At 49.3% G+C, this 143634-nt stretch overlaps 5 protein-coding genes and 1 long non-coding RNA gene across 9 annotated transcripts; 5 read left to right on the top strand and 1 right to left on the bottom strand.

The window, feature by feature from the left end:
- Nucleotides 1–24639: 24639 nt before the first annotated feature.
- On the bottom strand, nucleotides 24640–25680 carry LOC144949963 (odorant receptor 131-2-like). Its single transcript, XM_078879953.1, has one exon. The coding sequence runs from the start codon at nucleotides 25678–25680 to the stop codon at nucleotides 24640–24642; it is 1041 nt and encodes a 346-aa protein (XP_078736079.1).
- Nucleotides 25681–46529: 20849 nt separating this feature from the next.
- LOC144949890 (uncharacterized) lies at nucleotides 46530–48429 on the top strand. Its single transcript, XR_013640321.1, has 3 exons — nucleotides 46530–46549; nucleotides 47844–47893; nucleotides 48398–48429. It is a non-coding gene; the product is annotated as an uncharacterized LOC144949890 (long non-coding RNA).
- A 36-nt stretch (nucleotides 48430–48465) lies between these two features.
- On the top strand, nucleotides 48466–71105 carry LOC144949854 (uncharacterized). Of its 4 annotated transcripts, none has more exons than XM_078879826.1 (6): nucleotides 48466–48535; nucleotides 56942–57044; nucleotides 57884–57970; nucleotides 59469–59672; nucleotides 69101–69235; nucleotides 69953–71105. In XM_078879826.1, exons 1-6 carry the CDS (start codon nucleotides 48530–48532, stop codon nucleotides 71080–71082), a joined length of 1665 nt encoding a protein of 554 aa, XP_078735952.1. In that variant the 5' UTR covers nucleotides 48466–48529; the 3' UTR covers nucleotides 71083–71105. The 4 variants fall into 4 exon arrangements, with proteins under 4 accessions (XP_078735952.1, XP_078735955.1, XP_078735954.1 ...); XM_078879828.1 differs by lacking the exon at nucleotides 48466–48535 and adding an exon at nucleotides 52671–53010; XM_078879827.1 differs by lacking the exon at nucleotides 48466–48535 and adding an exon at nucleotides 52671–53041.
- A 1815-nt stretch (nucleotides 71106–72920) lies between these two features.
- On the top strand, nucleotides 72921–96301 carry LOC144949962 (uncharacterized). The gene is made up of 10 exons (XM_078879952.1): nucleotides 72921–73021; nucleotides 74371–74476; nucleotides 75577–75660; nucleotides 76204–76338; nucleotides 76923–78274; nucleotides 83062–83097; nucleotides 89832–89937; nucleotides 91672–91758; nucleotides 92808–92981; nucleotides 94635–96301. Exons 2-10 carry the CDS (start codon nucleotides 74371–74373, stop codon nucleotides 95867–95869), a joined length of 3315 nt encoding a protein of 1104 aa, XP_078736078.1. The 5' UTR covers nucleotides 72921–73021; the 3' UTR covers nucleotides 95870–96301.
- Nucleotides 96302–103985: 7684 nt separating this feature from the next.
- On the top strand, nucleotides 103986–123646 carry LOC144949836 (uncharacterized). Its single transcript, XM_078879794.1, has 4 exons — nucleotides 103986–104198; nucleotides 107682–107787; nucleotides 111150–111284; nucleotides 115408–123646. The coding sequence occupies exons 2-4, from the start codon at nucleotides 107682–107684 to the stop codon at nucleotides 117207–117209; spliced, it is 2043 nt and encodes a 680-aa protein (XP_078735920.1). The 5' UTR covers nucleotides 103986–104198; the 3' UTR covers nucleotides 117210–123646.
- A 2824-nt stretch (nucleotides 123647–126470) lies between these two features.
- Nucleotides 126471–138481, top strand: LOC144949851 (E3 ubiquitin/ISG15 ligase TRIM25-like). The gene is made up of 7 exons (XM_078879821.1): nucleotides 126471–126573; nucleotides 128440–128742; nucleotides 129822–129917; nucleotides 132388–132621; nucleotides 133592–133614; nucleotides 134268–134800; nucleotides 136654–138481. Exons 2-7 carry the CDS (start codon nucleotides 128440–128442, stop codon nucleotides 137199–137201), a joined length of 1737 nt encoding a protein of 578 aa, XP_078735947.1. The 5' UTR covers nucleotides 126471–126573; the 3' UTR covers nucleotides 137202–138481.
- Nucleotides 138482–143634: the final 5153 nt, after the last annotated feature.

Raw genomic sequence — 143634 nt, 5'->3', positions numbered from 1 at the left:
CCCATTCCACCCCTCCCCCCCCTTCCCTCCTCCCACCCCTTTCCACCCCCATCCCCCCCCAGGTGAACCAGGAGCAGTATAACCGGTTCTGGGTGACAATGCGGATCGGGGTCAAAGTTGGCGGCTTCGCCGTTCTCAGTTCTCTCTCAGCGGGTCGTGGGAACGTTCGTGCCAAGGCATTGCAGCGTGGCGAATCGTTTGTAATGTTTAGTAATGTGTAGTGTATAGTAGTGTGTAGTGTATTGTAGTGTGTAGTGTATTGTAGTGTGTAGTCTATTGTAGTGTGTAGTGTGTTGTAGTGTATAGTAGTGTGTAGTAGTATATATGAGCCTTTTTCCAAAATACATATTTAGAATAATTCGGCCAATATATATAATAAATAATGAAACCAAAACATTTAACCCCGCAGCACACTCACAAGCACCAAGCATCTGGAGGTCGTAAAATGCCATTAAATCATAAACTCCGGGGCAAAGGAAGGAGCTAGTCATTAATCAGAACAACACACACCCCGGACGAGGGGTGCCGAAACAGACGGGTTTTTTTTGTTTGTTAACTTTTTCATATTTCTTCTAACAACGAAAGCCCTCGGCAAGGTAAGGTAAAAGTTAAACGATAAAAAACCAAGACTACCTTTAAATTTCGATTTAAAGCTTTCGTGACTGCAGGGATTCATCTTCTTGGTTCTTTCGGTAAAGTCACGTAGAAGGGAAATAATAAAATAATACAAATAAAACATTATAAAATCATTCTCACGACGTTTCGGCCACAACGCAAGCAGCCGTCCTCATGTGAAGAATAGGTCTGTCTTCCCGACAGACCTGTTCTTCACCTGAAGACTACCTTTACCCTACCTTTTACCTTACCACAATACAATCGCTCTACCCTACCTTTTACCCTTTAGCAGGTAAGGCAAAAGGTAAAAAATTAACCCGTAAAAGCAAAGTTTTTCACTATAAATCCTTTATATGCGTGGCATCGGTTTTATTTTATTATTCATTTGTTTTTCTTTAGTAAGAGTTTCATTTTTATCACATTGGTATTTTAAATTAAATATAAGGAAAGTCGTATATAAGGATTATAAGGTTTTCAGTTTTTGTATGATTGTTTATATTGTACATTTTAGTTGTTTTCTTGAAAAATTTTCTGTGTTTAGGAAAAATATATGATTGTTTTAGTGAAAAAATGTTTTCCTAAAAAGTGAAACATTTTGGGAAAAAAATTCACGAAAATAAATAGAGTCTGTGTACAAAATGTCAGCTCGATTGGATCACGGGAAGTGGGTTAAAAAACGACCGAAAGATTTGCACGGTCGTAAGCGCGCAAGCAAGCAAGCAAGTGAACTTAATATAAAGGATTTAAGAAAAAAAAATTCTCCTAAAAAGTGGAAATTTTTGGAAAAAACATTTCACGAAAATAAATTGTCACGCACAACGAGTCTGTGTGCAAAATGTCAGCTCGATTGGATCACGGGAAGTGGGTTAAAAAACGACCAAAACATTTGCACGGTCGTAAACGCACAAGCAAGTGAACTTAATATAAAACAATTAAAAAGCAACGAGCCTACCTTTACCCTACCTTTTACCCTTATCCCATACAAATTACCCCATTACAGGGAAATTAGTGGGGGACAACACATGAAAAAGGTTTATAACGATAGAATACTCTCGAATCGGGCGTTGAGGCTGTCGACGACACCGTCCTCCATAACCTCCTCGTCCCAGTCGTCTTGGTCAATGGCGATCTTCGTCATTGCCATCGTCCTCGGACGAACGACAGGCAATGAGATCCTGCGCCGCTCCGGCCCAGTTAGACGGAACCTTCAGGCAGCCGACGCCGACGTGTGCTTCTTGAGGTGGGCTTTCCACCCCGACGAGTTCGTGTGGGTGGAAAACCACCTTGCTGTACATGGGGATCACCCTCCATCCAATCGTGCGTGTGCTCCCATAATTCTGATAATTACGCATTTTTTTAATCTTCATTTAATTGTCTTAGTTTTATGCATTTTTTAAGACCCGATATATACAACAAGTGTATAGTAGTGTATAGTGTGTAGTAGTGTGTAGTAGTGTATAGTAGTGTGTAGTGTATAGTAGTGTGTAGTAGTGAAATCCTGCAGCGCCCGCAAGGTCCCCCTGGTCAAGAAAGCATATATACATGCCCGTCTGAAGTTTGCCAATGAACATCTGAATGATTCAGAGGACAACTGGGAGAAAGTGTTGTGGTCAGATGAGACCAAAATGGAGCTCTTTGGCATCAACTCAACTTGCCGTGTTTGGAGGAGGAGGAATGCTGCCTATGACCCCAAGAACACCATCCCCACCGTCAAACATGGAGGTGGAAACATTATGCTTTGGGGGTGTTTTTCTGCTAAGGGGACAGGACAACTTCACCACATCAAAGGGACGATGGATGGGGCCATGTACCGTCAAATCTTGGGTGAGAACCACCTTCCCTCAGCCAGGGCATTGAAAATGGGTCGTGGATGGGTATTCCAGCATGACGATGACCCAAAACACATGGCCAAGGCAACAAAGGAGTGGCTCAAGAAGAAGCACATTAAGGTCCTGGAGTGGCCTAGCCAGTCTCCAGACCTTAATCCCATAGAAAATCTGTGGAGGGAGCTGAAGGTTCGAGTTGCCAAACGTCAGCCTCGAAACCTTAATGACTTGGAGAAGATCTGCAAAGAGGAGTGGGACAAAATCCCTCCTGAGATGTGTGCAAACCTGGTGGCCAACTACAAGAAACGTCTGACCTCTGTGATTGCCAACAAGGGTTTTGCCACCAAGTACTAAGTCATGTTTTGCAGAGGGGTCAAATACGTATTTCCCTCATTAAAATGCAAATCAATTTATAACATTTTTGACATGCGTTTTTCTGGATTTTGTTGTTGGTATTCTGTCTCTCACTGTTCAAATAAACCTACCATTAAAATTATAGACTGATCATTTCTTTGTCAGTGGGCAAACGTACAAAATCAGTATAGTAGTGTGTAGTCTGTAGTGTGTACGGTGTAGTGTGTACGGTGTAGTGTATAGTGCACTGTATGTATGGTGCACTTCTTTCGCACCGTACGTAGCCAACCACGTTAATCGGAGGTGCGAGTGGCTCGGTTTCTCCCTCGTTGTTGAGAGGGCGAGCTGGCGTGCCTAGGCAACCCAATAGCCCTTACAACAACACGAGGTAATCTTAGTCAAAATAAAGCTCTATTTTTTTTCTTATATACAAAGCGCCAGCTTCGAGTGTAACTATCAAAAAAAAAACGCTGGAGGTGAAACAATAAACTACACTCACAAGTATGGATAACACCAAGAATAAATACAGTCAACGCCGATACTCTCAGAGAATGTGTTTATTTGCATGTTTTGCCACATATATGCGTGGTTAATGCAAACTTGATGCATTGCAAAAGGTTTCCATTTGGTGTTGATGATAACGGCACCCATCGGAGACGGAATGCAGACAAACAGGACAGGTGACGTCCAATCAGGCTACAGGACGTGGCAATGGTAAAAATAATAAATTTGCGGACGGCGCGGAGCCAAGCTCAGGGTCGCTCGAAAGCGTGGTTATAGAGGTGAGTTTTTAAGTCTCCCTTGAACGAGGCGATTGATGTGATGCTGCGAATGTGCAGAGGGATAGCGTTCCAGACTGTTGGGGCTGCCACTCAGGGTACAGGTGACATCCAATCAGGCTGCAGGACGAGCCAATGGTAAACACATTCCTGCGGAGGGAGCTGGTAGGAACATTGGGTTGCTCGGTCAATGGCCAGGGTCAACGGTGGCGTGGTGTATTCCGCAAATATGGTCGACTGTGAAGGCGGGCACAAGCCGGCGTGAGTAGGTTAAACGTTGAGTTGTATAATTGCACCACGGGGTGACCAGCCACTCCCCACTCAGCCCCACCCCTCCCACCCCCCACACAGCCCCACCCCTCCCCACCCAGCCCCTCCCCAACTTGCCCCTTCCCACCCTCCCCTCCCCGCCCTTCCCCACCCTCCCCTCCCCACCCCGCCCCTCCCCAGCCTCCCCACCCCGCCCCTCCCCTCCCCACCCTCCCCACCCTCCCCCCCCCCCACCTTTCCCCCCCCCACCCACCTTTCCCCCCCCCACCCACCTTTCCCCCCCCCCACCCACCTTTCCCCCCCCCACCCACCTTTCCCCCCCCCACCCACCTTTCCCCCCCCCCACCCACCTTTCCCCCCCCCACCCACCTTTCCCCCCCCCCACCCACCTTTCCCCCCCCCCACCCACCTTTCCCCCCCCCCACCCACCTTTCCCCCCCCCACCCACCTTTCCCCCCCCCACCCACCTTTCCCCCCCCCACCCACCTTTCCCCCCCCCACCCACCTTTCCCCCCCCCACCCACCTTTCCCCCCCCACCCACCTTTCCCCCCCCACCCACCTTTCCCCCCCCACCCACCTTTCCCCCCCCCACCCACCTTTCCCCCCCCACCCACCTTTCCCCCCCCACCCACCTTTCCCCCCCCCACCTTTCCCCCCACCTTTCCCCCCCCACCTCCCCCCCCCACCTTCCCCCCCCCCCCACCTTTCCCCCCCCCACCTTTCCCCCCCCCCACCTTTCCCCCCCCCCACCTTTCCCCCCCCACCTTTCCCCCCCCTCCACCTTTCCCCCCCCCACCTTTCCCCCCCCATCTTTCCCCCCACCTTCCCCCCCCCACCTTTCCCACAGCCCCCCCCACCGTCTTCCCCCCCCCCACCCCTTCCCCCCACCCCTTTCCACCCCCCACCCCATTCCACCCCTCCCCCCCCTTCCCTCCTCCCACCCCTTTCCACCCCCATCCCCCCCCCAGGTGAACCAGGAGCAGTATAACCGGTTCTGGGTGACAATGCGGATCGGGGTCAAAGTTGGCGGCTTCGCCGTTCTCAGTTCTCTCTCAGCGGGTCGTGGGAACGTTCGTGCCAAGGCATTGCAGCGCGGCGAATCGTTTGTAATGTTTAGTAATGTGTAGTGTATAGTAGTGTGTAGTGTATTGTAGTGTGTAGTGTATTGTAGTGTGTAGTCTATTGTAGTGTGTAGTGTGTTGTAGTGTATAGTAGTGTGTAGTAGTATATATGAGCCTTTTTCCAAAATACATATTTAGAATAATTCGGCCAATATATATAATAAATAATGAAACCAAAACATTTAACCCCGCAGCACACTCACACGCACCAAGCATCTGGAGGTCGTAAAATGCCATTAAATCATAAACTCCGGGGCAAAGGAAGGAGCTAGTCATTAATCAGAACAACACACACCCCGGAAGAGGGGTGCCGAAACAGACGGGTTTTTTTTGTTTGTTAACTTTTTCATATTTCTTCTAACAACGAAAGCCCTCGGCAAGGTAAGGTAAAAGTTAAACGTTAAAAAACCAAGACTACCTTTAAATTTCGATTTAAAGCTTTCGTGACTGCAGGGATTCATCTTCTTGGTTCTTTCGGTAAAGTCACGTAGAAGGGAAATAATAAAATAATACAAATAAAACATTATAAAATCATTCTCAGGACGTTTCGGCCACAACGCAAGCAGCCGTCCTCATGTGAAGAATAGGTCTGTCTTCCCGACAGACCTGTTCTTCACCTGAAGACTACCTTTACCCTACCTTTTACCTTACCACAATACAATCGCTCTACCCTACCTTTTACCCTTTAGCAGGTAAGGCAAAAGGTAAAAAATTAACCCGTAAAAACAAAGTTTTTCACTATAAATCCTTTATATGCGTGGCATCGGTTTTATTTTATTATTCATTTGTTTTTCTTTAGTAAGAGTTTCATTTTTATCACATTGGTATTTTAAATTAAATATAAGGAAAGTCGTATATAAGGATTATAAGGTTTTCAGTTTTTGTATGATTGTTTATATTGTACATTTTAGTTGTTTTCTTGAAAAAATTTCTGTGTTTAGGAAAAATATATGATTGTGTTAGTGAAAATTTTTTTTCCTAAAAAGTGAAACATTTTGGGAAAAAAATTCACGAAAATAAATAGAGTCTGTGTGCAAAATGTCAGCTCGATTGGATCACGGGAAGTGGGTTAAAAAACGACCGAAAGATTTGCACGGTCGTAAGCGCGCAAGCAAGCAAGCAAGTGAACTTAATATAAAGGATTTAAGAAAAAAATGTTTTCCTAAAAAGTGGAAAATTTTGGAAAAAAAATTTCACGAAAATAAATTGTCACGCACAACGAGTCTGTGTGCAAAATGTCAGCTCGATTGGATCACGGGAAGTGGGTTAAAAAACGACCAAAACATTTGCACGGTCGTAAACGCGCAAGCAAGCAAGCAAGTGAACTTAATATAAAGGATTTAAAAAGCAACGAGCCTACCTTTACCCTACCTTTTACCCTTATCCCATACAAATTACCCCATTACAGGGAAATTAGTGGGGGACAACACATGAAAAAGGTTTATAACGATAGAATACTCTCGAATCGGGCGTTGAGGCTGTCGACGACACCGTCCTCCATAACCTCCTCGTCCCAGTCGTCTTGGTCAATGGCGATCTTCGTCATTGCCATCGTCCTCGGACGAACGACAGGCAATGAGATCCTGCGCCGCTCCGGCCCAGTTAGACGGAACCTTCAGGCAGCCGACGCCGACGTGTGCTTCTTGAGGTGGGCTTTCCACCCCGACGAGTTCGTGTGGGTGGAAAACCACCTTGCTGTACATGGGGATCACCCTCCATCCAATCGTGCGTGTGCTCCCATAATTTTGATAATTACGCATTTTTTTAATCTTCATTTAATTGTCTTAGTTTTATGAATTTTTTAAGACCCGATATATACAACAAGTGTATAGTAGTGTATAGTGTGTAGTAGTGTGTAGTAGTGTATAGTAGTGTGTAGTGTATAGTAGTGTGTAGTAGTGAAATCCTGCAGCGCCCGCAAGGTCAAGAAAGCATATATACATGCCCGTCTGAAGTTTGCCAATGAACATCTGAATGATTCAGAGGACAACTGGGAGAAAGTGTTGTGGTCAGATGAGACCAAAATGGAGCTTTTTGGCATCAACTCAACTTGCCGTGTTTGGAGGAGGAGGAATGCTGCCTATGACCCCAAGAACACCATCCCCACCGTCAAACATGGAGGTGGAAACATTATGCTTTGGGGGTGTTTTTCTGCTAAGGGGACAGGACAACTTCACCGCATCAAAGGGACGATGGATGGGGCCATGTACCGTCAAATCTTGGGTGAGAACCTCCTTCCCTCAGCCAGGGCATTGAAAATGGGTCGTGGATGGGTATTCCAGCATGACGATGACCCAAAACACATGGCCAAGGCAACAAAGGAGTGGCTCAAGAAGAAGCACATTAAGGTCCTGGAGTGGCCTAGCCAGTCTCCAGACCTTAATCCCATAAAAAATCTGTGGAGGGAGCTGAAGGTTCAGGACAGGTGACGTCCAATCAGGCTACAGGACGTGGCAATGGTAAAAATAATAAATTTGCGGACGGCGCGGAGCCAAGTTCATGGTCGCTCGAAAGCGTGGTTATAGAGGTGAGTTTTTAAGTCTCCCTTGAACGAGGCGATTGATGTGATGCTGCGAATGTGCAGAGGGATAGCGTTCCAGACTGTTGGGGCTGCCACTCAGGGTACAGGTGACATCCAATCAGGCTGCAGGACGAGCCAATGGTAAACACATTCCTGCGGAGGGAGCTGGTAGGAACATTGGGTTGCTCGGTCAATGGCCAGGGTCAACGGTGGCGTGGTGTATTCCGCAAATATGGTCGACTGTGAAGGCGGGCACAAGCCGGCGTGAGTAGGTTAAACGTTGAGTTGTATAATTGCACCACGGGGTGACCAGCCACTCCCCACTCAGCCCCACCCCTCCCACCCCCCACACAGCCCCACCCCTCCCCACCCAGCCCCTCCCCAACTTGCCCCTTCCCACCCTCCCCTCCCCGCCCTTCCCCACCCTCCCCTCCCCACCCCGCCCCTCCCCAGCCTCCCCACCCCGCCCCTCCCCTCCCCACCCTCCCCACCCTCCCCACCCTCCCCTCTCCACCCAGCCCCACCCCTCCCATTTTTGGATGCACGACGGACGGACGACACAATAATCCCCTGTGGGCTGGTGTAACCAGGAGGTTCCTACCAGTATAATTACAATCAGGGTACAGGTGACGTGGCAATGGTACTAAGTATTCTCACGGTGTAACCATGGTTGTACCTAATATCTGCACCGTAACAATGTCTGTAACCGTCACAGGAAGCCCACGAAATAATGCAACCTCAAAGCTTATCGGGCCCTCCCTTGCTGAAAAAAATTACAATCGATCTTACCCCGTCTAAATGTGCTTGTGCGCCATCGCCAACACAGCAGCAGCAGCATTACAGCCAAATGACGCAGGGAAAGTGACTCTGTTCGGTACCATGGCAGTAGTCTCTGCGCATAACCAGAATCAGTAGTCTATTTCCCACCGAGTGAAGCCCTTAGAGATAAGAAGCACTTGTTTTTTCAAGGGGGGCGACTCGGCCGGTCGACAACAACACAGAATTCCACGATTCCAGATTGTTTATAAAACAAAAACAGGAACTTAATGATAGCAAATATGTTGTATGTTTTGCTATGTTGTAAAATTACATTCACACATTTTAAACTTTCGTGATTTTAAGAGAGTCGGTAAAAATGGGGACCGATGACATAATGGATATGCAAATAGGTTGGTTGGAAACCTTGGGGTTTTTTTGCTAAAGAGTTAACTTCATATTTTATTTATCTTCTTGATTTTTTCGGTAAAGTCACGTAGAAGGGAAATAATTAAATATAATAAGCCTGAGGACGGCTGCTTGCGTTGTGGCCGAAACGTCGTGAGAATTGTATTTTATTATGTTTTATTTTTATTATTTTATTATTTCCCTTCTACGTGACTTTACCGAAAGAACCAAGAAGATGAATCCCTGCAGTCACGAAAGCTTTAAATCGAAATTCATATTTTATGTCATTAAAAGCAAGTTTTTTGCTGGCTGGTTGGGTGGCTGGAGGGATGGACGGGATGGGTGCACGGACGGCAATGGTCAAAATGACGTCCGGGCTGCAAGTCTGTTGTAAACAAAATAGTTGATAAGTATTCTGTGTGTTCATTGGTATGGACCCATGTACATATGTAATGAGACCACTTCAGAGACACGACTTGTAGAGGGTTTCTTGTTCATTTCTCAATACATTAAGGACAGGGTCACGGAGTAAAATAAGCGCTGGGTTACGTATAGCTTAGCCACCCATACAGCGACATCGGTGACGTACAACTATATAGCTGGCTGACTATATAGCGACGACGATGATGACTGTATAGTTGGCCGGCTATCCGACGACGACAAAGAGATGGCAGCAATGACAGCGATGACAGTGACGGCAGCCAGGACCCGAACCCCCAAGACAGCCCCGAAACCCCGTTTGCCTCTTCTTTATATCCTCCCAGCGTGGCCAAGCCCCGCCCCTGGCCACGCCCAACTTATGGAACCTTCTCACTGGTTCCAGGAGCTTCCCGATTGATCCCCGCCTTGACCCTTGGCCCAGTTACGCCCCCCTTATGGTTGCCTATATATGTGCCATTTTAAGACTCACCCATACCCGTAGTCAGCCTCCATGGTAAACAGATGGCACCCTGTAACTACGCATATATGGGGAGCGGTAGTGCAGTGGTTCATGCGCTGCGCTATGAATCCGGCGATCCCAGTTTGATTCCCGCTCACGGCCACCAACACCCAGTGACGATTATCTGAGCCGGTTCTGGGCCTCCCTTAGGGCGACTCAGCCTCAAATGAGTACCTGGTGTGGCGTGTAAACATCACCGCTGCGGAGACGAAGGCGGTCAGGCGTGGTGTTGGCCACCCACCCCCTCATGTGCCGTGCCGGCCTGCTTGTGTACGTATATGCATGTTCCATGTGGCCACATACCGATACACATACCGAACACCGTCACAGTGTGTGTGCTAAATTTTGTATGTATTTATCTCTTCCTCAATCGCTTAGCTTTGCAGTGAGTCTGACTTGAGATGACAGTTTCTATTTGCGGAGTGTTTTGTCGTCCTTGCCGAAGGTCACGTTTACATTCCGTGAATTCCCCGTCCAACTGTTTGTATTTTAGTTTAACACGTAGGTTTTCGCGACCAATGTTATTCATAATCAACGTTTTTGGGTTTAGATCGCGTTATTTATAAATGTGTCGTAACCCTCCACCACCCGACACGGCCAATCAGTAAAAATGTGTCACGTTGACAAAAGACAAATAGTTCACTGCTTTAGCCCACCGGTGTGTTGAAGCCACAACATTTACAATTTGAGTACGACGTTTCGCTGGTAATTGCATCCAGCATCATCGGGCAATTCGCCAGAATTACCAGCGAAACGTCGTACTCAAATTGTAAATGTTGTGGCTTCAACACACCGGTGGGCTAAAGCAGTGAACTATTTGTCTTTTGTCAACGTGACACATTTTTACTGATTGGCCGTGTCGGGTGGTGGAGGGTTACGACACATTTATAAATAACGCGATCTAAACCCAAAAACGTTGATTATGAATGTTTGTATTTTACTTTGCACGCATGCGCGAGTTTTGACCAGAAGTCATGGCCGCTTCAAGAGACGACAAGTTTTGCTGCTCGATCTGTCTCGATCTGTTCAATTCACCCGTGTGTCTCACCTGCGGCCACACCTTCTGCAAGAGGTGCATAGAGAATCACTGGGCCACGCAGGGAGAATTGATTGGGTTCAGCTGCCCCGAGTGCAGAGCGGTTTTCTTTCGGAAGCCAGAGCTCAGCAAAAATGCGCTCATCGCCAGCCTGGTGGAGGGTCTCAAGAAGGCGACCATTGGGCATCGGGAAGATGGCGAGATGACATGCGAGTGGCACGGCAAGAGCTTAGATCTCTACTGCAGATTGGACGGAGCGCCGATCTGCGTCGATTGCATGCCTGAGCACGCCGGGCACGAAATCGTTCCCGTGAAGATGCAGAGAGGAGGCGCGCCGGTGAGTTGAGCCCTTTGCGCCGAACGAATACATTCACCATTGTCTCATTCAACCGAGTTCACTGGACGCTCAATTCGAGCCACAATGCAGATAGTTCCTTGACTTACGAACATCACCCGACTTACGGTCACCCATACTTACGAACCAGCTTCCATTAAATATTTTTAAAAATGAACATTGACTTAAAACGCGAAGTCGCAACTGCAAACTGAATCACGGAACTATTTTGTTTCAGAGGCGATCCTCCGCGAGATTTTAATGAGTCGACATCGCAGTGAGAGTGTTTGCGTGCGTGTGTGGGAAGCGGGAGTGTAGCGGTTAGCGCTATGCTGTGCTACGAAAGCGGCCACCTGAGTTCGATTCTTGCTCCTGGCCAACACCAGTACCTGGTGCGGTGTGTAAACATCAACACTGGGGAGACAAAGGCGGTCGGGCGTGGTGTTGGACACCCACCCCCTCGTGTGCCGTACCGGCCTTCATAGGTGCTACTCGCTAACCGCACATGCTCCTACAGTCTTTTGTGTGTGGTGTGTCTTTGTGTGTGTACGTGCTCACGTGTGTGTGTATCTGTGCGTGTGGCCTGGCACAAAGCGTCGTGGTGACGTCACCGCCACTTAGTGGCGAATGGCGGTTGTTGTTGTGAACGCGCGCGTTGCTTTCTGCAGGTGATCTTATTGGAGCATAGCGGGTTGACTCGTCAGCGTCGAGGTACAGCTGGATCCTCGCAGACATCGACCAGGTCGTCAATGAAGGTGGAGAAGAAAAGTGGACCGATTATTATCGGTCCACTTATCTTCTAATTGATCCTTGTGATACAGAGGCGTTGATGGGGGAAGGTTCTGTGAGGCCTGTCCGGACAATACAAACTCTGATGGATCTGTTGTAGAGGTAGCTCTGCAACCATGTGAGAATGTGTCCAGATACCCCTTGAAGCGGAGTTTGACACTTAGGCTGTTGTGTCACACTTTGTCGATGCCGATAACATCAGTGGTGCAAAGTAGGAAGAGCTCTGGGCCAGGTACACTTCCTTGTGGCGCACCGCACGTCACCGATTATCTGCGTGGCAGATTACCGGCAAATCTGCTGACACTTTGTGTCCGAGCTGTAATGAAGAAATCCATGAAAGCAGGGTACCTTGTACACCATAAGCAGTTCAAAGCCACTTTTATTAGTTATACCGTAAGGAACCCTACTATGGATTTCACAAAAAGGGACGCTAGACTTCGTGACTGTCTTCCAGCTTGTACCTTCCTCTGAAACTCCCGACTCCTCGTGCTCGCTCCCATTATATATCCCTCAGCCCCCCTGTCTGGAATGTTCCCTCACCCTATTTCCCTAAGCCAATCCCTGTCCTTCCCCTCCAACTGATCCAAACCGTCGCCTCTGGGTTCCATCTTGATTCCCTCCTATTCTCCTTCAAATATTTCCCCTCCAATCACTTCAAAAGCCCTGCCTCCTGACCAATCCCTGTGGAGGCCTCTTTTCTGCAGTCGGAGAACTTGGTTTATTACGCGCTTTTATTTAACTCACTTTGTCTGTTGTTGTCGTATCCTCAAATCTTGTAACTCAATTTTAACCCACTTCCCAATATGGTATCGACTGCAAACTTCGTATACTTATGTCTTACTGATGACAATACTATATTCTATCATAAAACATATATTTGTAAACAATCTGTTTACACGCTTTCTATTAACTCACTCTGTCTGTTGTTGTCGTATCCTCAAATCTTGTAACTCAATTTTAACCCACTTCCCAATCTGGTATCGACTGAAAACTTGGTATACTTATATCATACTGATGACAATACTATATGCTATTGTTAATAATATGTTTCGGCGTGGGTTTAATTGTCCACGCTCAACTGACGTTGGCTGTAAATTACCACAGTCCCTTATGTTATGGCAAGCTTTAGGCCACTTCCTGGAGTCGTGAATTTTGCCATTATGAGTATGGTACATTTCATTAAAGCGTGTTTAAAAAAAAGTATTTTTAAATATTACTTATTTTTGATTAGCCATTAGGCTGCACATTGGCTTGGTGGTCATTTTCGGTCATTACACGTGGGGGTGGCCATCGTTTCTGTGATACCCCTATTAGCCCCATCCTCCGCCAGTATAAATAAATATTCTGATTCTGGCTGGGCACAATTCGACTCGTGCAGACGGCGGGATTTCCCATCGTACGTGACCGAGAAAGATGAGAAAACACTTAAAAGACACACGGGGCGGGGAAAGATGATAAAAGTAGCACCGCAAGACGCCTTTGCAGTGAGAAACGAACAGAAAAACATCATCATTGTCATCCGCACGCGATATGTTTGTTGAACGGACTTGGTAACCCGAGTTAGATTCCCATTCACGGCTAACACCAGTGATGATTATCTGACCTGGTCCTGGGGCTCCCCTAGGTCGACACAGCCTCAAATGAGTACCTGGTATGATCTATAAACATCGCCACTGGGGAGATACAGGCGGCAGGGCGTGGTATTGGTCACCCATCCCCCTCATGCACCATTCCGGCCTTCATCGGTGCTGCTACCCGCTAACAGCACTTGCCCCAACATTTTGTTAAGGCTATACGGTGCATCTTTGTTTTTGTCTTGGCACAGACGCTGGGCCGACCGACGCTTCTGGAGGCCAAGAGCGAGAATACGGCTCTCGATATGAAGTTTTTGAAGATGGAGCTGAGGCTGAAGAGTCTCTCAGACCTCAAGGCTGACCACGAGAGGCAGCTGGCGACGGAGAAGAGGGAAAATAGAGCGCTGCAGAGGAAGGTGGCAGAGATGGAGGAGGAACTTAAGGATCTGGTGGACCTCAGGAACGATCAGAGGAGGCTGAAGGATGAGAACGGAGCTCTCATCCGTGTAGTCTCCAAACTCTCCAAGTGAAATAAGTGTCAAAGAAACTCCACTCGGCTCAACTCCTCTCAACTCAACCAAAGCGCACTCAAACAACTAAACAAAACTCCATTCAACTCAACCCACCTCAACTATATTCAACTCTATTCACTTCGTTCTAGTCAACTCCATTCGCCTCAATCCAACCCAACCCCATACAACCCAACTTAACCAAAACCAAATGTGGCACATTAGGAATGGATCACTCTTTTAAGTATGTCCTTGTGCAGCAAGGGAGTAAAGTGTGGTTCTGTGAAAGTCCTGATGTACTGTGCAGTGCATCAATGCATGTGTGTACAGTAGCATGTGATGACTGAGTCGGGCCTGTAGGTGGCTGGCAGGGTTATTGAATGACCACGCGGATATACCAGTCACATGGTTAATGGCGACTCGGGCGCAAGGCTGGTTGTAACACACGTGTTGTTGCATTTGACAGGTAAAGGACCCAAAGGTTGTTTTGATCGCTATATAAATGTTCTAGACTTGTTCTAGACTTGTTCTAGACTTTAAGCTTGGCTTTGAATTGTTCGTTTGTGATATATGCAATTAGAGGCGTTTTAGCACTGTGCATTGTAAAGGGATGATGCACTGTAATTAGTTACTGTCATTGTAATTCTCTAACTCTAATATTGTTTAGTCTATAACCATGCCCATGTACCCAGAGTATGACTACTTGCAATGCTATTGAGAATAGAACACATGTAAGGTAGTAAGCTGTACAATGGTGAGATACAGTACGTATACTGTACACATACAGTACATATAATGGGTGTCATATACCAATATAAGTGGATGGTATAGATAGACATACAGCTTAGGATTAAAGTAATAGTCAAATCGTGATGTGCAAATGTGATTGTCAAAGACAAAGATGGTTTATTAGTAGTAGAATTGGGTTTAAGAGAAAGGGTTAATGAATAACCGTACGTGTAAACCAGTGACATGGTTAATGGCGGCTTGGGAGCAAGGCTGGTTGTAACACGTGTTGTTGCATTTTACAGAGTGACAATGCGGTTCTTCACAAGATTAATATTAACCACAATAAATAAATGTGCTTGCCCTCGATTTGGAGTACATGCCCACGTCCTTCATTTCGAGTGTGCAACACAAACTTAACCAAACATAACTCAACTCAACCCAACCCAATTACGTTCTATCCAACCCAACTTAACTCCACTCAACTCAACCCAACCCAGCTCAACCCAACCCAGCTCAACCCAACCCAGCTCAACCCAAACCAAGCTCAACCCAACCTAACTCCACTCAACTCAAGCCAACAGATCTCAACCCGAACTCAACTCCAATCAACTCAACTCAACGTCAGCCAAACTCAACCCAACCTTAATCCACTCAACTTCAACCCAACTCAACCCAACCCAGCAACTCAACTCCATTCAACGCCAACCAAACTCAACCCAACGACCGCTCAACAACTCCACCGCCAACTCAACTCAAGTCACCCCTCAACTCAACTCAATCCACGCCAAAGCCACGCTCCTCCCAAGCAAGGAGCGTCGGAGGAGGCCAAAGCGGAGCGCCGAGCGGCAGCTACGGCGAGCTGCCGCATCTGATCACCGAGTGTCCAAAAGGAGTCGGCGCCGAGGGCCGTGGGCGTGCTCGAACGACGACAAACTCTCGGCGATTCGACGAGAGCTCGGGAAGTGGAAGAATAGCCATGAGACCCAGATGCCACTGGAGCTAACGGGACAGAAAGCGCGGGGAACACACGGAAAGCACGGGGAACAGAAAGCGTGGGGAACGAAAAGTGCGGGGAACGGGAAGAGAAACATAAAGAAATAATACACACGAGATACATACACACATACACACACCCACAGAAACATACAGAGGCACGTACACATAGATCCATACGCATGGAGATACGAAGACGAACACACAAAAACATAAAGAAACGTACACATAGAGATACATAGAGATATAGAACATCGTGTGTGTGCTGCGTGTGTACTATGAGTGTACTGTGTGTGTATACTGTGTTTGTAGTGTGTGTGTGTAGTGTGTGCACTGTGCGAGTGTGTAGTGTGTGTGTACTGTGTGTGTGTAGTATGTGTGTACTGTGTGTGTCTGTGTGTACCGTGCGTGTGTGTACTGTGTGTCTGTGTGTACCGTGTGTGTGCAATTTGGCATTCCACAAAGCGAGGTCAACCCTCCCAATGAAGCTTTGGAGCGCCAAACGGAATTCAAAATGTAATGGGAACCATGACCCGCTCATACGTGACCCCCCCCCCCCACCCGATTTATGCTCGCACTTTGTGACTCGTACTTTCGTTGCACGCAAGGGGGGCGGGAAGCGAAGAGTCGAATCGCCCTCCCGCTCACTCGCATGGTAATTACTACTATAATAATAGCCCAGATCTGCCATTATTGATTTCATTCTGTGCCTGTGATTAACGCGGCACGGATTGGTTGAAGTGCGTCACGTGACCGCGAGCAAGCAGCCAAGCAGAGGTGAGCCCCTCCCAAACATGTACGCCCCCCGATTGGTTGAAGTGCGTCCCGTGACCGCGAGCAAAAGACGGGTGTGTGAGAGTGAGGAGACGGGTGAGTGAGAGTGAGGCAGAGCCGTGCTCCGTCCACTGCTAGCTTGAGGGAGAGCCGCGCTGTCTCCACTGCTGCCCTGAGGGAGAGCCGTGCTCGGTCTGCTGCTGCCCTGAGGGAGAGCTGCGCTCTCTCCACTGCTGCCCTGAGGCAGAGCAGTGCTCTGTCCATTACATTAGTACTGCAGTTTTTTTTGTGCTTAAATCCACTGCTGGATGAATACCCACCGCACGCTGTGCGAGTATAATAAGCCAAGAATGTGTGTCCCGTGCGTGACGTCACTCCACATGAGACCTCCCCTTGTGACATCACTCCACACGAGGCCCACTCTCCCTCATTAACATTAATGAGTGGGTGGATTTTTACACTAATGCGTGCGTGACGTCACTCCACATGAGACCTCCACCCCCCCTGCGTGACGTCACTCCACATGAGGCCCACCCCCTCTTGTGACATCACTCCACACGAGGCCCACTCTCCCTCATTAATATTAATGAGTGGGTGGATGTTTACACTAATGCAGAGGAAGGTCGAGCTGAAATAAATAATTTATTACGCAAAGTCGCTTCAAATATGACGGTTTTTTTACAGAAAGTGACGGTAAGAAATAAATCTAAGCAGCACAGTGCCACATCTGTGCGTGACGTCATCGCAAAAGAGCCCCACCCCCTCATTAATATTCATGCCCGCATGGAAATTTACACAAACGCACAAGAAGGTCGCGCACTCCACATACCACACCCCTACCCTCATTAATAATCATGAGCAGGTGACGTCACTCCACATGCCGCACCCCTCCCCAATAACCATGAGGGGGTGACGTCATTTTACATGGGGCAATCCCGACCTCATTAATAATCAGGAGCTGAACAATTTTTCTATTGAATATTTCAGATGTACTGCAATATACACCCGTCCTTGGACGAGCAAAAAAGCTAGTTTAGTATATGGTCGTATATAGTGATATCAAATAAAGTGATATCAACAGTTGTTTATTGCTGTGGTTGTCCCACCTGATGACGATTGCTTGTGTTGCGATCGAAACGTCGTGATTTGTTTTATTTATTTCTAACTACGTGACTTTACCGAAAGAATCAAAGAGTATGGTATACATGGTGTTTGAAAAATATGGACCCGATTTGAAACCACGAACCGCCCATGAATGAAAATCTTACCACTTGAAAGGGCTGGGCAGAGAGTTTCAAATGATTACCGCTAAATGCCTCTCCCAGCGCACAAACAGCCCCCTAGCCTCAGTCATTCACAAGACACACTGCCTCAACATTGGATAGGTCGCACGCGACCCCAAGATTTAGCGCTACACTCTTGGCCCCCAAGATCCCCAGACATCATCGCACCCTGCAACTTTTTCTTGTGGGGATACGTCAAAGACCGTGTTGTTTTTGTGCCACCATTAGCGATTAATCTGGATGACCTCAAAAACAGAATCACCGCAGCGGTGACTTCAGTGGAAGAGAAGACACTTTGAGAGGCGTTTGGGACGAATTCAACTATCGTCTCGATGTTGTCCGTACAGCAGGTGGAGGGCACATAGAGCATTTATAAAATGGTTAGTAAAACTTAATAACTCATTAAACCGTTTGTAACCTTTCGTGTAATTGTAACATGTTGCCATCGTGAAATATACTGCTTTGAAATTGGATACATCTTTTTCAAATACCCTGTATAGTAGTATATACTGTAGTATATTAGTAGTGTATAGTAATAATATCGTAGTATATAGTAGTCAGAGGCGGGCCGTCAGGACCAACAAGGCCTTCTTTGCTGGCCTAGAGATTATCAGAATCAGAAAATTACATTTTTACAATTCAATATTTTGTTTTTATTAATGATATATGTATTTTGCAAGTTCGTTCCCAACAGTCTATTAACGTCATTTCATTGCTACTCTCTCCCTCAGTTGCGCTGATTCCAGTGCAGCTCATAAATTAGAGCTTTTATCCAATCAGATTTTCCACCTGTGCTGTTTCCGCCTCTCCGGGTGAAAAATGGACCCTGAGGCCTTCAAAATGTCGAGTGAATCCCCCTCTGCTGTTGTAGCAAAGGGGGACGATGTTATATTCTTAGGTTTTTACCGGTAAAGTCACGAAAAAAACCTAAAAAACCTAAAACCTAAGAGTATGAATCCTTGCAGTCACGAAAGCTTCAAATCAAGGGGACAATGTTGTTGACTGTCATCTTCTTTAACCAATCAGATGTAGAGTTTGCCATGTTGGGTGTATTCTTTGACACGCCGGAGCCTTCTAGCTGGCCTAGCCGCCTACGTTAGCATTTTTCGTGTGGTGGGCCAGTTAGCTACCTGAAGTAAAACTAGCTAGCACGTAACGTAGCATCATTTAAGATTTATTTAAACTTTCTTTCGTGACGTTTAGATTTTTAGATGTAGTGCTTTAGATTATTATTTTTGTGGGGAAGCCTGTTGAATCCTGATTGTGTTATTTGTGTTTTACGACATTTATGCTTGCTTGGTGGTCGTATGAGTAAATGTGACTGGTTGGTGTGAGTTTATTCCTGTTTCTTTGGTAATGACATTGCATTGGGCTATGCGATGTCTATTTGTGATGCAGCATCCTGTCATACTGCGTAATAGTGGTACATCCTTGATGGTTTCAGTCACCATGTATTCATGTCTCTGCAATTAGTGTATTGTAACTCTCATAGATGTTGAGCCTCGTGTTAAATCACTTTATTCCACTCGATAAAGGTTACTGTCACTGTGAATATGGGGTGATTTCGTCGAATGACAATAACCTATAGCCCTAGTTTCATGGTGAGGTTATACGAAGGCAGTTTAATTGCGGGAGGATAGCACTGAATGCCTAGGTGTAAAATACACGGCCCGCCACTGATAGTAGTAATATAGTAGTGTATATATAGTAGTGTGTATACAATGTATATCTACGCTCGAATAGGTGAACCCCAACTTACACGAATTTGCGCCGGGGTTACACGGAACCTAACCCCCAACGCGTACTCTGAGACTGACTGTCCATGACATTCCTCCACCGCCATCTGCTGCTCACCACGTGCATAGCCATGACATTCGTAACGACCCGTTTCGTTGTTCGTTTAACACAGAGGTGGGGGAACCTTTATTCTGCCAAGGGCCATTTGGATATTTATAATATCATTCGCGGGCCATACAAAATTATCAACCCGTTATATTTGGTCAAACATTTCATTAACTTGCCCCTAATGTGATGGGCTGGAACTGCTTCTCTTTGGCGAGGCGTGTGATGTTGTTAGCTGGTATCGATGATGTTGCTACTCGCAACTGCTTTTCCAGGATTGCTCCTAGATTTATTGAATTTCGAGTCCCGCCTGCGGTTGCCTTGGCAGGGCCAGACCAAATGATTTCGCGGGCCTCATACGGCCCGCGGGCCATAAAAGGCCCGCGGGCCGGACGTTCCCCACCCCTGGTTTAACACGTAGTAGTAGTCGTATTAGGAGGACTTTTTACGACCAATATCATCCATAATATGTTTTTGAGTTTGATCGCGTAAATGTAAATGTGTCACTCTTTGGTTCTTTCGGTAAAGTCACGTAGAAAATAAAATCAGATAATAATAGAATACGACGTTTCGGTTGAAACATAAGCAACCATCATCAGTTAAAAATGAATGATAAAACACAGACACGGGAACAGCATAGGCAGACACGCATGCAGAGAGAGACACACACACAAAGACACACTAAGGTGTGTCTCGCTCTGTGTGTCTTTGTATGTGTCTCTCTATGCATGTGTGTCTGCCTATAATGTTCCCGTGTCTGTGTTTTATCATTCATTCTTACCTATTGATGGTTTCTTGTGTTGCAACCGAAACGTCGTATTATATTATTATTTGATTATTTTTTCTACGTGACTTTACCGAAAGAACCAAATAGTGACGCATTTACAGTCACGAAAGCTTCGAATCTAGTTTGTAAATGGGTCGTGAAACCCGCCACCATCCGACATTGCCAATTCGTAAGGGTTTGTGACCCGTAAACAAAACGTGGCCAATTCGTTACGAGTACAGCACACCGGTGTGTTGGGAGAGTAAACTCACAGCGTTTACAATTCGAGCGCGACGAACTGGTAACTTAATTGGCGACGTTTTGTTTACGCGACAAACCCTCGCTAATTGGCCGTTATCGGGTGGTGGTGGTGGTGGCGGCAGGTTTAACGACGCACATTTATATCTACGCGATCGAACCCAAGATAAGTATAACCCGTAAAAACAAAGTTTTTCATTATAAATCCTTTATATGCGTGGCGGCTAGAGTCCTCTCGTCCTCTGGCTTGAGATGGCTGCCACCTATGGGTCAGATGATTGCATTGCACCATTAAGCAATTGGTAATTAAATATAATATTTTTGTCCTAAGAAGTGAAAAATTTTTGAAAATTTTTTTCACGAACATGAATTGTCACGCACAACGAGTCTGTGTGGAAAATGTCAGCTCGATTGGATCACGGGAAGTGGGTTAAAAAACGACCGAAAGATTTGCACGGTCGTAAGCAAGCAAGCGAACTTAATATAAAGGATTTAAAAAGAACCTCTGGATAACATTGGTCGTGAAAACCTCCTACTGCTGCTACGTGTTTAAACTGCTGGTGTGGTTTCCACCATTCCAACTCCACTATCCAGGCTTTCCTAAAAATCCCCGCTTTAGTTTGTGTGAGATACGACAAGATCTGACGCATTCTCGGTGGTATTTTATTTAAAAGGCGTTTGACAACGTTAACATTTGCCGGACGAACTCAAATGTCAAAAGCGACCACGATTGTAACTCTTCGTACATAAAACAGCGTAAAACGTTATTCCCGGTCACCGCACCGCACGTTTTCAGATGCGCTTCTGAGGCCATCTGGAACTCTCTTCCTTCTGATAATTAGGAAACCAATGGAGCTGTGCACTTTTAAATCGTCATCTAAGTTGAAAACGAATTTCTCCACAATTGCTTTTGTGTTTAGTTCGTTGTCCTTCCCCCGCCACCTCCGATTCGCGTGATTGACTGCGTGCGGTACGAAAGAAGCTCAACATACACACATAAACCATCACGTGAACTTTGGTCATTCTCGCAGCGGCATTTGGCTGGCCATCAAACAAAAACGGTCATCACACCGTGCGGCTCTTTCAGATGCGCTTCGGCGGACGTCTGGAACGCTCTTCCGTCCGATAATTAGGAAGCCACTGGAGCTGTGCACTTTTAAATCATCTAGACCGAAACAGTCATTTCTTTACAACTGTTGTCATTCCACACACCACCTCCAATTAGCGTGGTTTGCTACGTGCGGTGCAAAAGAAGTTCAACATACATCAGCATACATAGACCATGGATTAAGGGGAGCCCGTGACAGTGAAGGGATGCCGGGACAGAATTCCGCAAGACGGATAAAGAGGAGGGCATAATAAGGTACAAACCCTATTATTATATTTTGGTACTGGCAAAGGAGGTCTGATGATGTAGATGCTCACCCCGAACCCTCATTACTTTCATAGTACATTGTCTTTGAGCTGTGTACGCCTTTTGGCGTCCTCTGGTCGAGCACCAATTGGGTCGAGGCTCAAAAGAAAGCCGTCCCTTGGTGTGGACCAATCAGTTTCAAGGACAATGCATATATTATCAGAGTGGTTTTTTTGCATTTTGACTGCAAATATTGTGGTTAATGCAGACGTGAATCCTCGTAAAAAGGTTTCAGTTTTGTTGCCAGAAAAAAGGGTAAAAACCCTCTTATTATATTTTGGTACTGGCAAAGGAGGTCTAATGAAGTAGGGCATGGCTCAAGGTGAGAAGCCGGGAGAGAGGAGGAGTGGGAGAAGATGTCAGGGATGGTGATGATGATGAGAGGCTGATGATGATGCTGATGAGGATGAGAGGGAAGGGAGGGCAGAGAAGGAAGGGGGCGAACAGAAGCCAGCTGCGCAGAGGAGGAGCAAAGTCTGTTTTCAGAGTGGGCGGGGAGAGAGGAGGGGTTCAGGGTGGGAGTGGCCACACAGAGGTCACGTGCTTTACTAAAGGCTTGAGCTGATTTATAGAAAGAGAGAGAGGTAGATATCTCTAGGTTTAGAGATATTTAGAGAGGTTTAGAGATATGGGCTGCTAGATATAGAGCAAACATCACCGATCGTTTTTTGGTACTCAGCTGCAAATCGTGGATGGGGGGGGGGGGAGGATCCCCTCTGACCAACAGGCCCCAAACACGACCACCGGCGTCGTTTCACAAGGCCCAACGTCCCACATTAGGTCTCTGAAGTCGATACTATACTACTGTGCGATACTACTTTTGTTTTATTTTACCAAGTGTAATAAAGCTCGTTGAGACGACTTCTGGAATCCGTCTTTTATTCGACTTATGTTACAGTTACTTCACGCTGCTGATAGGCAGCGTGAAAGGGACAGATAGACAGAGAAAGACGCACTGCCACGTGGCAACTCGGAGCCCCGCTCCCGCGTGGCCCCTTCCTTCGTTCGTTCCCGTTCTGACCCCGTGTCGTTCGTCTCTACCCCTATTTAATACCCGGGTCACGTGCTACGTTTCTGCCAATCCTCGTTATCCTGCATCGAATTTTCCAGACTCCCTCGTCAGCTGCCGGGACCACGCCCCTGACTCATTTCCCCATTGGCTGAGGCCAAAGCCAGCAGAACCAATCCTTACAGCTGTCACCTTTCCATCACGTCAGGGCCATGCCCCCAGGCTTCCCCGCATTGGCTGTAAACCAGGACTGGCAGAGCCAATCACCATGACGAGTTGTGATACGTCAGTGAGCTGGATATAGCCTCATATTACACAAGGCCCCCACTGAGCTATGTAGCTTTTTTTCAGAAGCGAGGTCAATGGCTGGAGAGGCACTGGCTCGTGTCAGAGCCAGATTCACACACTGAGGGGGGCGTGGCCTCACGGAGGGGGCGTGGTCTCGCTGAGGGGGGCGTGTTAGACACGTCCCCCGCAGTGAGGCATATGTGATAGCTGCCTCCCTTGGTGCTTTTTCATTGCAGTTTCATGACGAGACCAGCGAGCCTAAATCTCTTTATACACACACGTGAAGTAAGTTACCTGGAGTATGGAAGGCGAGGACATGAAATGAAGGGGTCTACAAACATTACATTGGTGACATACTGAGATAGTAACAGGTACGCGCTTATTTCCCGCGCTCCATCCAGTTACAAAGGGGTTGCGCAATGAGAGGGGAGGCTGAGCTCGTCGCTGCCTCACCTCTCGTCTCTTCCTGTATTTGCAGCGGAGCTCCGCAAATTTGGCGATTTCGACTATAAAAATTATCGGAATCGAACAGAAATGACATTTATAACACAGATCAGTAGAAAAATCAGAATATTTATTTTACTTGATTTTTGTTTTACTTTTCGTAACAGCTATTTTCATTGGGTATAACAGGTGAGGCTGTGCCTCCCCCGCCTCCCCTGACCGCACGTCCCCACTCTATACACTACACTACTATACACTACACTATACACTGCACTATACACTGCTATACACTACACTACGTTATACACTACACTTTTGGCTGGCCATCGAACAAAGAGGGTCACCGCATCGCGCGGCGCTTTCAGATGCCGATTCTGTGGCCGTCTGGAACGCTCTTCCTTCCGATATTAGGAAACAACTGGGAGCTACGCCACTTTTAAATCATCATCATCATCATTTAGAACTGTTTGGTGTTGTGTTTAGTTTGTTGTCCTTCCCACCGCACCTCCGATAAGCATGGTTGGCTACATACGGTGCGAAAGACGTTCAACATACGTACAAATACATACACATGGGGGCGCCACGGTGGCTAGGAGACGTTGACCACATTCACTCCTCGGTGATAACGTGGTGATTAAAGTGCAACTTTACGTGAAACGACTTGAAGCGAAACCAGGTTCCAGGGAGAGCACAGTCGGTTATGTACGGTGCGCGAAATAGGTTGTACGTACCATACCACACCATACCACAGCACGTACGTCCGTATGATACCAAACCACCGCACGTACGTCCCCTACCATACCACTGCACGTACGTACATAGCATACCACACCATACCACGGCACGTACATCCCACACCATACCACCGCGCGACTAAAAGTAACGGAAGATGTTCGCCGCGTCCGGCGTACGTCAACCGTGGACACACCTCTGCGAACACAGCAGCGACAAACGCAACGCTGAGAACAACACCGCCCCCATTCCATTTCCCTTGCGGCAACTGCCCTCAGTTCGAAGCCGCGTCCACCTTGCCGCTGGACGCGGCAAAGTAGCGGCACGCGACCCTCTTGCTGAAGTGCCGCCGCAGCTCCTTGTCCCGCAGGCCGTAGACAAGCGGCGCCACGAACCTCGAGCCGAAAAAGATGACCAGGTAGGCGCTGAGCCTGAGGACGGCGATGATGCGCACGTCGGATGTCACGAGGGTGAAGAGCATGAGCAGCAGGGTGTTGGAGAGCGCGCACAGGTAGAGGAAGAGCTGCACCGCGTGCAGCACCACCGTGTTCGTGGCGCGACGCGCGTTCGACGCGGAGTCGGAGGCGGTCGCAGCCGCCCTCCTCGCCGCCGCCACGATCCGGACGTAGGCGAACGTCTGTGTGAGGGCGCACGCCGTGAAGAAGACGGCGTTGGGCAGCTCGCGGAGGGCGACGAGCGCGTCGGCGTTCGGCATCGCGGCGTCGATGACGTACGTCGAGCACGCCGACGTGACGTTGAGGGGCGGCTCGACTGCGCTGCCACCGGCGGCGCCCGCCAGCACGACGATGCCGCGTGCCACCTGGCACACGGAGGCGAGCGCCCAGATGGCGGCGAGCGACAGGGCGGTGGCGCGGCGGTTGAACCACGTGGCGTGGTGCAGCGGGTGGCACACGGCGACGTAGCGCTCGAAGGACATGAGGGTGACGCAGAGGACGCCGCAGTGGTTGAGCGTGCCGCTCACGACGACGTAGGTGTAGCAGGCGGCGAGGCCGTATCGGTGGCGCTGCCAGATGAGCGTCGTGATGATGACGGACGAGGCGAGGAAGCACGTGTCGCACGTGAGCAGGTTGGAGAAGAGGACGTAGCGGGAGTTCTCGCGGAGGCTCGCCTCGCCGAAGATGATGACGGTGATGCAGACGAAAAAGGCGATCGACGGCGCCATCATGACGATGTTGATGCTTTGGATGATGGAGAAGTAGAGGATGTAGTCGATGGCCGGCAGCGGCGGCGCGGACGGATTGACGCTGAAAAGGGCTGACTGGCTGGAGTTTGTTCCGTTGTAGGTTCGCGCCATTTTTTTTTGTGTGTTTGGGGTGGGTTTCGGATGATGGTGGTGGAGCGGCTCGGAGGGATCTGACACTTTAATGCGGACGGCTGACTGCGAGAGCGGCTGTCGGAACAGCGGTCACAGATGCTGAGCTGAGCAGCTCGCGTTCGGATCTGCCGCCTCCGGGTTGAACCGCGGTTCTCAGTCGCCGATCGCTGCAACAAGAACACAAAGTTCCCTCCCCCCGTGTTAGCCTGAACAGACTTTGCACCACCTGTGTGTGGCACACGAGGGAGGTCGGCTGCCGGCACCAAGCAATATTTACACGCCGCACCAGGTTCGCATTCTGGCGCTGAGTTGACCTAGGGGTCGTACATGAATGACGTCACGCGATTTTGGACGATTTTTGACCACCCCCCCCCCCTTCGTCACACGGCGTCACAAAAAGTCAGACCCCCCATCGTCACACATCGTCACAAATGTCTGACCCCCTCCCCCCCTAGGTGCGTGACGTCATTTATGGACGGCCCTCTAGGGGATGCCCAGCACCGGTTTCAGATAATTATCGTCACCGGTGTTGGCCATGAACAGGAATCGAACTCAGGTCACGCGGTTCGTAACACAGCGCATTAACAGCAGGTGTCAGGGTCGGGATCGAAGCCACGACCTCCTGTATACCAGGCGAGGTAGTTAACATTTCGCCACCGCAGCGCCATTTATATATTTCTGAGACCGTTTTTTTCCATATCTCGGGACTGTGGTTTGTCAAACTCAAACGAGAAGAAGAAAATGAACATTTCCATGTAATACCGTGATAAATATTGCATAGTAACTAAAACGTTAAATAAAGGAACATGAACGGAAGAAAATCCGTTTTATTTTCACTTACCTTGAGTCCTGACGCTGGCTCGCTCTTCTGGGGGGGGGGGGTGTTGTAGCGTCACGTGGGACACTGGGACTCATTACGTACTCGCCGAGGATCGCTCTACCGAACAAAATAGTCCCCCACGGTTCGGTTCGTAAGTTACGAGCAAACGTCCATCAGTCGGACCGTTTGAAAATAACAACGTATGCTCGGTCGTTCGTATGTCGGGGGACTGCCTTGTTTCAAATGAGGATTGCCGAGTGGAAGTACAAAAGGCCCAAAGAACATTTGCAAACAAAGTTTTTTTATCATATGACGACAGAAATGAAACGGATGAGTAAGGATTCACAATTCGTTTTGAGTGGTGTATAATGTAAAAAAACGTGTTTTTTTACGATAGTCCTCCACCACTCGATGCAGAAAAACTGAATCAATACGTCACGTGGGTAAATATGCCAAGTGATTTGGGTTTTTCGGGTAAACCGAAAGAGGAGGATGAGGAATGTTGAAGAGGAAGCAACACGTTTTTCTTTTACAATATTTTACAAACAGAATCAGAATATGTATTTATAGTGAGGCAATCCGACGCGCGATAACGCTGTTTTTCACAGATGTCCTGTGTCAACTCCTTCCGGAGGATGTTCGTAACATCTTTCAGAATACGAGCAATAGACATATTCCGCGAACGAGCGTGCGTATTGATTCAATTCCCTAACAAGCATTCAGGAGTCTTCCAGCCTTCCTCCTCACTTCAGATTTGCGCATCACCACAACTTTATTGCAGTGGTATTTCCCCTTTTGATGAAAGGTTACTTGGTGATGTCGTCCTAGGAAACGACGTTTCGTTGGAGATTGAATCTCCACATTGAAACTCAGCTCTCGTTAACACATGATGATGATGATGAAGCTGGATGTAATCTCGAGCGAAACGTCGGACAAAATTGTCAAACAATTGTGCTCGCTTTTCAATATTCCCAGGTGGCTGGAAAAGGACAAAAACATTCCGGTTTGCTGGGAGTGTAGTGAGATGAGAGGTAGGAGAGTGCGTGGAGGGGAGTAGAGTGAGATGAGAGGTATGAGAGTGCGTGGAGGGAAGTAGAGTGAGATGAAAGGGGAGATGCAAGAGGGGAGTAGAGTGAGATGAGAGGGGAGAGGCAGGAGAGTGCGTGGAGGGGAGTAGAGTGAGATGAGCGGTAGGAGAGTGCGTGTGGAGGGGAGTGGAGGGAGATGAGAGGGGAGAGGCAGGAGAGTGCGTGAAGGGGAGTAGAGTGAGATGAGAGGGGAAAGGTAGGAGAGTGCGTGGAGGGGAGTAGAGTGAGATGAGAAAGGAGATGCAGGAGGGGAGTAGAGTGAGTTGAGAGAGGAGAGGCAGGAGAGTGTGTGGAGGGGAGTAGAGTGAGATGAGAGGGGAGAGGCAGGAGAGTGCGTGGAGGGAGTGGATTGAGATGAGAGGGGATAGGCAGGAGAGTGCGTGGAGGGGAATGGAGTGAGATGAGAGGGGAGAGGCAGTAGAGTGTGTGGAAGGGAGTAGAGTGAGATGAGAGGGGAGAGGTAGGAGAGTGTGTGGAGGGGAGTAGAGTGAGATGAAAGGTAGGGGAGTGCGTGGAGGGGAGTGGAGTGAGATGAGAGGGGAGAGGTAGGAGAGTGCGTGGAGTAGAGTGAGGTGAGAGGTAGGGGAGTGCGTGGAGGGGAGTAGAGTGAGATGAGAGGCAGGAGAGTGCGTGGAGGGGAGTGGAGTGAGATGAGAGGTAGGGGAGTGCGTGGAGGGGAGTGGAGTGAGATGAGAGGGGAGAGGTAGGAGAGTGCGTGGAGTAGAGTGAGGTGAGAGGTAGGGGAGTGCGTGGAGGGGAGTAGAGTGAGATGAGAGGCAGGAGAGTGTGTGGAGGGGAGTGGAGTGAGATGAGAGGTATGAGAGTGCGTGGAGGGGAGTAGAGTGAGATGAGCGGTAGGAGAGTGCATGTGGAGGGGAGTGGAGGGAGATGAGAGGGGAGAGGCAGGAGAGTGCGTGGAGGGGAGTAGAGTGAGATGAGAGGCAGGAGAGTGCGTGGAGGGGAGTGGAGTGAGATGAGAGGTATGAGAGTGCGTGGAGGGAAGTAGAGTGAGATGAGAGGGGAGATGCAGGAGGGGAGTAGACTGAGATGAGAGGGAAGAGGCAGGAGAGTGCGTGGAGGGGAGTAGAGTGAGATGAGCGGTAGGAGAGTGCGTGTGGAGGGGAGTGGAGTGAGATGAGAGGGGAGAGGCAGGAGAGTGCGTGAAGGGGAGTAGAGTGAGATGAGAGGGGAGAGGGAGGAGAGTGCGTGGAGGGGAGTAGAGTGAGATGAGAAAGGAGAGGCAGGAGAGTGTGTGGAGGGGAGTAGAGTGAGATGAAAGGGGAGAGGTAGGAGAGTGCGTGGAGTGAAGTAGCTTGAGATGAGATGTAGGAGAGTACGTGGAGGGGAGTGGACTGAGATGAGAGGTAGGGGAGTGCGTGGAGGGGAGTGGAGTGAGATTAGAGGTATGAGAGTGCGTGGAGGGAAGTAGAGTGAGATGAGAGGGGAGATGCAGGAGGGGAGTAGAGTGAGATGAGAGGGGAGAGGCAGGAGAGTGCGTAGAGGGGAGTAGAGTGAGATGAGAGGGGAGAGGCAGTAGAGTGCGTGGAGGGGAGTAGAGTGAGATGAGAGGGGAGAGGCAGGAGAGTGCGTGGAGGGGAGTGGAGTGAGATGAGAGGGGAGAGGCAGGAGAGTGTGTGGAGGGGAGTAGAGTGAGATGAGAGGGGAGAGGCAGGAGAGTGCGTGGAGAGAGTGGATTGAGATGAGAGGGGAGAGGCAGGAGAGTGCGTGGAGGGGAATGGAGTGAGATGAGAGGGGAGAGGCAGTAGAGTGTGTGGAGGGGAGTAGAGTGAGATGAGAGGGGAGAGGTAGGAGAGTGCGTGGAGGGGAGTAGAGTGAGATGAGCGGGGAGAGGTAGGAGAGTGTGTGGAGGGGAGTGGAGTGAGATGAGAGGTCGGGGAGTGCGTGGAGGGGAGTGGAGTGAGATGAGAGGTAGGAGAGTCCGTGGAGGGGAGTAGAATAAGATGAGAGGCAGGAGAATGTGTGGAGGGGAGTGAGATGAGAGGTAGGAGAGTGCTTGGAGCGAAGAAGAGTAAGATGAAAGGGGAGAGGCAGGAGAGTGTGTGGAGGGGAGTGGAGTGAGATGAGAGGTAGGAGAGTGCGTGGAGGTGAGTAGAGTGAGATGAGCGGTAGGAGAGTGCGTGGAGGGGAGTAGAGTGAGATAAGAGGGGAGAGGTAGGAGAGTGCGTGCAGGGGAGTAGAGTGAGATGAGAGGGGAGAGGCAGGAGAGTGTGTGGAGGGGAGTCTAGTGAGATGAGAGGGGAGAGGCAGGAGAGTGCGTGGAGGGGAGTAAAGTGAAATGAGAGGGGAGAGGTAGGAGAGTGCGTGGAGTGGAGTAGAGTGAGATGAGATGTAGGAGAGTACGTGGAGGGGAGTAGAGTGAGATGAGAGGGAACAGGTAGAAGAGTGCGTGGAGGGGAGTAGAGTGAGATGAAAGGCAGAAGAGTGCGTGGAGGGGAGTAGGATGAGAGGTATGAGAGTGCGTGGAGGGGAGTAGAGTGAGATGAGAGGTAGGGGAGTGCGTGTAGGGGAGTAGAGTGAGATGAGAGGGGAGAAGTAGAAGAGTGCGTGGAGGGGAATGGAGTGAGATGAGAGGGGAGAGGCAGTAGAGTGTGTGGAAGGGAGTAGAGTGAGATGAGAGGGGAGAGGTAGGAGAGTGTGTGGAGGGGAGTAGAGTGAGATGAAAGGTAGGGGAGTGCGTGGAGGGGAGTGGAGTGAGATGAGAGGGGAGAGGTAGGAGAGTGCGTGGAGTAGAGTGAGGTGAGAGGTAGGGGAGTGCGTGGAGGGGAGTAGAGTGAGATGAGAGGCAGGAGAGTGCGTGGAGGGGAGTGGAGTGAGATGAGAGGTAGGGGAGTGCGTGGAGGGGAGTGGAGTGAGATGAGAGGGGAGAGGTAGGAGAGTGCGTGGAGTAGAGTGAGGTGAGAGGTAGGGGAGTGCGTGGAGGGGAGTAGAGTGAGATGAGAGGCAGGAGAGTGTGTGGAGGGGAGTGGAGTGAGATGAGAGGTATGAGAGTGCGTGGAGGGGAGTAGAGTGAGATGAGCGGTAGGAGAGTGCATGTGGAGGGGAGTGGAGGGAGATGAGAGGGGAGAGGCAGGAGAGTGCGTGGAGGGGAGTAGAGTGAGATGAGAGGCAGGAGAGTGCGTGGAGGGGAGTGGAGTGAGATGAGAGGTATGAGAGTGCGTGGAGGGAAGTAGAGTGAGATGAGAGGGGAGATGCAGGAGGGGAGTAGACTGAGATGAGAGGGAAGAGGCAGGAGAGTGCGTGGAGGGGAGTAGAGTGAGATGAGCGGTAGGAGAGTGCGTGTGGAGGGGAGTGGAGTGAGATGAGAGGGGAGAGGCAGGAGAGTGCGTGAAGGGGAGTAGAGTGAGATGAGAGGGGAGAGGGAGGAGAGTGCGTGGAGGGGAGTAGAGTGAGATGAGAAAGGAGAGGCAGGAGAGTGTGTGGAGGGGAGTAGAGTGAGATGAAAGGGGAGAGGTAGGAGAGTGCGTGGAGTGAAGTAGCTTGAGATGAGATGTAGGAGAGTACGTGGAGGGGAGTGGACTGAGATGAGAGGTAGGGGAGTGCGTGGAGGGGAGTGGAGTGAGATTAGAGGTATGAGAGTGCGTGGAGGGAAGTAGAGTGAGATGAGAGGGGAGATGCAGGAGGGGAGTAGAGTGAGATGAGAGGGGAGAGGCAGGAGAGTGCGTAGAGGGGAGTAGAGTGAGATGAGAGGGGAGAGGCAGTAGAGTGCGTGGAGGGGAGTAGAGTGAGATGAGAGGGGAGAGGCAGGAGAGTGCGTGGAGGGGAGTGGAGTGAGATGAGAGGGGAGAGGCAGGAGAGTGTGTGGAGGGGAGTAGAGTGAGATGAGAGGGGAGAGGCAGGAGAGTGCGTGGAGAGAGTGGATTGAGATGAGAGGGGAGAGGCAGGAGAGTGCGTGGAGGGGAATGGAGTGAGATGAGAGGGGAGAGGCAGTAGAGTGTGTGGAGGGGAGTAGAGTGAGATGAGAGGGGAGAGGTAGGAGAGTGCGTGGAGGGGAGTAGAGTGAGATGAGCGGGGAGAGGTAGGAGAGTGTGTGGAGGGGAGTGGAGTGAGATGAGAGGTCGGGGAGTGCGTGGAGGGGAGTGGAGTGAGATGAGAGGTAGGAGAGTCCGTGGAGGGGAGTAGAATAAGATGAGAGGCAGGAGAATGTGTGGAAGGGAGTGAGATGAGAGGTAGGAGAGTGCGTGGAGCGAAGAAGAGTAAGATGAAAGGGGAGAGGCAGGAGAGTGTGTGGAGGGGAGTGGAGTGAGATGAGAGGTAGGAGAGTGCGTGGAGGTGAGTAGAGTGAGATGAGCGGTAGGAGAGTGCGTGGAGGGGAGTAGAGTGAGATAAGAGGGGAGAGGTAGGAGAGTGCGTGCAGGGGAGTAGAGTGAGATGAGAGGGGAGAGGCAGGAGAGTGTGTGGAGGGGAGTCTAGTGAGATGAGAGGGGAGAGGCAGGAGAGTGCGTGGAGGGGAGTAAAGTGAAATGAGAGGGGAGAGGTAGGAGAGTGCGTGGAGTGGAGTAGAGTGAGATGAGATGTAGGAGAGTACGTGGAGGGGAGTAGAGTGAGATGAGAGGGAACAGGTAGAAGAGTGCGTGGAGGGGAGTAGAGTGAGATGAAAGGCAGAAGAGTGCGTGGAGGGGAGTAGGATGAGAGGTATGAGAGTGCGTGGAGGGGAGTAGAGTGAGATGAGAGGTAGGGGAGTGCGTGTAGGGGAGTAGAGTGAGATGAGAGGGGAGAAGTAGAAGAGTGCGTGGAGGGGAGTGAAGTGAGATGAGAGGTAGGGGAGTGCGTGGAGGGGAGTAGAGTGAGATGAGAGGGGAGAGGTAGGAGAGTGCGTGTGGAGGGGAGTTGAGTGAGATGAGAGGGGAGAGGCAGGAGAGTGCGTGAAGGGGAGTAGAGTGAGATGAGAGGGGAGATGTAGGAGAGTGCGTGGAGGGGAGTAGAGTGAGATGAGCGGTAGGAGAGTGCGTGTGGAGGGGAGTGGAGTGAGGTGAGAGGGGTGAGGCAGGAGAGTGCGTGAAGGGGAGTAGAGTGAGATGAGAGGGGAGAGGTAGGAGAGTGCGTGGAGGGGAGTAGAGTGAGATGAGAAAGGAGAGGCAGGAGAGTGGGTGGAGGGGAGAAGAGTGAGATGAGAGGGGAGAGGTAGGAGAATGCGTGGAGGGGAGTAGAGTAAGATGAGAGATAGGGGAGTGCGTGGAGGGGAGTGGAGTGAAAAGAGAGGCAGGAGAGTGCGTTGAGGGGAGTGGAGTGAGATGAGAGGTAGGGGAGTGCGTGGAGGGGAGTGGAGTGAGATTAGAGGTATGAGAGTGCGTGGAGGGAAGCAGAGTGAGATGAGAGGGGAGATGCAGGAGGGGAGTAGAGTGAGATGAGAGGGGAGAGGCAGGAGAGTGCGTGGAGGGGAGTAGAGTGAAATGAGAGGGGAGAGGCAGGAGAGTGCGTGGAGGGGAGTGGAGTGAGATGAGAGGGTAGAGGCAGGAGAGTGCGTGGAGGGGAGTAGAGTGAGATGAGAGGGGAGAGGCAGGAGAGTGCGTGGGGGGGAGTGGAGTGACATGAGAGGGTAGAGGCAGGAGAGTGCGTGAAAGGGAGTAGAGTGAGATAAAAGGGGAGAGGCAGGAGAGTGCGTGGGGGGGAGTGGAGTGACATGAGAGGGGAGAGGCAGGAGAGTGCGTGGAGGGGAGTAGAGTGAGATGAGAGGGGAGATGCAGGAGGGGAGTAGAGTGAGATGAGAGAGGAGAGGCAGGAGAGTGCGTGGAGGGGAGTGGAGTGAGATGAGAGCGGAGAGGCAGGAGAGTGTGTGGAGGGGAGTAGAGTGAGATGAGAGGGGAGAGGCAGGAGAGTGCGTGGAGGGAGTGGATTGAGATGAGAGGGGAGAGGCAGGAGAGTGCGTGGAAGGGAATGGAGTGAGATGAGAGGGGAGAGGCAGTAGAGTGTGTGGAGGGGAGTAGAGTGAGATGAGAGGGGAGAGGTAGGAGAGTGCGTGGAGGGGAGTAGAGTGAGATGAGCGGGGAGAGGTAGGAGAGTGCGTGGAGGTGAGTGGAGTGCGATGAGAGGTCGGGGAGTGCGTGGAGGGGAGTGGAGTGAGATGAAAGGTAGGAAAGTGCGTGGAGGGGAGTATAATAAGATGAGAGGCAGGAGAATGTGTGAAGCGGAGTGAGATGAGAGGTAGGAGAGTGCGTGGAGCGAAGAAGAGTAAGATGAGAGGGGAGAAGCAGGAGAGTGTGTGGAGGGGAGTGGAGTGAGATGAGAGGTAGGAGAGTGCGTGGAGGGGAGTAGAGTGAGATGAGCGGTAGGAGAGTGATTGGAGGGGAGTAGAGTGAGATGAGAGGGAAGAAGCAGGAGAGTGCGTGGAGGGGAGTAGAGTGAGATGAGAGGGGAGAGGTAGAAGAGTGCGTGGAGGGGAGTGGAGTGAGATGAGATGAGAGGTAAGAGAGTGCGTGGAGGGGAGTAGAGTGAGATGAGAGGGGAGAGGTAGGAGAGTGCGTGGAGGGGAGTAGAGTGAGATGAGATGGGAGAGGCAGGAGAGTGTGTGGAGGGGAGTAAAGTGAGATGAGAGGGGAGAGGTAGGAGAGTGCTTGGAATGGAGTAGAGTGAGATGAGATGTAGGAGAGTACGTGGAGGGGAGTAGAGTGAGATGAGAAGGAACAGGTAGGAGAGTGCGTAGAGTGGAGTAGAGTGAGATGAGAGGTAGGAGAGTGCGTGGAGGGGAGTAGAGAGAGATGAGAGGCAGGAGAATGTGTGGAGGGGAGTGAGATGAGATGAGAGGTAGGAGAGGGCGTGGAGGGGAGTAGAGTGAGATGAGAGGGGAGAAGCAGGAGATTGCGTGTAGGGGAGTAGAGTGAGATGGGAGGTAAGAGAATGCGTGGAGGGGAGTAGAGTGAGATAAGAGGTAGGGGAGTGCGTGGAGGGGAGTAGAGTGAGATGAGCGGTAGGAGAGTGCGTGGAGGGGAGTAGAGTGAGATGAGAGGTAGGAGAGTGCGTGGAGGGGAGTAGAATGAGATGAGAGGTAGGAGAGTGCGTGGAGGGGAGTAGAGTGAGATAAGAGGTAGGAGAGTGCGTGGAGGGGAGTAGAGTGAGATGAGAGGTAGGAGAGTGCGTGGAGGGGAGTAGAGTGAGATGAGAGGTAGGAGAGTGCGTGGAGGGGAGTAGAATGAGATGAGAGGTAGGAGAGTGCGTGGAGGGGAGTAGAGTGAGATGAGAGGTAGGGGAGTGCGTGGAGGGGAGTAGAGTGAGTTGAGAGGTAGGAGAGTGCGTGGAGGGGAGTAGAGTGAGTTGAGAGGTAGGAGAGTGCGTGGAGGGGAGTAGAGTGAGATGAGAGGGGAGAAGCAGGAGATTGCGTGTAGGGGAGTAGAGTGAGATGGGAGGTAAGAGAGTGCGTGGAGGGGAGTAGAGTGAGATAAGAGGTAGGGGAGTGCGTGGAGGGGAGTAGAGTGAGATGAGCGGTAGGAGAGTGCGTGTGGAGGGGAGTGGAGTGAGATGAGAGGGGAGAGGCAGGAGAGTGCGTGAAGGGGAGTAGAGTGAGATGAGAGGGGAGAGATAGGAGAGTGCGTGGAGGGTAGTAGAGTGAGATGAGAGGGGAGAGGTAGGAGAGTGCGTGGAGGGGAGTAGAGTGAGATGAGAGGGGAGAGGCAGGAGAGTGTGTAGAGGGGAGTAGAGTGAGATGAGAGGGGAGAGGCAGGAGAGTGTGTGGAGGGGAGTAAAGTGAGATGAGAGGGGAGAGGTAGGAGAGTGCGTGGAGGGGAGTAGAGTGAGATGAAAGGCAGGAGAGTGTGTGGAGGGAAGTGGAGTGAGATGAGAGGTAGGAGAGTGCGTGGAGGGGAGTAGAGTGAGATGAGAGGCAGGAGAATGTGTGGAGGGGAGTGAGATGAGAGGTAGGAGAGTGCGTGGAGGGGAGTAGAATGAGATGAGAGGTAGGAGAGTGCGTGGAGGGGAGTAGAGTGAGATGAGAGGTAGGGGAGTGCGTGGAGGGGAGTAGAGTGAGTTGAGAGGTAGGAGAGTGCGTGGAGGGGAGTAGAGTGAGATGAGAGGCAGGAGAATGTGTGGAGGGGAGTGAGATGAGAGGTAGGAGAGTGCGTGGAGGGGAGTAGAATGAGATGAGAGGTAGGAGAGTGCGTGGAGGGGAGTAGAGTGAGATGAGAGGTAGGGGAGTGCGTGGAGGGGAGTAGAATGAGATGAGAGGTAGGAGAGTGCGTGGAGGGGAGTAGAGTGAGATGAGAGGTAGGGGAGTGCGTGGAGGGGAGTAGAGTGAGTTGAGAGGTAGGAGAGTGCGTGGAGGGGAGTAAAGTGAGATGAGAGGCAGGAGAATGTGTGGAGGGGAGTGAGATGAGAGGTAGGAGAGTGCGTGGAGGGGAGTAGAATGAGATGAGAGGTAGGAGAGTGCGTGGAGGGGAGTAGAGTGAGATGAGAGGTAGGGGAGTGCGTGGAGGGGAGTGGAGTGAGATGAGCGGTAGGAGAGTGCGTGTGGAGGAGAGTGGAGTGAGATGAGAGGGGAGAGGCAGGAGAGTGCGTGAAGGGGAGTAGAGTGAGATGAGAGGGGAGAGGTAGGAGAGTGCGTGGAGGGGAGTAGAGTGAGATGAGAGGGGAGAGGCAGGAGAGTGCGTGGAGGGGAGTAGAGTGAGATGAAAGGCAGGAGAGTGCGTGGAGGGGAGTGGAGTGAGATGAGAGGTAGGAGAATGTGTGGAGGGGAGTGAGATGAGAGGTAGGAGAGTGCGTGGAGGGGAGTAGAGTGAGATGAGAGGTAGGGGAGTGCGTGGAGGGGAGTAGAGTGAGATGAGAGGTAGGAGAGTGCGTGGAGGGGAGTAGAGTGAGATGAGAGGGGAGAGGTAGGAAAGCATTCGTTTCACGTCTCCCTGATTCTTTCAGCGAAGCGTTTCACCCATCACATTGCTGCGAATACAATTTGCATTACACACACACACAAATATTTATGCAGGTCCGCCAGAAAGCCAAGACACATAGGGTTCTAATATTTATTTTAAGAAATGTTCAAACTGACTTTGATAACCATGCATGCACGATGCATGCATTCTCTTCTGTCAAGCAGATTCAGGATCTTTAATTTGATCTTTTTTTTAAAGATTGCAGGTGTAATATTTTAACGTTGACTCATTATGTTTAATCGGCTCAATTTTCGTTACATTTTCAAATGTCATCTAAAAATGAGTGTAAGACAATTTTGAGAATTAATAACAGACACAAATACAATATCAACTCGGAGGGTAACGAAAACGGTTATGACGGCAGTGTTTTCAATAAATAGAATAACTCTGTGTGTATTTTTGGTTCTTTCGGTAAAGTCACGTAGAAGGGAAATAATAAAATAACAAAAATATAAAAAATAAAATTCTCACGACGTTTCGACTGCAACACAAGCAACCATCATCAGGATGTGAAAACCACAGCAAGAATTTGTTTTCAAAAAAAGTGGCGTCTTTTTCTTAACGTTAGCACCACGGACAGCGATGATGATTGCTTGTGTTGCAATCGAAACGTCGTGAGAATTGTATTGTTTTATATTTGTATTATTTTATTATTTCCCTTCTACTTGACTTTACCGAAAGAACCAAGAATATGAATCCCTGCAGTCACGAAAGCTTTAAATCAAAACTCTATGTGTGTCCTTACTTTCGGACCACCCTGTATGTATGTATATATAAAAAAAACATAAACTAAAGTAGTGCAAACGACGCTCCTTACTTCTTCGTACGATACAAGCGAAGGCAGCTCTCGCTGAGCGGCAGATCTCTGGAATATTTTGTTGTACCGAAGTTAAAATACCCGACGTGGCTTCTTTTTAAAGGCGAGCAGGCGTGTTGCCAAATATGGTCCCCCCCCCCTGACCCCCTACCTCCCCCCACCCCACCCCAACCACCCCCCTCGAAGGCGAGAAGGTGTGAACTCCAAGCCTGGTAACGCCGTGTTGCCAAATATGGTCCCACCCCCCCACCCCCCGACTCTCTCCACTCGAAGCGTTCCCTATGGAGCGTGGAAGGTGTCGCGATGTTTCAACCTTGTTTTTTTAAATTAAATATGAATATGTATACATTTGTACTGGGTGGCCCAAAAGTGAGGACACATAGGGAAATTCCATCTATTTGTTTTAATCACGTATGGTTATTTCATACTGTATATATAAAACACAGTAACCCCGTGTGTCCTGGCTTTGGGCCACCCTGTATATGCATGTTTAAATGAAACGGCCCGATTTAATATGTTAAAATAAATATAATAACATTGTGTGTCCGTAGTTTGGGCCACCCTGTATAACAAACACATTCCTGCGGAGGGAGCTAGTAGGAACGTTGGGTTGCTCGGTCAATGGCCAGGGTCAACGGCGGTGGCGTGGTGTATTCCGCAAATATGCCCGACTGTGAGGGCGGGCACAAGCCGGCGTGAGTAGGTTAAACGTTGAGTTTTATAAGTGCACCACGGGGTGAGCAGCCCCTCCCCACCCAGCCCCACTCCTCCCACCCCCCACCCAGCCCCACCCTCCCCACCCAGCCCCTCCCCACTCTCCCCTCCCCACCCACCCACTCCCTCCCCACCCAGCCCCTCCCTGCACGACGAACGGACGGACACAATAATCCCCTGTGGGCTGGTGTAACCAGGAGGTTCCTACCAGTATAACCCTATGTGACCTGGCTTTTGGCCCACCCTGTATACGTAAGTATGTATTCATTAATACCACCAACGCCATTCTCTTTCACGTAAGAAATCATCACCTCCCCGTTCTGCTCATTTCATGCCTTTTGGGGCGACCGCAACGAGTCAGTGATGGACGAAGGGACTAGAACTCTACCACCGGGTGGGAGTTCTAGGGGAAGGCCAACCAATGAAATTGTTTTTAATTGTACCAGCTAAGGCCCCATTGAGCTACTGGTATGGCTCTTTTTACACGCTTTTATTTAACTCACTCTGTCTGTTGTTGTTGTATCCTCAAATATTCTAACTCAATTCTTACCCACTTTCCAATGTGGTATCGGCTGCAAAACTTCGTATACGTATGTCTTACTGATGACAATATCATGAAAAATAAAAAAATATTTTTTTAAACCATCTTTTTTTACACGATTTCTATTAACTCACTGTGTGTTGTTGTTGTTGTCGTATCCTCAAATATTCGAACTCAATTTTTACCCACTTCCCAATGTGGTATCGGCTGCAAACTTGGTATACTTATGTCATACTGATGACAATACTAGATTCTATCATAAAAAATAAAAATAAATATTTTTCAACAATCTTTTTTTACACGCTTTCTATTAACTCACTCTATATGTTGTTGTTGTCGTATCCTCAAGTCTTGTAACTTAAATTTAACCCACTTCCCAATGTGGTATCGACTGCAAAACTTCGGATACGTATGTCTTACTGATGACAATATCATGAAAATAAAATTTAAGCCATCTTTTTTTACACGCTTTCTATTAACTCACTCTGTCGCGATTTTGGACGATTTTTGACCCGCCCCCTCCCCCCTCGTCACACGGCGTCACAAAAAGTCAGACCCCTCCCCTCAAATATGACGTCACAAAACTCTGCTCCCCCCCCCAAAAAAAGTATAAAACATGCTTCAAATCGCTTTAAACTATCGTCATTGTAGTGCATATTCAATGTGCCGCTGCACTCTGATGTTGTAGGAGAAAACATTTATTAAAACGTCTATTTAATTAAATAGAACGTGTTTATATTTATTTAGTTGCGCATTTTGATGTGACGTCACATTCTCACCCCCCCCCCCCCTCGTCACACATCGTCACAAATGTCTGACCCCCCCCCCCCCTAGGTGCGTGACGTCATTCATCAGGAGGAAAATTTCTGCGGCTGCTGCTCGCTTACTAACAGCCGATTGCCCCAACAATCTTTAACAGTTTCGATTTAAAGCTTTCGTGAATGCAGGGATTCATCTTCTTGGTTTTTTCTGTAAAGTCACGTAGAAGAGAAGTAATAAAATAATACAAATTAAACATAATAAAATTTCGATTTAAAGCTTTCGTGACTGCAGGGATTCATCTTCTTGGTTCTTTCGGTAAAGTCACGTAGAATAGAAACAATAAAATAATAAAAATAAAACATAATAAAATAATTCTCAAGACGTTTCGGCCACAACTGAAAGCAGCCGTCCTCAGGTGAAGAACAGGTCTGTCGGGAAGACAGAGTCTCATTCAGACTCATTCAGACTCTGTCTTCCCGACAGACCTGTTCTGTTCTTCACCTGAGGACGGCTGCTTGCGTTGTGGTCGAAACGTCGTGAGAATTATTTTATGATGTTAAATTTGTATTATTTTATTATTTCCATTCTACGTGACTTTACCGAAAGAACTAAGAAGATGAATCTTTAACAGGTTACACGGGGGGTTCTTTGTCTTCATCTCCTTCATAGGCACTGCTGCTGGCTCACAGCACCTTACCCCCCACAGCATGTTAAGAGGCTACAAAACAAACTAAACACAACAACAACAAGCAGCGGTTGTAAATAAATTCGTTTTAACTTGAGTATAAGTGGTGTGGTGTATCGTATCGTCGTGTATAGTAGTGCAAGGCCGTAGCCATGGAGTCAATATTTGGGGGGGACCAAATCTTCCAGGGGTCTGGGGGTACCCCCCCAGAAAAAAAATCTACATTTGAAAATTTATTTTCTGCCATTTCCTACCTAAAATATTTCAAATATTCACTAACACATAGGATGGACTTTTTATTGATTTTTTACAATAATATCTAAGAGTGTATTGTATTATATTGCTCAGTTTTTTTTCTTTTTTATCATATATTGTTTCATTGTATGTAATGGCAGAGATTAGGGATTAATCAAGTACAACCATAACTGGTAAAATCACGTAGAAGGGAAATAATAAAATAAAACATTATTATTATTATTTTATTTCCCTTCTCCGTGACTTTACCGAATGAACCAAGAAGATGAATCCCTGCAGTCACGAAAGCTTTAAATCTAAAAAAAAATACAACCATAACCACAATCATATAAACAGAAATCTATTTTATAGCAATATATTTGGGGGGACATTTTGAGGATATTTTAATATTGGGGGGGGGGATGTGTCCCCACCCCAATATTTATTATAATTACGGCCTTGTAGTAGTGTATAGTGCAGTGTGTAGTGTAGTTATGTAGTGTGTATTGTAGTGTATAGTGTAGTCATATAGTGTCGACTATGTTGAACTTCTTTCGCACCGTACGTAGCCAAACGGGCGAATCGGAGGATACGGGGGAAGCACAACAAACCAGACCACACACAACAAAAACAGTTCTAAAGAAATGAGTTCGTCAATCTAGACGATGATTTCAAAGTGCATCATAGCTCCCAGTGACTTCCTAATGCCGCAAGGAAGAGCGTTCCAGACGGCCGCAGAAGCAGCAGCAGCAGCGCATCTGACCGCCTTTGTTCGATGGAGAAGTTAAAAGCATGCATTTGAAATTATTTCTAGACAAATCTTACCGCTGTTAATGTCCACGCGATGAGCAACCTTGTTGAGATAATTTGAATTTCTGATCGGTAGATCGCTTCTGAAAAATCTGTTCATACCTTGGTGAGCTTAACCTGGTAAGATTTTTTAAAATGTGTTTCTCTTTATTTGTATATTGTTTCAAAGTTAAAAAAAAATGTATTTAAAGCTTTCGTGACTGCAGGGATTCATATTCTTGGTTCTTTCGGTAAAGTCACGTAGAAGGGAAATAATAAAATTAGATTAATATATATTTTTTGTTTAATATGTAATATAAATATATATATCTTTTATATTAATATTATTTTATTATTTCCCTTCTACGTGAATTTACCGAAAGAACCAAGAATATCAAAGTTATTTGTTTAACTTTCCTGTCATTTGCAATCCTATCGTGCTTGTTGTTGTAGCGTTCTGACCTTGTGCCCCTAATGCACATCCGTGACAAAAAAATAATTACTTCATAGCTGTTTGGCTACGTACGGTGCTAAAGAAGTTCAAAATACTTACATCTTGAATCTTGACTTAAAGCTTTCGTGACTGCAGGAATTAATATTTTTTTGGGTCTTTCGGTAAAGTCACGTAGATAGGTTCAAAGAAAATAACCAAAAAAATAACCAAAAAAACGACGTTTCGCAACACAAGCGTTCGTCATCATCCTGAAAACGTCGTAGTTTTTTTTTCTTATTTCTTGTTTAACCTATCTACGTGACTTTACCGAAAGACCCAAATAATATACTTACATCTTGTATAAAATACAAGATTCTGAAGTTACGCGTTACGCGAGCACTCAACAAAAACCGCCGGAATATTCATAGATATATATTTCTAAAAATTATAAAATTACAATAATATCGTAGGCACTCTGGGGAGGGTGAAGGAGGAAAGAGGGCACAAGACAGACGAGAATAATCTCCACGAGCACGAACACGCCATGGGCCCGTTCGTCTCTCCGCAACCCCGACACCAAACACGACGGATGGTATTTTAAGCCGAGCGCATTGGGCACTTGAGGAATTGCTTCGGGAATTCACGGATTCAAATCTTCATTTCCGCAGGGTTATATAAATATATGTGTGTGTATGTATATGGAGGAGTGGTGGGTGTAGCGGTTAGCGCTATACGAACCCGCTCATGGCCACAGTGACGATTATCTGAACCGGTTATGGGCCTCCCCTAGGTCGACTCAGCCTCAGAATGAGTACACGGTGCGGTGCCTAGCAAGCATCGCCACCCGCTAGTTTGCCGTTCCGGCTTTCGTAGGTGCTGCTGCTACTAGCGAACAGCATTTGCCCCGACAGTCAAACATCCCTGGGGCAGGGCAGAGGCCGCTACAAATGCACTGTGAGTCCTTTCCTGAATCTCCGTTCCACGGCTATTTATTTTATTAACCTATAAACTATTTCTATTTTACCAGGTAAGGCCCCACTGGCACTTTTTCAGAAGTGACCTCGGCTAACACAAATGACAGTAACTCAGCGAAGTGGCTTCATCATCATCATCATCACGTGGACATTTATCGCAGTCACTCTATCGCCCCATCTCCACACAATTCCGAGCTCCCACTCCGCCCACAAATCTCCGAGCTCCACGTGGCCAAAACGCTCACCGACGACGCGTCACAGCAACTGCGTCACAATAACTGCCGCGTCGTAATTAATGCCGCGTCATTCAGGGAGCGCTGGGCCAATGGGGGAGGAGGACCAAGGAGAGGCGCATTGTGTTGTAATGTGAGAATCTTGAAGGCAGTGAATGCTATCTACATCGAAAACTAATTTCTTATAAAACTAAACATTTTCTTTAAGGAGCATAAACCATCATTGCGCGAACTCTAGCCATCATCCTCGCAGCAGCAGCGGTTTTTGGTTAGCCGTCGAACAAAAGACAACTCCGAAGGGTTTTGCACACACTCTGCCGAGCGTGATCTCAGGAGTTTAGAGGGCGCATCTTGAAACTGGAGACTTTCCTCTGTGTGTGCGTGTGTGTGGCAGTCCTCGACTGGTGGACACAATTAGTTCCTGAGACCCGTTCGCAAGTTGAACTGTTCGTAAATTGCAAAACAGCAATTTACTGAATATTTTAATTCACACACACACACGAACACTCACTGTTCGTAAGTGCGGGTGTTCGTAATCCGGCTGTTCGTAATCTGGTTGTTCGTAAGTTGGGTATTCGTAAGTGCGTGTGTTCGTAAGTATGGGTGTTCGTAAGTTGGGTGTTTGTAAGTGCGGGTGTTCATAAGTCGGGCGTTCCTAAGTTGAGGATTTCCTGTAGATGTTTTGCCAATATGGACTTTGGGCAACATTTTTGTTTCGCTTGATCCATATAAACCAGAGAAATAAGATAAAACTTCACGGTTATTACAAATAACAAAAAAAAACGTACGGGTGTTTTTGTTTTTGCGTGAACGCCATTTAAAAAAAACATATATAACGTAACATGAATTACGTTCGTAAGCACAGCATCAGCAGTTTTACTTACAGCCCTGCTTACGGGAGAGAGATCTGCCGACTGCCAACTCGATTGCCACTCGCGGCTGTCACCCTGCGCAAACGTCAACGGCAGCAACGCTTTGGGCACTTCGTGAGGAAACGTCAGGCTTGCAAAGTTGAGGCCTATTCGAGAGGCTTTGTCGAAGGAGGAAAAAAAAATACGACACTTCCCGATGCAGCGTGCACATCTTGCGGTCGAGGGTCACGAAGCCGCTTCCCGACTCGGATTGGCCAACATGCCGATGACGACAGGGCAGGAGAGACCTTCATCCCATCAGTTGCGTTGACAAACAAACAAAATTGCCCGTTATCCACCTTAACGCCGCGTGTTTGGTTTTTTTTAACAACGCGAATTGGATACAACGCTGAGAACGCACTTAGGGAACACGTCTGCTTTTTAGAACGCGGACGCGAATTGGATATAAAGCGATCGATCGAACGGAGCTACGTCGCGGCGGTTATGATACGGCCGCCTCGGAGTTGCAGCGTCGTCGTCGCTCAAGGTATTGGGATGCTGCTGGATGCTTCCAGATGCTACCCACGCGCCTCGGTCTTTGTTCAGGCCGCGTAAGCATCTCACACGTTATCGCGGACTGCACTATATTATATATTATTCTATAACGTGCTGTTGTTCAGGAACACAACTACTACCGCGTTAAAGGAAAACGGACTGTATGGGTTATGCATTTATATGTGGGATCTATGTTTGCCGGTATCAAGGTGAATAGGCGTTCTCTGATCTAACACTCGTAGTGAGACAAGGCGATTAAAGGAGGATGTATCTCTGGTGTAGACCGATCATGTTCGAGGACAATGCATACATTGATATCAGAGCGTGTTTGCTCGTATGTTTTGCCACAAGCAAGTGTGGGTGAATTCGGACATGGTGACACCTTGCAATAGGTGTGGTGTGTTGTCTATTTGGTGTTTTGAATATTTAACACAACTCCTGTATTTATTGCCAGAAAGGGGTAAAAGCCGATGACTAACATTGCCCATAGACTAACATTGCCCATAGACTTACATTGCCCATAGACTCAACACTACCCATAGACTAACATTGCCCATAGACTAACATTGCCCATAGACTAACATTGCGCATAGACTAACATTGCCCATAGACTAACATTGCCCATAGACTAAGATTGCCCATAGACTTACATTACCCATAGACTAACACTGCCCATAGACTAACACTGCCCATAGACTAACACTGCCCATACACTAACACTGCCCATAGACTAACATTGCCCATAGACTAGACTAACATTGCCCATTGACTAACATTGCCCATATCTCTCCCCACGAGACGAAGGGAACGATGGAGATGGAGGCGAATGGGGAGCGACAAGATGGCGGTTGAGGTCGATAACAGCCCAGCAAACTGCAAGAAGCGGAGCAAGCGGATATCCAGCAACACTGTAGCACACCACTACACTACCTACACGACTACACTACATACTACACTACACTACCTACACCACTACACTGCCTACACCACTACACTCTCTACACCACTACATACACCACTACACTACATACTACACTACACTACCTACACTGCTACACTACCTACACTACCTACACCGCTACACTGCCTACACCACTACACTGCCTACACTACTACACTACACCACTACACTACCTACACGACTACACTACATACACCACTACACTACATACTACACTACACTACCTACACTGCTACACTACCTACACTACCTACACCGCTACACTGCCTACACCACTACACTGCCTACACTACTACACTACACCACTACACTACCTACTACACTACACTACCTACTACACTACACTACCTACACCACTACACTGCCTACACTACACTACCTACACTGCTACACTACCTACACTACCTACTACACTACACTACCTACTACACTACACTACCTACACCGCTACACTACCTACTACACTACCTACACCACTACACTACCTACACCACTATACTACCTACTATACCACACTACCTACACCACTACACTACCTACTACACTGCCCACACCACTACACTACCTACACCACCACACTGCCTACACCACTACACTACCTACACCGCTACACTACCTACTACACTACCTACACCACTACACTACCTACACCACTATACTACCTACTATACCACACTACCTACACCACTACACTACCTACTACACTGCCCACACCACTACACTACCTACACCACCACACTGCCTACACCACTACACTACCTACTACACTGCCTACACCACACTGCCTACACCACTACACTACACTACCTACACCGCTACACTACCTACACCACCACAATACCTACACCACTACACTACCTACTATACTACACACACCACCACACTACCTACCTGACTAAACTACCAATGACACTACACTACACTACCTACACCACTACACTACCTACTATACCACTGCCTACACCACTACACTACCTATCGTCTTCCGTCTGCGTTTGCATCTCGTCGCTCTCTCATCGATGCTGCATCTTGTCGCTCGCTGGCGCGATACGCCGTGAGACAGACAGAGATACGTGGGGAGAGACAGAGAGAGGCACAGAGACAGAGAGACACAGGTACAAACACAGGCAGAGAGAGACAAACACACAGGCAGGAAGATAGACAGAGAGACGTGGGGACAAGACACAAACACAGAGACAGACGAAGACACAAACAGAGACAGAGAGACATTGAGAGACACAAACACAGCGACAGAGAGATACATTGAAAGAGAGAGAGACACAGAGACAGAGGGAGACACAAACAGAGAGAGACAGAGACACAGACAGACGAAGACACAAACACAGAGACAGACGGATAGGCAGACAGACAGACAGACATTGAGGGACGCAGATACGAACACAGAGACGTTCATTAGACAGGAGAAAGAAGACGCTCCTCCAAACCCGGAGATGGGTGATAACTGGACGAGGATAAAGCGTTACGGTGATGATGATGGTGGTGATGATGATGATGGTGAGATCACACAAACACACACCAGGCAGCGACCCAGTTCGTCTATCGACTGTGGAGGTCACTATCATTGGCGAGCATCGAATCGCTTCCCAAAGCGCCAACGCACCCTCTACGCGTGTGTGTGCTGTACGTTTTACAAATATGTACCGTGGATCATCGGTTATTCGGCACAGCGCGGTTATCCGGCAACGCGCAGTTATCCGCACGGTTATCCGGCAATGCGCGGTTATCCGGCTGATAGTGATAGGCTCTGCCGGCCTCAGCCCGCAGCCAATGGGGAGTCGAGCCAGGGGCGTAGCCCTGGAGCTGGACAGTATCTTCGAGAAAGTTCCAGGGGTGTGGCTGAGGATTGGCTGCGTGGTATCACGTGGGCCAGGGATTATAAGGGGTGGAGAAAGACAACACGTGGTCATCAGTGCGCGGAGGAAGGAAGGGGGAAGCCACGTGGCTGGTGCCGTGGTCCTGCTCCAGCCACGTGGCGGGCCGCGGCAGTCTCTCTCACGCTGTCAGCCAGCAGCGTGAGGGAGCGGAGAGGGAGGCGAGGGAACCGTGTGTGTGAAAGGGGTGGAAGGCTGTGAACGGGAAAAATGAATAAACAACTTTGAAGTCAAGACGTCGTCTGAACGGCGGCCGATCCGGCAAAGCCGGCAAAAAAACGCTCCAAAAGGCCGGAACCCAGTCCGGCGATCGGCACCGCGTGTAGCGTGACAACGACAACAACGAGAAAGTATCCACGCTTGATTCCAGCGTCAAATATATACGCGTCCCTGTCAACCCCTTCTCAGTGCCCTGTCACCCCGTGCCCCTTATGAATCTCAACGTTTATCCTACAAAGTCCCATCACAAGGGAGAAAAACTAACAAATAGACAAAAAATTTGCCCGTATCGAAACGGCCGTACGGACCTGATAATATCCCTGCACAAGGATACGGGTGGATCGTATAGGTTGACAGGTATGTATACGGTACATTATACACTACATACAACTGCTGCTGCGAGGATGACCAGAGTTCCCGTGATGATAATGGCTTGTGCTTCCTTGAGATCAGCGAGGTCATCGCGGTTCATTTGTGACGAGCCCTTTGCGTGTGTAATGAGCGCGGCCGGATAATGACCCTGCATTTGTTCGGCAACCGGTAGCGCACGCAGCTCTGCGAGCACCGGATGGACACGGTCAGGATCTTGCGGTACCCATGATCAACCTGTTACGTGCATACCTCATTCTCCTGTGCAGCGTCGAGTGGCAATTGCATCCAAAATCTCGTTGTTGTCTTTGACGGTCGGGTCTGTACAGGAGCTGTCGTCAAGCAAGAAGAAGATGGAGGGAGTCTGGACGTCGACGTGGTGAGGATTGTGATCAAAACCGAAGTGGAGGAGGATGGTAAAGTCCCCATTAGGCGCCACGTCTACGCAGACCTGCCCATAGACTGAACACTGCACCATAGACTCAACACTGCACCATAGACTGGACACTGCACCATAGACTCAACACTGCACCATAGACTGGACACTGCACCATAGACTCAACACTGCACCATAGACTAACACTGCCCATCGACTCAACACTGCCCATAGACTCAACACTGCACCATAGACTCAACACTGCACCATAGACTCAACACTGCCCATAGACTGAACAATAAGACACGTCCTACTTGATCGTTAAACCTTGTGGCTCTCTCTTCAGCATACCGGTGTGCGGTGCGGTTGTTCTCTTGACAGCTTTAATCATCCAGCTGTGTTGGGTGGAGGAGGGCATACGACACACACTGGCATTGTAAATCGTAACATTGCTGGCGAAAGCCTACTCGTTAATTTCACCGTGCGTGTATTTTGTTACATTTTCAGCTCCGGATTTAAAGATCGTTAAGGTTGAAGGAGCCAGCGAGAGGCAGCCGGAGGAGACGGTCGATTCCCGCGGGCGTGTGGACGCTCCAGATCAGAACTTCATCGAGGTGGAGTTATCAGAGGGGGACACGGATGAACGTGAGTCCTCCTTTCTTCAACCCTTTTCCCCAATCCGATGGCGTCCGACAACTTGCAGGATGGTGGGTGGGTGGTGTCTTGTTCGTCACCGAAAGCGCCTTGGCATTAATTTTATTTAGAGACGTGTCGTAGTCGCGCCGTTGTTTTTATAAACACGGAGGAATAAGACAATCGCGGTAATAACAAATATAGTCGTAGGCTATACTTCAGTCTGTCTTGAAAACTCACCACTTTAAAATGGCCTTTACCAGTCACCTAGTTCTGGCCGTTTACCCAGCTGGTTCTGAGTGGGTGGGTGAGTGAGTGAGTGAGTGGATGAGTGAGCGAACGAATGGGTGGGTGAGTGAGTGGGTGAGTGAATGAAGAGATGAGTGTGTGAAATGGACATCGCATTAGTTTTACAGTCTAATCATCCATCGGTTAACTGTACTGACGCCTTTTTCCATCCTTTTCAAATGCACTCGCGTGCGCAGCGGACGAAGCAAAAGCAGCGGGACTCCCGTGCGAGGAGTGCGGGAAGGGCAGGCGCTACAAAACTAGGACGGACAGAGCCAAACACAGCACCAGCACGAGCAGCACCAACAGCAACGACAACAACAGCAGCAACAGCGAGACCCTGTTAGCTTGCGCTCGGTGCGCGAAGGCGCAGCCGGCACGCCGGACGACCGCGACCGCCGGCAGGAGGCACAGGTGCAAGCGGTGTGGCAGCCGGTTCCCGACGCGCTACGCCCTCAGCAAGCACTCGGTCACGCACACGGGCGAGTGGCCGCACGCCTGCTCCGAGTGCGGCAAGGGCTTCGCGCAGCGCTTGGACCTGGCCAAGCACTCGCTCAAGCACACGGGCGAGAGACCGCACGCCTGCGCCGAGTGCGGCAAGCGCTTCACCCGGCGCGAGTACCTGAGGGACCACCTCGCCTGGCACGCTGGCGAGCTGCCGCACGCGTGCGACGGGTGCGGCAGGCGGTTCGCGCGCGCCTCGCAGCTGAGCGCCCACGCCTCCTCGGCGGCGCACGCGGGAGAGAAGCCGCACGCTTGCGACGAGTGCGGCGGGCGGTTCACGCGGCGAGCGCAGCTGAAGCTGCACGCGGCCTCGGCGCACGCGGACGAGAGGCCGCACGCTTGCGACGAGTGCGGGAGGCGGTTCGCGCGTCGCGAGCGCCTTAGGATGCACCGCGCGGCTCACGCGGGAGAGTGGGCGCACGCGTGCGCCGAGTGCGGGAAGGGCTTCGCGCAGCGGTGCCAGCTGAACGCGCACGCCGCGTTGCACACGGGCCGGAAGCCGCACGTGTGCGGGGAGTGTGGCAAGGGGTTCTCGCTGCCCTCGTACCTTAAGAGGCACTCCGTGACGCACTCGGCGGCGAGAGCCTCCAATCACAGTTTCGTCGCTGTTGCCGCGAGCATCAGTGAATGCGTTCTCTATGTAGTTCCCAACTAAAGGGGGGGGGGATGGCGTTTGCATGTACGTGTGTGTCTTTGTGTGGAGTGGCACTTCTTTTGAATGAATGAAGGGGGTGTGGGAGCATGGCGGTGAGGTGTGGGAAGCTGTAAGTCCCAGGCTACTTGTGGGCTCGCCTCCCCATCAACAAGAGGCGAGAAATGGTGGTGGTTGCTTATGCCCCAACCAAAGATGAATACCAGTGGAGGGATGCAGACAAGGCCGATGTGTCAGACACATTCTACAACCTCTTATCCCAGGTGCTAGCTAAAGGGGCCCCTCGGATTAGAGTGATCAGAAGGCATGGGGCAGATCAACTCAAGAATAATTGTAGGAGGTTGTTGGACTTCTGTGCAACCCATGGGCTTGTAATTACCAACCTGTTCCGCCATTAGCACATCCACATAACATCAAGGATTCATGCTGGTTCCAAGCAAGAACATCTCCTGGACTATATAATTATGGACCAGCAGATGCGAGCCCATGTCCTTGACACCAGGACGTACCATGGAGTTGATCTGCCCACCAACTATCGGCTTGCCATCTGCAAGATATGCCTGCCATTCCTCCACTCTGGGAGTGGGTGTCCATCTAGGACCCCATTCAAACCCACAGCGGCCTGGTTTCAACCGAGGATAGTTGCTAGCAGAAATTAAAACATCGCTTGCAACTGGGGTTGGCATTGTCCCCCCCCCTCTCCTTCTGATGCTGAGAGGAAATGGGTGAGGTTCAGGACTGTGGCTCATGTAGCTGCAATAGCTGCATTGGGTATGCAGTCCAAACCTTTTCAGAGACCTTGGCTGAAGGAGGAGATTTTCCGGCTGGTTGAGAAAAAATGAAAAGCCCACTAAACTAAACACAAAAAGTGGTGCTCAAAAAATGAGTTTTCAATTTAATATTGTGGTTTGGTGTATGGCAGTGTATCGTAGTGCAGTGTATAGTATATTTTATATTGCGTATAGTGTAGTGTGTATTGTCGTATATAGTCTGTATGTTGAACTTGTTTTGCATCATACGTGATAATCAGAGGTGGTGGGAGAACAACAAACTAAAGAGAAAAAGCAATTCTAAAGAAATTAGTTTGAAATCTCGTTGATTTAAAAGAGCATATGTAGCCGGTCCGCTCTGTCTCCTCTCCTCCCGTGGATCGTAACGAACTCCCTCGTTACGATCCACGAGGGGGACAGGTCAACTAAGTTGACAACAACAACAATAAAGTTCTGAGACGATGACGACACACTCTGCGTTGTGTTCTGTCCTCCTGGGGAAGTCGAGCGACTCCACAACGGATGGGGCACCGGAGGTTCGTGAAACGCCAACGGCGCTTCGGAACCACGTGCTCTCTCGCGAGGAGCGTCCACGTGACCGCAACGTCACCAGACACAGCCCCTCCCACATCACCCCGCACGTCACACGGCTCGGTCCCTGAGCACGGAGTCCACCCCAACATCTGAATTGTGGGGGGGGGGGGTGCCCTGTACTCTGAATAGTCTACTCACTAATCTTGATTTGAAGCTTTCGTGACTGCAGGAATCCATACTTTGGTTCTTTCCAGTGGCGGCTCCTGCAAAATCTCTCAGGGGGGGCAAATGTCTGGATGATTGATAAGGATAAGGTCCACCCATGCAATGGATAAATTAACAGCTTAAGCATGTAAAGGCAACTTCACTTCTTTAATATCAATGAAAAATAAAGTGACTCTTACAATACATCTTGTTTGTTTCTATACTCACTATTATTACAATCCACTCAGTTTCTTTTATTAAAGATTCCACTAGGTGGCGACAAATTATATTGTTGGATGAAACGTGCTTACGTATGATGACGTAAGCACGTTAGTGCGAGCCCTCCCGGAAGCCATAGAGAATGCATTGCAGCGCCCGCCCTTCGAAAAAAAACATCTTTGAATGTAAGTCTATGGGGCCACTCGGGGCGATTCTCAGCCAGATTGAAATCGCCCAAAAAGAGGCGGTACTCCACAGAACGTGACATGACGCTGATTGGACTATATCCAGAGGCACAGTAACGGCTGAGATTGGTGGTGCGTCGCCCAATCGCCCTAATGAAGAAACCGCCCCTGGTTCTTTCGGTAAAGAGTATTGAGAGTGCGGGGTAAGCATTTACACTAGTGTACTCTGATAGTGCGCTGTCTTTGAGTTGTACGCCTTTTGGCGTCATCTGGTCCAACACCAATGGAGACTAGGCTCTAAGAAAAGCTGTCTCAGGTGCGGACCAATCAACTTCAAGGACAGTGCATATCATTATCACCATCAGAGTTGTTTCTTTATTTTCATTTTGACTGCTTGTGTTGTGGTAATTGCAAACATAATGACTTGTATAAAGGTGTCAGTTTTTGTACCAGTTGAAAGGGTAAAAACCTATTACTAGACCTCTGAAAGCTTACTCGTTCGTAAGTAGAAGAGCCCCTGGATATATTTGTTTTATACGGAGATATGGCTATGCAAATGAGACATTGTCTCATAATCTATTTAGTCGTTTGTATATTCCCACAAGACGACTACACTAATTGAGATTTTTATTGTGTGTTCTTCACGCCCACACGAGCGAGTTCAGCCGCTGCAACACGCACTCCACGCACCCGATGGTTGGTCAACCATCCGCAGCTGTGGTGCGGGTGGGGGGGGTTGTTGTGTTTAAAGTGAGGATGCCATCCTGTTGGGCTGCATCTTGTCGCTTGCTGGGAGTTGAATGGAGCGGAGGAGGTCGCCAGAGACTTGAAGAGAGACAGAGACATAGACACGGAGATACAGAGACAAGGACAGGAAGAGACAAACACAGAGAGACACACACAGAGACGCACAGAGAGACACACAAAGACACACACAGAGAGACGCCGTGAGACACACAGACAGAGAGACACAGAAACACACAGAGAGACAGAGACACACAGAGGGACACAGAGATACACACAGACACACAGAGAGACACAGAGAGACACACACAGAGACATAGAGAGACAGAGAGAAAAACAGAGTCAGAGACACACACACAGATACAGAGAGACACACAGAGAGACGCGGTGAGTGTCCAACTCGCAGAGTCAACTCGGGGTGAGTTATTCGAACCTGCACTAAGACCAGCGTGGTGAAGTATGGTCAAATACCCCCCCACTCCCCCAGTGCCTTGCACAGCGTGGGGTTGGAGGCATTCATCCAGCAGTGGATTTGCAAACGGCACCGCTCTGTGTACACGGTCCAGATGTCTCGTGGCCACCAACAAATTAATTAAAACCCACGACGATTGGTTTAGCCCCCACCGCCTTTGCGTGTTCATTTCCGTTTTAAATATAAACCTTTACTTGATAAAAAAAAATAATAATTAAACTTTTTGGGGGGGGGGGGTCACAAGACATCGGGACCACTTCTGGAGATGTTAACTACCTCGCCGGGTACGCAGGAGGTCGTGGGTTCAGTGGCTAGGAGATGTTAACTACCTCACTCGGTACGCAGGAGGTCGTGGGTTCAGTGGCTAGGAGATGTTAACTACCTCGCCCGGTACGCAGGAGGTCGTGGGTTCAATGGCTAGGAGATGTTAACTACCTCTCCCGGTACGCAGGAGGTCGTGGGTTCAGTGGCTAGGAGATGTTAACTACCTCGCCCGGTACGCAGGAGGTCGTGGGTTCAGTGGCTAGGAGATGTTAACTACCTCACTCGGTACGCAGGAGGTCGTGGGTTCAGTGGCTAGGAGATGTTAACTACCTCGCCCGGTACGCAGGAGGTCGTGGGTTCAATGGCTAGGAGATGTTAACTACCTCTCCCGGTACGCAGGAGGTCGTGGGTTCAATGGCTAGGAGATGTGAACTACAGCAGAGTGTGGACTAATTCCCATCTGTTCCATCTCGCTCCCTCCTACAGCAGAGAGTGTGGACTAATCCCCATCTGTTCCATCTCACTCCCTCCTACAGCAGAGTGTGTGGACTAATCTCCATCTGTTCCATCTCGCTCCCTCCTACAGCAGAGAGTGTGGACTAATCCCCATCTGTTCCATCTCGCTCCCTGCTACAGCAGAGAGTGTGGACTAATCCCCATCTGTTCCATCTCACTCCCTTCTACAGCAGAGTGTGTGGGCTAATCCCCATCTGTCCCATCTCGCTCCCTCCTACAGAAGAGTGTGTGGACTAATCTCCATCTGTCCCATCTCGCTCCCTCCTACAGCAGAGAGTGTGAACTAATCCCCATCTGTTCCATCTCGCTCCCTCCTACAGCAGAGAGTGTTGACTAATCTCTATCTGTTCCATCTCGCTCCCTCCTACAGCAGAGAGTGTGGACTAATCCCCATCTGTTCCATCTCGCTCCCTGCTACAGCAGAGAGTGTGGACTAATCCCCATCTGTTCCATCTCGCTCCCTCCTACAGCAGAGAGTGTGGACTAATCCCCATCTGTTCCATCTCGCTCCCTCCTACAGCAGAGAGTGTGGACTAATCCCCATCTGTTCCATCTCACTCCCTCCTACAGCAGAGTGTGTGGACTAATCTCCATCTGTTCCATCTCGCTCCCTCCTACAGCAGAGTGTGTGGACTAATCTCCATCTGTTCCATCTCGCTCCCTCCTACAGCAGATAGTGTGGACTAATCCCCATCTGTTCCATCTCACTCCCTCCTACAGCAGAGTGTGTGGACTAATCTCCATCTGTTCCATCTCGCTCCCTCCTACAGCAGAGTGTGTGGACTAATCTCCATCTGTTCCATCTCGCTCCCTCCTACAGCAGATAGTGTGGACTAATCCCCATCTGTTCCATCTCACTCCCTCCTACAGCAGAGTGTGTGGACTAATCTCCATCTGTTCCATCTCGCTCCCTCCTACAGCAGAGTGTGTGGACTAATCTCCATCTGTTCCATCTCGCTCCCTCCTACAGCAGAGTGTGTGGGCTAATCCCCATCTGTCCCATCTCGCTCCCTCCTACAGCAGAGAGTGTGGACTAATCCCCATCTGTTCCATCTCGCTCCCTGCTACAGCAGAGAGTGTGGACTAATCCCCATCTGTTCCATCTCACTCCCTTCTACAGCAGAGTGTGTGGGCTAATCCCCATCTGTCCCATCTCGCTCCCTCCTACAGCAGAGTGTGTGGACTAATCTCCATCTGTCCCATCTCGCTCCCTCCTACAGCAGAGAGTGTGAACTAATCCCCATCTGTTCCATCTCGCTCCCTCCTACAGCAGAGAGTGTTGACTAATCTCTATCTGTTCCATCTCGCTCCCTCCTACAGCAGAGAGTGTGGACTAATCCCCATCTGTTCCATCTCGCTCCCTGCTACAGCAGAGAGTGTGGACTAATCCCCATCTGTTCCATCTCGCTCCCTCCTACAGCAGAGAGTGTGGACTAATCCCCATCTGTTCCATCTCACTCCCTCCTACAGCAGAGTGTGTGGACTAATCCCCATCTGTTCCATCTCACTCCCTCCTACAGCAGAGTGTGTGGACTAATCTCCATCTGTTCCATCTCGCTCCCTCCTACAGCAGAGTGTGTGGACTAATCTCCATCTGTTCCATCTCGCTCCCTCCTACAGCAGATAGTGTGGACTAATCCCCATCTGTTCCATCTCACTCCCTCCTACAGCAGAGTGTGTGGACTAATCTCCATCTGTTCCATCTCGCTCCCTCCTACAGCAGAGTGTGTGGACTAATCTCCATCTGTTCCATCTCGCTCCCTCCTACAGCAGAGTGTGTGGGCTAATCCCCATCTGTCCCATCTCGCTCCCTCCTACAGCAGAGTGTGTGGACTAATCTCCATCTGTTCCATCTCGCTCCCTCCTACAGCAGAGAGTGTGGACTAATCCCCATCTGTTCCATCTCACTCCCTTCTACAGCAGAGTGTGTGGGCTAATCCCCATCTGTCCCATCTCGCTCCCTCCTACAGCAGAGTGTGTGGACTAATCTCCATCTGTCCCATCTCGCTCCCTCCTACAGCAGAGAGTGTGAACTAATCCCCATCTGTTACATCTCGCTCCCTCCTACAGCAGAGAGTGTGGACTAATTCCCATCTGTTCCATCTCGCTCCCTGCTACAGCAGAGAGTGTGGACTAATCTCTATCTGTTCCATCTCACTCCCTTCTACAGCAGAGTGTGTGGACTAATCCCCATCTGTCCCATCTCGCTCCCTCCTAGAGCAGAGTGTGTGGACGAATCCCCATCTGTCCCATCTCGCTCCCTCCTACAGCAGTGTGTGGACTAATCTCCATCTGTTCCATCTCGCTCCCTCCTACAGCAGAGAGTGTGAACTAATCCCCATCTGTTCCATCTCACTCCCTCCTACAGCAGAGTGTGTGCACTAATCCCCATCTATTCCATCTTACTCCCTTCTACCCGTGGGTGGGCGCCTCGCTCTGCCAAGGTAGAAGGCGGTACAGCAAAGTGTGCACACATGATCACATCGTGTTTCTTTGCATGTTTTGCCACAAGTACGTGCGGTTGATGCAGTTTCAGTTTCATTTATTTGGTATCGCCCTGTGAGCCATGCGGCTCTTGAATCGGGTGCAACCGCAACAAGCAAAAAACAAAAATATGAAACAAAAAAACATCTTAAAGTGACTATGTGACTACGTGCAAACAGAAAATCCAGGGAAAAGACAGCAAAATATTCCACAAAAAGCACCGTACACCAACGCTGTGTGCAAAAACATCCCAGCAGACTGTGTCTATTCGGTGCTTGAACATCTGAACACAGCGGCCGTGTTTGTTTTCCAGAACGGGGTAACAAAGCCCAATTCTCATTCTAGATTTGAAGCTTTCGTGAATGCAAGGATTCATGCTCTTAGTTTTTTCGGTCAAGTCACGTAGGTAAATTTTTTATTAAAATTAATAAAAATAAAATAATAAAAATCACGACGTTCCGGAGGCAACACAAGTCTCCGTCATCAGGTGGGACCGTCACAGCCAGATTTGCTGTTCGTCGCCTTTAGCTGTGGTGCTTTAGTTTCGTCTCTTTGGCCTCCCCTGCCCCCCTCTCTTCCCAGATGGATTCACACGGCCACCCGCCTTTCGTCAAACAAGAAGAAAATCACAACCCGGGGATGGGTCCAGACATCCCGGCCACACGTGACCAGGATGTGCACAGCGGTGAGTGAGCGTGGCAACTCCCGGTCCTCGGGTGTTTTTTCAACGTTTTCACTTAATATTCTTTGTTCTTTCGGTAAAGTCACGTAGAAGGAAAATAATAAAATTATAAAAATAAAACATAATAAAATAAAATAATTCTCACGACGTTTCGGCCACAACGCAAGCAGCTGTCTTCAGGTGGAGAACAGGTCTGTCGAGAAGACAGAGTCTGAATGAATTATTTATTATTATTTTATTATTATTATTATTTTCCTTCTACGTGACTTTACCGAAAGAACCAAGAAGATGAATCCCTGCAGTCACGAAAGCTTTAAATCGAAGTTTTCACTTAACTTGACTCCTATACTCTTTGGTTCTTTCGGTAAAGTGACGTAGAATGGAAATAATAAAGTAATAGAAATATAAAACAATACAAATTCTCACGACGTTTCGACTGCAACACACAAGCAATCATCATCGGGTGTGAAATCCACAGCCAGAAAAAAAAGTTCGATTCCTACTCACGATCAATAACAGTTATGATTATCTGAAACGGTTCTGGGCCTACACTAGGTCGATTTAGCCTCAAAAATAGTACTTGGTGCGGTGCGTAGTAGTGTAGTAAACATCGCCACTGGGGAGATAAAGGCGGCCGGGCGTGGTGCTGGCCACCCACCCCCTCGTGTGCCGTGCCGGCCTTCATAGCTGCTGCCAACAGCAGCACTTGCCCCTACAGTCTGTTACAGGCTACACGGGGGATCTTTGTCTTTGTGTTCATAGGCGCTGCTGCTACTCGCTCACAGCACTTGCCCCAACAGTCTGTTACAGGCTACACGGGGGATCTTTGTCTTTGTGTGCAGACGCAGTCGTGAAGCAAGAAAATGATGACGGGAGTCTGGGCACCGAGACGCTGAGGATTGTGGTGAAAACTGAAATCGAGGATGATGGTAAACCCCTTCACATGGCTAGGTAGTGCCGTAACAAGAATCGAAGAACAAGACTTCGAATAATATCAGGAGATGTCTCTATATTATTGGATTCCTCCAGTTCAAACAAATATTATCTGATAATATTGAATGTTTATTAAACGTCTCATCCGTCATGATGATGAGCCCACTTCAGTTGAGATGCTGTCGTTTGTGATGGCCAGGTGGCCTCTGGAAGAAAGTTACCACATCCTAGATTTGAAGTTTCCGTGACTGCAAGGATCCATACCCTTTGGTTCTTTCGGTAAAGTCACGTAGATGAAAAATAAAAAATAAAATAAAAATAAATTAAATCACGTTTCGATTGCAACACAAGCAATCACCATCGGGTGTGACAACCACAGCAATAAACATTTTTTTTTACTGAGGTGGGAGAGATGCCGGAGTTATGAAGGCTGTATAAGGCAGAGGGGGGGGGGGGTAGAGGGGGGGGGCAAGTAGGCGGGGCTAGAAGTGAAAGACTGCGATTCCTAGAGGTGTGGGGGGGGGAGAGTGGGGGGGGGAGAGGAGAGTGGGGGGGGGGGGAGTGGGGGGGTGAGAGTGGGGGGGGGGAGAGTGGGGGGGGGGAGTGGGGGGGGGGGTGAGAGTGGGGGGGGGGAGAAAAGGGAGTTTCTGAGCGTTGCGTGTACGCTAGGGAATGGGACGAGTGATAATGGTAGGAACCTCCTGGTTACACCAGCCCACAGGGGATTATTGTGTCCGGAGGTCCATCGTGCAGGGAGGGGCTGGGTGGGGAGGGAGGGGCTGGGTGGGGAGGGAGGGGAGGGTGGGGAGGGGCTGGGTGGGGATGGTGGGGAGGGTTTGAGTGGGGAGGGTGGGGAGGGGCTGGGTGGGGAGAGTGGGGAGGGTCTGGGTGGGGAGGGTGGGGAGGGGCTGGGTGGGGAGGGTGGGGCTGGGTGGGGGGTGGGAGGGGTGGGGCTGGGTGGGGAGGGGCTGGTCACCCCGTGGTGCCCTTATAAAACTCAACGTTTAACCTACTCACGCCGGCTTGTGCCCACCCTCACAGTCGGGCATATTTGCGGAATACACCACGCCCTGGCCGTTGACCCTGGCCATTGACCGAGCAACCCAACGTTCCTACCAGCTCCCTCCACAGGAATGTGTTTTACTTTTACTTATTTAAATTTTTATTTTATTTTTCTACCTACGTGACTTTACTGAAAGAACCAAAGAGTGTGGATTCCTGCAGTCACGAAAGCTTCAAATCAAGTTTAGTTTTATTTGTAGATTGATTTGTTTACCTTTTCCTATACTTTTCACTCCTATCGTGTGTGTTGTCTGGTGTTGTTGTAACATCCTGACCCCATGACCCTACCGGACATCTGTGAAAAAAATAGCTTAATAGCTCATCGGATTCCTCCTCCAGCAGTCCACGTAGAGACTCTTGATTCCGATTCGACGTTCAATATTCAAACCCCCCGACCGTCTTTGGACCGCTGGCGAATTTCTTCAATTGCAGTCTCGCGGCGCCCGAAGATCGTTAAAGTTGAAGGGACCGCCGGCGAGAGACGGGAGGAGACGGAGGAGGATTCCGACGGGTGCCGGCCCTCCGTGGATGAGGCGCTCCTCAAGGTGGAGTTGCCAGAGGCGGACGCTTTCGCGCCTCCAGTGAGCTCGTTCGATGGCGTGCAGCGGCGAAGGAGTTCAGCGCGCATTGGGGACGGTGAGTTCTCTGTCGAAGGCGTGGGGGGGGCGGCGGGGCTTCCAACGCACGCAGTGGTTCGGCTTTCGCGACCGACGTTATCCGTAATCAAGTTCACTTATTTTTTTACACGCTTTTTATTTAACTCGCTCTGTCTGTTGTCGTTGTTGTCGTTGTTGTATCCTCAAATCTTGTAAATCAAGTTTAACCCACTTCCCAATGTGATATCGACTGCAAACTTGGTACACTTATGTCATACTGATGACAATACCATATTCTATCATAAAATTTTTTTTAACTATCTTTGACACGCTTTTTATTTAACTCACTCTGTTGTTGTTGTCGTATCCTCAAATCTTGTAACTCAATTTTAACCCACTTCCCAATGTCATATCGACTGCAAACTTGGTATACTTATGTCATACGGATGACAATACCATATTCTATCATAAAAAAAAAATTAACTATCTTTGACACGCTTTTTATTTAACTCACTCTGTCTGTTGTTGTTGTCGTATCCTCAAATCTTGTAACTCAATTTATCCCATTTCCCAATGTGATATCGACTGCAAACTTGGTATACTTATGTCATACTGATGAAAATACTATATTCTATCATAACATTTTTTTTATTTTAAAACATAATTTTTTATATGTCATGTTTCGGCTTGGGTCTAATTGTCCACGGTCAACTGACGGCTGTAATTTACCACGGTCTCTTACGTTATGGCAAGCTTCGGGGCCACTTCCTGGAGTTCTGCCATTACTAGTACGGTACATTTCATTAAAGCGTGTTTAAAAAAAAAAGTATCTTTAAATATGACTTATTGTTGGCTTAGATCGCTGTAAATATGAACGTGTCCGTTGAACCGCGCCACCACCCGGCAGGGCCAATTAGTCAGTTCTCTGATCCCATCGCTGGGATTTGATCTTCCACGAAGCCGCTCCTGGTCCCCCACCGCCTAAACCGCATCAGCCACTGCACCAACCATGGCAGGAGCAGCAGCAGCATCAGATGCGGGATGATAGCTGATGATGCACAAATAGAAAATGATAAACTCTGTCCGGTAGTGGCGTTGCCACGACTGCGGTCATCCAGAAGAGAGGCCGTACACAACGCGTAGCGACGCAATGCCCCCGATGATGACGACGACGATTCACTACTCCCCTACTGCTCCTGTTGACGCGGTAGTCTGTGGTTTCACCACCTGAATGTGACATTGCAGCTGTTCCTCTGCCAATCTACATCAGCAGCCGTACGAAAGAAGAAAAATCTCATCACGTGGCAGCAGCGTCATCGGCAGCCAGGGTCTATCCACTGCTGGATGAAGGCCTCTCCGAGGCTTCTATTATAATTCATCATCATCAGCATCATCATCAGCCAGTGTGCAACTGTGGTCATCCAGAACAGGGGCCGTACACAACGCGTAACGATGCAATGCCCCCGATACACAAATACGACGGAGGAGACATCGTCACAGCGATGACGACGACGATTCACTACTCCCCTACTGCTCCTGTTGACGCGGTAGTCTGTGGTTTCACCACCTGAATGTGACATTGGCAGCTGTTCCTCTGCCAATCTACATCAGCAGCCGTACGAAAGAAGAAACATCTCATCACGTGGCAGCAGCGTCATCGGCAGCCAGGGTCTATCTACTGCTGGATGAAGGCCTCTCCGAGGCTTCTATTACACTGGTCAACAACAACAAAAAAATTTTTTTTTCTGGCCTGGACTTTTCCAGGGTGCTGATTCCAAATCTGATGTCAGATTTGCTCTATCACATCTCATTTTTATGCTATCGGCATACCCCATTTTCATTGATTTTACCCGAAATTAACTCTGTCACTTATGATTGCAAGTTGTTGCGAGTCAGTGACTGCTTTAGTGTTAAATTATGGTGCTGTATTTTTAGGATAGTGTGTTTATAATATCATTTTATGTAGATATCAACATGTATTTAATATTTTTCTTCTGCAGTTTTTATTGAAAATGCAACATTTGATATCTCGAAATCCTGATGTGATAGACAAAAACTGATGCCAGATTTGGAATCAGCACCCCAAAATTACCTTAAAACCGTTGGAATACCTTATGCCAGAAAAAGTGTGTTGACCAGTGTAATAATTCATCATCATCATCAGCAGCATCATCATCATCAGTCAGTGTGCGACTGCGGTCATCCAGAACAGGGGCCGTACACTACGCGTAGCGACGCAATGCCCCCGATACACGAATACTAAGGAGAAGACATCGTCACAGCAATGACGACGATGATGACGATCCATTACTCAGCCACTGCTCCTGCTGATGCGGTAGTCTGTAGCTTGACCACCTGAATGTGACATTGTGGTCGTTGTTGCTCTGCATCTACATCAGCCGCACTTGAAGAAGAAGATTGAAACGTTTAATGTTAACGTTGTCTTTCACGTCAAATATTATTTACAAAAAATGCTGTCATTCACTTTATTTGTGTTTGAAATCGGCAATCGTTATTCACGAACTTGGCGAAACCGGGATTTTTTTCTATCCGCGAATTGCATCTGGAACTCTACACAACAACTTGATTTGGCGCTTTCGTGACTGCAGGAATTACTCTTTGGTTCTTTCGGTAAAGTCAAGTAGAAAGAGAAAATAATAAATTAAATAATAGCATACGACGTTTCGTTTTCTCTCTTTCTCTGTGTGTCTCTGTGTTGTGTCTCTCTGCCCGGTCGTCTGTCTTTGTGTCTCCGTGTCTATGTTTTGTCTCTCTCTCAAATTTCACACTTAACTTCTAATTTAGCAATCCTTGGAAGAACGTAATCTGCCATGCCATGCTTCAATTGTGTGTTGACCGACTCTCTGTGTTGCATTGCCTTACATTTCAAAATTTTACTAAGTTGGTTTGATTTAGTGTGGTTTCTCTCTCTCTCTCTCTGGCGCCGTGGAAGGCAGTCGCACCTAGCGGCCGCTCCTGCCTTCCCAGGTGTGCGGACGGAGGCCCGGGCTCAGGTGAAGCCTGAGCCTGGCCTAGGGGGAGGTAAACGGGGGGAGAAATGCGGCGTCATTGTCGCGTTTCTCTCTGTACCTAGTCTTTATTATTACTTTTACTATTACTGTTATTGGCTTTATTTTTTGTTATTATTTTTCTACTTGTGTGCTGTTTGCCATGCGAGCGTCATGGCGCAGCACGACAGCACCGAGGCCCTCACGGATGAGCATGGCTTTCGGTGCTTCCCTCCGCCGGGGACGTCGCCCGATGACGTCGCTGGTGCGGTGGCGGCGCACGTCGGGCTGGCGGCCATCCGCGTGGTGCAGAGGGAAAACCGCGGCTACGTGATTTACGTGGCCAAAGTGGACGCGGCGGCGCGCGTCGTGGAGAGGGGGCTCAGCGTCGGGGGGGAGGGGGGGCTGCTCGTCCAGTGCACCCCTCTCTCCACGCCGGCTGTGAGAGTAACCATCTCCGGCGCGCCGCCGTACCTGACGAACGCGGAGCTGAGGGCGGACCTGCAGCGCTACGGTGTGGTGGTTTCGCCCATCGTGATGCTGGCTATAAGGACGAAGAACAAGGAAATGAGGCACGTCCTGTCGGGCCAACGGCAGGTTTTCCTCGTGTTAAAGGGCGGGCGCACCGAGCTGGACGTGGCCATCAAGCGTACCGCTGGTGGCCGCGTCCATACCATATACCTGGCCACAGCTGTGCCGCGGTGCTACGGGTGTGGCAACGTCGGACACATAAGGAAAAACTGCTCCACCAAAACCAAGGAGGGAGTGGTGAGGTCTGGCGGAGCAGCTACGGAGAGGGAAACGCTGGTGCCGCAACTGCAGCAGCCACGGCAGCCGCAACAGCAGCGGGAGCATCCGCCGCAGCAGGAGCAGCGGAAACAGCAACAGCAGCAGCAAGGTGGTGCCGACTCTGTGCCAGAGTGTGGAGAGTCGGCACCTGAGAAGAAAACCGACGACGACGACGACGGTGGAGGGTTCACCGTCGTTAGAGGTGCGCGGAAAAAGAGGAAGACGAGCAGGCGCGAGAACGCCCAGCTCAAGAGGGCGGCCACAGCTGGGGACACCGCCGAGCCAGCGAGCCGCCCTGTGGAGACGGGGGGGGAGGCCATGGATGTCACCGGTGACGCGCGCCCGGCGGAGGCGACCGAGCCGGGAGCGCTACTGCCGGACCCGGCCTCACCCACCCCGACCACCACCGGCGCCAATGGTGTGCCGGGCGGTGCTGCGGCTCCGGGGAGCACCTCTTCGCCCGCGCGGACGGGTGATAAGGAGGAGGTGACCACGGAACCAGAGGGGAGTGGGCTGCCCGGGTTTGGGATCGAGCCCAGTGAGACCCTGGCTCCGGATGGGGCGGCGGTGGAAGAGGAGACCTGCGCCGACGTGGAAATTAACGCTGACGCTGAGGCACCAGAGATTGACCCGGAGTGGTGGCCGCAGGAGGCGCCGATGGGATGGGAACCGTCGAGTAAAGGGGCGTGCGAGCCCGAAAGACTCCATAAATACCTGAAATAGTCGTTTGGAAGGCGCAAGGTCCGGGTGCAGGACACGTTCCCCAACAGGGAGCGTTTCATGAAGACGGCCTGGCTGGTGGTCCAGGACCAGGAGGTTTACCGACTGAAAAACGATGATGGTAAAGGCGAAGAAACAACCTACACCGCCCCCCAAGGCGCTAACGGCGGCACCGTCATCACTACCACCGCCGTCGCCCGCCGAGGAGGAGGGCGTGGTGGGGGAAGGGGGTGACCTGTCAGGCAAAGGGGCGTCATGGCCCGGATTGACGAGGGCATCGGACGCTGGCTGTGTGGCGGTGGCGATGTTGTGCGGAGTATGTGAGGCGGTGCTCCGAAGAGAAGCACGCTTGGAGAAATGACCGTGGAGGGCGGTGTGTGTAGTGAATGTGGTGCCGACGCTGCGCGTCACGGAGCGGCGCATGGGCTGGTGTTTGTTTATTGTTGCCATAAAGGCTCATATATTGGAAAGACTCCGGCGCAATTGCCGCTGGAGGAATAAAATGATAAACGTCAAAGTCAAGTCTCTCTCCCCTCGTTTTGTTGCTCTTGGTTTACTGCGTTGCGCCAGGTCTCTCATTGACATGCTACTTTCTCAACCCCCCTCCTCCCTCTCTCTCTATTTCAGGCCTCGACACAGAGGCGTTGTTTCTCTGTGTGTCTCTGTGTGTGTCTCTCTCTGTGTGTCTCTGTGTTATCTCTCTCTGCTTACATGTCTGTCTGTGTGTCTCTGTTGTGTGTCTCTCTCTCTGTGTCTGTGTGTGTCTCTGTGTTGTGTTTATGTTGTGTGTCTCTCTCTGTGTCTCTGTGTTATCTTTCTCTGCTTGTGTGTCTGTCTGTGTGTCTCCTGTTCTGTGTTTAATCTCTCTCTTAAATTTAGCAATCTTTGGAAGAACGTAATCAACAAGGTAGGGTGCTGACTGTTATGTTAGCCGACTATCTGTGTTGTATTGCATTATATTTCTAAGTTTACTAGGTTTTGTTTTCTCTTTCATTTGTACCTGATGATGATTTGATGTGTTGCAATCGAAACGTCGTATGCAGTTATTTCATTTATTATTTTCTCTTTCTACGTGACTTTACCGAAAGAACCAAAGAGAAACTGCATCGAGATAAAGTGATGAGAGATAAAGTGATGAGAGATAAAGTGATAAGAGAGAAAGTCATGAGAGATAAAGTGATGAGAGATAAAGTGATGAGAGATAAAGTGATGAGAGATAAAGTGACGAGAGATAAAGTGACGAGAGATAAAGTGACGAGAGATAAAGTGACGAGAGATAAAGTGATGAGAGATAAAGTGATGAGAGATAAAATGATGAGAGATAAAGTGGTGATAGATAAAGTGATGAGAGATAAAGTGATGAGAGAGAAACTGATGAGAGATAAAGTGATGAGAGATAAAGTGATGAGAGATAAAGGATGAGAGAGAAACTGATAAGAGATAAAGTGATAAGAGATAAAGTGATGAGAGATAAAGTGATGAGAGATAAAGTGATGAGAGATAAAATGATGAGAGATAAAGTGATGAGAGATAAAGTGATGAGAGATAAAGTGATGGGAGATAAAGTGATGAGAGATAAAATGATGAGAGATAAAGTGGTGATAGATAAAATGATGAGAGATAAAGTGATGAGAGATAAAGTGATGAGAGATAAAGTGATGTGAGATAAGGTGATGATAGATAAAGTGATGAGAGAGAAACTGATAAGAGATCAAGTTAAGAGAGATAAAGTGATGAGAGATAAAGTGATGAGAGATAAAGTGATGAGAGATAAAGTGATAAGAGATAAAGTTAAGAGAGATAAAGTGATGAGAGATAAAGTGATAAGAGAGAAAGTGATGAGAGATAAAGTGATGAGAGATAAAGTGATGAGAGATAAAGTGATGAGAGATAAAGTGATGAGAGATAAAGTGACGAGAGATAAAGTGACGAGAGATAAAGTGACGAGAGATAAAGTGACGAGAGATAAAGTGACAAGAGAGAAAGTGATGAGAGATAAAGTGATGAGAGATAAAGTGATGAGAGATAAAGTGATGAGAGATAAAGTGATGAGAGATAAAGTGACGAGAGATAAAGTGACGAGAGATAAAGTGACGAGAGATAAAGTGACGAGAGATAAAGTGACAAGAGAGAAAGTGATGAGAGATAAAGTGATGAGAGATAAAGTGATGAGAGATAAAGTGATGAGAGATAAAGTGACGAGAGATAAAGTGATGAGAGATAAAGTGATGAGAGATAAAGTGATGAGAGATAAAATGATGAGAGATAAAGTGATGAGAGATAAAGTGGTGAGAGATAAAGTGATGGGAGATAAAGTGATGAGAGATAAAATGATGAGAGATAAAGTGGTGATAGATAAAATGATGAGAGATAAAGTGATGAGAGATAAAGTGATGAGAGATAAAGTGATGTGAGATAAGGTGATGATAGATAAAGTGATGAGAGAGAAACTGATAAGAGATAAAGTTAAGAGAGATAAAGTGATGAGAGATAAAGTGATGAGAGATAAAGTGATAAGAGATAAAGTTAAGAGAGATAAAGTGATGAGAGATAAAGTGATGAGAGATAAAATGATGAGAGATAAAGTGATGAGAGATAAAGTGATGAGAGATAAAGTGATGTGAGATAAGGTGATGATAGATAAAGTGATGAGAGAGAAACTGATAAGAGATAAAGTTAAGAGAGATAAAGTGATGAGAGATAAAGTGATGAGAGATAAAGTGATGAGAGATAAAGTGATAAGAGATAAAGTTAAGAGAGATAAAGTGATGAGAGATAAAGTGATGAGAGATAAAGTGATGAGAGATAAAGTGATGAGAGATAAAGTGACGAGAGATAAAGTGATGAGAGATAAAGTGATGAGAGATAAAGTGATGCGAGATAAAGTGATGAGAGATAAAGTGATGAGAGATAAAGTGATGAGAGATAAAATGATGAGAGATAAAGTGATGAGAGATAAAGTGATGAGAGATAAAGTGATGGGAGATAAAGTGATGAGAGATAAAATGATGAGAGATAAAGTGGTGATAGATAAAATGATGAGAGATAAAGTGATGAGAGATAAAGTGATGAGAGATAAAGTGATGTGAGATAAGGTGATGATAGATAAAGTGATGAGAGAGAAACTGATAAGAGATCAAGTTAAGAGAGATAAAGTGATGAGAGATAAAGTGATGAGAGATAAAGTGATGAGAGATAAAGTGATAAGAGATAAAGTTAAGAGAGATAAAGTGATGAGAGATAAAGTGATGAGAGATAAAGTGATGAGAGATAAAGTGATGAGAGATAAAGTGATGAGAGATAAAGGATGAGAGAGAAACTGATAAGAGATAAAGTGATAAGAGATAAAGTGATGTGAGATAAGGTGATGATAGATAAAGTGATGAGAGATAAAGTGATGAGAGATAAAGTGATGAGAGATAAAGTGATGAGAGATAAAGTGATGAGAGATAAAGTGGTGATAGATAAAATGATGAGAGATAAAGTGATGAGAGATAAAGTGATGAGAGATAAAGTGATGTGAGATAAGGTGATGATAGATAAAGTGATGAGAGAGAAACTGATAAGAGATAAAGTTAAGAGAGATAAAGTGATGAGAGATAAAGTGATGAGAGATAAAGTGATGAGAGATAAAGTGATAAGAGATAAAGTGATGAGAGATAAAGTGATGAGAGATAAAGTGATGAGAGATAAAGTGATGAGAGATAAAGTGATGAGAGATAAAGTGATGAGAGATAAAGTGACGAGAGATAAAGTGATGAGAGATAAAGTGATGAGAGATAAAGTGATGCGAGATAAAGTGATGAGAGATAAAGTGATGAGAGATAAAGTGATGAGAGATAAAATGATGAGAGATAAAGTGATGAGAGATAAAGTGATGAGAGATAAAGTGATGGGAGATAAAGTGATGAGAGATAAAATGATGATAGATAAAGTGATGAGAGAGAAACTGATAAGAGATAAAGTTAAGAGAGATAAAGTGATGAGAGATAAAGTGATGAGAGATAAAGTGATGAGAGATAAAGTGATAAGAGATAAAGTTAAGAGAGATAAAGTGATGAGAGATACAGTGATGAGAGATAAAGTGATGAGAGATAAAGTGATGAGAGATAAAGGATGAGAGAGAAACTGATAAGAGATAAAGTGATAAGAGATAAAGTGATGTGAGATAAGGTGATGATAGATAAAGTGATGAGAGATAAAGTGATGAGAGATAAAGTGATGAGAGATAAAGTGATGAGAGATAAAGTGATGAGAGATAAAATGATGAGAGATAAAGTGGTGATAGATAAAATGATGAGAGATAAAGTGATGAGAGATAAAGTGATGAGAGATAAAGTGATGTGAGATAAGGTGATGATAGATAAAGTGATGAGAGAGAAACTGATAAGAGATAAAGTTAAGAGAGATAAAGTGATGAGAGATAAAGTGATGAGAGATAAAGTGATAAGAGATAAAGTTAAGAGAGATAAAGTGATGAGAGATAAAGTGATGAGAGATAAAGTGATGAGAGATAAAGTGATGAGAGATAAAGTGATGAGAGATAAAGGATGAGAGAGAAACTGATAAGAGATAAAGTGATAAGAGATAAAGTGATGTGAGATAAGGTGATGATAGATAAAGTGATGAGAGAGAAACTGATAAGAGATAAAGTTAAGAGAGATAAAGTGATAAGAGATAAAGTTAAGAGAGATAAAGTGATGAGAGAGAAAGTGATGAGAGAGAAAGTGATGAGAGAGAAAGTGATGAGTGATAAAATGATGAGAGATAAAGTGGTGATAGATAAAGTGATGAGAGATAAAGTGATGAGAGAGAAACTGATGAGAGATAAAGTGATGAGAGAGAAAGTGATGACTCGTTATCCGCGAAATTTGCTATTCACGAGCATCTCAGGAGCGTACCCATCGTGAATAAAACGATGGGCCACCGTCATGTGTTTCCCAAATCGCAGCCACAGATTTGAGGATTGTGGAAGGTGGAGGAGGTTCCGACAGGTCGGAGGAGACGATCGATTCCCGCGGGCGTGCGGACGCTCCGGATCAGAACTTCATCGAGGTGGAGTTATCAGAGTGGGACACGGATGAAGGTGAGAGAGTCCTTCTCGACCACGCGTCACGGAGAAATTTAAAAAAAGTTTTATTCTGTTTTTTGATCGCCAACCATTTTCCAGTTGCCTTTTTTTGACCCACAAAAGCTACAAAGTATGTTTTTTTTTACGGAGCAATTATTTTCGCACCGTATGTAGCCAACCGTACTAATCGGAGGTGCAGGTGAAGGACAACAAACTAAACAACAACGACAACAAGAAGCAGTTCTATAGAATGTTGGGAAGTATGCTAAACATTTCGAACAGACACACATATTCACACATTTCCCTTTTATATATTAATAGATTAAAAGTAATTATAACTATGAAAAAATATACTCTTTGGTTCTTTCGGTAAAGTCACGTCGAAAAATAATAATGTATCACAACGTTTCGATCGCCACGCAAGCGATTGAAACGTCGTGACGAAAGCTTCAAATCAAAATTAGTTTTCAATTTAGTATAATGGTGTTCAGTAAAGTCGGATTTCCGTAAGCTGGGTCTTCCGCAACCCGGGGGCTTACTGTATAGTCCTAGCCATTCATCTATTTGGAATGAAGCAAAATCGTAAGTTAAAAGAAATAGCAAAACATCAAATGTTGAACAGTGTCTGTTTCTTGGCACCCATTGTTTATTTTTCTTGTCGTCAGTTTACCAAACTATGCATTCCCTTTTGTTTCTGGGGGGGGCGGTGGTGGGGGACCACCTTGTAAACAGATGAAGCAAGTGAAACGGAACTCCTGTTGTGCGAGGAGTGCGGGAAGGTCAGAGGCTACGCAACGAAGGCGGAAAAAGCGCAACGCAGCAGCGACGAGACCCTGCGAGTCTGCGTTCAGTGCGGGATCTCGCTCAAGGGCACCGCGCCGTGCACAGCAATCGCCACCGACGGGAGGAAGCCGCACGCATGCCGGGAGTGCGGGAAGGGGTTTGCAACGCTCCCAAACTTAAACAGACATTCTCGGAGGCACGCCGGGGAATGGCCGCCGGCGAACGCTTGCGACGAGTGCGGAAAGCGCTTCGTGCGACCCTCCAACCTGGAGATACACGCGAGGACGCACACGGGCGAGAAGCCGTACGCGTGCCCCGAGTGCGGCAAGGCGTTCGCGCGTCGGGAGCACCTCAAGGGGCACTCGGCGACTCACACGGGCGACAGGCCGCACGCGTGCGACGAGTGCGGGAAGGGGTTCGCGCGTCGCGAGCACCTGAAGATGCACCACATGACCCACACGGCCGAGAGGCCGCACGGGTGCGTCGAGTGCGGAAAGCGCTTCGCTCAGCGCTCCCAGCTGAAAGTGCACTCCGCCACGCACACGGGCGACAAGCCGCACGGGTGCCGGCAGTGCGGGAAGCGCTTCGTGCGGCCCTCCGGTTTGGAGGCGCACGCGAGGACGCACACGGGCGAGAAGCCGCACGCGTGCGGGGAGTGCGGGAAGCGCTTCACGCAGCGCTCCCAGCTGAACGTGCACTCCGCGATACACACGGGCGACAAGCCGCACGCGTGCGAGGTGTGCGGGAAGTGCTTCATACGACCTTCCGACCTGGAGGTGCACGCGAGGACGCACACGGGCGAGAAGCCGCACGCGTGCGCCGAGTGCGGGAAGGCGTTCGCGCAGCGTTCCCAGCTCAACTTGCACTCCGCTACGCACACCGGCGACAAGCCGCACGCGTGCTCGGAGTGCGGGAAGGGGTTCGTGCGGCGTTCCCATTTGGTTGCGCACACAAGGTCGCACACGGGCGAGAAGCCGCACGCGTGCGCGGAGTGCGGGAAGGGTTTTGCACATCGCTCTAATTTGGAGAAGCACACGAAAACGCACACCCGCAAGAAGTCGCACGCGTGCAGCGTGTGAGGGAAGGGCTTTGCACTGCGCTGTCGACTGACCCTTGCGCTCCGAAAGGCACATCGGTCAGATGCCCTAAACGTTCGGGGAGCCCTAGAAGGCATTTTCACCGATGTGCGCTGTGAAGGTAATTAGTCGAATGTGTACTTTGCATTACAAACCTTGGATCAGAGTTGCGTTTCTTTTGTGTCTCGAGCTCGACCGAGGAGCAGCGTGCAACCTCAAGACTCCTGGGCTCTGATGCAGTGAGAAACCTGCAGCCTCAGTAAGGGGGCCGTCCATAAATGACGTCACGCGATTTTGGGCGATTTTTGACCCCCCCTCGTCACACGGCGTCACAAAAAGTCAGACCTCCCTCATATATGACGGCACAAAGCTCTGCCCCCCCCAAAACCATATTTCCATTTTGAAAATAAAACATGCTTCAAATCGCTTTAAACTATTGTCATTGTAGTGCGAATTTAATGTGGCGCTGCACTCTGATGTTGTAGGAGAAAACATTTATTAAAAAGGAGTCGTCGGAAAGCTGAAATTTAGCATAAAATTCGCTTGAAAATATTCAACGTCTAACTAAAACTGCAGATGTTCAGAATATTATATTGAAATTCGGTTATAATTATTAAACACTAGCTTCACTACCCGGCTTCGCCCGAGACTTGGATTCTTGTCTTGGATTAATACACGGCCTACGTGGAGGGTGTGGGGGGAGGGAAGCGTGACGTCAGCAGGCACACTGCGTGACGTCAGCAGGTACACTGCGTGACGTCAGCAGGCACACCGCGTGACGCTGCCGCGTGCGGGTGACATCACAGATGTGACGTCAGCGCTCACTTGCCGTGCAATATATTACATGCATTATTGCGCCCCCCCCCCAAAAAATACAAAAACCTATTTTTTATACTTTTTGCATTATGTACAGTCGGGAAGCTACCCACATCCCAAATTTCAAGTTTGTTGCATGTTGGGAAGTATGGTTAAACATTTCTAACAGACACACATTCACAAATTTCCATTTTATATATATAGACTAACTTTCCTACCCGGCTTCGCCCGGGACTTGGATTCACCATGCCCGGCCGCCTTTGTCACCCCAGTGCCGATGTTCACACACCACACCAGTTACTCGTTTGAGGCTGAGTCGACCTAGGGGAGGCCCAGGACCGGTTCAAATAATCGTCAACCGGTGGTGGCCTTTGAGCGGGAATCGAACTCAGGTCGCCGGGTTCGTAGCGGACAGCAGCAGGCATCGTCAGGTTCGGGATCGAACCCACGACCTCCTGCACACCAGGCGAGGTAGTTAACATCTCCTCGCCACCGTGATGATGATGAGAGAGAGACGCAAACTCCAAATCTACAACAGCAGGCATCGTCAGGGTCGGGATCGAACCCACGACCTCCTGCACACCAAGCGAGGTAGTTAACATCTCCTAGCCACCGTGATGATGATGAGAGAGAGACGCAAACTCCAAATCTACAGCAGCAGGCATCAGGTTCAGGATCGAACCCACGACCTCCTGCACACCAGGCGAGGTAGTTAACATCTCATCGCCACCGTGATGAAGATGAGAGAGACACGCAAACTCCACATCTACAGCAGCAGGCATCGTCAGGTTTGGGATCGAACCCACGACCTCCTGCACACCAGGCGAGGTAGTCAACATCTCGTTTTCGCCAACCCACATCTCTTCGATTCACCGCTCAGGCCACTGTACACACACTCCACACGCCCGATGATGGTTGGGCTGTCTTAGTTTGGAAGGCGAGTTCGTCTTGTACGCAATCTAGCCGTTGAACGTATTTTGTCTTGTCGGTGCATCTTGTCGCCTGCTGCGATGCGAATGGGGCGGATGAGGTCGCTACAGAGACACAAGACAGATTTAGACAGAGGCACAGACACAGAGACGTGGAGAAAGACAAACAGAGAGACGTGGAGGGAGACAAACGCGGAGTGAGTCCTTCATTTCAACCCGCATTGACCAGCGTGGTGAAGTATGGTCAAACGACCCCCTCCACTCGGGCTGAACGATTTGGGGAAAATGTCTCATTGCGATTTTATTGACAGATAATTGCGATTTTATTTGCGATTAATTTTTTTAAAAGTCAAGCTTCAGTTCAATATTCACTGTGTAATAGATTGAATACATGTGATGGAGCATTACCACATGATACCATCAACATATGAACTGCTCTATATATTCTAATGCAAGGATAAGAACTTAAAATATATGAATTGCCTCCAACATGTATTTATTCAAATGTTTTCATTGAAATAGAACAGTCAAACATAGAACAATTGTTAAGTTAAATAAATAAAGTTATAATATTAAAAAAATAAAACAATTCCAATAGGAAAGTAATAGGACTTTTCAAATCGCAAAAAATCGCAGCCTTTGCGATTGGCTAATCGCATTGTTTCAAATTGCGATTTGAAATCGATTAATCGTTCAGCCCAGCACCACGGTGGCTAGGAGATGTTAACTACCTCGCCTGGTCTGCAGGAGGTCGTGGGTTCGATCCCGACCCCAACGCCTGCTGCTGTAGATTTGAAGTTTGCGTCTCTCTCCCTGTGGAGATGTTAACTACCTCGCCTGGTCTGCAGGAGGTCGTGGGTTCGATCCCGACCCCAACGCCTGCTGCTGTAGATTTGAAGTTTGCGTCTCTCTCCCTGTGGAGATGTTAACTACCTCGCCTGGTATGCAGGAGGTCGTGGGTTCGATCCCGACCCCAACGCCTGCTGCTGTAGATTTGGAGTTTGCGTCTCTCTCCCTGTGGAGATGTTAACTACCTCGCCTGGTCTGCAGGAGGTCGTGGGTTCGATCCCGACCCCAACGCCTGCTGCTGTAGATTTGAAGTTTGCGTCTCTCTCCCTGTGGAGATGTTAACTACCTCGCCTGGTCTGCAGGAGGTCGTGGGTTCGATCCCGACCCCAACGCCTGCTGCTGTAGATTTGAAGTTTGCGTCTCTCTCCCTGTGGAGATATTAACTACCTCGCCTGGTATGCAGGAGGTCGTGGGTTCGATCCCGACCCCAACGCCTGCTGCTGTAGATTTGGAGTTTGCGTCTCTCTCCCTGTGGAGATGTTAACTACCTCACCTGCTATGCAGGAGGTCGTGGGTTCGATCCCTACCCCAACGCCTGCCGCTGTAGATTTGGAGTTTGCGGTGTCTCTCTGCAGCTGTGAGGATGACCCATCGGAGTTCGCGTGATGGTTTTATAGCTCCTTGACGAGGTCGGCGAGGTTTTGCCGTTCGTTAATAGAATGAGAGGATTACAATTTTTCGTTTGTTTCCCCTTCAGATGGATCCACACTTCGAATTGCCCTTCATCAAACAAGAATACGAAGAACATCCAAATCCAGTAACAGGCTCTGACTTGACTGTGAAACGTGAATATGCAGATGATGGTGAGTGAGCATAGCTATCAAATACTATTGCAATGCTATTCGATACTGGTAGGAACCACCTGGTTCCACCAGCCCACAGGGGATTATTGTGTCCGTCCGTCCATCGTGCATCCAAAAATGGATGGGGTGGGGCTGGGTGGAGAGGGGAGGGTGGGGAGGGGCTGGGTGGGGAGGGGCTGGTCACCCCGTGGTGCCCTTATAAAACTCAATGTTTAACCTATTCACGCCGGCTTGTGCCCGCCCTCACAGTCGGCCATATTTGCGGAATACACCACGCCGCCGTTGACCCTGGCCATTGACCGAGCAACCCAACATTCCTACCAGCTCCCTCCGCAGGAATGTGTTGCATAGCAAACCACTCTGTACACTCAAATCCAATTCTAAAATGCTATACACTGCTATACAACAACAACAACAACCGCCATTCGCCACTAAGTGGCGGTGACGTCACCACGACGCTTGTGCCAGGCCATGTGCACCCTGAGGCCACGTGAAGTGTCGAACGCCCGCTGCTATACACTACACTATACACTACACTTCTGGTTAACCATCGGAACAAAGACGGTCACCGCATCACATGCTTTTAGATGCGCTTCTGCAGCTGGTCTGGTATACTTTTCCGACATTTGGAAGCCGCTGGAAGCTATACCACTCTTAAATTATCTAGATTGAAAACTCATTTCTTGAGAACTGCTTGTTGTGTTATATTTGTTGTCCTTCCCGCCTCATTTGGCTACGTACGGTGGTGCAAACGAAGTTCAACACACATGCATACGGTTGGGTTGGGGTACTCATGCAATCAAAAATGTGCATTTTCTCGTAAACGATAACGATACCTTTGTTACCAGTAGTGATCAGCTGGCGGCGGTTGTTCATCACGCGACAAATTTATGAATTGGCCGTATTGGGTGGAGGGAGGCTTTTACGACACACATTTTACTCACACGGCGATCTGACTTAAAACAACGAATTTATGAATCAACGCAGTATTTAGCGCGACTGTCCACTGTGTGCAGTGCCGGCCTTCATAGGTGCTCGCCAACAGCACTTGCCCCAACAGTCTCTTGAGGTTACACGGGGGATCTTTATCTCTTGTGTAGGAGCAGTTGAGGTGCAAGGAGATGAAGCGGGTCTGGACGATGAGAGGTTGAGGAAAGCGGTGAAAACTGAATTTGAGAAACAAGGTAAGGGCTCATTCCTACACGAAGGTTTAGCGGATCAATGAGATTTATTTTATTTTATACCGACATGGCTCGAATATTGCAACTCGCTACTCTACGGGATGTCTGGCAAAAACATTACCAAGCTGCGGCGTGTACAATCTTCTCTGGCACGTGTCGTGACGTGTACTGCAATGTCTGTCCCAGTGCTCGCCAAAACTGCATTGCACTCATTGCAAACAAAGATTGTGACCGCATTGCACGCTATCAGATGCGCTCCTGTGGCCGTCTGGAATGCTCTTCCGATATTAGGAAGCTTTTTGCGTTTAGTTTGTTGTGCTTCTCCCGCACCTCCGATTTTCACGGTTGGCTACATAGGTAACGAAAGGAGTTCAACATGCATACAAATAGGTGAGATATCACAATGGTTTGATGTTTACAACCAAAGAGGCAAACCAAGGCAATATAGCAAGAATTGTAAGCATTATGAGAAGAACTCTTGACCGCCCTGGTATTTTGACGCGTCGAACTGCCCATTCTTACCATCGCGCGTTTTCTAAATTACAGCCACAGATGTGTGGATTGTCAAATGTGAAGGAGGTAGCAAGAGGCCAGTGGAGATGGGCGATTCCCGCGGATGTGTGGATGCTCCAGACCAGAACTTCATCGAGGTGGAGTTGTCAAAGGAAGACACGTGTGAAGGTGAGTCCTCCTCAACCACTCCACTACCTTCGATAAACAGTCTCTTCTCCACGTCATGGAAAAATCGCGTTATGAAAAATGTTTTAATATAGGGGGTAAAGCACAGTCTGCGATAACATGTGAGATGTGTAACGCAGGTCTGAACAAAGACCGAGGCGCGTGGGTAGCATCTAGAAGCATCCAGCAGCATCCCAACGCCTTGTGCGATGATGATGATGATGCTACACCGAGGCAGCCGTATTATAACCACTTATTCCTACTCGTGCGACGTAGTTTTGTTCGCACGATCGCGTGACGATATCCAATTCGTATTCGCGTTGTAAAAAATGAGTTCCCTATAATACATTCATCATCGCGTTATAACCAAGTCGCGTTATGAAAACAACACGCAGCGTTATAGGAGCACAGACTTTGGCCGTTGATTTTGGAACGGAGCAGAATCATTATTTAAGTAGCCCTTGACCATAAAAAATGCAAACGTGAAATGTTAACGGTGCTGTTTTCCGGGACCGATAGTTTTGCTTCTACGCTGGCATCGGCTGATCGAACGATTCGCTCCCCTCCTTCCTTTTTGTTCAAAACAGACGAAGCAAAAGACGCGGAACTCGCGTGCGAGGGGTGCGCCGGTGGCGGAGGCTTCCCGGAGCTCCCCGGCGAGACGCAACGCGCCTGTGAGCGATGCGGGAAGGCGCACGGGGGCGCCGGCCGTCGCACGACGGTCGCCGCCGACGGCACGGAGCGAGGGCGCCGCAATTCAAACGCGCGTTCCGGACCGTGCACCGGCACGCGGCCACACGTCTGCAGGCGTCGTGGGAAGGGCTTCGAGCAGAGTTCCCAGCCGAATGCTGCTGAGAGGCGGCACGCGTGTGGCGATTGCGGGAAGGGGTTCGCCCGGCCCTCCGAATTGGTGGCGCACTCGAGGACGCACACTGGGGAGAAGCCTCACGCGTGCGCGGAGTGCGGGAAGCGCTTCGCTCAGCGCTCCCAGCTGAACTTGCACTCCGCGACGCATACGGGCGAAAGGCCTCACGCGTGCGAGGAGTGCGGGAGGGGCTTCGTGCGGCGTTCCCATTTGGTTGCCCACGCGAGGACGCACACGGGCGAGAAGCCGCACGCTTGCGACGAGTGCGGCAAGACGTTCGCGACCCCCTACACGTTAAAGAAGCATTCCGCGGTACACGCGGGAGAATGGTCGCACGTGTGCGCGGAGTGCGGGAAGGGGTTCGCGCAACGTTCGGAGTTCACAAAGCACGCGAGGACGCACGCCGGGGGGAAGCCGCACGCGTGCCCCGATTGCGGAAAGCGCTTCGCGCAGCGTCACAATCTGCAAGCGCACGCGGCGACGCACGCCGGCCGGAAGCCGTACCCGTGCGCCGAGTGCGGCAAGGCGTTCGCCCGCCGCGAGCACCTGAAGGGGCACTCGGCGACGCACACGGGCGACAGGCCACACGCGTGCGATGAGTGCGGGAAGGGGTTCGCGCGTCGCGAGCACCTGAAGATGCACCGCATGACCCACACGGCCGAGAGGCCGCACGGGTGCGCCGAGTGCGGCAAGCGCTTCGCTCAGCGCTCCCAGCTGAAAGTGCACTCCGCCACGCACACGGGCGACAAGCCGCACGGGTGCCGGGAGTGCGGGAAGCGCTTCGTGCGGCCCTCCGACCTGGAGGCGCACGGCAGGACGCACACGGGCGAGAAACCGCACGCGTGCGGGGAGTGCGGCAGGGGCTTTGCGCAGCGCTCCCAGCTGAACGTGCACTCCGCGGTACACACCGGGGAGAGGCCGCACGTCTGCGGCGAGTGCGGGAAGCGCTTCGCCCACCGCAACAATTTGGCGAAACACGCGCGGACGCACACGGGCGAGAGGCCGTACGCGTGCGCCGAGTGCGGCAAGGGCTTTTTGCAACGCTCCCAATTGACCCTGCACTCCGAGTCGCACGTCGGGCAGATGACCTGAATGTTCGAGGAGTTGTGTACTTTTCGATTTAAAGCTTTCGTGACTGCAGGGATTCATCTTCTTGGTTCTTTCGGTAAAGTCACCACGTAGAAGGAAAATAATAAAATAATAAAAACATAAAATAATTCCCACGACGTTTCGGCCACAACGCAAGCAGCCGTCTTCAGGTGGAGAACAGGTCTGTCGAGAAGGCAGATAAAGAATCAAGAAGATGCGTTTGTGTACGCTGCAAAGATTTTTTTAATATATAGAATGTCTACCGCGCAGCCAACGCCTTGAAACAGAGTCGCGTTTCTATTGACCACGGTGAATTTATGAGATAAAATAATACAAAGAGCACCAGTTGCCATTGTCGCATCATGCCCACTTAAACTCCGCACCTCGATTAGCCCGGCTGGCTACGTGCGGTGCGAAAGAAGTTCAGCATACACACAAACTATTTGTATTCAAGAGCTATTAACCCTTTCCCATTCCGATGCGCGACTAACTGGGCTCGACTCAGGCTGAACCGTGTGCACTATGAACTAGGCCCGAGCTCAGGCCTGATCATGTGTACGTCATCAGTCTTCGATGACGTGCGTGCACGTACGTCATCGGAAGATGAAATAAAAACAACTTCATCGGCACGACTTACGCCCGGGAAGGCTCCCACCACGAGGCCACGCGGGGAGGGGTGTGTGGCACAGATTTTTGGCGGCGGTCGTGTCGCTCTACGGTTCTATGCGGTGAGTAACGACGTCTTTGTAAGAACAACGGAGCCGTTCGCGCCGTTCCGAGATTCGGAACCCACCCACCACCCCGCATCTTGCAGGCGTCTCGGAGCGGGAGAAGGGTTACTAAGAGATCAGCTGTCTCGTGATCATTATCAATCCCTTACTGCAGCGATGGTCGATACACTGAGCACTGATGATCAATGTTGGTGGATCTCGACGGGCTCTACAATCCACCAGAATGAGATGACCAATGGGATGACAAACCTGCACTGAACCCGGTAATGCCAAAGGTTATATTATTTCTTTCAACGTGGGAAGCAGATTTATTTATTATGCAACGAGATTCCCTTTGCACGTAAAACATATATACATGTGTCTATCCTATTCTTAGGTTTGTTCGGTAAAGTCACGTAGGTAAAAACATTAAAAAGTAAAATAAAAATCACGACGTATCGGAGGCAACACAAGCTTCCGTCTTCAGGTGGTACCGTCACAGCCACGACAGCTGTATCAAGTAAATGAGAGATTACAGGAGCTACCACTCCGTTTATATAATGGTTGGAGAAGGTGGTGGAGTGGTAGCTCCTGCAATCTCTCATTTACTTGATACAGCTGTCGTGGCTGTGACGGTACCACCTGAAGACGGAAGCTTGTGTTGCCTCCGAAACGTCGTGATTTTTATTTTATTTTACTTTTTAATGTTTTTACCTACGTGACTTTACCGAAAAAACCTAAGAATATGAATCCTTGCAGTCACGAAAGCTTCAAATCTAGAATATGTGTCTATCCTGTCCTGTCACACGAGTCTCAAAACCTTGTACGGTGCTGGGTCATTAAACGTCCATGACAGTATTTAAGTCATAATTAAAAAATACTTTTTTTTAAACACGCTTTAATGAAATGTACCCGACTCGTAATGGCAGAACTCCACGACTCCAGGAAGTGACCCCGAAGCTTGCCATAACGTAAGGGGCCGTGGTGATTTACAGCCAACGTCAGTTGAGCGTGGACAATTAGACCCAAGCCGAAACATAACATATAAAAATTAATGTTAAAAAATATTTTTTTATGATAGAATATGGTATTGTCCTCAGTATGACATAAGTATACCAAGTTTGCAGTCGATACCACATTGGGAAGTGGGTTAAAATTGAGTTACAAGATTTGAGGATACGACAACAACAGTGAGTTAAATAAAAGCGTGTAATAAAAAAAAAAGGATGAACTTTGAGATTTATAAGGGCACGGGGGTGACATAAGGTCTGCATTGGTCTATACTATGGTAGGAACTGAGTGCTGCTTGGAAGCGAATCATTAAAGAATACATTGTTTAAATGCATGTCTATACAGGGTCACCATACTTCAATAGGGATTACCGTTCGTACAGCTATTTTAGTACGAAACTGGAGGATTTCTCCACAAGTCTGGCTGTCGCCTGATGATGCTGGTTGTAATTACTGGCGAAACGTCGAACTCATTGTCAATGTTGTGGCTTTGCTCTCCAACACAACCGGTGTTCTGTAGTAGGAACGAATTAGCACGTTCTGTTTACGTGACAAACCTTTGCTAATTGATTCTAGATTTGAAGTTTTCGTGACTGCAAGGATTCATATTCTTAGGTTTTTTTCGGTAAAGTCACGTAGGTAAATTTTTTTAAATTAATAAAATAAAAATCACGACGTTTCGGAGGCAACACAAGCTTCCGTCTTCAGGTGGAACCGTCACAGCACGGTGACTGGGTTGGGGCTGGGTGGCGAGGGGCTGGTCACCCCGTGGTGCCCTTATAAAACTCAACGTTTAACCTACTCACGTCGGCTTGTGCCCGCCCTCACAGTCGGCCATATTTGCGGAATACACCACGCCGCCGTTGACCCTGGCCATTGACCGAGCAACCCAACGTTCCTACCAGCTCCCTCCCCAGGAATGTGTTGTTACAGTGTATTATCGTCCCGTATGAGTGTTACAAAAATGCATTTACGCGATTTAGCTCCCCAAAAAAACCTAATCTCATGAAATAAAAAAAAAACCTTGTGGATGAATGATATTGGTTGAGAATGCCCTGCTTACAGTGTTAAACTGATAGGGGGGGGGGGGTTGCCAGGTGTGGGAGGTGGATGTGGACGGACAAGTGACTTTGTGGTAACCTAAACAAGCAAAGGGGCCGTCCATAAATGACGTCACGCGATTTTTGACCCCCCCCCCCCTAGTCACACGGCGTCACAAAAAGTCAGACCCCCCCCCTCAAATATGACGTCACAAAGCTCTGCCCCCCCCAAAATAAAACATGCTTCAAATCGCTTTAAACTATTGTCATTGTAGTGCGTATTTAACGTGGCGCTGCACTCTGATGTTGTAGGAGAAAACATTTATTAAAAAGTCTATTTAATTAAGTAGAACGTGTTGTCTATATTTATTTAAAGTTGCGCATTTTGATGTGACGTCACATTTCTCACCCCTCCCCCCCCCCATCGTCACAAATGTCTGACCCCCCTCCCAGGTGCGTGACGTCATTTATGGACGGCCCCAAAGCAGGGGGCGAGATCCGGCCTCGGTTCGACTCCCCTCCCCCTCGAGCGGTCGGTGTCTGCTTCAGTGTCTTGTGCTGCATCTTGTCGCTTCGATGCGCCGTGCAGAAGGGGGGTGGGGGCTTACGGAGACACGAGGAGGAGAGACAAAGGGAGACAAGAGACAGGGAGAGACATCGAGACAGGGGGAGAGAGACAGGGAGAGAGAGAGACATTGAGACAGGGGGAGACGTGGAGAGAGAGAGACAGGGAGAGAGACAGGGAGAGACATCGAGAGAGAGACATTGAGACAGGGGGAGACGTGGAGAGAGAGACAGGGAGAGAGACAGGGAGAGACATCGAGAGAGAGACAGGGAGAGAGAGAGACATTGATACAGGGGGAGACGTGGAGAGAGAGACAGGGAGAGACATCGAGAGAGAGACATTGAGACAGGGGGAGACGTGGAGAGAGAGACAGGGAGACAAAGGGAGAGAGACAGGGAGAGACATCGAGAGAGAGACATTGAGACAGGGGGAGACGTGGAGAGAGAGACAGGGAGAGAGACAGGGAGGGGGCGGTGACTAGATGAAGACACGGGGCTAGAGGGACAAACACAGACGGGGATAGAGGGACACGGGGATAGAGAGAGACAGACGTGGCTTAGACAGACAGAGACAGACACACAGAGACAGACGTGGCTTAGACAGACAGACAGACACAGACGTGGCTTAGAGACAGACACATACCGACGCGGATAGAGAGACACGTGGTTTAGAGAGACACAGACAGACGTGGCTTAGAGAGACACAGACACACGTGGCTTAGAGAGACAGACACAGAGACACACACAGACGTGGTTTAGAGAGACAGACACAGAGACACACAGACGTGGTTTAGAGAGACAGAGACAGAGACACGTCGCTTAGAGAGACAGACAGACGTGTCTAGATACAAGAGAGACGGGGATAGAGAGACACACACAGAGACACACACAGACGTGGCTTAGAGAGACACACAGAGACACACAGAGAGACACAGACGTGTCTTAGAGACAGACACAGAGACACGTGGCTTAGAGAGACAGACAGACGTGGATTAGAGAGACAGACACAGAGAGACAGACGTGGCTTAAAGAGACAGAGACACACGTGGTTTAGAGAGACACCGAGACACAGACGTGTCTTAGAGACAGACACAGAGACACAGACGTGTCTTAGAGAGAGACACGTGGCTTAGAGAGACAGAGACAGACGTGGATTAGAGAGACAGACACAGAGACACAGACGTGGATTAGAGAGACACACAGAGAGACACGTGGCTTAGAGAGACAGACAGACAGACGTGGCTAGAGACAGACAGACGGGGATAGAGAGACACACACAGACACACACAGACGTGGTTTAGAGAGACACACAGAGACACACAGAGACGTGGATTAGAGAGACACACAGACGTGGTTTAGACAGACACACAGAGACAGACGTGGATTAGAGAGACACACACAGAGACACAGACGTGGATTAGAGAGACACACACAGAGAGACACGTGGCTTAGAGAGACAGACAGACGTGAAGAGTCAACACGTGGTGAGTCCTTAAAGCCCCGCAGGTGACGACCGGCGTGGTGAAGTATGGCCTTGTAGTAGTGTATAGTGCAGTGTGTAGTGTAGTTATGTAGTGTGTATTGTAGTGTATAGTGTAGTCATATAGTGTCGACTATGTTGAACTTAAATTTCGATTTAAAGCTTTCGTGACTGCAGGGATTCATCTTCTTGGTTCTTTCGGTAAAGTCACGTAGAAGGGAAATAATAAAATAAAACATAATAATCATATTTGATTATAAAATAAAACATAATAATCATATTTTATTACAAAATAAAAATAAAACATAATCATATTTTATTATGTTAAATGTTTATTATTTTTATTATTTCCCTTCTACGTGACTTTACCGAAAGAATAAAATTCACGACGTTTCGGAGGCAACACAAGTCTCCGTCATCAGGTGGGACCGTCACAGCCGAATTAGCTGCATCAAGTGAAGCAATGATTCAAGATGTAATCCCTTATAAGCAAGTTGCTTATGCAGCTAATTCGGCTGTGACGGTCCCACCTGATGACGGAGACTTGTGTTGCCTCCGAAACGTCGTGAATTTTATTTTTTTTGTTTTGTTTTATTTTACTTTCATTAATTTTAATGTTTTACCTACGTGACTTTACCGAAAAAACCTAAGAATATGAATCATTGCAGTCACGAAAGCTTCAAATCTAGAATTTACCGAAAGAACCAAGAAGTATGGTCAAGTTACCACCCCCCCCCCCCATGCCTTGCACAGCGTGGGGTTGGAGGCATTCATCCAGCAGTAGATAGACAACTTTGTTGACGGGCACTCATGGGTCTTTGGGTGAAGTAAAGAGCCGAATGGCTCACAGGGTTATACCTTAATAAATAAAATGTAGATATAGATTCAAAGAAAATATCAAAAAACGAATGGCTCACAGGGTTATACATAATCAATAAAATGTAGATATAGATTCAAAGAAAATAACAAAAAACAACAAACGAATGGCTCACAGGGTTATTCCTCATCAATGAAATATAGATATAGATTCAAAGAAAATAAAAAAATAAAAAAAAAACGAATGGCTCGCAGGGTTATACCTAATCAATAAAATGTAGATATAGATTCAAAGAAAATAACAAAAAATATAATCAAAAACCGAATTGCTCCCAGGGTTATACCTTAATAAATAAAATGTAGATATAGATTCAAAGAAAATAAAAAAACGAATGGCTCACAGGGTTATACCTTAATAAATAAAATGTAGATATAGATTCAAAGAAAATAACAAAAAAATAAACAAAAAGCGAATGGCTCGCAGGGTTATACCTCATCAATTAAATGTAGATATAGATTCAAAGAAAATAACAAAAAAAAATAAACAAAAAACGAATGGCTCGCAGGGTTATGCCTAATCAATAAAATGTAGATATAGATTCAAAGAAAATAAAAAAAAATAAACAAAAAACGAATGGCTCGCAGGGTTATACCTAATAAATAAAATGTAGATATTTTTTCTTCTGGCAAATGAGGTTCCAATGGTATAAACTATGGATTGTTTTGACCAGATAAGGCCCTACTAAGCTATGTAGAGTCTTGTTTCAGAAGCGACCCTGGCCATCACAAATGATAGGAGCTCAACTAAAGGTTATCATCATAACGTGGACATTTATAGCAGCATCCAAAATAGCTCATAATAACAACAGCAACTTTCTGATATGCCAGTGTGTGTGTGTATATACAGGTAGTCCTCTATTTACGATGGAGATGCGTTACGACGACCCCATCGTAAGTCAAAAATATCGTAAGTCGAAGAATGCCTAGCCTACCCAGGAGTCTTAAAGAATGGTGATAATTTAGCAAAACAGAGCAATTTACTTTATAAACTATATACTGTATGTATTTATTAATTACAATACTGTATTGCACAGTAAAATGTAAAGTAAAAAAACAAGGTAAATTCTTTGCCTACCTATATGAACTGCAATTTAATAGAAAGTTTTTTCAGGAAACAATCCTATCTGCTATAACTTTTAACCTGCATTTAACGTATGTATCGTATCGTGGTAACCCTAAAATGAAATCGCTAAAGCTACGCATCATACCATGCATTGAACGTATCGTAACGTATCATATTGTACTGTGGTCACCAACATTCTGTCCGTCGTCTGCAAACTTGAACGATGTTAGGTTGTTGATGGCAATTTTGTCATATCGCCATCGTAAGATCGAAATATCGTAAGTCTGACCATCGTAACTCGGGGTCTATCTGTATAATCTGTAAGGCTCATGGTTCTGGCCAGAATCGCACAACCGCTTTACTGGACATCTGTGGGGAAAAAGAGCTTTAAGGATCATCGGATTCCTCCCACTATAAATACATTCTCTGATACTGTTGGCTTAACGGACTGTAATCCACATGAGCCCTACGGTTGGCCCTACAGTTAAACATGTGACCCACAGCTTCTTTATAAATATCGGTGACGTTCCTTCCCGACATCACGAATATTCATCGTCGATGGCTTTCTCGTCTTTGCAAGCAGCGCGCCGTGGTGGGTATGAGATGTGAACTACCTCGCCTGGTACGCAGGAGGTTGTGGGTTCCATCCCAACCCTGACGATGCCTGGTGTCTCTCTCTCATCATCATCATCACGGTGGCTAGGAGATGTTAACTACCTCGCTTGGTACGCAGGAGGTCGTGGGTTCCATCCCAACCCTGACGATGCCTGCTGCTGTATATTTGGAGTCTGTGTGTCTCTCTCTCTCTCATCATCATCACGGTGGCTATGAGATGTGAACTACCTCACCTGGTACGCAGGAGGTCGTGGGTTCCATCCCAACCCTGACGATGCCTGCTGCTGTATATTTGGAGTCTGTGTCTCTCTCTCTCATCATCATCACGGTGGCTATGAGATGTGAACTACCTCGCCTGGTACGCAGGAGGTCGTGAGTTCCATTCCAACCCTGACGATGCCTGCTCCTGTATATTTGGAGTCTGTGTCTCTGTCTCTCATCATCATCACGGTGGCTATGAGATGTGAACTACCTCGCCTGGTACGCAGGAGGTCGTGGGTTCCATCCCAACCCTGACGATGCCTGCTGCTGTATATTTGGAGTCTCTGTGTCTCTCTCTCATCATCATCACGGTGGCTATGAGATGCGAACTACCTCGCCTGGTACGCAGGAGGTCGTGGGTTCTAATCCCCGACCCCTGACGATGCCTGCTGCTGTATATTTGGAGTCTGTGTCTCTCATCGTCTTCACGGTGGCTATGAGATGTTGACTACCTCGCCTGGTACGCAGGAGGTCGTGGGTTCCATCCCAACCCTGACAATGCTTGCTGCTGTATATTTGGAGTCTGTGTCTCTCTCTCATCATCATGACGGTGGCTAGGAGATGTGAACTACCTCGCCTGGTACGCAGGAGGTCGTGGGTTCCATCCCAACCCTGACGATGCCTGCTGCTGTATATTTGGAGTCTGTGTCTCTCATCATCATCACGGTGGCTAGGAGATGTTAACTACCTCGCCTGGTACGCAGGAGGTCGTGGGTTCCATCCCAACCCTGACGATGCCTGCTGCTGTATATTTGGAGTCTGTGTCTCTCTCTCATCATCATCACGGTGGCTATGAGATGTGAACTACCTCACCTGGTACGCAGGAGGTCGTGGGTTCCATCCCAACCATTACGATGCCTGCTGCTGTATATTTGGAGTCTGTGTCTCTCTCTCTCATCATCATCACGGTGGCTATGAGATGTGAACTACCTCGCCTGGTACGCAGGAGGTCGTGGGTTCCATCCCGACCCTGACGATGCTTGCTGCTGTATATTTGGAGTCTGTGTCTCTCTCTCTCATCATCATCACGGTGGCTATGAGATGTGAACTACCTCGCCTGGTACGCGGGAGGTCGTGGGTTCTAATCCCCGACCCCTGACGATGCCTGCTGCTGTATATTTGGAGTCTGTGTCTCTCTCTCATCATCATCACGGTGGCTATGAGATGTGAACTACCTCGCCTGGTACGCAGGAGGTCGTGGGTTCCATTCCAACCCTGACGGTGCCTGCTTGCTGTATATTTGGAGTCTGTGTCTCTCTCTCATCATCATCACGGTGGCTAGGAAATGTGAACTACCTCACCTGGTACGCAGGAGGTCGTGGGTTCCATCCCAACCCTGACTATGCTTGCTGCTGTATATTTGGAGTTTGTGTCTCTCTCTCATCATCATCACGGTGGCTAGGAGATGTGAACTACCTCGCCTGGTACGCAGGAGGTCGTGGGTTTTATCCCAACCCTGACGATGCCTGCTGCTGTATATTTTGAGTCTGTGTCTCTCTCTCTCTCATCATCACGGTGGCTATGAGATGTGAACTACCTCGCCTGGTACGCAGGAGGTCGTGGGTTCTAATCCCCGACCCCTGACGATGCCTGCTGCTGTATATTTGGAGTCTGTGTCTCTCTCTCATCATCATCACGACGCCTGCTGCTGTATATTTGGAGTCTGTGTCTCTCTCTCATCATCATCACGGTGGCTAGGAGATGTGAACTACCTCGCCTGGTACGCAGGAGGTCGTGGGTTTTATCCCAACCCTGACGATGCCTGCCTGCTGTATATTTGGAGTCTGTGTCTCTCTCTCATCATCATCACGGTGGCTAGGAAATGTGAACTACCTCACCTGGTACGCAGGAGGTCGTGGGTTCCATCCCAACCCTGACTATGCTTGCTGCTGTATATTTGGAGTTTGTGTCTCTCTCATTATCATCACGGTGGTTATGAGATGTTGACTACCTCGCCTGGTACGCAGGAGGTCGTGGGTTCCATCCGGACCCTGACGACGCCTGCTGCTGTATATTTGGAGTTTGTGTCTCTCTCTCATCATCATCACGGTGGCTAGGATATGTTAACTACCTCGCCTGGTACGCAGGAGGTCGTGGGTTCTAATCCCCGACCCCTGACGCCTGCCCAGTGTATATTTGGAGTTTGCGTCTCTCTCCATGGTGGATTTTTCTCCGGGTCCTCCGGTTTTTCCCCACCACGTTTAGAATCAAGCATCACGCGTTTCGAGTGTTTGGCTGCTGCTATGAATTTCCCACGCGGTGATGTTGATAATGATGAGAAGCCGCCACTTGGATTGAGCTGCTATCATTTGTGATGGCCAGGGGTCTCATCTTGTAAAAATAAAACGTAGTTTATGTCTCAGTTTAGCAGCAAATAGCTTTAATTCGAGTGGTCTTACAATTCGTCGATGTTTGTTGAATGTACGTTGAACTTTTTTCACACCGTACGGCTTTTGCTAACCGTTTATGGGCAATGGACTAAAGACATTAATTTTCATAATCAACGATTTTTGGGTTTAGATCGCGTTATTTATAAATGTGTCAGAATGGCGAATTGCCCGATGATGCTGGATGCAATTACCAGCGAAACGTCGTACAACTCAAATTGTAAATGTTGTGGTTTCACGCTTCAACACACCGGTGGGCTAAAGCAGTGAACTATTTGTCTTTTGTCAACGTGACACTTTTTTACTGATTGGCCGTGTCGGGTGGTGGAGGGTTACGACACATTTATAAATAACGCGATCTAAACCCAAAAATCGTTGATTATGAACAATATTGGTCGCGAAAGCCTACGTGTTAAACTGACATTAATTTTCAATTTAGTATAGTGGTGTAGTGTGTTGTGTTGCATGGTGTGTGTCGTAGCGTAGTGTATAGTGTGTGAATTGTCGTATATAGTGTAGTGTGTAGCGTTGCAGTGTAGTATGTGGTGTATAGTATAGTTTGTATTGTGTATAGTGTAGTGTATAGTGCAGGGTGTATCTTATTGTAATGTATAGTGTGTAATGTGTGTTGTAGTGTATAGTGTAATGTATTTGTGATGAATGTCTTTAGCACCGTACGTAGCCATCCGTGCTAATCGGAGGTGCGGGGGGCAGAACAACAAACTTAACCCTGAAAGAAGTTCTAAAGAAATGAGTTCGTCAATATCGATGATGATTTAAAAGTGGCATAGCTCCAGTAGCTTCCTAATATCGGAAGGAAGAGCGTTCCAGACGGCTGCAGAAGCGCATCTGAAAGCGTGCGATGCGGTGACCACCATCTCTTTTTTCAATGGCCAGCCAGGAGTGTAGTGTACAGTGTATAGCAGTGTATAGTGTAGTGTATAGCAGTGTATTGTTGTAGTGTATAGTGTAGTGTATAGCAGTGTATAGTGTAGTGTATAGCAGTATATAGTGTAGTGTATAGCAGTGTATAGTGTAATGTATAGCAGTGTATAGTGTAGTGTATAGTGTATAGTAGTGTATAGTGTAATGTATAGCAGTGTATAGTGTAGTGTATAGCAGTGTATAGTGTAGTGTATAGCAGTGTATAGTGTAGTGTATAGTGTAGTGTATAGTGTATAGCAGTGTATAGTGTAGTGTATAGCAGTGTATAGTGTAGTGTATAGCAGTGTATAGTGTAGTGTATAATGTAATATATAGTGTAGGGTATCGTAGTGTATAGTGTATAACGTAATATATAGTGTAGGGTATAGTAGTGTATAGCAGTGTATAGTGTAGTGTATAACGTAATATATAGTGTATAGTGTAGTGTATGTAGCATCGTCTTTGTGTGATGGCCAGCCAAAAGCTCCTGCTGCTGTGAGAATGACCATCGGAGTTTTGCGTGATGATGATTTGTAGCTCTTTGATGAGATCTGTGGTGAGGTTCGTTTGTGGAATGAGAGGATTTCCACTTTTTGTTCGCCTCCCCTTCAGATGGATCCACACTTCAAATTGCCGTTCATCAAGCAAGAATACGAAGAGCATCCAAACCCAGGGACGTCTCCTGACCCGTTGGTGAAACGTGAAGATGCAGATGCTGGTGAGTCAACTAAACGCGTTTCTTATTTGACCAGTTTAGGCTCTACTGAGCTGCTGAAGCCACTTGGCTATCACGAATGATAGCTCAACGAAGTGACTTATTGTCATCATCATCATCACGTGGAAATGTATAGCAGCAGCCAAATACTCTAAACGCGCGGTGATGTTGATTCTAAACGCGCGAGGGAAAAAAACCGGAGGACTCCTAGAAAAATCCACGCAACCATAGGGGAGAGAGAGAGAGAGACACGCAGACTCCAAAATATACAGCAACAGGCGTCGGGGTCGGGATCAAACCCACGACCTCCTGCATACCAGGCGAGGGAGATAACATCTCCTAGCCACCGCGGTTCCCCACAATGGCGAGATGAGTGAGCGTAAACCATCGACTGTAAATTAATCATTCGCGCAGTGAAACACTCTCAATCCTAGGATGTAGCTCTGGAAATACAGCAGTAGATGCGTTCGTGAAAAGTGACTCGTCAAACGAAAAACGCGCTAAGCAAAAGCAGTATCCCTCCGTTGTAAATACAGTAGAACCCCTCTTAACGACCACCCATTAACGACTAATCGCTTAATGATAGGCCTCCATAGAGCCCAATGTGTAGTGGTGTATAGGGTAGTGTATAGTAGTGTATAGTGTCGTCGAGAGGAATAGATCGCCGTGTCGTTCGCCTTCGACAGACATAAAATGACGTCGCAACGCAGTTAATGCGAGAGTCGGAGGCTTATGGTTATCCCGCCATGAGGTTCAATTGTTTGTCACATAAACAAAATAATTGGCACCACGTGACTAACCTCACCGGCTCTGTCAGGTCGTGGAGGGTTACGCCACTTACGTGATCTAACCCAAAAAACTTTATTATGAAAGGTAAGTTCGTTGGGTAACTATTATTTAACTATGCTCTTTGGTTCTTTCGGTAAAGTCACGTAGGTAGGAAAAAATAATAGATCACGACGTTTCGATCGCAACACAAGCAATCGTCATCAGGTGAGACGACCACAGCAAGAAAAAACTGCTTAAGTAGGCGAGAGAGCTGCCGTGACGAGAGGTTATATGATATCTTGTGTTGCGATCGTAACGTCGTGATCTATTATTTTTTCTACCCACGTGGACTTTACCGAAAGAACCAAAGAGTACGGATTCCTGCAGTCACGAAAGCTTCAAATCAAGATGTTATTTCACTGGATTTTTTTTGCCCGTCCAAGGACGGGTGTAAATTGCAGTAAATCTGAAATATTCAATAGAAAAATAGTTCAGCTCATGATTACACGCCAAAAGGTGCCAAGAGGCATCCTCTGGTCTAACACCGTTTGAGACGAGGCTCGAAAGAAAGCTGTCTCTGGTGTGGTCCAATCAGTTTCAAAGACAATGCATCATCTACTATCAGAGTATGTTTTTTGTTTGCATTCTGACCACAAGCATTGTGGTTAATGCTGGCACGATTCCTTGTAAAAGGTTTCAGTTTGGTGTTTTAACATCTTAACACAGCTGTTTTGTTGCCAGAAAAAAGGGGAAAACCTATTCTCATATTTTGGTACTGGCAAAGGAGGAGGTCCCATGATGTAGTTCATTGTCGTAGGCCAAATATCATTGCCCGCGAAAATTGAGCTGTTCACAAGCACCTCCAGACCGTCGCCGCTATCACCGGGGGAACGGCCGTGGCCACGTCAATCTCGTGCCGTGTCGTTCCACCGAATGGTAACGGCGGCGAGTCGACCGCGGCGCGTGCAGGAGCTGTCGCGATGCCGGAAGATGAAGATGAGAGGCTGGGCGATGAGAATTTGAGGGTTGTGGTGAAAAGTGAAGTGGAGCAAAACGGTAAGATCCCTACCACCCCGCCCACCCCATCACCCCCACCCCGCCCACCCCCATCACCCCCACCCCATCACCCCCATCCCCCCACTCTGCCCCTCCCACCCCATCCCCCCCCCATCTCCCCCCACCCCATCCTCCCCACCCCATCCTCCCATCCTGCCTACCCCATCTCCCCCATCCTCCCCCACCCCATCCCCCCCACCCTGCTCCCCCCATCCCCCCCCACCCCGCCCACCACCCTGCCCACCCCATCCCCCCACTCTGCCCCCCACCCCATCCCCCCCCACCCCATCCCCCCCCACCCCGCTCCCCCCATCCCCCCACTCTGCACCCCCCACCCCATCCCCCCCACCCCATCCCCCCACTCTGCCCCCCCATCCCCCCCACTCCGCCCACCCCGCCCACCACCCTGCCCACCCCATCCCCCCACTCTGCCCCCCCCACCCCATCCCCCCCCAACCCATCCGCCCCCCCATAATCATACATCGAACAAAGACGGTCACCGTATTGCCACGGTGCGTTCTGCGGCAGTGGCTAAGAGATGTTAACTACCTCGCCTGGTACGCAGGAGGTGGTGGGTTCGATCATGACCCTGACGACGCCTCTACATTTGGAGTTTGCGTCTCTCTTTCTCCGTGGCCGCGTGGATTCATGTAGACCCAGGCTCGTAGAGACCCATACTACTCCGCTGGCTCTTGACACGGTTGTTTGACCACCCGAATGTGACGCTGTCGTTGTTGCTCTGCCATCTACATCGGTAGCCATTCGGAAGAAGAACAGGAAGGAGGGAGGGAGGAGGGAGGAAGAAGGTCGCGCACCCGGAGAGTTTTTCATTACGGCTCGTGGAAAATGTTTTAGCATTTTTAATCGATGGCGATTTTCTAACGAGGGTCAAACGTAACAACGGGAGTTTTCGCCGTCCTCATCCGATGTAAACTCAGGCGAGATGCCGTGAATTCTAAAAAGTAGCAGGGTGGAAACTCGGAAGGACGATCGCCCCTCCCCCCCCCCCGTGATTGAGAGACTATGGCCCCTTTTTTTCTGAATTACAGCTCCGGACGTCAACATTTTTAATGTCGACGGAGCCGATAATGAGAGGCCAGAGGATGAAGCAGATTCCTACGAAAGTCTGAGCACCACCAGTGCCGCAGCAGCAGCAGCGGCGGCGACGGCAACAGACAAGAATTTCATTGAGGTGGAGTTGTTGGAGGAGGATATTGGTCAAGGTGCGTTCCCCTTTAGATCGCAGAGATGGTGTAATCTTTTCTTGATTTGTCGCCAGTAATCTCAGTCGCACGGGATCCAGGCACCGTGGTGGCTAGGAGCTGTTAACTCCCTCGCCTGGTGTGCAGGAGGTTGTGGGTTCGATCCCGACCCTGACGCCTGCTGGTGGATTGTTTCACTCTGCTGGCAAATCGCCCGATGATGCTAATTACCAGTGAAACGTCGTACTACTCAAATTGTAAATGTTGTGGATTGACTCTACAACACACCGGTGGGCTGAAGTAGTAAACTACACTATACACTACGCTATATACTACTACACTACACACTACACTACACTATACACTACACTATACACTACACTATATTACACTATACACTACAATATACACTTCACTATACACTACACTACACACTACACTACACACTACACTATATACTACACTATACACTACATTACACACTACACTATACACTACACTATACACTACACTATACACTACAATATACACTACACTATATTACACGACACTATATTACACTACACTATACACCAGAGGTGTGGACTCGAGTCATGTGACTTGGACTCGAGTCAGACTCGAGTCATGAATTTGATGACTTGCGACTCGACTTGGACTTGCATAACAATGACTTTGTCCCACCTATGAGATGTGGACTCGAGTCATGTGACTTGGACTCGAGTCAGACTCGAGTCATGAATTTGATGACTTGCGACTCGACTTGGACTTGCATAACAATGACTTTGTCCCACCTCTGCTATACACTACACTATACACTACACTATATTACACTACACTATATTACACTACACTATATTGCACTATACACTACATTTTACAACACTATATGCTATACTACACTGTACACTATCCTACACTATACACTATACTAGTAACACATTGTTTACGTGACAAACCTTACTGGCTGTGTCGGGTGGTGGAGGATTACCTTTATTATGAATAATATTAATCGCAAAAGCCTGCTACGTGTCAAACTGCCTCCTGTATATTTGGAGTCTGCGTGTTTCTCTCTCCCTCCCCGTGGTCGCGTGGATTTTTTTATCGGGGTCCTCCGTTCTTTTTTCATCCACATTTAGAATCAACGTCACGCGCTCAGAGCATTTGGCTGCTGCTATACATTTCCACGTGATAAGGGATCATCCATTTAGTACGTACGCATGGAGAGGGAAGGGGGGGGTTAACCCAAATGCGTACGCTTAAGTATGGGGGGGGGTCTACTGACAATGTACGTACGCATAGGAAACGGGGGGGGGGGGGGGGTTTAAGCCTCGATAATAATTTGTCTACATTGGCCTTCAAATGTTTGCTTAAACACGTTAACATTATTAATCCTTGATCGTTTCTGCGTGGATTAAATATCGGCCGTTCTATAAATCCGCAGAGAGAGACACGCAGACTCGAAATATATACAGCAGGTGTCCGAGCCGAGATCGAACCCATGCAAACTCCTGTATGCCAGGCGAGTTAGTTCACATCTCCTAGCGACCGCGAACAGGTCACTAAAATCTTATTGCAAACCTAAAATCTTACCGACGCCCATTTCCGGTAACCCGTTTCCTGCCCGTGCGTCGGTTAATCAGCCTGCGCGTTTGGCGTTTTCCGCACCCGACGCAGCCGACGAAGGAAAAGCAACGGAGCTCCTTTGCGAGGAGTGCGGAGGCTACGGAGTGACGGCGACGACGGACAAGGCGCAACGCGACGACCACGACGGCGAGACCCGGCGAGCCTGCTCGCGATGCGGGAAGCCGCTCGAAGGCACCGCGACATGCACCGCCGCCGCCACCGCCACCACCGCCGCCACCGCCGCCACCGCCGTCACCGCCGCCGTCGCCGGGAAAAAGCCGCACGCGTGCCAGGAGTGCGGCAAGGGGTTTACGACGCGCTCCTACCTGAAGGCGCACGCGCGGACGCACAGCGGCGAGTGGTCGCACGTGTGCGGCGAGTGCGGCCGGGGCTTCGCGGTTCGCTCCAGCTACGAGGCGCACACGCGCACGCACACTGGCGAGAAGCCGCACGAGTGCGCCGAGTGCGCCAAGCGCTTCGCGCGCGCCTCCGACCTCGTGAGGCACTCGCGGACGCACACGGGCGAGAAGCCTCACGTCTGCGGCGAGTGCGGCAAGGGCTTCACGCAGCGCTCCAACCTGGAGACTCACTCGCGCACGCACGCGGCCGAGAAGCCGCACGTTTGCGGCGAGTGCGGCCGAGGGTTCGCGCAGCGCTCCAACCTGGAGGCGCACTCGGCCTCGCACACGGGCGCCTGGCCCCTGGCGTGCGCCAAGTGCGGCAAGGGCTTCGCCCGCCGCTCCGACCTGGAGAAGCACACGCGCAGGCACACTGGCGAGAAGCCGCACGTGTGCGAGTACTGCGGCAAGAGGTTCGCCCAGCACTCGAACCTGCACACGCACCTGCGCACGCACACGGGCGAGAGGCCGCACACGTGCGCCGAGTGCGGCCGGGGCTTTGCCCAGCGCTCGCACCTGGAGGCCCACTCGGTGCTGCACACGGGCGTGTGGCCGCTCGTCTGCGGCGAGTGCGGCATGGGCTTCGCGCAGCTCTCCGACCTGAAGAAGCACCGGCGGACGCACACGGGCGAGAAGCCCTACGTGTGCAAGGAGTGCGGAAAGTGCTTCTCGCAGCACTCGAACCTGCACACGCACACGCGGCGGCACGCCGGGGAGAAGCCGCACGTTTGCTCCGAGTGCGGCAAGGGCTTCGCGAAGCGCGCCGAGCTGGAGGATCACTCTTCGACGCACGCGGGCGCGTGGCCGCACTCGTGCGAGGAGTGCGGGAAGGGGTTCTTCCAGCGTTTCCTCTTGGAGGCGCACGCTCGGACGCATGCCCGTGAGTAAGTCGCACGTGCGACGTGGGTAGGTAGGTAGGTGCGTGCGTTGAGCTCCTTTCGCCGACGTGCGTGACCAACCGCGCTAATCGGAGGTGGTGCGGGCGGGCAAGGGGAAAGGAACAACACAACTAAACACAAATGAACAGTTCTAAAGAAATGAGTCGTATGTACGAACGTTGGACTTCTTTTGCACCCTACGTGGCCGACCCCGCTAATCGGAGGGTGCGGGCGGGAAGGGGTTGAAGGAAGGCAAACGATTCTCCGTGCGCATGCAGAGAACGCGATGGGAGTTTTCAGGAGAGAGGAGAGACGTTTTGAAAACGTAAGACCGTTGGGGGTGATGGTGCCACGCCCAACTGTTCAGCGGTTCCGAGGGGTCAGTGTGACCGGTCTGGTTTTTTTTTGCTGCTGTAAAATGTCAAAATGTGTTCATCGCAAAGCCCCCCCCCCCCCTACTGACACCACGGCCTTTCAAGTGCCTTTGGTAAATCCCGCAAAGCTTCTGTTGAATCGCACGATGAGGAGGCCAAGTGCTTTCCGTCGAGGCTGAGGTCTGATTGAATGATCTTCTGTCGTGATGATAGGGAACTACAGTAAACCCTTGTTAATTCGACACACATGGGGCCCTGGCCTTGCCGAGTTATCCAATATTCCGAATTATGTACAAAGGTACTCCCCAGTGCCTCCTGCCCCTATAAAAATGTTTCCCAAATTAGTTTTCCAAACTCGGGTGCGGTTCACGGCCAAAACGGCCAAAACCAGTGACGATTATCTGAACCGGTCCTGGGCCTCTCCTAGGTCGACTCAGCGTCAAATGAGTACCTGGTGTAGCGGTGTGTAGTAAACATCGCCACTGAGGAAACGAAGGCGGCCGGGCGTGGTGCTAGCCACCGCATCTCCTCGTGTATCGTGCCGGCCTTTATAGGTGCTCGCTAACAGCACTTGCTCCTACAGTCTTCACGCACCATACTCATTGACACACCCACCCACCTCCCGCATCCATTTTATCCAAAGCTTTGGATTTGTCTCACACGCCAAGGGATTTATACTTCAGTCCCTTTCCATTACTTCTTGATTTGGCCGTAGACGACATTTCTGAGAGGCTTGGCTTGCACGGAGTGCACATAAACAAGGTGATGCCCAGAGCGACAGGTCTGCACTAACGCTCCAACGGGCCGAGTCGTTGTTTTTGGTCGTGGCTCGCGGCGGCGCTCTTAACGCGCTATGCCGAAATTGGACCATTCGGTACGGCAATTCGGCTCGTGGCAAATTACTAATATGCCGAAAGGACAGCCGTGCCAAATTATCCCCAATTCAGAACGATCAAATGCCGAAATGACGAGGTTTTACTCTGCAGTGTGATTTTAAATGGCGTTTTCTCGGGCATGTGTTAGAGAGCAGTTGTGCATGCGGCTTTTCATGCTTTGTTCGGGCTTTGGGAAAGCCATCCCGAGGAGTATTATACTCCCCTCTGATCTTCGCACCTGATTTGGCTCACAAGTGAAGGCATCACATTTACCATCCCTGCTCTATTTGAGGCCGAAACAGGAGGAGGATTTCTCCACAATTCTGGATGATGCTGGTTGCTGTTGTAATTACTGGCGGCGAAACATCACGGCTACTCGAATTGTGAAGGTTGTAGTGGGTTTTACTCTCCAACGCACAACCGGTTAGTGTTGTACTAGTAACAAATTGGCCACGTTTTATTTACGTGACAAATGTCACTAATTGGCTGTGACGGGTGGTGGCGAGTTTAACGACACATTTATATTTACGCAGTTTAACCCCAAAAAGACCTCTTATGGACAACATGGGATCTGCTCCAAAGCAGCCAAACACAGCATACGATTAATTATAATAATATAAAAACAAGTTGCATTTCGTCCGTACGTCCCAATGCGTCACCGTATATTGAAAGCAGGAAATTAACAGAACCACGGTGGCTATGAGACCTTAACTACCTCGCCTGGTATACAGGAGGTCACGGGTTCGATTCCGATCCCGACAATGCCTGCTTTCTAGTTAGAGTTTGTATCTCCTCTCTCCCCGTGGTCGTGTGGATGTTTCTCTGGTTTTCACACATTTAGAATGAACGTGCGTTCGGAGTATTTGGCTGCTGCTAGACATATCCACGTGGTTAGAAGCCACTTCGTTGAGCTGCCATTTGTGGTAGCCAGAGCAACGTAGCTCGGTGGGCTTCACCCGGTAACTTAAAACGTTTAAGTTTGGCTTATCAAAAGGCCAGAACTAGGGGGTGAAGGGCAGTTTTGAAAAAGAGGTGCGTTTTCAAGACAGGACTTAAACGGCTCAAACGACTCTGATTTGTTCTAGATTTGAAGCTTTCGTGACTGCAACGATTCATACCCTTAGGTTTTTTCGGTAAAGTCACGTCGGTAAAAATAATCAAATAATTTAATAATAAATGGAAATAACTCAATTAAATCGCGACGTTTCGGAGGCAACACAAGTTTCCGTCTTCAGGTGGGACCGTCACAGCTAAAATTTACTGTATCAATTTGATTTGCCTCGTGAGCACAAAGGCAAAGCGTTCTTCCAAAGCTCTGGGAGCTGCGCAGTGCAAGTTCAAGTTCATTAATTAGGTATAGCCCTGTGAGCCATTCGGCTCTTGAATCAGGTGCAACCGCAACAAAAAAAACATGAACAAAAAACATCTTAAAGTGAATATGTGACTAAGTGCAAAATAAAGCCATGAAAGCAATGAAAAAGCAATCATAGGAACTGTGACGGAATTTTCACAATAAATGGCATAAACAACATGTACTACCAAAACCCTGCAGCCATAGCTGGCTGCATGAGCCACTCCACAACAGCAGGAGCATCAATCGGAGTATTATAATTTTTCAATGCAGAGGCAGGGGTTCTTGGAAGAAGGCAACGCGTTGGAGAGTGACTGAGGATCGGTGCCTGTAGGTATTGCGGGGCTGACCCATTGAAGGCCGGTCATCAAACCTCGGGACCACACCTCGCCGAATACGGCTTTCATTCTGTTTAAGACGTGTAGTGGTAGACGGCTTTCGCGACCAATATTATCCGTATTAATAATAGAGGTATCTTTTTTGCGGGGTGTCAGATCGCGTGAATAAAAATGCGTCGTTAAAAACCCGCCGCCACCCCCCGACGGGTTTAACGACGCATTTATATTTACGCGATCTAATCCCAAACCGATTTTATTTTGGAGTTTTTCTTCTACACCCTCCCCCCCCCTTCTTTCAGAAAGGGGCCGTTGACTTAACCTGTCTCCTATGTTATACTCATACGCAGGGTGCCCAAAAATGAATGTACCAGAAAGAACATTGAATAGGCGCATTGCTTTATTCGAGATACTGACGGAAATGTAATATGGATGCACGCAATAGAACTGATAAGCTTTAGGTTGCTTAACTTTTGTATGCTATTGATTAGACCATTGGTTCTTAACCTGGGGTGCACGCAGCCCTTGGCGGTGCTTGCAAGATGCCCTTTCTGGGGGTGCGAGACATGTCCAGATTATCTTAGAAGGTTAATCATCGAAAACACAAATTAAGCACGGGCACGTAAGTTAAAAAAATACTTAATTTCATCATACTCTATGTGCTTATTAACATTGTACATTTTAATTCAACGATTGAGAACCAAAAAGGATGCAAGGCTGCGGTGTAAAGGTTAAGAACCACTGGACTATATGACCGCCGAAATTCGAACCTCCTGCAGAGGATTCTGAACGCACCGCGCCTCTCCCATCGCCCCCAAAGATGTCTTCTTCTCCGCCCCCCCCCCCCATGTGTGCAGATACCGCTGGGTTGTACCTCAAAGTTCATTAGATATATTTTGAAGTCACCCTCCATCCATAACCGCAACTATCAAAACTCTAAATGAATGTCTTCTTGGTTCTTTCGGTAAAGTCACGTAGAAGGGAAATAATAAAATAATAAAATTTCAACATAATAAAATACAATTCTCACTTATGTTGTATTTTTTTAATTTTATTATTTCCCTTCTACGTGACTTTACCGAAAGAACCAAGAAGATGAATCCCTGCAGTCACGAAAGCTTTAAATCGAAATCTAAATGAATGCTCAATCAGTGGAAAGTTACGTATTTCTGGATAATGGATGAAACAATAATTGATGAAACAATCATTTGATTGATCATACTGGTTCGGAAAACTCTCATCATTTGTTTGACGGACAAGTGGACAAATGGATAAACAGATAAACGGACAGATGGAACGCCTGGCTTTTATACGCTGATTGTCGCCCATCATTCGCGATGACCAATCTTAACTCTTGAGAAAACCTACGACGTTCGTAAGTTCTCCAAGGACCCTTGCTTTGCTAGTTGGAGACTTTACTTTCTTTACAATAACAAAAGACAACAAAAACCAGAGATAAAACTAAAATCTAACGGTGTGAAGTCGGTTGAACGGGCGGACTTGTCGTCATATCAGACAGTGGTGGTTTCTCCTGAAGCGTAAAATAAAGTGCCAATCGATATTCACAACAGACCAAAACTTAGAAGTCCAATGCACGTAGTCTCATCACCTTCGTGTCAGTCCCTCGAATAACAATACAACTATTCGACTTTCTTATTGGTATGTACATTTTTGGAGAACCTGTATATCTTTTAAAGGCCCCCACACACGCGGGACACATTGCCGTTGAGTTGCAACGTGGTTTTGAGTTGTTCTGTTCGCATAAACGTCGGGTATGGAAAATAATTGGCGACTGGCCACGCTCGGAAGTTAGCGTGGCTTTGGTTACCCACGCATTAGAAAGGGACGTCTTGTTGATGAATGAAAGATTATATATATAAAAAATTATGCTTCATTACCCCTGTCCGGCAAATAATACGCAGGAGGTGTCGAGATGTTCCAACACCGTTTAGACAACGCCAATCGCATGGTCAAACATGCAAACGAACGCGCTTTGGTGTATAAATGTTCGCATTGCCCTCGGAACTGATTGGGCCGCACCAGAGACGGCCATCCTTCTTTGTCTCGGCTCACCATCGGTGTTAGACAGGAGAACAACGCCAAAAAGATGAACGGTACAAGGGAAATGCAACCGAAACATGCTGTGATAATGATGTACGCATTGTGCTCGGAACTGATTGGTCAGCACCAAAGACGGCCATTCTTCTTGGTCTAGACTCTAGACTGACCACCGGTGTTTGACCGGAGAACAACGGCAAAAGGCGAACGGCACAAAAGGCAATGCACAATATGAAAGCATTAATAGCCCGGGCTGAGCAGTTCTTTCACGTCTGACGTGATCTTTTCTCCTCAGCCGTGTCGCATTCAATTCCGTCTTTTGGGGAAGCAACTTGTGCCGCATCGCATCATCACATCGCTGTGCTCCTTCTGTCGATGCTGATGCTTGCTGCCCTTGCGTTGAGTTGTGAGCAATACGGCGGGCATTGAAAAAAGCGTTTCGAGACACGAGGCGAATACGCATTCGCACATCAATAAACCTCTTCCACTGCTTTCACTGTCATTGTTCCATTATCGTCATCACGAACCCGCGTGTGCGATTGTGTTGCGTGTGGCTAATGTAAGGCTCCCCTCGGGATAGTCATGTTGGGCGAGTTTAATGCCCGTGTGGGTCCAGTTGCAGGCACCTCGGCCGAAATGTTGGAAGGTATGGGCCAGATCGGCTCAATAACAGCAGTGACGAGACGCTAACTACCTCGCCTGATTTACAGGAGGTCGTGGGTTCGAGCCCAACTTGCCCGTATAGTTGCAATTTCTATGTTCTCTCTCCCCGTGGTCGCGTGGATTTTTCTCCGGGTCCTCTGGTTTTTCCCTCCACATTTAGAAACGTGCGTTGAGAGTATTTGGCTGCTATAAATTTCCACATGACGATGAGCCACTACACCGGACAGAAAATATGGCTAAATAATATGGGAGCCAGAAGACAATCCCGGTCGCACCCCAAGGTGAACAGGGAATGGCTCCGACTCCCAGCCACGTTTTACCCGGGCCTGCCCACCATCATGAAGGCCCTTAATGATTGTGAGCAGAGGGTCAGGGACTTCAAAAGCGCGAAGAACAACCCAGATCCCAGGCCTACTGGTGGTATCAGAGGCCTTGACCAGATCAATAAAGCAGAGATGTTAGGTCTTCTTCTTGGTTCTTTCGGTAAAGTCACGTAGAATGGAAATAATAAAAAATAAAACAATAAAATAATTCTCACGACGTTTCGGCCACAACGCAAGAAGCCGTCCTCAGGTGGAGAACAGGTCTGTCGAGAAGACAGTCTTCAGTCTTGTGTGCATGTGGCTTCTCGACAAACCTGTTCTCCACCTGAGGACGGCTGCTTGCGTTGTGGCCGAAACGTCGTGAGCATTATTTTATTGGTTTATTTTTATTATTTTATTATTTCCATTCTACGTGACTTTACCGAAAGAACCAAGAAGATGAATCCCTGCCGTCACGAAAGCTTTAAATCGAAATGTTAGGTCTTGTTGGAATTCCCTCCACCTCTGCTGTATAGCGGACGGGCAGAGAATATGGCACCCGGGCAGGACCGCCTAGGTCTCAAATCCACACTGGGGGCTCCGCAAGCCTCTCCTCAACGTTGCCGCCTTGGCAAGGTGATGTTGAATAACCCTTGACACTGAGAGGAGAGATGGCCCCCTGTAGTTGTTACGCCAAGGGCATCCTTCCAAATCCCGTGGAGCTCCGTCCTGTGGTCCAGACGGTCGTGAAGATGTCATGCAGGGCAGTCTTGCACGTCTCTGCCACACCACTAACAGAGTTTCTAGATTTGAAGCTTTCGTGACTGCAAGGATTCATACTCTTAGTTTATTCGGTAAAGTCACGTAGGTGAAAAATGAAATTAAAATTAATTAAAATAATAAAAATCACGACGTTTCGGAGGCAACACAAGTCTACGTCAGGTGGGACCGTCACAGCCAGATTTGCTGTATCAAGTGTATCAAGTGATACAGCAAATCTGGCTGTGACGGTACCACCTGATGACGGAGACTTGTGTTGCCTCCGAAACGTCGTGATTTTTATTATTTTAATAAATGTTTATTACTTTAATTAATTTTAATTTCATTTTTCGTGATTTATTATTTTTTATTATTTGATTTTTATAAATTTTAATTTCATTTTTTACCTACATGACGACTTTACCGAAAAAACTAAGAGTATGAGTAAGCACCAACAGAGTGTTGGGGCAAGTGCACGAGGGGGGTGGGTGGCCAGCACCACGCCGGGCCGCCTTTGTCTCCCCAGGGACGATATTTACCGCACGCACGGCACCGGGTGCTCATTTGAGGCTGGGTCTACCTAGGGGAGGCCCGGGAGCGGCTCAGATAATCGTCACTGGTAGTGTTGGCCGTGAGCGGGAGTCGAACCCCGGGTTTCTTAGCGTAGCGCTCACCGCTACACCACCGCTCCCTACACTCACACACAACCCCCCCACACCCCCCCCCCCCACACAACCCCCCCACACAATCCCCCCCCCCACACACCCCCCCCCCACACACCCCCCCCCCACACACACACCCCCCCCACACACCCCCCCCCACACACAACCCACCCCACACACCCCCCCCCACACCCCCCCCCACACACCCCCCCCACACACACAACCTCCCCTCCACACCCCCCCCCACACACCCCCCCCACACACACCCCCCCACCCCCCACACACCCCCCCCCACACACCCCCCCACACACCCCCCCACACACCCCCCCCCACACACCCCCCCCCACACACCCCCCCCCCACACAACCCCCCCCACACACACACAACCCCCCCACACACCCCCCCCCACACACCCCCCCCCACACACCCCCCCCCCCACACCCCCCACAACCCCCCTCCACACAACCCCCCCACACCCACACCCCCCCCCACACAACCCCCCCACACACACAACCCCCCCCACACAATTCCCCCCCCACACCCCCCCCCACACCCCCCCACACAGCCCCACCCCACACACCCCCCACCACCACCGCACTAGAACCTCTCTCTGAACCGCGTCGTCTTGTCCCCCATCTACAACCCAAGCTCCGCCCCCACCCCCCCTCCTCCCCGCCGACGTCACCGCTGACGTCATCGGCCACGCCCCCTTTTCTCGCCCGAGTCGCTGCCGTCCCCTCGGGCGCGTCTTGTACCGAACATCGAGTCGCCTCGGCCCCTGAAAGGCGCGCGGCTTCCCACAGGCCTCCATCACCACCTCCTTCTCCACCTCCTTCTCCTCCTCCACCTCCTCTTCCTCTCTCCATACCACCACCACCTCCTCATCCATCGTCTTCCTTTGTGGAAGAAGTCAGCGGCGGCTACGGCGGCTGTGGGCGCGAAGAAACGACTCGGAGAGAGGTTCTTGATTCACGTTATCACTTCACGATTTGCTCCCTTCTCCCTCCCTGTGGTTTACAAACATTCGATGGCTCCCACCGAGCTCGCCGTGGTTTACGAAGAGTCGGATCCGCGTTCGATCGCTCGCACTGTGCTCCGTTTGTGGATACGACGCGTCGGATTCACTCTCACTGTGGTCACAAAGAAGTGAATTTACACTTCCCTCCGCTGTTACAGGAGGTTGGATTCACTCCCCATGTCTCGTTCGTGCTGCATTCACTGTGGTTACAGGAGGTGCCGGCCACCGCAGGCTACACGGGTGACCTTTGTCTTTGTGTGTTCATAGGCACTTGCCCCCTATAGGCTGTTAGATGCTACACGGGGGAGCTTTGTCTTTGTGTGTTCATAGGCACTTGCCCCCTATAGGCTGTTAGAGGCTACACGGGGGAGCTTTGTCTTTGTGTGTTCATAGGCACTTGCCCCCTATAGGCTGTTAGATGCTACACGGGGGAGCTTTGTCTTTGTGTGTTCATAGGCACTTGCCCCCTATAGGCTGTTAGATGCTACACGGGGGAGCTTTGTCTTTGTGTGTTCATAGGCACTTGCCCCCTATAGGCTGTTAGAGGCTACACGGGGGAGCTTTGTCTTTGTGTGTTCATAGGCACTTGCCCCTACAGTCTGCTAGAGGCTACACGGGGGAGCTTTGTCTTTGTGTGTTCATAGGCACTTGCCCCTACAGTCTGCTAGAGGCTACACGGGGGACCTTTGTCTTTGTGTGTTCATAGGCACTTGCCCCCAATAGGCTGTTAGAGGCTACACGGGGGACCTTTGTCTTTGTGTGTTCATAGGCACTTGCCCCTACAGGCTGTTAGAGGCTACACGGGGGACCTTTGTCTTTGTTCATAGGCACTTGCCCCTACAGTCTGCTAGAGGCTACACGGGGGACCTTTGTCTTTGTGTGTTCATAGGCTCTTGCCCCCAATAGGCTGTTAGAGGCTACACGGGGGACCTTTGTCTTGGTTCATAGGCACTTGCCCCCTATAGGCTGTTACAGGCTACACGGGGGACCTTTGTCTTTGTGTGTTCATAGGCGCTGCTGCTGCTACTCGCTACTAACAGCACTTGCCCCAGCAGTCTGTTACAGGCTACACGGGGGACCTTTGTCTTTGTGTGTTCATAGGCACTTGCCCCAGCAGTCTGTTACAGGCTACACGGGGGACCTTTGTCTTTGTGTGTTCAGAGGCACTTGCCCCAGCAGTCTGTTAAAGGCTACACAGGGGACCTTTGTCTTTGTGTGTTCATAGGCGCTGCTGCTACTCGCTACTAACAGCACTTGCCCCCAATAGGCTGTTACAGGCTACACGTTGAACCTTTGTCTTTGTTTTATCTGTGGCATTTATACAGGACCAGGAAAGGGCGGTCCTGCACAGATGCCATATTTTCTGTCCGGCGTAGGGAATTCCAACAGGATCTACATCTCTGTTTTGGTGACCTGGTCAAGGCCTCTGATACCATCAGAAGGCCTGGGCTCTGGGTTGTTCTTTGCGCTTTCGGAGTCCCTGACTCTCTGCTCACAATCATCAAGGACCTTCATGATGGTGAGCAGGCCTGGGTAAAACTACGTGGCCGGGAGTCTGAGCCATTCCCTGTTCACCTTGAGGTGCGACAAGGATGTCCTCTGGCTCCCACATTATTTAACATCTATTTTGACCGCGTAGTTTGAGAAGCTTTGCATGGCTGTACCGGAGGAATTTCCATCTGGTACATATACAATGGGAGGCTCATCGATGCCCAGGTGCGGTCGAGGGATGGCTCCCTATTTGTCAACCATGTTATGTATGATCATGATCTGGTGATTGATGCTCACTTAGAGGAGGAGTTGTTGGTGCTGCTGCTGAACCTGGAGTGTGCCCCTAAGAGGTGGGGTCTTACCATCAGCTCCACCAAAACGAAGCACCTGCCTGGGTATTTTGTGCCACCAAACACTCCACCCCTTCAGCTCCCCATTGGTGATATAGTAGTTGTGGAGAGAGTGGATAGGTTCCCATACCTGGGCAGTCTGCTTATGACCGGCCCCGGTTTGACAGCAGAGGTCTCGCTCCGAATCACTCAAGCGGCATTATCTTATCGGCTGCGTAATGCTTTGTGGAAGCTACCTGGTCTGTCACTTCACACGAAGCTTCAGGTCTTCTCGGCCATAGTCATGCCCTCCCTTCTCTATGGTTGTGAAACGTGGAACCCCCTAATGTAACACCTTCGCCGGTTAGAAACATTTCGACTGGCCTACCTATGATCCATCCTGGGTTTAACCAGGCTGGATTGTGTAAGCTTACAAATCCTTGAAAGATCTGGACAAAGTCCCATCGGTGAACTCCTCCGGCAGGCAAGGCTGCATTGGCTGGGTCGTGTAGCCTGTATGCCCAGCCACCACATGCCTAAACAGCTTTTGTTTAGCCGGATCGAAGGGGCAAAACGGGCACGGCACGGGCTAGTGTAGAGATGGAGTGATGTAGTACAAGAGGATGTAGAGCTCAGTGGGCTTGCCGATGACTGGTACCAGCGGTGTCAAGATCGGCCTCTGTGGAGGAGGCTCGTGAAGGACGCTGCTGGGCAGTTGGAGGCAGTCGCCCTCCAACAACAACTGAGGGCGGAGGAGCGACGCTCACAACAACAAGCGGAGCGCCGGGTGGCTAAAACAGCAAGTTGGCACAGTAGGGGGCACAGGTGGTGCATCGGCCAGTCGTCTCAGTCAATTGACCCATGGCACCGGGGTCTTTCCCGTGATATCCTGCCAGCGGGCGTTCGACACTTCACGTGGCCTTAATGCGCACATAGCCTGGCACAAGCGCCGTGGTGACATCACTGCCAATGGCAGCTGTTGTATATGTATAAAAGCTGCCTGCCGAGTAGTACACAGTACATAGTGTTGTATCTCTGTGGATCTTCATAACTCTGCGTGTATCTCTGTGTATCTCTATATATGTGTGTGTGTATTTATGTATCTCTGTGTGTATGTGTGTGTATGTATCTATAAGGCGGCCTGGCATGGTGCTGGCCACCCACCCCCTCGTAAGCCTTTTCTGCTTTCGTAGGTGCTCACTAACAGCACTTGCCCCTACAGCCTGTTAAGCCTATACAGGGGATCTTTGTATGTATCTGTCTATCTGTGTGTATCTCTGTATGACAGCCACCTGCCGAGTAGTACACACACACGGTGCGCACACAGCCCAAGGTGTTGTAGGTCCCGCACCCGACCGCGTAGCCGCACGCCGCGTGAACTCAAAACCGCACGGCAGCGCAAATTTCGGGGAGAAAGCGGAATTTCGGCCGCACAACACGCCGTTCCCGCGTGGAGCGGATAAGACAGCGGGGGGAGAACCCCGAGCGAGCGAGTGTGTGTGTGTGTGTGGAACATCGAATCGGATGTCGAAATTGGTATAATTTTTTTTTCGCTTTTAATTTTTGGCTTGCTCGCTCACCCCCCCCCCGCCCCTCCCCGGCCAGATGGCTTCGCACATTCAATTGCCGTTCATCAAACGAGAGAAGGACGAGACCGGTGGCCTCGGGATGTGGCCCAACTCGATGGAGAGGCCGGAAGACGACGACGCTGGTGAGATCGGCGGTGCTGCCCGGTCCTCCCTCTCGTCCCCATCCGTGAAACCTTTCGAGGAGTTGGTGGTGGTGGGGGGGGGAGGAAGGGACACCCGATGGCTAAATAGACAACAACAACAACAAAAACTACTACATCAGAGCCCCCTACTCTTAACAACGCTAATTGGTTCCCACGAAACAGGTCGTCGAGCGATTTTGTTCGCACGGCGAGTATATAGGAAATACGGCGGTTAAAGGCTTAATTCGTTCCGATGGCAACGAAAGTTACCCCCTTCTTCACCCAAGGAACGTACTTTCAAATATTTAAACGATGGATATTAATACGTAAACATACTAACATCATAAGCACGTAATGTTTAAAGGAACGTGCTTAATCGATGCATTAATATTTACTCTACCTACAACAGCCCGTCGTTAACAGCGGAATGGTCGTTAAGCGAACACACTGGGCTCTAAGGAGGCACTACACTCCTATACATTACACTACTATACACTACACTATACACTACTATACACTACACTATACACCACTACACATTGGGCTCTATAGAGGCCCATCGTTAAGCGATTAGTCGTTAATGGGTAGTTGTTAAGAGGGGTTCTACTCTACACCACTATACACTACACTACTATACAGGACACTACTATACAGGACACTACTATACACTACACATTGTGCTCTATGGAGGCCCATCGTCAAGCGATTAGTCGTGAACAGTGGTGGTCGTTAAGAGGGGATTCTACTGTAACAAAGTAGTGACTCTGCGTCGTGCTCTGAAGGGAGGGGGGAGGGGTAGCCTCCCACAACAGCTGAGCACTAGGATGGCGTGGAGAGGTGGTGGGGATTGTGAAACGGGCAAAAACTTTCATTCAAAAGTCCGCAGACACAAAGATCCCCCGATATAGCCTTACCAGACTTGGAGCAAGTGCTGTTCGCGAACACCTATCAAGGCGGACGCGGCACGCGGGGGGGGGCTGGGTGGCCAGCACCACGCCCGACCGCCTTTGTCTCCCCAGTGGCGATGTTTACTACACACTGTACCGGGTACTCATTTGAGGCTGAGTCGACCTAGGGGAGGCCCGGGACCAGGTTCAGATAATCGTCACTGGGGGTGTTGGCCGTCAGTGGGAATCGAACTCGGGTCGCCGGGTTCGTGGGGCCTCAGGGTCCAATCCCTGGTCACCATTGCATTCACTTGAATCGTAATAATAATTTTAAAAACACGCACCTGGCTTACACGTAGCAACCAGTTCATCACAGTTGAGCTAACACACCGGCTACATCTTTACCACTTGAACCTCGTGATTTGTCTCAAGTGAGGCTTGCCCGTCTCATCGGTGTCCTCCTTTTATGTATGTGTTCATTTATTTGTAATGTCAACGATAACAAATGCAGGAAAGCACAGCCGCAAACTTACAGAACATCTTAACGACCAGTTAACATTAATGTTAACTTCCTCGCCTGGAACACCGGAGGTCGTGGGTTCCATCCCGACCCTGACACTGTCTGCTGTATATTTGGAGTTTGCGTCTCTCTCTCTCCCTTCCCGTGGAGATGTTAACGACCTCGCAGGAGGTTGTGGTTTCAATCCCGACCCTGATGCCTGTTGTATATTTGGAGTTTGCATGTTTCTCTCTCTCCATAGTCGTGTGGATTTTTCTCCGGGTCCTCCGTTTTTTTTCTTTCTTTCTCCGCACGTATAAAAATGCGTTTAGAGTATTTGGCTCTTGCTATACATTTCCACACGATGATGATGATGAAAAGCCACTTAATTGAGCTATAATTGTGATTGGCCAGGGTCGTTTCTGAAAAAAGAGATACTAAACAGCAGCTCAGTGTGGGGCCTTACCTGATAAAATAAAAAATAAAATTGTTTTCTTCTTGTCGTATGGCTGATGCAGATGCAGAGCAACAACTATCATTTCACATTCAGATGTTCAAGCCAGGAGCAGCGGAGTGTATCGCTGCGATGTCTATTTCGTATTTTAATGATTAGTTAAATAGTTAGCCTAGGAACAGCTCACTTCGGGCCTAGATCTAGGTTTGGCCAGAACAAGGGCTCTGCTTTGTTTTTTTTGTTTTTAGAGCAGAGCCCAGGTACAGGGAATCCTCATTCGACGCGATCGCAGGAGTGTTTTCTCAGGACCGTTATTCACATTGCATTGCAGTTCTTGAAATACAGTTGACCATCGATTATCCGGCTTCTAACATTATACGGCTGCGGTCCCGGTACGATCCGGCAAATCCGCTCCAAAGGCTGTAACCAGTCCAGCGATCGGCACCGTGTAGCATCACAAAACAAGTAGCTACGCTTGATTTCAGTGTTACATTAAACACGACGTACAACAACTTAGACAATGAAAATGCCGCACGTATATATACATCACCCCGTGATATGCAGAGTCTTCGAGATTGGAGTGGTAAGTACGGTACAGTAAATAGTCACTTTTTAAAGTAGGATCTTTATTATTTGTCTATTTGTATGTTTATGCGAATTTCACACGGTCTACAAATTGAAAACATTCAAAACAACCACATATACACACACACACCTTCAACAATGTCATGCAAGAATGTGCAGCAATTTTAAATCGTGACGATTTAGCGATTATCGGGCGTTTTTGAAAATCCGGTGCCCCCACCCCTGCTTGGATAATTGACGATCTGTCCATAAACAAACGTAAAAAAAAATTAACCCATAAAAACAAAGTTTTTCACAAAAAATCCTTTATATGCGTGGCGGCTAGAGTCCTCTCGTCCTCTGGCTTGAGATGGCTGCCACCTATGGGTCAGATGATTGCCTGCCACCATTAAGCAATTGGTAATTAAATATAATTTATTTTTTCCTAAAAAGTGTAACATTTTGGAGAAAAAAAATTCACGAAAATAAATTGTCACACACAACGAGTCTGTGTGCAAAATGTCAGCTCGATTGGATCAGGGGAAGTGGGTTAAAAAACGACCGAAAGATTTGCACGGTCGTAAGCGCGCAAGCAAGCAAGCGAACTTAATATAAAGGATTTAAAAATACGGGGCTGGTCGTGGTTTACGCGTTTTAACCGCCGTGTCGATTCGTCGCCAATCGATCCGTGGATCAAAGTAACGATCTTACACGCCCCCCCCCCCACCCCGCCACCCCCACCTTTCAGCTGATTCTTTAGTATCGGTAAAAATCGTTGATTCCGTCGCGGTCCACCCTTTTTATCGTACCGAATGACGGAAAAAAATGGCTCTTCTTCTTGCTGGTTGGATTGCCGATCCCCTGACCCCCCCCGTATTAGACCTCCCATTTATCGTATAACGATTGTGCTTAAATGTTTTTTGTTTTTACTTTACACACACACGCACACAAATTACAGCGCAGGATTTGACGATGATTAAAGCCGAGGGAGCCAGGGTGAGGCCGGAGGCGGCGGGAAGTTCTCACGGATTCCTCGCCGCCAGGGATCGCAGCTTCATCGACGCGGAGTTGTCGCCGAGGATCGTCGGACAAGGTGAGTCCGCCCCCGTCGTGCCGCGGAGAATACGCGGCGAGGCGTTCGCTCCGTCCCTCGCCCTGGTACGCAGGATGTCGTGGGCTCGATACCGACCCTGGCAGATGCATCGTTTTGTAATATGCCGCCCAGGTTGCGTTTCTCTCCGGGTTTTTTTTCACCCCCCCCCCCCTCCACGTTTAGAATCGATGTCACGCGTTTTAAGAGGTGTTTGGCTTCCGCTATGAATTTCCAAGTGGTGATGATGATAAGCCGCTTTGTTGAGCTTGTCATCTGTGATGGCCAGGGTCACCATCACAGATGACAGTAGCTCAGCAGGTCTTATCTGGTAAAAAGAAAAAGTTATATTTGTATGTATTTTTTTTATTATTAGCTTACCTTTCCTATACTTTGGGTCTTACCTGGTAAAAATATGGATAGTTGAGTTTTATTCATATATATTTTTTCGTGATTCGCTTACCTTTAATATACTTTGCACTGCGTAGCCGGATGTAGACTTACCTGTGATTATAATTGTGCACTCTGCAGCTATAAATTTGCACGATGATGATGACGATAAGCCGCTTTGTTGAGCTATAACTTTTTGAAGGCCAGGTCGCTTCTGAGAAAAGAGTTGAACAAAATGAGAGAGCAGTAGACAAAACGCTAAAATGGTTTAAAAGATGAAAAGTGCACTTTTGTAATTACATGAAACAGAGGGTAGATTTCACGTTGTGAATTGTAATTTTGGGTTTGGTCGTGTTGTGTCAAAAAAATAAGTGTCTAAAACCCTCCTCCGCCCGACTCAGCCACCACCTCCGGTGAAATCAATCGTGCAAAATATTGACACGGGGATTGAACCTCGCTCCGCGCACGTGCGCGTCAGGCCACGTCCAAGACAGGCGAGGCTTTCATCCAGCAGCGGATAGACCACGGCCAGCGACGAGCATGTGCGGGACTAGGCCACATGACGTCCGGACGCTGTGTCGTGCAGGCGCTCGTGAAAGGGGTGGGGGAAACCGACGGCTTGGGGGGTGTTTAAAAACCCCTTGCATCTTAAAACGTGATGTGGCAGGTTGAATTATGGGGGTCACTGGGGAATGTCTTTGTTGACGACAACGTAACGGTCACAGCCCCCGTGTTGTTAAAGAATAATGAAGGCGGGCGGGGGTCAGAAAACTACTGAAAATAGACGCAAGTTTATTCCTATTCATATTCTTAGGTTTTTTCGGTAAAGTCACGTAGGTAAAAAATTAAAATTAATAAAATAAAAATAAAAATCGCGAAATTCCACCTATTTGTTAGAGTTTTTAACAGACAACGAGACAAGAAGTCACAGCTTCTCGAGACGCTGGCCTTCCTAAAGAGATGCCGCACTTGATACAGCAATCGTGCTGTGACGGTTCCACCTGAAGACGGAAGCTTGTGTTGCCTCCGAAACGTCGGGATTTTTATTTTATTTTGATTTTACTTTTATTAAGTTTATTCCATCGCCTATTGTCGATTATGATTTTTTAAATCCGAATGTTGTTACAAAAAAAAAATGCAAAGCATCTACGATGTTAAAATCAAGGAAGGGTGAATAATAGGCCTTCTAATAAATATAAAATAGCCTTTAAGAGTCTTCTTGGTTCTTTCGGTAAAGTCACGTAGAAGGGAAATAATGAAATAATAAAAATAAAACATCATTAAATAATTCTCACGACGTTTCGGCCACAACGCAAGCAGCCGTCCTCAGGTGAAGAACAGGTCTGTCTTTCCGACAGACCTGTTTATTTTTATTATTTCCCTTCTACGTGACTTTACCGAAAGAACCAAGAAGATGAATCCCTGCAGTCACGAAAGCTTTAAATCGAAATTTAGCCTTTAAGAGCTTGTGCAGGTGCCGTGGTGACGCAGTAACGAGACTGGCCACTCAGAGAATGGAGTGTTGTTGTTGTCGTCTGCTGTATACCCGCCGCTGTGTCTGTGTAGGTATACAAAGTTGCTCCTCAGCTTGTGTGTGTTATGCGGCTCTCTCTCCAAACAATGTTTTGGTCATAGACAAAAACAGCATTTGGCGTCCTCTGGTCTAACACCGTTTTGAGACTAGGCTCAAAAGAAAGCTGTCTCTGGTGTGGACCAATCCGTTTCAAAGACGATGCATCATATTACCAGTTACGTTTTTTGTTTGCATTCTGACCACAAGTATTGTGGTTAATGCAAGACATGATTCCTTGTAAAAGGTTTCAGTTTGGTGTTTTGTTTCCAGGAAAAAGGGGAAAACCTATTTTCAAAAACAAATAGGGCAACAACAACAAATGGCCCTTCTTTGTCTTCGAAAGGTTGGCCGATCCCTGCGCTAGGTAGTGGGCGGTGTTGATTATAAGAGAAAATACCGGAGTGAAGTCACAAACCCGGGGATAATTGTTGCCAAATGGTAATTGTTTAATAACAATGACTACAATAAATAATACATTGTAAAGGCGATGATGATGATGATGATTTGACGACGACACCGTGCAGTTCGTTATCACCTTAGCACTGGGGGTGGGGTATAGCGCTAGCCCCAAACGCTTTCCCCAATTTGCATTCGCGTTCTTTTTAAATAATGGAAATCACCGTCGACTCGTTTATACCAACACGACTGTGAGTACGCACGGTATGGAGTAAAAAATTAACCCGTAAAAACAAAGTTTTTCACTATAAATCCTTTATATGCGTGCCAGCCCACATTGGTCTTTGAAACGGGCGGCTAGAGTCCTCTCGTCCTCTGGCTTGAGATGGCTGCCACCTATGGGTCAGATGATTGCCTGCCACCATTAAGCAATTGGTAATTAAATATAAAAAAAATTTCCTAAAATGTTGAAAATTTTGGAAAATAAATTTCACGAAAATGCATTGTCACGCACAACGAGTCTGTGTGCAAAATGTCAGCTCGATTGGATCACGAGAAGTGGGTTAAAAAACGACCGAAAGATTTGCACGGTCGTAAGCACGCAAGCAAGCAAGCAAGTGAACTTAATATAAAGGATTTAATAAAAATGCACAGGTAGCGAGTTCAGAGCGGGGGTTCACTGCGAGACTGAGGACACAGCGGGCAGCCTAGAGGAATGTGTGCCTCATCTTGGCAGACGGTTTCAAATGTAGTAGCAACATTCTGTGCACGCACCTCCCCCGGTATCGGTGGTCACGGCACTACGTACTACAACTCGCGATTACCGGAAACCGGCGGGTCGCAAATTGTGAATTGGAACGCCGCGGTGGCTGGGAGATGTTACCTTTCTGGATTTGAAGCTTTCGTGACTGCAGGAATCCATACTCTTTGGTTCTTACGGTAAAGTCATGTAGTTAGAAAAAATAATAGATCACGACATTTCGAGCTCTCTCCCACCTGAAGACGATTGCTTGTGTGGCGATCGAAACGTCGTGATCTATTATTTTTTTCTACCTACGTGGCTTGACCGAATAAATCAAAGAAGATGTTATCTTTCTCACCTGGTATGTAGGAGAGGTTGTGGGTTCGATCCCGACTCTCTTTGACGCCTGCTGTATATTTTTGAGTTCGCGGGTCTCTCTCTCGCCCCTTGGCCTCGTGGATTTTCCCCTCCATATTTAGAATCAACGTCACGCATTGAGTGTGTCTGTCCGCTGCTATACATTGCCACGTGTTGATGATAAGCCACTTGGTTGAGTTGTTGTCATTTCGATTTAAAGCTTTCGTGACTGCAGGGATTCATCTTCTTGGTTCTTTCGGTAAAGTCACGTAGAAGGGAAATAATAAAATAATAAAAACAAAACATTATAAAATAATTCTCACGACGTTTCGCCTACAACGCAAGCAGCCGTCCTCATTCTTCACCTGAGGATGGCTGCTTGCGTTGTAGCCGAAACGTCGTGAGAATTATTTTATTATATTTTATTTTTATTATTTCCCTTCTACGTGACTTTACTGTTGTCATTTGTAATAGCCAGGCCTGAAATGGAGCTACATAGCTCAGTGGGCCTTACCAGGTAAAATAAAAATATCTAGTTAAGTAGTAACTCAGAAATATGCGAAACTCCCAAATCCTGAAATCTTACGTGGCTAGGGTTTCCCATAATTGAACCTTGAGCCCGACGCTCTTCCGTCTCGTTTTCTAATTTGCTACGTTGTGCGCGGCAGGTGAAGGCGGCTCGATGGGGCCGCTTTGCGTGGAGTGCCGCAAGGACTTTGGCGGGCGAATGCGAACGAAGGCGGACGGGCCGAAAAGACCAGGCCAGTCGCCGCGCGGCTGCGCCCAGTGCGGCAAGAAACTCGGCGCCGTGTCGTCGTACGCCGGCCGCAAGAGACGAGCCGACGAGAGGCCGCGGCCGGGCGCGACCCGCGCGGACACGGGGCCCCCGCCGCCCCTACCGCCCCTGCCGTCCCTGCCGCTCCCGCCGCTCCTGCCGCCCCTGCCGCCCGTCGGCACGTCGGCGGGCGACGAAGAGACGGCGAGCGCCCCCGGCGAGAAGCGTCACGGGTGCGGGGTCTGCGGCAAGCGCTTCGCGCAGCTCTTCCACCTGAAGAGGCACTCTCGCACGCACACGGGCGAGAAGCCGTTCGTGTGCGAGGAGTGCGGCAAGGGCTTCGCGCAGCGCTCCAACCTGGAGGCGCACGCGCGCACGCACACGGGCGAGAAGCCGTACGTGTGCCAGGAGTGCGGCCGGAAATTCTCGAAGCGCTCCACCCTGGAGAAGCACGCGGGCAAGCACCTGGACGATGAGAGCCCGCACGTGTGCGGGGAGTGCGGCAAAGCGTTCGCCCACCACTTCCACCTGGAGAAGCACTCGAGGAAGCACGCGGTCGAGAAGCCGCACACGTGCGCCGAGTGCGGGAAGGCGTTCGCGCAGCGCTCCAGCCTGGAGATGCACGCGCGCACCCACACGGGAGAGAGGCCGTACGTGTGCCAGGAGTGCGGCCGGGGTTTTTCCCACTGCTCCACGCTCAAGAAGCACTCGAGGACGCACACGGGCGAGAAGCCGCACGTGTGCAAGGAGTGCGGCAAGGCGTTCATACAGCGCTGCGCCCTGAACATGCACGCGCGCACGCACACGGGCGAGAAGCCGTACATGTGCGTCGAGTGCGGCAAGAGGTTCACCAAGCGCTTCAACCTGGAGATGCACTGCCGCACGCACACGGGCGAGAAGCCGCACATGTGCACCGAGTGCGGCAAGGGCTTCACGGCGAGCACCGACTTGAACAAGCACTCGAAGACGCACACCGGCGAGAAGACGCACATCTGCAAGGAGTGCGGCAAGATGTTCTCGAAGCGCTCCACGCTGGAGACGCACTCCCGCACGCACACGGGCGAGCGTCCGTACATGTGCGAGGAGTGCGGCAAGCGCTTCACGCAGCGCTACAACCTGAAGATGCACTCCCGCACGCACACGGGCGAGCGTCCGTACATGTGCGTGGAGTGCGGCAAGGGCTTCTCCCAGCGCTCCACCCTGGACACGCACTCGCGGACGCACACGGGCGAGAAGCCGTACATGTGCGTGGAGTGCGGCAAACGCTTCGCGCAGCGCTACAACCTGGAGATGCACTCCAGAACGCACACTGGCGAGAAGCCGCACGTGTGCAAGGAGTGCGGCAAGGGCTTCTCCCAGCGCTCCACCCTGGACACGCACGCGCGCACGCACACGGGCGAGAAGCCGTACATGTGCGTCGACTGCGGTAAGAAGTTCACGCAGCGCTACAACCTGGAGATGCACTCGAGGACGCACACGGGTGAGAAGCCGCACCAGTGCAGGGAGTGCGGCAAGGGCTTCTCCCAGCGCTCCACCCTGGAGACCCACGCCAGAACGCACACGATCGAGCGGCCGTACATGTGCGTTGAGTGCGGGAAGAGGTTCACGCAAGGCTACGACTTGGAGATGCATTACAGAACGCACATCGGAGAGAAGCCGCACATGCCCCAAGATTGCGGGAAGGGCTTCATGTGAAATTGTCATCGGCAGGTGCGGGATTTATGACCGCCGTGCTCCGGTGGGGAAAACCGTTGATCCGCAACGGGTTTTCCCCCTTCGGGATTCGAAGCGAGGATTCGATGCAGGTGTCCGACGAGTTAAAATTGATTTAATATCCTGAATTGTTACATCCCCGATTGTATATAGTCGTTAATCTTCTTATTTGTATAACCGATGTTGTTGTTCTGGAGTGGCGTTTCTCAAAATAACTTTTGTTTGGCCCGCGAAACCGCTCGGCCGATGCAAACATTTCTGCGGAACGCCCAGACCAACCCCCCCCTCCATTATCCATCCCTGCCGACGAAACGCATTCACTTATCTCTCTCTAAATACAGGGACTCCTCCACTTACGAACGAGTTAGGTTCCAGAGGTACTGTTCGTAAGTCGATTTGTTCGTAAGTCCAACTTTACGCCCTGCCGATTACAACCGTGTTGTACGGCACGGACACTAAACACGGGGAATGGCTTTAAAAGTTGTATAATCTCCTGTAGATGTAGATGCCACCGGCTTTTCTTACGACCACCCTCAACACTTTCACCTTTGCTCCTGCGACGCGATGGTGGGTCAATGATGTTCGTGAAAGAGCAGAGAGAACGTCGGAGTGAAGCGCACAGCGACAACGCAACAGCAACAGACGATGGCGGCGTCCCAGGCAGAAATGCTGGGTAATGAATGGGAATGCTGGGTAATGAATGGGAATGCTGGGTAATGACACCGAACAACCACCGCCATCCGAACAGGCAACTAGTCGTACAGACCGGATTTGTTCGTGTCTCTGAAAGTTCGTCGAATGTACGTAAGTAGAAGAGTCCCTGTACCGGTCATACAAAATGATTCATATTAGCGGAACTTAAAAAGAAACAACTTGAATGCAGCAATTTGGGGAGGGGGGGGGGAGCATTTAGATCTTAGGGGTAGGGTAGTTTGATCAGGGGTAGTTTGCCGAACTTAATACTTTTTTGTTATTAAATATCACGAGCTAAGATGTTCATTAACGTCCATGACAAAAGGTGTTTATTTGCGGAGCAACCTGCGTTTGCATCGCAACCACCGCGGGGTCCAGCCGGAGGACTGTCGGGGTACCTCTGGTGGTACCGGGGGTACCTCTGGTGGTACCGGAGGGGAACCACACTTTAACCACACCGCTCTTGTGTCGAGCGGCGACAACGATAATTTCACATCGAGGTGGTCAATGAAACCGGACGGTTGCGTCTGGAGCAATCAATCATCGCCGTTGCGATGATGACACCTCCTCCTCCGTGTTTGTGAATCGGGCATCGAGGTGCTCTGCTCTGGGTGACGATAGTCGCACGCCAGAGATGTATATCTTTTATTCGTTTGCGCATCATCTTCAAGTTGTTCGGTTTGCGCGGTTTTTTTTGTTATTGCCGTTTATAGAGTCGTGCCCGTCGGAGGTGGTCAGGGTGGTCTCGTCGCTGCGTTTTGTCGTTCTTAACGGCCGTTTGTTGCTTAAGTCGCGTTTGCGCCAGCCGAATCCGAGCGGGGGTGTTGTGTTTCTTTATTTATTCGACCCCTGTCGTAAGTGCTTGACATGGGGCGGCCACCCTCGACTCTTCAAATCGTTTTTGTTGTTGTTATCTACGGCCTCAGCTGCGTGTGGCCGTCCGGTGCTTGGCCAGCAGGGGGCAGTGGAGTCCACATCACCGACGGCGCACTGACGGGGGTGGAGGGCTTTCTGTTGTGTGTGCGGGTTGACCAAGTTGGCACAGTCGGGGGGCACAGGTGGTGCATCAGCCAGTCGTCAGTCAGTCGACCCATGGCACCTGCTTGGTCTGCCCCGTGACCTCCTGCCGGCGGGGCATCCCGACACTTCACGTGGCCGTGGCGTGCACCTAGCCTGGCGCAAGCGCCGTGGTGACGGCACCGCCACTTAGGGGAGAATGGCGGTTGTTGTTGACAACGTCCGGTGACTGGACGATGTTTGTTTGAATGATCGTTTGGCTTTACCTCCGTCAAGGCGGAGTGTCTTGCTCTTGATTGTGAAAGAGACGCGCACACACACACGCAAGGCTTTGTTTGACTAATGCTGTAGGCCCTCGTTTAGCGCGCTAGCTAGCTAGCAGCGGCAGCAGTTGTAGACGCGTCGCTGAAAAGTGCCGCGCGAAGTGATGAAACGCATTTGGGCGAAAACGAATGTCCCCGTCGTAAATAGCGTACCGACGTTTGGCGAGATGCGACGTCACTACCACACACGCCACGCCACCCGATGGCGAAAGGGGCAAATTAACCGAGGGATGCGCCGCCACCCGCGCGCCGCTGTATCCTTCCGCGTGACCATATCGCACCGCTCAAGAAAGTAGTTCGTCGTCGTCGACCGCTCAGAAACCGCCGCTTATAACAACGGGTGCGAGCCGTTCCGCGTCGTAACGGTACGCGTCACAACGGGCATGTCCCACGTCACAACGGAGCGCGTGCGCCCTGCGGTATGACGGCGTGTCACTGCGTCGTTCGAAGAGTGCTCCTCCAGTGGAAGAAGAACGCCGCCGTAGCGAAAACGCGTGGCACAGCGGAGTTTGCGCCGCCGCACTCCGCCACGCTGGACCGGCGTGGGCTGGTTACGGGGGGGGGGGCGATGTTCGCCGCTGATGTTCGCTGTGGCCGAGCGTTGAGCCTCGGGTGCCCAGGTTCAATGTCCGGCTGCCGGAATACCCAGAGAAAAATCACGCACAACAGGGGAGTTTGTACGTACGTTATGTATGTTGAACTTCTCTGGGGGGGGGGGTGGGGGACGACAAGCTAAACGCAACAACAAGTGGAGTTTTGACTTAAAACTTTCGTGACTGCAGGAATTCATATTCTTGGTTCGTTCGGTAAAAGTCGCGTAGATCAGCATCTACGCGACTTTACCGAAAGAACCAAGAATAACAAGTGTAGTAGTTATTAAGAAATAAGAAGTTTTGCTAATTCAAATTATTTAAAATTGCACAGCTCCCAGTGGCTCTCTCTTGTCGGAATGAAGAGCGTTCCAGACGGCCGCCGAAGCGTGTCTGATGGGGTGAATGTGGCGAAGTTCCTTTATTCGCGGAGTTTCTTCATTCGCGGAGTTTCTCGAGGGGAGAGGGGTGGGGGGTCACGTCCTGAGCCCCCCCCCCCCTCCACGCCACCATCCCCCTGATTTTCGGCCGTCTACGCATTTCCCCTTATTCGTCACCTGGTGCCAAACGCCATCTCCACTCTCATCGTATCTACACGTGTATATATGGCGCCTTTGCTTTATGAGCAATCGTTTAAACAAAACAAATGGTACGTCGCGCGATCGTCGTTGAGATAAAGAGTGTGGTTATTTTAAAAGGCGCTGGCGGCGGAGGGAATGGTGACCCTTTGGAGAGATGGAGTGGTTGGGGGTAGTGATTAGGGGTAGTATTTGTGAACTTCTTTCGCACAGTACGTAGGCAACCGCGCTAATCGGAGGTGTGCGGCGGTAAGGACGGCAAACTAAACGCAACGACGAGAAGCCGTTCTAAAGAATTGAGTTGATGGTGATGACGATGCTTTAAAAGCGCAGCATTATTCCAGTGGCTTCCTTTTATCGGAAGGAAGAGCGGCGTTTCAGACGGCCAGCCGAAAGCCGTCGCCGCCGGTAGCGAGGATGACGACCGGGGAGTTGGCGTCACGACACACAGAAAAACCACCTTGTCGCAACCGACTGCCCTAAGGGGGGGTTGCCCGGGACCCCCCCCCCCCCCCCCGTCGTTTGCGTCCACTCCAAAATCTCCCCCGTGGTGTCCCCCTCGACACTCGTTGACTCCGTCCTTGTCCCATCTCCATCGAGCAACCCGCTACACACCCCCCCCCCCCCCCTTCGCAACATCCACGAAAATCACCTCGCTCAGTCGCGTTAACCCCTTAGACGCCCTTCGTCCTCGGCTCGGTTCCTTCGCCTCCCTTGCCACTTGCAGTCCCTTGCGCTGGATCCTCTGCCATCGCCACCACGGTGGTGGTGGGTGGGGTGTGTGGGCCTCCAAAGATCGCCTGGCTGGCCTGTGCCCACCGTCTCCTTGTTCTCGGTCGTCTGCCGAGTTAGTTGTCTAACTCAGCGGTCCCCAACCTTTTTGGCACCAGGGACCGGTTTCGTGGAAGGCAATCTTTTTTCACGGACCGGGGGGGGGGGATGGGTTAATCATTGGGTCTTTCCCTCTTTTCAAAGAAGCTCTCCAGCGACGTTTGTTTTTTGTACTCATTTTGGCTAAGGGTTAGAGCTTGTGGGCTTACCAAAACCACGACTGAGACGAGTGCGCAGTGCGGGAAAGAGGCGCGGATGGAAGTTGTCAATAAAATAATGGGGGCGGGCCACGCGCGGACTCAACGCTCTCACCTCCTGTTGTGCGGCCCGGTTCCTGACAGGCCACGGACCGGTACGGGTCTGCGGCCCGGGGATTGGAGACCCCCCCCCCCCTCCTTTGCATAATGACTCATGGTTAGAACTCTCGGCACGAGCAGCATCGGCATCACCGCGACGCGCAACCTCCTCTCGTACACCCAGGAGCCAGGCATGTGGTCGCTGCTTAGGCATTGTAAACTAAAAAACTCAACCGTTTAAAAAAGAAAATTCCAGGTTAAGGCCCCAACTGAGCTGCTGTATAGCTATTTTTTTTCTTCAGAAGCTACCTGGACACAAATGGTGTCTCAGCGAAGTGGCTCATCCGGCATCACTTGGACATTTGTCGCAGCAGCCAAATACTCCAAAGCGCGCGGTGATGTTGATTATAAACGTGGAGGGAGGAAAAAAAACCGGAGGACCCGGAAAAAAATCCACGCGACCACAACGGGTAGAGAGAGAGAGAGACAGACTCCAAATATACAGCGAACCCATGAACTCCTGTATACCAGGCGAGGCAGTTAACATCTCCTAGCCACCGTAGCCCTCTCAGCCGTCTGGAACGCCCTCGTCATCCCGCCGCCACGTTCAATGGACGTCGGCTTTCAAGAGGCGCTCCGTTCACCTGGCGTGCGAGTGACGCTGCGCATTTGACTCTGCGCATCGGGGCGACATTCGCTCATTCTTGATTTGAAGCTTTCGTGACTGCAGGAATCCATACTCTTTGTTTATTTCGGTAAAGGCACGTAGGTATAAAATAAAATAAATCGCGACGTTTCGGGCACAGCACAAGCGTCCGTCATCAGGTGGGAAAGCATGATCTGCTGCTGAGGCCGACTGCTTTCCCTCCTGATGACGGACGCTTGTGTTATTTTATACCTATGTGACTTTACCGAAAGAACCAAAGGGAGGATACATTCGCTCATATCTGTGACACGTATCAAATTGCGCGTTTTCGCTGCGGCAACAATAGCGGTCTGCATTATATGATTAGGATACACCTAAACCTGATGTTCCGTCGTCACCTCGCGAGTTTCACAAATCTGTGCTCTGTGTGTGATCAAACCAACCCTTGTTTCTAGCGTGTGATGTCTTACACAAGGAGCGCGACACTACATTTGACTCCGCGACACTAAGAAGACGAAACTACATGCACGCACACGAATTCAAGCGAACACGACAGCCGTCATCCAATTCAAACGCTCTGCCATTGTAAAAAATATATATATATAAAATGCACGATTCGAATCGCAACCCTTGCAGCCACTAATATATAGTCAACACAATTTGATTAATTAGTTTCTTTTTATTCTAGACATGCCAATTAGGACTGTCTAATATGATGTCCGAGTCTCATTGTGTGATGTACGCTTGTCATTGTGAGTGGTCTTGCTTTTATCTTCCAGGATAAAAAAAAAGAGAGCCACTTTTATCCGATTCCAAACCGAACCGATATGTACACGGCGAGTGATTGTTTTGTGTGTGTTTAGTTAAATTAACAAAACATCCTCCATTCGTGGGGCCCTCGGTCTCAAACCCACGGCACCGTGCCGAAAATCGACTTTCGTGCGCTCCCGTTTTTTTAAGACCGGCGGCCTGAGAGGCTGGTCGCGAACCGCCCCGAACGACGCGTTTGACGACGTGGGGCATCGTTCCCACTCTTGAACATCCCAAGGGCTCTTGTCATGGGGAGGGAGGACGGTGGTGGGTGGGGAGGGGGGCCTTGTTCATTAGTTAATTGGACGAAACGACGCGCTGTTACTGCCTTGACCCTTTCACCCCATCGTGTACATACATCCGCGATCACACACTCATCCCACACGCCTAGCCCCGGTTAAAATGTTTCCATTGTGTGTGTATATCTCTTCCTATAAATTGCTTTTTCTCTCTCTTTCTCCCCCCCCCCCTTCCAAATTCCTAGATTGCAGCTCGGGACACGCGTTGTTATATTGACCTGTTTACTCTGGTTGTTTAGATGTTGCATAGGTTAGCGGCCGTGCTTTCCTGTATTTGTTGTCGTTACAAAATAAACGCATATGCATACAAAATGATGGAGGAGTTGGGGTGGGGGGTGCACCGGTGAGTACTCTCGAGCCAAATAAAGACAGCCGAGACGTTTCAGACCAATCGTGAGAATAAAAGTGGCAGGACCGAATTTTAAGCACCGAGTTGCTGGCGGGAGCTGGGATTCCCAGTGGAGAGGCATTCGTTAGCTCTCAGTTGAGATGGGTCCGGGCAACGTAGCTCGAATTGCCAGAACATCGCCTTCCTAAAATCCTTGTCCACGGTGAACTCAAAGAGGACTGAGCGTGTTCCCTGTGGCCAAAAACTTGCGCTACAACAAAAAAAACTCCTTAAAAGACACCCCCCAAGACTGCCGGTATCATTACTGTGTGTGGGTCCCATCGTGGCGAAGAAATGTCAGAGCCAAAGCCGCAAGCAGTGGAGAGAAAGCGGCTGCTGTAGCGGACTCTGGTCAAGAGGATTGAAGAGAAACACATTCCTGCGGAGGGAGCTGGTAGGAACGTTGGGTTGCTCGGTCAATGGCCAGGGTCAATGGCGGCGTGGTGTATTCCGCAAATATGGCCGACTGGGAGGGCGGGCACAAGCCGGCGTGAGTAGGTTAAACGTTGAGTTTTATAAGGACACCACGGGGTGACCAGCCCCTCCCCACCCAGCCCCACCCCTAACACCCCCCCACCCAGCACCACCCTCCCCACCCAGCCCTCCCTGCACGACGGACGGACGGACACAATAATCCTCTGTGGGCTGGTGTAACCAGGAGGTTCCTACCAGTATAAGGGATCTACATCATGGGACCTCCTTTGCCAGTACCAAAATATGAAAATAGGTTTTTCCCCTTTTATCTGGCAACAAAACAGGTGTGTTAAGTTGTTAAAACACCAAACTGAAACCTTTTACAAGGAATCATGTCTGCATTAACCACAATACTTGTGGTGAAAATGCAAACATACTCTGATAACATGCATTGTCGAGATTTGAAGCTTTCGTGACTGCAGGAATCCATACTCTTTGTTTTTTTCGGTAAAGTCACGTAGGTATAAAATGAAATAAATCACGACGTTTCGTATTCTTAGGTTTTTTCGGTAAAGTCACGTAGGTAAAACATCAAAATTAATATAAAATAAAATAAAAATCACGACGTTTCGATTGCAACACAAGCAATCCTCATCTCGAAGCTGCTGCAAAACCAAAAAAGACTGTGGAAAGGCTTTTGGTTGATGGCAGATTCACGCGACGTGATTATTCCCCAATGATATAATGTTCACACGTTTAGAAATCACATCACGTTACCTCCCCTGGGACATTGCCACGTACCCCCCAGGGGTTCCGCGTACCACCCCCCGGTTGAGAACCGCTGGTGTAAAATAATAAATGATGGGACGAGGCAAGAGGAGGCCGCGGTATATGCAGGGTGCTCCAAATTTTGATTTTCAACACTTCTGAGAATTGGCAACAATACCACAAGAAATCTGCTGCCTCTGGGCTCTGGAGAACACCTGGCGAAGATTCCAAGCAATGCGTTGACGACGGCGAACAAGTGTAGACTATAGTAATTGGGTTTAACCCTTTTATCTGGCACCAAAACTGACACCTTTATACAAGGGATCATGTTTGCAATAACCACAACACAAGCAGTCAAAATGCAAACAAAAAGAGACAACTCTGATAATGATATGCACTGTCCTTGAAATTGATTGGTCCACACCCGAGACAGCTTTTCTTAGAGCCTAGTCTCCACTGGTGTTGGACCAGATGACGCCAAAAGGCGTACAACTCAAAAACAGCGCACTATCAGAGTATTGAGAGCTCGGGGTAAGCCATTTACATTATCAAAGTTGTCTCTTTTTGTTTGCATTCTGACTGCTTGTGTTGTGGTTATTGCAAACACGATCCCTTGTATAAAGGTGTCAGTTTTGGTGCCAGATAAAAAGGTTAAACCCTATTACTATATCTTGCTACTGGAAAAGGAGGTCTCATAATGTAAACAAGTGGAGACTCTTTGACTTTTTGAATCTATTAACATTACATTTGTTATCATGTTTCAGTGTTATTAGGGGCCGTTCATAAATTACGTCACGCACCTGGGGGGGGGGGGGGGGGTTAGACATTTGTGACGATGTGTAACGAGGGGGGGGGGGGGTTGATAAATGTGACGTCACATCAAAATGCGCAACTTTAAATATATCTAGACAACACGTTCTACTTAATTAAATAGACTTTTTAATAAATGTTTTCTCCTACAACATCAGAGTGCAGCGCCACATTAAATACGCACTACAATGACAATAGTTTAAAGCGATTTGAAGCATTTTTTTTGGGGGGGGGGGCGGGGCAGAGCTTTGTGATGTCATATATGAGGGGGGGTCTGCGCCGTGTGACGACAGGGGAGGGGAGGTCAAACATCGTCCAAAATCGCGTGACGTCATTTATGGACGGCCCCTTATCCGTTCTTTTTGCATGAAAAACGATAGTCCCATGTAAGTGTTAACATTTATTTGAAGCACTCCTGTATAGCAGCCGAGGTGCGTGACGGTGCAAAGAGACAAGTCACAGTCTTGGTTTTGACCCCCACCTGACCCCATTCAGAAACAGAACATTTATTAATGCCGGAGAAAATCCGATGAACCGAAAAGCTCTTTTTTACATTCTAGATTTGACTGCAAGGATTCATACTCTTAGGTTTTTTCGGTTATATCACGTAGGGGAAAATAAATAAATAATAAAATTATTTATACAAATAATAGAAATAAGTCAGATTGAACCTGCACAACGAACGTCGTTAACTACGCCCACCGCAATGCGAGGGTCACGTGGCGCGGCCACGTGCCATGGTCACGTGGCGTCGCGCGTCACAGCATCACAATGGGGAAGTGACAGCGGCGCTTTCGCTTTGATTGGGAAGCGTCGAAAATCGCTCACGGGGGTCTCCAAAAAGTCGAAGTGCGGCCTGCCAAACGTCCCTGTTTGGTGTGCAGTGAGTAATCCCGTCGCGATTTTGCGTTGTAAGCTTTATTCTGTTTTTGTTTTATGCATACTATGCGTTCACTACTGTGTACAGATTAATATCTTCATTTCAAGTGTTTCGTGACTGCTAGAATCCATACTCTTTAGTTCTTTCGGTAAAGTCACGTAGGTATATATTTAATATATTTTATTTTATACCTACGTGACCTTACCGAAAGAACCAAAGAGTACAGATGAATGTATCAAATATGTGTACCGTATATGAATACATGTTTAAACTGTGCAAGTGATAGTACACTCATCTCGAGAATTTCTGCAACGATTGTGCATATGTTGTTGTCGGAGCAATGTATTCAGGTTGGTGTCATCAGTTTAATCATAATTATATGATTATAATGACATTATTAAGTAATAAAAGATCATTATTAATACAGTTTTTCCACTGATACACCAACAATTGCCTTAATCTTAGGTTTTTTCGGTAAAGTCACGTAGGTTAAACATTTTATAAAAGTAGAATAAAAAATAAAATAAAAATCACGACGTTTCGGAGGCAACACAAGCTTCCGTCTTCAGGTGGAACCGTCACAGCACGATAGCTGTATCATGATACAGCTGTATCATACAGCTGTATCATCATACAGCTGTATCATCATCCGAAACGTCGTGATTTTTATTTTATTTTTATTTTACTTTTATTAATTTTAATTTTTTTACCTACGTGACTTTACCGAAAAAAAATCTAAGAATATGAATCCTTGCAGTCACGAAAGCTTCAAATCTAGAAACAATTGCCTTAGTAATGCTACCGCTTGGAATGCATTATGTATTGAGGACGCTGCATCAGCTAACTACGTGTAAGCAACGATACCATTACTACTCGGGGAAAAATAGTCGAAGTGAAAAAGAAAAACTTCTATTATGGATGATATTGGTCGCGTTAAACAGACTAGCGACAAAAAATCAAGCGACTGTTTGAGGTTCATTGTCGTTGTTTGGGTGTGTGGTAATCAGTCGCGCCCGTGTCTCTTCCCCTCTCCAGCATGGTAGCGACGTCAAAGATCACCCCCCCGCCACCCCGTATAGCCTGCTTGGGGCAATTGTTGTTAGTAGCGAGCACCAGCACCACGGCACACCCGGTTCGCCTTTGTCTTCCCTAAGTGTCGATGTTTTTTTTTTAACACGGCACTCATTTGAGGCTGAGTCGACCTAGGGGAGGCCCCGTGAAACGGTTAAACCGGTGAGCAGGAATCGACCTCTGTTCTCCGGGGTTCGCAGTGCCGCGCGCTAACCGCTGCGCCACCGCTCCCCAATAACAACAACCGCCATTCGCCACTAAGTGGCGGTGACGTCACCACGGCGCCTGTGCCAGGCTATGTGCACTTTAAGGCCACGTTAAGTGTCGAACGTCCGCTGGCAGGTAGTCACGGGACAGACCCAGCTGGTGCCATGGGTTGACTGCTGTGCCAGGCTAGGTGCAGGAGGAGGTCACAAGACAGACCCTGCAGGTGCTATGGGTTGTCTGCTGCGCAAAACTAGGTGCAGGAGGAGGTCATGGGACAGACCCAGCTGGTGCCATGGGTTGACTGCTGTGCCAGGCTAGGTGCAGGAGGAGGTCACAAGACAGACCCAGATAGTTCCATAGGTTGACTGACTGAGATATGCGACTTGCCGATGCACCACCTGTGCCCACCCCCCTACTGTGCCAGTCTAGGTGCAGGAGGTCACGGGACAAGACCCAGCTGGTGCCATGGGGTTTACTGATTGAGATGACTGACCCGTTGCATCATCCGTGCCTGCCTGCGCCTGCCCCTGCTGTACCAACCACGCTGCTGCGGCTTTTCGTTTTTTTTTTGTTACCGCCCTGGGCACACAGATGGCCGTGTCGGCGCCCAACACAGACAATCTTCTGAACTGCTCAATCTGCCTGGATGAATTCAAGGTGCCCGTGTCTCTGCCCTGCGGCCACACGTTCTGCAAGGAGTGCATCGAGAATCACTGGTCCAAAGCCCTGCAGGGGAAGGCCGCCCCCCCCTTCATGTGCCCGCAGTGTCGAAAAGCCTACACCGTGGTGCCGCCGCTCCACAAGAACGTGGTGATCGATGACGTCGTCAGGGACAGGAGGGAGAGGCGGGAGAGGCGGGAGAGGCGGCAGAGTGGCGATCGCAGATGGAGTGTGGTGAGTTCAGGACAATGACGAAGGTCCCTCAACCCTGCCCCCGTGCTTGGCCGCTAACAAGCTTTTGGGGGCAAGTGTTGTTCGTAGCGAGTAGCAGCACCTATGAAAGTGGGGTGTGGGTGGCCAGCACCACGCCTGGCCGCATTTGTATCCCCAGTGGTGATGTTTACTACACGCTGCACCGGGCACTCATTTGAGGCTGAGTCGACCTAAGGGACGCCCAGGACCAGTTCAGATAATTGCTGTCACTGGTGGTGGCCGTGAGCGGGAATGGAACCCTGGCCTCTGCCGGGTTCGTAGCGCAGTGCGTTAATCGCTACACTCTCGTTCCCCACACAGATACACACACACGCATGCACACACGGGGTGTTGTTATCGTTGACTGTGCTTGTGCACCACTGCCAACGCAGCAGCAGCATCATCATCACCAGCTCACCAACTACTAACTATTTTTTTATTTTACCAGCTAAAGGCCCACTGAGCTATGCAGCTCTTATTCAGAAGCGACCTGGCTGTTCCAAATGATAGCTCGACGAAGTGGCTCATCGTCATCATCGTGTGTAAATTAATAAGAGCAGTCAAATATTCTAAACGCATGACGTTGATTCTAAATGTGGAGGGAAAAACGGGGGACCTGGAGGAAAATCCACTCGACCACGTGGAGAGAGAACGATAGATGCAAACTCCAAACATACAGTAGGCATCATGGTCGGGATCAAACCCACAACTTCCTGTATGCCAGGCGAGGTAGTTAACATCTCCCAGCCACTGTGGCGCCCCTACTCAACACGTCCACTGCTGTCGATGATGCGCTCCACCACGATATCCTCGTCGCGACCGCCTTCGCACCGGACTCGGGAGTCGGCGGATCTGTACTGTCGTGCGATAATTCAGCCATCCGGCAGCGGACCACAAGAAGTCAGCGAGTCAATGCGGTCATCGGTCCAAACTCTACACGGCCCATCGCTCGAAAACCATGACCTCCTTGTACACACCAGTCGAGGGGGGCGATAACATCTCCTTAGCCACCGCCGTGCCGTGCTAAAACGTGGGGGCGTGTGTTTCGTACCATTTTTCAGGAGCTGCTGAGCGCGTTCAAGCAAACGCTGACGGACAGGGAGCGGGTGACCACCGCCCTCAGTAGCAGCCTCCTGGACAAGTTGGGCGCCGCAGAGGTGAGGGGGGCTTGGCTACACGCCGCCGTGGGCCTCAAGCCACATTGCTCGTCCACCTTCACAGCAGGGTCGACGATCTCCCCCCCACCCCCGCAATCATAGGTGTGTGTGTGTGTGTATCCAGTTGAGTGTTTGAACATCTTAACGCCCCCCCCCCAATCCCCCCTCCCCTCCCCCCGTACACCCTGCTCTTCTTGTAGATGAGGTGATCGTGGTTGGCACGGCAAAGAGTGGTGGGGTTACGAAATGGGACATTTTTGCCAATATCAAAGTGTGAAATAAGTATAACCCGTAAAAACAAAGTTTTTCACTCTAAATCCTTTATATGCGTGGCGGCTAGAGTCCTCTCGTCCTCTGGCTTGAGATGGCTGCCACCTATGGGTCAGATGATTGCATTGCACCATTAAGCAATTGGTAATTAAATATAATATTTTTGTCCTAATAAGTGTAAAATTTTGGAAAAAAAATTTCACGAACATTAATTGTCACGCACAACGAGTCTGTGTGGAAAATGTCAGCTCGATTGGATCACGGGAAGTGGGTTAAAAAACGACCGAAAGATTTGCACGGTCCTACGCAAGCAAGCAAACGAACTTAATATAAAGGATTTAAAAACAAGAGTAGAATTTGGTGTTTGAACATCTTAACACTTGTTTTATTGCCAGAAAGAGTCAAACCGATTCTTGTTTTTTCAGTGGTCGGGTTGTCGTTGTTGTTGTTCCGGTTTGCCGAACGAATTCAGCATTACGAGGTCGCGCTCACTACACACGCAAAGTGCTTGCCGCAAATGAACCACGATGCCTTGCCGATGTCCTCATCGAGGAGCTTAGACCGTCACGTGAACGCCGGTCATCCTCGCAGCATTATAGCCAACAAGGTGGCAATGTAGCAGAGCATCGAGAAGGCTCGATTTATTGCAAATCGCTAAATCTACGGGGCTTCTGGCAAAAACATTAGCAAGCTGCAGTGTGTACAAAATGCGCCGACATGTGTCGTGACGGGTACTGCAAGGTCCGACCGTGTCCGTCCGGTGCTCGCCAAGCTGCATTAGCTTCCGGTTGCCGAACGAATGCATAATGAGGTCACGCTCATTGCACGCAAAGTACTTGCCACAAATGAACCGCGATACCTTGTTGCCGATCTTGTCAAGGAGCATAAACCGTCATCACCTGGACTCTGGTCACCCTCGCAGCAGCGGCTTTAGGCTAACGATCGAACAAAGACGATCGCCGCATCGCAAGCTTTCAGATTCTGTTTCTTTGGGCGTCTGGAACGCTCTTCCTTCCGATGTTAGGAAGCGACTGGAGCTATGCACGTTTAAATCATCTAGATTGAAAACTCATTCCTTGAGAACTGCTTTTTGTATTTAGTTTGTTGTCCGTTCCCCTGCACCTCCGATTAGCATGGTTGGCTACGAGTAGTGCATACAGTACACACGCAATATTGTATTTCTCTGCGTGTATTTCTGTGTGCCTATCCCTATGTGTATGTATCTCTGTGTAAGTGTCTCTGCTGGCCCAATAGGGGGTACAGCTGGTGCATCTGCCAGTCATCTCAGTAAGTGGCACCTGCCGGGTCTGTCCCGTGACCTCCTGTCAGCGGCGAGCCTTCGACACTTCACGTGGCCTCGAAGTGCACCTAGCCTGGCACAGGCGCCGTGGTGACGTCACCGCCACTTATTGGCGAATGGCGGCTGTTGTTGTTTCGCTGCATCGGAATCGGAATCTGTATTTGTCCGGGAGGGATCCGATGAGCTAATAAGCATTTCTTCACAGATGTCCAGTAGGTGACGGGTGAGACAGGTGCCAACCAACTAGTGCACCACAGTACACATCTGTGTGTCGTGCACACAGTACAATACACTGTTGTTGTCCCATGTCCGGCCGCATAGCCGCATGTCGAGTGAATGTTTGGTAGAAGTCGGTTGAGCCGCATGCACAGCGCAAAATCGCACAAACCCAACCCGCACAGAGCGGTAGGGAAACCTGTGCCAGGCTAATTCAGTTGTGGAGAGTGCGTGGAGTAGAGTGAGATGAGAGGTAGAAGAGTGTGTGGATGGGTGTGGAGTGAGATGAGAAGTAGGAGAGTGCGTGGAGGGCAGTGAGATGAGAGGGGGAGAGGCAGGAGAGTTGCGTGGAGGGGAGTAGAGTGAGATGAGAGGGGGAGAGGTAGGAGAGTGCGTGGAGTGGAGTGATATGAGAGGTAGGAGAGTGCGTGGAGGTGAGTAGAGTGAGATGAGAGGGGAGAGATGTAGGAGAGTGCTTGGAGGGGAATAGAGTGAGATGAGAGGTACGCAGGAACTAGTCCATCGAGGATCGTGAAGACTTTGAGCACAATATTGACATTTGTCCAGACATTGAATCGGGAGCCCGCAGGGGAGGGATTGCGATGGAGGCACCTGGGAGATGGGTTGCAACTTGGGGTCTTGTACTAGACTGACGGAGCCCCGTTACCTGTTGCCATCCCATAGGAAGCGGCGGAGTGCTTCAAGCGGAGGTTGAGCGCCAGCTACGACGACCTCCTGCGCCTCGTCGCCGAGGACCACGAGTTGGCGCTGAGGGCCGTGGACGCAGAGCGCGACGCCAAACTTTCGGCGATCCGGCACAAGCTCGGGAGGTGCACCGAGGTGCTGGGCGGCCTCCGGGAGACGCTGAGCAGGATCGGCGAGCTGGAGGCGACCCGGGACGACGCGGAGTTCCTCCAGGTGCGATTGGCGGCGGCACGGAGCGACTCCGCGCAGGGATGCGTCGTGGGGGGGGGGGGTCGCGCTCGCTAGGCACGTGCGCGCGAAGGGGCTTGGCACAAATCGGGGGCGGCCGACCCGTCACAGGCCGAGAGCCGTAAAAGTGACCACGAGTTCCGCAAAGTGCCAAGTGTGTCTCTACACGCGCTCCTTAACGTAGAGATCCGCGGTCAGTGGATACTTTTGGATTATCTGCGATTTTTAATTATCTGCGGCCGTCCTCCCCGTCGTTAGCACAGATAATCGAGAGTCCGACTGTGTTGACAGTTTTTAGCACAGCACGGGCGGGATGCATTAATTATTCTTTGCATGAATTAGTTTGAACATTGTTGAAATAAATTACATAACCACATGTGATTTAGTGATAGGTTTTTACCCTTTTACCTGGCAACAAAACTGACACCTTTATACAAGGGATCATGTTTGCATTAACCACAACACTTGCGGTCAAAATGCAAACAAAAAGACAACTCTGATCATGTATGCACTGTCCTTGAAATTGATTGGTCCACACCCGAGACAGCTTTTCTTAGAGCCTAGTCTCACATGGTGTTGGACCAGATGACGCCAAAAGGCGCACAACTCAAAGACAATGCACCATCAGAGTATTGAGAGCTCGGGGTAAGCATTTACATTATGAGATCTCCTTTGCCACACGTGTGATTTGTTAAAATAAATACAATAAACCTCCATAATACAGGTTTTTTTGGGGGGTTAAATCACGTAAGTATGTAAATGTGTAGTTTCTCAAAAAAACCTGTATTATGGATGATATTGGTCGCAAAAGCCTACGTGTTATACAATAAACCTGTGTGCTGACTTTTGGGTCACCCTGTATAACGGGGGAAAAAATATTAACACTACAACTTGTCCATGAACTGAATCTGACTTTGTATCTTTGTGCGTGCATTTGTGCATCTGTGTGTATCAGGGCCTCAACGACAATTGGCAGAGGTGAGTTTGAACGTGTTAAATACAATACAGTACTTTTATATACGTTCTGACTCCTGGTGCCCCGACTGGACATCAGATTCCTCCTCCGGTCTAAATAAACGTTCACGATTCTGATTATCTCGCAGGCTGCCCGTGTGACATACGAAGAGATGGAGCGATCGCTCTCTCCCGAGGTTCACAGATAGATCGGTTTAGCACGCAGTCACGCGATCTAACCCAACAACAACGAGAATAAACCAAATCTCATGATTTGAAGCTTTCGTGACTGCAGGAATTACTCTTTGGGTCTTTCGGTAAAGTCACGTTAAAAGAAAATATATTCAATAATAGAATACGACGTTTTGATTGCAACATAAGCAGTCGTCATCAGGTAGAACTACATTTCAGAGAGACAAAACACAGACACGGAGACACACAGACAGACACACAAGTAGAGAGAGACAACAGACACAGAGAGAGAGAGACATACAACATAGACAAGTGACTTCAGGGAAAGAACCAAAGCGTATCCAAATCTCTATGATGTCACGAATAGATTCTTCGTCACGTTACGCGACGCTGACTATCGGAGCGCACTCAGCGCGCGGGCCGGAAGTCGGAGCGACGGAGGCGCAATGCGACCGTAACGACGACGTCGTCGTTATTCTTCGCAGGTTCATGAATTCGCTGAACGAGCACCTGGAACAACCTCCGAGCGTGTCGGTGGAGTTCGCGACCGCGTACCAACTGCAGCAGCGGATAGACGAGCTCCTGAGCCTCTTCACAGCTTCCAGGCGAGCCGCGCCTTCCCTGCCCGAGACGCCCCGGGCTGCAGAAGCGGCGGAGGGGACGCCAGGAGGGGGGGGAGCAGTGTCCCTTCCATCCCCAGCCACGCTCCTAGCTCCGTCGCCTGCTCTGACCCCAGCTCCACTCCCAACTCCATTCCCAGCTCCACTCCCATCTCCGTCCTCAGCTCCGCTCCCAGCTCCAATCCCTTCTCAGTCCTCAGCTCCACTCCCATCTCCGTCCTCAGCTCCACTCCCATCTTCGTCCCCAGCTCCGACCACAGCTCCCTCTCCAGCCATGCTCTCGGCAATGCAGGAGCCAGAACCAGCGCCACCTCGACCCACTACTGCGGCGCCTGGACACTCCGCATGGAGCGACGTCTCGCTGGTTCGCCCCAACAGGGCCGAATTGATACGGAGATGTAAGTCGTGCGTTACACCAGGAGTGAGGAACCTCCCCCCTCCCTACCCCCTCCCTCCCTCCTCCCCCCTCCCTCATTCCTGCTCCCTCTTTTCTCCTCCCTTCTTCCTCTCCTCTCCCCTCCCTCCTCCCTCCTCCTCCTTCCTGTTCCCTCCTCCCTCCCTCCCTACTCCCTCCCTCCTGCTCCTTCTTTTCTCCCTCCTCCCTGCAACCCTCCCTCTCATCCCTCCCCCACCCCCCATTCCACCCTCTCCTCCCTGCTGCCTCCTCCCCTCTATGCTCCCTTCTCCTCCCAATCATCTTCCACCTCCCCCCTTCCTCCTCCCTCCTACTCCCTCCCTGCACTGCCCCACTCCTCACTCTCCTTCCTCCGGCTCCTCAGTGTTCTGTTGTCCGGCCACCACGTTTGGCTCTCCCGGAGGCTTATTGTTGTATGTGTAATGTGAGGTTACACCTGGGCGATAGTGATAGGCTCTGCCGGCCTCAGCCCGCAGCCAATGGGTAGTCGAGCCAGGGGCGTGGCCCTGGAGCTGGACAGTATCTTCAAGAAAGTTCCAGGGGTGTGGCTGAGGATTGACTGCGTGGTATCACGTGGGCCAGGGATTATAAGGGGTGGAGAAAGACAGCACGTGGTCAGTGTGCGGAGCCACGTGGCTGGTGCCGTGGTCCTGCTCCAGCTACGTGAAGGGCCGCGGCAGTCTCTCTCACGCTGTCAGCCAGCAGCGTGAGGGAGCGGAGAGGGAGGCAAGGGAACCGAGTGTGTGAACGGGAGAAACGAATTAACAACTGAAGTCAAGACATCGTCTGAACGGGATTTATTACCTATGTATGTTTGTTGAACTTCTTTCGCACCGTACGTAGCAAACCGTGCTCAGTGGAGGCGCGGGGGGGGGGGGGTAGGACAAACTAAATACAACAACAAGCAGTTCTAAAGATTCTATTTAATTTATACCTGATGATGATTGCTTGTGTTGCAATCGAAACGTCGTATGCTAGTATTGAATTGAATTTATTATTTTATCTTTATACGTGACTTTACCGAAAGAACCAAAGAACAGTTCTAAAGAAATTAGTTTTCAATTTAGAATAGTGGTGTCGTGTATCGTAGCGTAGTATATAGTAGTGTATAGTCTAGTGTATAGTGTAGTGCAGTATGTAGTGTATAGTGTAGTGCAGTATGTAGTGTATAGTGTAGTGTGTACTGTAGTATATAGTCGTATGTATGTTGAACTTCTTTCGCACCGTACGTAGAAAACCGTGCTCATCGGACGTGCGGGGAAAGGATAACAACTTTAAAACAACAAGAAGCAGTTCTAAAGAAATTAGTTTGTCGTTTATCTTGTTATTAGTCCTCTGTCTTTCCTCTCTTTCACGTTTTTCTAATTCTCTCCCCCGCTCCAACCTCTTCCTACCCTAACATAGTGTTTATTTCTTCATAGACTTTGTACAGTTGCTCGAAATGTGATTGCATTGAAATGATAGCTATATGCGTGTATATATGTAGAACTTGTCTTTGGACGGTGGTTAGGAGATGTTAACTACCTCGCCTAGTATGCCGGTCGTGTATTCGATCCCAACAATGACGCCTGCTGTATATTTGGAGTTTGATGGTTCTCTCTCTCCCCCTGCTCACGTGGATTTTTCTCCGGGTCCTCCGGTTTTCCCTCCACGTTTACAAAACATGCGTTTGGCATATTTGGCCGCTATAAATTTCACGTGATCAACCGCTTCGTTGAGCTTATCATTTGTGATGGCAAAGTCGCTTCTGAAAAAATAACTACAAAGCTCAGTGGGGCCTTACCTGGTTAAAGAAAAAAGTTTAGTAGTTGTTTCATATGTATCGTTGTGTTCTAGATGGCCGTTCTCCGTGTCTGAACCCGGACTCGGCTCACCGCTGGCTTTGGGTGTCCGAGAACCGCAGGACGGTGATGATGAATCTAAACCAGAAGCAGCCCGACTGGCCGGACCGGTTCGAATCTCATCAGCAGGTCCTGGGCTCTGACGGCTTCTCGTCCGGACGCCATTACTGGGAGGTGGATGTGGGCAAAGCCAAGTGGTGGCGCGTGGGTGCCGCGTACGGGACGATCCCGCGGAAAGGCGACGCTAATGGGTATAGGCTGGGGGAGAACCTCGAGTCCTGGTGCTTGCATAAGCAGAGCAGCCTGACGGCGCGACACGCGGGCGTGGAGAATCCGGTGAGGACGATGGCGACGACTCATCAGAGAATCGGCCTCTACTTGGACTGTGAGGCAGGGCTTCTGTCGTTTTACGGCGACACTGGCGGCGACGTCGCCGAGCTGCTGCACTCGTTCGAGCACAAATTCCAGCAGCCTCTCCTGCTCGCGCTCGAGCTGGGCGGACAGTTCAAGGGTAACTCTCTGTCGATAGCAAAGCTCGACTGATGCGCCGCTGCGGTCAAGTCGATTTCACAAATGGATTCTTCGTCAAGTTACGCTGGGCTGACGATCAGAACGCACTCAGTGCGTGGGCGGGAAGTCCGAGCGAAGGAGGGCAATGTGACCTTTTTTGGTGCAAAGCTGCCAATCAAAGCGCCATCAATCACATTCATGTTCATAAACGTAGAACATTCTTTACGATCTAAAGTATATAAAAAAAAATATATACACTGCAGTCAACTCATGCGAAGCCTAGCTCTGCAACGCCACCCAAACCAACGCCGAGTCTGGAGGATGGGTCGTGGCCTAAACGGAAAGAGGCGTGGCCTAACGAGAAAGGGGGCAGCGCCTAAAAAGGAAAGGTTGCCGAGGTCTTAAAGAGGAAGGGGCAGGCCCTACAGAGGTTGAATTTCCCTGTTGACTTAAGGTTCTATTCTATTCCCTGTGGCAATACGTTCATGAGCAAAATGCCACTCTCGAGGCCTGCTAGCCACGAGAGGGCTTTGGCTATACCTCTGTTGAAGGAGCGCAGACTACACTAGTGTACTATGCGGTCCATAGTTTTTGTTTCCTGCCCACAATCGTACTACTGTGGCTTGGTGTCTTTAATTTTCCATTCACGAAGGAGATGTCCGCGCATCGGCCTGTTGATGCGGGTGATGGTTACACCACCAGTGTCTACGGGGAATGTCAAAGCCAGGAGGTTATGATGATGCTTGGGTCTCGGATGAGGTGTTCGTCCTGGAGGCCTGCGTTTGTTCCACTCTATTCGCTAACAGCAGCGTTCTTCCACAACTGGGTGAGGTTCTAGGATGGCGACAGCAGCAGTGCGATCCCAGAAGGGGCATCGGGACTCGAGACAAAGGCGACATGACATTGTTGAGATCTTGGTTGATGACGTTTGTAGGTTGGTTGTCTTCGGCAAGAAGAGGCGTCACCTCCCTTGCAGTTTTTGCGTGATGTCTCTGTGGATATTTGGTTTGCAGAATGTTCGCAAGGACAGGGGGCCGGGTGATTGTTGTCGGTTTGAATGCTCCAGTTTGTGATGCGTGTTGTGTCGTGTTGAGTGAACCCCCAGTTGAAACTTTTAAGCTAATTTTTATTCGTGATTGAAATGTGTGAACGCATGCGCCCACAAAAAACGAGACAATACGAATGGGAAATGCAATCACAAGGACGTGTTGTCATAAACGGATATCGCATTCATCATCATCATATCGTGAAATTTAACATGAAACCTTGTCATAGCCTGATAAAAAAAATATGTTGTGGCATCCCTAGCATGAGCACACAAATAAAATAAAAAATATATATATATAGCTTGATGTGGAATTGGTTTAGTTACTTTGGTGTTTTCCCCTCGCATGTGTTGGTTTTCTCCAGTTGCTCCGATTTTCCTGCCGCATGTAAGACACTCATCATTCATTGGCTGCAAACACCTTAATACATAGAGAGGACCGCAGAGCTTGGGCAATTGTTGGTTGCACCGGCTCAACCCCACGTGGCTGCTGCTGCCGACCTTCCCCTCCCGTCCGGTTCATCCTCGCGCCTCCCTGAGTGGACCCTATCCATGTGATGGTGGCGCTTTGAGTGGCAGAATTGCGACAAATGGTCGCCACGTGTCGTGACAAGGCCAACACGGTTGTGGCGTGTAGCGTAGTAGTATCGACAAGGCTCGATTGTTGCAACTCGCTGCCCTACGGGACGTCTGGCAAAAACATTAGCAAGTGGCAGCGTGCACTAAATTCTCTGTCACGTGTCGTGATGGGTACTGCAAGATCCGACCGTGTGCGTCCGGCGCTCACCGAGCTGCATTGGCTTCTGGTCGCCGAACGAATACATCATGAGGTCGCACTTATTACACACAAAGTGCTTGCCACAAATGAACCGCAAGGAGCATAAACCAACATCGCACCATCTCCAGTCGTCCTCGCAGCGGGTTTTGGCTGGCCATCGAACAAAGGTGCATCGCACACTTTCAGATGCGCTTCTGCGGCCATTTGGAACGCTCTTGCGATATTAGGAAGCTACCAGAGCTATGCACTTTTAAATCATTTAGATTGAAAACTCATTTCTTTAGAAGTGCTTTTTGTGTTTAGTTTGTTGTTCTTTCCCCGCACCTCCAATTAGCACGATTGGCTATGTACGGTGCAACATACCGTACATACATCACTAACCAGCCCATCAACGATGCCAAAAACGCACACCACACGCGACATTCGTACAGTGCAGCAATACCCCGGTTTACGTCCGGGGATGCGTTCCTGAAAGGTGCGACGACGAATATCGAAAGGGCGTAAATCGAAGCGCATTACAGGACCGGTGGTGGAGGTGAAAGCTTGAGAGGCGACGGATACAAGAGAGGGCGGATGGTGCAGTCAGCGACGTAAGTCTGTGGGGTTGAGGCGACGCGAAACAGGTAGCGGATGTTAATCCAGTGGCGACGTATTTGCGAAACGATACCAGAATCATGATCAGAATGTTTATTTATACTGCAGGAGGAATCCGATTAGCTATGAAGCTCTTTTTCACAGATGTCCATTTGGGGGCACGGGGTTCGAACGTTACAACAACAAACACAACACTCACAAGCACGATAGGAGTGCAAAGTATAGGGAAGGTAAGCAAATCGCTACAAAAATAAATACAAATGAAACTAAACTATTTATATTTTACCAGGTAAAGACCCACCGAGACCAGTGGCTTATTTTGCAGACTTAATATCGGGGCATTGCCGTACTTCAAACTCGCGATTGGCTACGTACAGTGCGAAAGAAGTTCAACATACACGCGGTCTGTTCCCCAATACAGCGGTGGCAGTTGCGTTCCCGAAGAACGCTGCGCTTCGGAAATATCGCGTTATAATAAAGAATAATATAGGGGTAAAGCGCAGTCCACGGTAACACGTGAGATGCGTATGCAGGCCGAACAAATACAGTAAAACCTTGGATTGCGAGCATAATTCGTTCCGGAAACGTGTTTGTAATTCAAAGCACTCGTATATCAAAGCACTCGTATATCAGTTGTGATCACGTGACGCTCGGCAGACAAAGTGTATACGACCTACTCGTATTGCAAGACCTCGCTCGTTTATCAAATTAATATTTATTTAAAAAATTTGCTCGTCTTGTAAAACACTCGCAGACCAAGTTACTCGCAATCCAAGGTTTTACTGTAATATTCAAAAAGATGGACATTTATAAAACGCGCCAAATCTTGCCGACAGGTCAACAACTCGGAGGCGTGGAGCCAAGCCGAGGGCTGCTCGAAAGCCCGGATCCAGATAGAGATAGAGGAGGCATTTCGATGCTTCGAGAAAGTACGAGTACATTTGATGTTGCGGATGTGCAAAGGGATTGGAGAGTTCCACACCAATGGGGGCGACAGCAGAGAACCGACGTGAGGATGTAACAGTATAGTGTAGTGTATTGTGTAGGCTATAGTAGTGTACTGTACAGTATAGTGTAGTGCATAGTATATAGTAGTGTAGTTTGTAGTTGTGTAGTGTTATAGTGTAGTGTATAGTAGTGTATAGTAGTGTAGTGTATAGTCGTGTAGTGTATAGTCGTGTATTGTATAGTGGTGTAGCGTTTAGTGTAGTGTATAGTAGTGTAGTGTATAGTCGTGTAGTGTATAGTGGTGTAGCGTTTAGTGTAGTGTATAGTAGTGTATAGTCGCGTAGTGTATTGTCGTGTAGTGTATACCAACGTGAGGCTGTAACAATTCGTGCGAGCCAGAGCAACAGCGCTGCAAGGCTGCTGCAAGGCGCTCAAAGATATTTTCAATTCCCCGAGCACGAGTGGGGCTTATTGATGCGTATGTTCAGAAGTCGACTGATTGGGGGGGGTGGAGGGGGGAGTGTATAGACAATCAAAAGTGGTCCAAGCACGGAACCCTGAGGGATCCCGCACGAGTGATTTCTCATGGTGGATGTGGATTCACCTCCTTTTAACAGAGGAGGTCCTCCCGGCCGAATGGGATGAGGTCCATTTTAGGAATAATCCTACGATTCCAAAGTCAGACTCAAGGAGACTGGTTGCGCTGTAGGTGAACCACAGCAGCAATAGCTGGTGAAATGTCCAGACCCAGTGAGAGCCGCGATTGCACCAGTCGACGATTGGAAGATCGTCGTCGAAGGCTCTGGCAATTGCAGTCTCCGTGGAGAAAGTCTCACGCTAGGCAGATGGATAGGGGCAAAGGTTCAGTGAAGAGGCAAATGTGAGTCTGAAAGTTGTGCGAGGGCAAGACGCCCAAGGAGTTTAGAAACGGCGGAGAGGTTATTTTAACACGTAGGAATGAAACGAGCGGACTTGTCCACAAATCTGGCTGTCGCCCGATGAAGCTGGTTGTAAGTACTGGCGAAACGTCGTACTCAGATTGTAAATGTTGTGGCTTGGCTCGCCAACACACCGGTGTGCTGTTCTAGTATAGTACACTATACGCTAGTGCTGTACAAGTGAAGTATTGGAAATGACGGCAGGGAACTCCTTGACGGGTAACACACTTTTGATTAAATCTTGACTTGTCACAATACAACGTGTGGTCTCTATTCTTCTGACGGCACACTTTACTTAACTCGTGTAGGCTCTCTGCCTCTGGCTACACTCTTCACTTAGCTCGTGTAGACTCTCTGCCTCTGGCTACACTCTTCACTTAGCTCGTGTAGACCCTCTCCCTCTGGCTACACTCTTCACTCGTCTCGTGTAGACTCTAGGCCTCTGGCTACACACACATCACTCGTCTCGTGTAGACCCTATGCCTCTGGCTGCACACTCCACTCGTCTCGTGTAGACTCTAGGCCTCTGGCTACACACTCCGCATGCGGACACTGCATGCTCACCCTACACTCCGCCTCTGGGTTACACAGAGTCCCGGTCCCCACAGGACAGCGGGACTGGGTACCGCAGGGCCCTATCTCTTCCTCTCCGTCTTCAGTCTTCGCTGGTTACACTCTCCCTTACGCCTGTGTGCATCACCTTATATAGTCCCTCCTCCCGGGAGACGGAGCGGATGCGGACCTCGACGTGAGCATCGCTCCTTAGTGAACCAATCACGACGCGCTATCTCTACGATCCGCTTTCCCCCAGCGCGTGTTTCCACTCCCCAACCAATAACGCCACGCTGCCACCCGATCACTCCCTCACCAGCGCGTCACCGGCACCCAGCCAATCAGCACCACACAACCCACGATCCCGCGCTGACCCCTGATCCCTCACCGTCAGCGCGCGTCACCACACACCCATCCAATCACGACGCGCTGGCACCCGATCGCTACCCCAGCGCGTATCACCACTACATCACCCCCCCCCCACATAGCTCGCAGCCGTCCCGGCTGCTAACCAACAACCTCACACAACGTTAACACAACAAAACCCCCACCCCCCCAGTGTGCCCCGTAACACAACAACAACACAACAGCAACCTATGTACAATTTGACAATTAACACAAGAAAAGTCAACAATACCACAAACAACACCTTATAAGAAGCTATATACAGCCCGACAAACAACATAATAAAAACGATTTCCAGAAAATGAACGCGCCCAGCGTCCCCGTGACTAACGCAGCGACGAGGCGCTCCAACTTCCTCGACTCCTCACATGGTAGGTCATGAAAAGTAGCGCGACCTGGCGCGAGTCCGTCTGGCCGGTCCGTCATATGGGACGGGACGCTGACGACCGTCCGGTGGTTCCGGTTGCTCTAGACGGCGCGGGTTGGGCCTGAAAGGACCGGCCCCGCCGCGAAGATCCGGCCGCTGGTGGTCGGCAGTTGTCAGTTCCGAGACACCTGGGAGGAGATCAGGCGGAAGCATGTGAGGATCAGGCAAAGACATTTTCCCCTTTGGGTCGTCGGTCACGTCACATGCTCGGCCCTCACGACACAAGGGGAGGCCATATGGAGGCGAGAACGGTTTCAGTCGGGAGGGGTGGACGTACCACCGTCGTTTTCCCCATTTTATCTGAACGCACTGGGGGCGTGCAACACGCACGACCTCCACGGGTCCCCGCCATGGCTTCAACAATTTAGGCGACGTAGCCAAAGGCGCCTGAGGGCAATGCAGCCAGGCCCTGTCACCCGGTCTCCAGTCGTGCACGGACACCTTTCGTGCACGCAACCGCTCGTTAGCAATTTGGCGAGCCCGCAAATTAAGCCGTGCGGCCTCCCTTGCCTCTGTCAGCTTATGAATATTAAATTTAATATGTTCTGCCAATTTAGAATTAGTTCGTGGTGCGGACAGGCCAAGCTGCGTTTCCATTGGCGGGTCGGCTTCCCGACCGTACATCAGATAGAATGGGGAAAACCCCGTCGCTGCATGGGGGGCCATTCTATACGCGGCGAGGACCCCCGGGACCTGCAGGTCCCAATCAACATGTGCCTCACGCACCTGCTGGCACAGCATAGAAGTCAAGGTCTTGTGGAGTCTCTCCACCATCTCGT

Source organism: Lampetra fluviatilis, chromosome 55, assembly GCF_964198595.1.
Source record: "Lampetra fluviatilis chromosome 55, kcLamFluv1.1, whole genome shotgun sequence".
NCBI lineage: Eukaryota > Metazoa > Chordata > Hyperoartia > Petromyzontiformes > Petromyzontidae > Lampetra > Lampetra fluviatilis.
The sequence above is the reverse complement of the archived record's forward strand: the minus strand, read 5'-3'. Positions and strand labels throughout refer to the sequence as shown.

Coding starts and splice junctions, on each gene's coding strand:
- LOC144949963 (XM_078879953.1), bottom strand. CDS start 25,680: ATGGCGCGAACCTACAACGGAACAAACTCCAGCCAGTCAGCCCTTTTC.
- LOC144949854 (XM_078879826.1), top strand. Junction 57,971..59,468: donor AACTGAAATCGAGGATGATG/GTAAACCCCTTC, acceptor CTTCAATTGCAG/TCTCGCGGCGCCCGAAGATC. Junction 69,236..69,952: donor AGAGTGGGACACGGATGAAG/GTGAGAGAGTCC, acceptor CCTTGTAAACAG/ATGAAGCAAGTGAAACGGAA.
- LOC144949962 (XM_078879952.1), top strand. CDS start 74,371: ATGGATCCACACTTCGAATTGCCCTTCATCAAACAAGAATACGAAGAA. Junction 76,339..76,922: donor AAAGGAAGACACGTGTGAAG/GTGAGTCCTCCT, acceptor TGTTCAAAACAG/ACGAAGCAAAAGACGCGGAA. Junction 89,938..91,671: donor ACGTGAAGATGCAGATGCTG/GTGAGTCAACTA, acceptor CGGCGCGTGCAG/GAGCTGTCGCGATGCCGGAA.
- LOC144949836 (XM_078879794.1), top strand. CDS start 107,682: ATGGCTTCGCACATTCAATTGCCGTTCATCAAACGAGAGAAGGACGAG. Junction 107,788..111,149: donor GCCGGAAGACGACGACGCTG/GTGAGATCGGCG, acceptor CACAAATTACAG/CGCAGGATTTGACGATGATT. Junction 111,285..115,407: donor GCCGAGGATCGTCGGACAAG/GTGAGTCCGCCC, acceptor TGTGCGCGGCAG/GTGAAGGCGGCTCGATGGGG.
- LOC144949851 (XM_078879821.1), top strand. CDS start 128,440: ATGGCCGTGTCGGCGCCCAACACAGACAATCTTCTGAACTGCTCAATC. Junction 128,743..129,821: donor GCGATCGCAGATGGAGTGTG/GTGAGTTCAGGA, acceptor ACCATTTTTCAG/GAGCTGCTGAGCGCGTTCAA. Junction 134,801..136,653: donor GGCCGAATTGATACGGAGAT/GTAAGTCGTGCG, acceptor GTTGTGTTCTAG/ATGGCCGTTCTCCGTGTCTG.